Here is a 144,179-nt window from a genome sequence, read left to right as displayed (position 1 = left end):
AAAAAACAATTTCAAAATTAAATAAGATAAGGACTGAATGATAACATCGTCTTTGGCCATAATTATGTCATTGGTAAACTGCCAGAGCAAATTAGCATGGTAACTTGCAGAGGCTATGACCAGTAAAATTTAATATGCACCAATCTTATCAATGATCATGTCATCAATTCTAAAAATTACATAGAAATAACTTATTCAATAGAATGTTTGTTTTAGAATGAGAAAGTATTTGCATATGCTACATAGAAAATTGATTTAGAAATTATATTTTCTAGAAGAAAATTCTTTCCAGTTAAAAAAAATTCTGATTAAAGTAATTGTATTTTGGGGATATGAGCCCCCACTTTTGGCCTTCGTGGAATAATTGATACTGAACTAACGCTCCTGTTGTATACAGCTAGAAAGCTAGACAAAATATGTAAAATAATGTTTTCAGACACTGGAAAATAGGCAGCACAAGGCAGTGATCTCTGAAGAAGAGAAATAAAGAAAGATGAGCCCTGTGATCCCCCAAGCTTTCTGAGAGAGACAGGCAAAGCATAAATATCTCACTCATTAGAGCTCGGAGACGGTAAGGTATTTGGAAGAGCAGAACAGAAATGGAGAGAAGGGAGTACACAGAGCAAGCGCTCCAGAAATCTTCACAGGGCTAACCTTGAGTGGTGGAATAAAGCTGTCTGTGATGAGGGACACTTAACGACTGAAATAACTGCCAAGGAACTATAAATTCAACAACCAATGGAGCTTGCACCGAGCTGGATTGCATTCACGCTCCAACCAACCAGAGTGAAGAGAACTTGATGTACACTCTGATATTCAGTAGAGATTAGAGAATAGCCATGACTTAGGAAAAGGCCTAACCTAACAAAACAATAAAAGATACTCTAGAACAGCCCTAACTAAACTTAAAAACAAACACTGAAAAGATCAAGCTGATTCCCAAGTAAGTTGCTTTCTGACCAAAATAAACTTAATACTCTTTAAAAGAAGACAATAAATCCCAGACAGTCACCAATGAAACATCAAACACGTCCAGCATCCAATAAAAATTTATTTCACATGAAAATAAGTGGGAAATCATAACCTATAATTACAAGAGAAATCAGCCAATAAAAATAAACCCAGATAGGTCAGGCACAGCGGCTTATGCCTATAATCCCAGCACTTTGGGAGGCCAAGGCAGGCAGATCACTTGAGGTCAGGAGTTTGAGACCAGCCTGGCCAACATGGTGAAACTCCATCTCTGCTAAAAATACAAAAATTAGTTGGGTGTGAAGGCAGGCACCTGTAATCCCAGCTTCTCAGGAGGCTAAAGCAGGAGAATTCCTTGAACCTGGGAGGCAGAGGCTGTAGTGAGCCGAGATTGTGCCACTGCACTCCAACCTGGGCAAGAGATTCCATCTCAAGAAAAAAAAAAAAAAAAAGAAATAGACCCAGTTATTATGAGAGAATGAATCAACAAGATAGGTTTTTAACTATTAAAATAGGTATTTAAGCTATTATAAATATGTTCAAGGATTTAAAGGAAACCATGAATGAAATAAGAAAATTAAACCTTAAAAAAGAACCAAATTGTATGCCTAGAGCTGAAAAATGCAATATTTGAAATTAAAAATTCACTGGATCAGCTTACAAGCAGATTAGATGCCTCGGAAAAAATGATCAGTGAACTTAAAGGCAGAAAATAGACTTTAAAGAGAAACACACTAACAGATTTAGACCAATAAATCCGTTACTTTAGATGAAGTGGGAAAATTCCTTCAAAAACACAAATTGCCAAAACTGAAATAGCCTTGTGTTTATTAAAGAAATTCAACCTTGATTTAAAATCTTCCGCCGACACACAAACTCAAAAATAGGTTTGTATAACTTCACAATATTGTATCAAATGTTTAAAGGTGAAATAATTCCATTACACATAATTTTTTAATAAAATAGAGGCATGGGGAACACTGCTCAATAATTACAAAATAATAAAAATCATTCCAACAAAGATTCACAAGAGTTGTAAGAGGAAAGATATTTTTCTGAATATTATGTTCAAGAAGAGAGCTATGAAGAATCTGAGAGTTAACTCATAGGTAAAGGGTTTCACTAGGCAGATATACAGTCATTCTATTTTGGAGGAATGATGTGGAATAATATGAAGTAAAAATGTGTATGTGCTTGGGGAAGTGGGTACAATTGGACCATCTCACTGGATTCATTTCAGAGACTTTCAAGGCTAGGTTTAGGCTTCAAAAATAGATAATTCATAACCATACAACACCTTGCATTCCAAGGAAAGGGGTTTGGATTTTTATTCCAGAAGCAGTTGGAGAGTCAAGGAAAGATTTTGAGTATGGGAGTGGCACAGTCAAACAGAAATTTTGGAATCTTGATCTGATAAAAGCTATTTGGCTTATAGAGAAGAAAGTTTAGGACAAACAAGACAGTACAATCCTGCGGTGGCCTGCTGTTCCTTGGGAATGGAAAGGAGAATGCAGTACTCAGAGAAAGCCTCAGGGTAGATTCAAAGGACATCAGCCCCAAAACTAATCACATTCACATTCTCTAAGTATCAAGATTTAAAATGAACAGGCTACTGCAGGCTGTCATTTCTAAGCCCCAAATGAACCTCATATGGGGTGAAATTTTATCAGTAGTACCTTACCCATGTGAGAAAATAAATATTACCTCAATTTATGCTGTGTTCTTGATCTGTTAAAGCAAACTAAATATGACCTGAGAAGGACTCTGTAATTCTATAGTTGAGTCCTTGTGGATTAACTGTAAACTAGCTTAACAGACAAAATTAAAAACCTAAATTAGTAGTATACACCTGTAACAATAGCTGAGTGTTGGCCAATCCCAATGTCCATACTTCAACTACTCATAGACTGCTGAATGTTCAAGCTGTGTTCAAATAAGGCAAATGTTGAGCTGTAACCAATCTCACTGTTTCTGTACCTCACTTCTGATTCCTATATGTCGCTTTACTTTTTTTGTCTATAAATTTGTTCTGACCATGAGGCACCCCTGGAGTGTCTGTGAATCTGCTGTGATTCTTGGGGCTGCCTGATTCATGAATAATTCATTGCTCAATTAAACTCCTTTAAATTTAATTCATCTGAAGTTTTTCTTTTATCAGATGGTGTCAAAAGTAGGATCTGCCACTTGTGCCCATTGATCTCTCACAGTGGCTGGGGATCATGGGTAAACTCTCGGATTTTGGAGCTCCACGGATTTGTGTGTTGAACTCTCCAAGTTTCTATGAGAAAATTTCTGATCTAAACTGTGTTTGGAGTTGTGACAGAAACTGAACTAGGTCCAGGAACAGATATGATCTGGGAATTAACTGGCTTGGATCCAGTTAGAGAGGCCTCTTACATCTGACTGGGTTAGAAAGGAACTGGTAGTAAGCAGTAATGTTGCAGGGGTTATAAAATTTGGTTTTTGAATATTCACAGGGATTTTTGTGTTTAACCCTTTGTTTCATTTTTCTTGCATGCATAGGTAGGAAAAATCATTGGCTAAGTAATTCAAGAGAACCTGAGTGTAAAGTCAATATTTTAGATAAAAATGGGATCCTTAATTTCTGAAAAACTGAGTTCCTTCTGGCTTATACCTTAGGCCTGGGAGGCAGCAAAGTCTTACAGAAATGGCAAAATCTTACTAAAGATAATTTACAGTGGAACGTTCTGAATGAACAACACTGCACCAAATTACGTTTAAAAAGGAGGGTTCTCAGTAAAGAGCCCTTCTGGCTAAGAACGGGTTTGGCACTATGGGATGTCAGCTGCTATTTTCTTTGGAATAATCTGCCTTGCACTCTTTTCTGATGGCGGTGGGTGACAGGATTAGGCACGTACAGGATTGTGGGACATGGGAAGCTTTTTCCTCCCCCCACCAAAAAAGGGGAAACTTGAAAGCTGATGGAACTGCTGAAAAAGATCCCTTCGCTACTAACAAGTGGCCTCCTGAACTTTTCGGTGTTGTTAAAATGAATGGGTCTTGCTCTGGTCTCCCTGAGCTCTTCACTTTCTGTACCCTGCCACAGGCAATACTTTCCTTTTTCTTCTTTTCCTTTCCTATGTTTTCTATTACTCAGGGCAACCATTTTGCCCAGAGACTAGGAGTTGAAACTCCTAGTCACATGTTGGATTAAAAATGATGGGGCCCATTTGAGGGCAAATTTAAGCCTTGCCAGTTTGATATTGTTTGCTAAGCAGAGTGGCTAATGTCTATGTTTTATCACACGTATTTTGCTCTGCCCAGAACGAAAAAAGAGAATTTTCCTTTTTGATGTGGCTTGGCCCCCAGCACGATGGTGTGGCAAGCTAGGTCACTAGGGCCACTCAGGGAAAGGGAACCTAGAAGCCTGGCATGCTGGAGAAAGGGTGTTTCTTACCACTCCAATTCCTGGCTTCTCTCTCTCTGTGCAAACGGTCAAATGAATGGTAAAAATCACTGTTTTTCTCCATCTTGTTTTATGTCTTTGGGAGCTTGACCCTGTAGCAATGTGGCAGTACTTTCTCTTGGTCTCTGCCTTCCAGGGAATAGGAATTTTAGGGTTTATGTCATAGTTAGTTCCTAAAATTATCTTGAGTGGTTAAAAACCTTTGCAAGCTCAAAATCAACTACTCTAGATGCCTTCTGGGAAAGGTGATAAAGGCTGCCTTATGCTGTTGCTCAATAGCTAAGGTTTTGACCTTTCATACTAGTGATCCAGGTTCAATCCCCTGTTTAGGAAATAAGTCCTTTCTGGTTTAATAACTGCATGAACTTATTTAGTGTCTTCTTCTCCATGAACTACCTTAAGTTTTTCTTCCAGGTTCGATTTCCTGCTTAGGAAATAAGTCCTTTCTGGCTTAATATCTACATGAACTTATTTAGTGTCTTCTCCTCCATGGACTATCTTACGTTTTTCTCTCTGAGTACCTGGGAGGTTACCTTTGGTAAACTTTAAAAGCTGGAAATTTCAGCCATTTGACCTGGCTAAAATCGGGCAATAGGAAATTTTAAAAGGATTCTATTAAAGAGTGCTATAGTTAAAAGTTGGCTTAATTAAAAGTGAATGTTCAAGCTCTAACAACCTGGACTCCTTGGGAAAAATGAGAGGCACCAGAAACCCCTTTCCTGGCTCCATTCTTCCAAGGACTCCACTGTAAAGCCAATAACCAAGTAAGAAACTTAAAAACTTGCAAGTGAAAAATCTTGCATCTACTGTAGTAATCTTCTATCTAGCTGCATAATTATAAATGCATTGTATATAGTGTTTATGTAAAAGAGCTCTAATTAATTTGCTTAAACACAAATAAGCACTTAAATATTTTGAAGGCAAAAAAAAAAAACTGCAATGCCTTTTAGTTCATGTAACTTTAGTAATCTTTAGGAAATAAAAACAGCTTCAAAGATTATTGATAAAATAAAGACATTTTGTCTAAATTATGCAGGTCAAATGTTAGGTTTGCTAAATGCTTTAAGGTCATAAACTGCTTTGACTTTTGAAAATTGTTCAATTTATTTTGGAGACATTAAATTATAAATAAGGCCTGGGGATATATGGAATTAGCCATGTTCCCTAGCTTTGAAAAGAAGGTTATAAAGAAAAGAGATTTTATATAAGAAAGAGTGTTGTATGGTAAATTCTTGTCCTAAAGTAAAATGACTGGTTGTTTAAAAAGAGGGATGTTTAGGGCAAGTCAAAAAGTCTAAGCATGTTGCAAAACGTCAGTGTAAGTCATGAAATAATTTATGAAAAGGAATTTATGCCAGAAATGTTATACAATTTAAAGCTGATAGGCCTCCTAAATGAAAATGCCACTATGACTCTTAACTGTACAGCCTTGCCTACTTTACAGCTAGGTAAGTCTGGGACACGTGGAGTTGGATGCTAGAAAGAGTCAGACGTTATTTGCATTTCTCTCTGGGTCCTAGGCTCCACACCTGGTACATAATTAAAATCTCTTACTTACAAAGGTGTTCACCAAAAGTAAATTCACTAAGAGTTAATATTGTAATATGTAATTGAGACTACTGAAAAAACAGGTTTATATACAAGGTATGTAAGGAGAATGAAATGTGTTTTTTGTAAGAGATTTTAAGAAGGTATGGGAATATAAATGTTTGCCTAGGTTAAAGGGTTAAAGGATTCTTTTAAATTAAATAAAACTAAAGGTTTGAACATGTTGTGGAAGGTTTATAAAAATTAATTGTAAGAGATTCTATGCATGAACATATTGGCTAAATAAAATGGCATTATTCAGTTTTTTCCATAAATTGGATATTGGAATAACAGCATAAGAGAGTTTTCTTAGAACGTTATTCTCTGAGAAAAAAATTGTAAAGGGTTATAAAAGGTTTATAGAAATCTTACCTATGGTCAAACTAATTAAAACTGAATAGATTTGTAAAATGTTATTTAAAACTAGCTTTAACATTAAAAAATACTAATGGAAACATAAAATTTGGTTTTCGCTTTTAAAAATAATTTTTATGTACTATTAAAAGATAAAGATAATGAAAGGTTTTTGTTTACCTTTTCAGTAAACTAAAAAAGAAAAAGGGGAGGAAAGGAAAGAAACGAGACAGAGTCAGTTGGCCCTCATGCTATTTTCATTGGGTCTTGTTTGGAAAGCTGAGTCTCCTCTCTATCAGAATAATGTTTTTTACTTTAAAAATTTTTGAGTTATCATTTTGGCTAAGTGAATGACTTATGGTAACCTAAGATACTATTTTGTAGTATCCAATGTTTTAAACCATTAGTATTTAACAAACCTTTCAAAATCAAGCTCTAGATTGTCATTCTAAATCAGCCAGCACTAAAATTGTTTAAATATACAGTTTGAATGAACTCCATGGTCTAAGTCAGATTACCTATGATAACCTATTAGTTATCAGTGCTATGCATGTAAATTGGAGAAACAGCTGGTATTCAAGAGGACATAAGTCCAATTCTAAGCATGGATTCATGAAGAATCAGGCTGGCCACCTTGTCCTTCCTGAGTCTGTAAGCTTTTGTTCTGCATTCCTTAACTCATCATGGAAAAAGAAAGATAAAATAATACAAATTGAACATACTGATGTGGTGACTTATAAATTGTGGAAATAGTTTAAAACCAATGTTTGGTACCATATTCCTGGGAAGACAATCAAAGCATCAGGTATATTTGGCTGCCTGATGGGCCATTTAAACATTTATAAATGGATTTCACTCAACTGTCATGTTCGATGCTTTTTTTTTTTTTTTTTTTTTTTTTTTTTTTTTTTTTTTTTTTTTATCTGACAGAGTCTTGCTCTGTTGCCTAGGCTGAAGTGCAGTGGTATGATCTCAGCTCATTGAGTTCTAGCAATTCTCCTGCCTCAGCCTCCTAAGTAGGTGGGATTACAGGCACATGCCACTCCTAACTAATTTTTTGTATTTTTGGTAGAGAGGGGGTTTCACCATGTTGGCTAGGCTGGTTTCAAACTCCTGACCCTCAAGTGCTCCACCCACCTCAGCCTCCCAAAGTGCTGGGATTCTGGTTGTATAAAAGCTTTCCCATGTAAGAGGGCTGATCTTATAACAGTAGATTATTGTGCTACAGTGTATTTCCACCAGGTAAAGAAAGCTTTTTATGGTTCATTGAGGACAATCCCTTCACAATCTAAAACCTGAAGATTGGATCTTCTGAGAACATCAGAGAAAGACTGTCTTTGCCATCCACACTACAGCAAATTTTGAAGCCTGGAACCTTGGGTTCATAATCTCACAATGGAGAAGGGTCCCTCCACACTCCTGGAACTGTATACCCATTGGAACCCTTCAGGAAAAACTAACAAGGAAAGTTTCTCCCCAGAAGAAGATGGCGTCCTTGATGTGAATAGCTTTTCCCAAGATCACGGAACAAGACTTCTACTATCACGAGATTCTTATCTTTGAATATTTTTCCTTGTTTATGCCTCTATGAACAATACAAATGCACTTATAAGGTATCCTTTTATTTGTGAAGGATTTTGCAGCCAGCCTTATACATGAATAACCTTTAATAGATAAAAGATGAAGGCCCAACGTAGGTGAGAAACTTTAGTGGTACATACATTCCCTCAGACTCAGTCAAAACTCCTCTTAACCACATCATGGATTAAAGACAACATTGCCAGGAGGCCTTCACTCTCCTAGAAGCACATCATTTTTCCATGTTTTACAATAAAAGAGGCAATAATTAGAAATGTCTCTATCATAATAGGCTCTACAGCAAATTCTACTTTCAAGGATATCGTTACACAACAGACTTTAAATTCTCTTGTAAAAGTTATGCTAAAAAATAGAATTCGCTAAAGATAAAATTACTTGTGCAACTGCTGACACTTGTGGCCTGTGGAGAAATACATCAAATGTAGATTATAAAAATTCAGTTATAGAGGATTAATGAAAAGACACTTAGTCAAGCGAGTAGACTCTTCATCTAGCTCATTCTTTTATCTACTTAATTTTTGATGGTTGGGATTATGGGGACCCTGGGTATGGAGCATATTCCAAACTCTTGGTATTATCCTCCCAATAGTCATAATAATAGCCTCCCTGAGAATAAAGCCTTCTCAAAGTTTTTAAATGTTTGCATGCAGCCATCTCTAGAATGTCAAATGGTCTCTCTTCAACAGGAATGACAAAAGCTGAAAGAAATGCGGACCATGAGGACACTGTAACCCATGAATGACATGCTGAGACTGGAAACCCAAGATGATCGTAACTGAGAGTGGCACTGACATCATAAGTTTTAGTCGTACTCTCACCTAAGTGAGAACCTGGCCAAAAAATGGGATTTTTTTTAAACAAAATTATGGGAGGCCATTATTTTGCACTGAGCTAATGCATTAGGCCCCAACAAACCAAACTAAAATAGAGTCACTCATGCTAAATGCGACATAGTCAAGCTAAACCTTTAGGAAAACACATAGATGCTAGCATGAACAGACCAGGTTTTGTTTTTCTCCTGTTAACAGAATGTTCCAGCATAAGGAGGTACCCTCTATTCAGTCCTTATTCTCTCCTTGTAAAACTCACTGTTTCACTGTTTCCCAGTGGGTTTCAAAACCATATAAGTACATTTACGATAGTGATAGTAACATCAATATCTAAAGTTTTGGTCAATCTCTCAATATTGAGAAAATTACCAAAAGGGGAGAGTTGTCAGAGCAAACTAAATATGGTCTGAAAAGGACTCTGTACTTCTATAGTTGAGTCATTGTGGATGAACTGTAACCTAGCTTAATAGACAAAATTAAAAACCTAACTTAGTAGTATGCACCTGTAAAAAGAGCTGAGTGTTGGTCAATCCCAGCGGTCATACTTCAACCACTCATAAACTGTGTAATGTTCAAACTGCATTCAAATAAGGCAATCCCTGAGCTATAACCAGGCTCACTCTTTCTGTACCTCACTTCTGATTCCTGTATGTCACTTTTTTTTTTTTTTTTTTGTCCATAAATTTGTTCTGACCACGAGGCATCCCTGGAGTATCTGAATCTGCTGTAATTCTGGGGGCTGCCTGATTCGTGAATCATTCATTAATCAATTAAACTCTTTTAAATTCACTTTGGCCAAAGTTTTTATTTTATCAGATCCAAAATGACACTTAAATTTAGTCCCAAATGTCTGTGCATGAAATCTCTTTTAGGTAAGATCCATGTAGCTCTCTGCCACAATTTTTAACACGACACTAAGTTCAAGCAAGTTTATAATGGGAAGCAATTATCTATATACATTGTACATATATTATATTTTCTATTGACTTTAGGAAGATGAAGTGATCTACCAAATTTAAAAATGATCAATGCTGATTAAATCAGATATATTTTATGTCATCTATAGTTTTATTCTTTTGCTTTCAAACTGAAACTTGACTAATGCATGTTTTTCTCTCCTCAGTTAGCTAAGGTCTATGTGCACATATGTCTGAGGTAGCACCCAATCCTCTACATTTCTCTAGTGAACATTGTCAGGGGACTAAGACAGACAAGAATATGATATGCTGTGATTTCACAGCAGTAAATAAACCACAGCAATGAAATTAACATTGTGAATTTGTTAACAGGGCAATTGATATATGATAATTTTCATGACAATCATTGTAAAGAAAGACACTGTTTCCATGCTACTCTACTCCAAGCAAAAAATCAAAACAAACAAAAAACCATTAAAATATGAATAGTGTCGCAGGAAAATTATGAATACTTTAAATACTGTTCTTTTGGGTGAATATAGAAAATATTCACTCACCCCTTCATTCATTTGTTCAACCAGCATGTGCTGAGTTTTGCTCTCCCTTGGGCACTGCAGTGGTTTGAAGTGAGTGAGATCCAGAGCCCTCCACAAGGGGAACAGGGACCAGCACTCATGTAACTCCAGCAAATTACTAAGGTAATATTGTAAGCCAAAGCTCCCCTTCAAACACTTCACAGGCTTGAAAACAATTTTCAAAATTCATGGAAACGAAAGAATGCATAAAATCCGTCACATTTCTCAAGTCTTACAGCTCCATAAGATTGTGAAGTTATAAAATATTGTTTTATTGTATAATAGTTTTTAAAGGTTTAAAATATCATACTAGCAATATTTAATGCAAAAATACTCTCCTTAAGAAGTCATTTGTACACAATAAGCACTTACTGTCTGACAGACACTGTAACAAGAGCTGTCCCTTCACTGAAAAAGCTCACAGTCTAATGGTAGGACTCCTATTTGCATGCACCTTACAATTTACCAAGGGATTGTTTTTTAACCCATTTGACTCTAACATCCCGTGAATTAGGGAGGCAGGTAATGTGCTATTTTTCTAGAGATCAGCTAGAATGCCAAGACCTCACGTTTGCACAGCTGGTAAGTGGTGGAATGAACATGAAACATCTAACTCCTAATTCAGTGCTCTTTCAAATGCAACACACACAAACACGTATTCCCTTTCAAGTTCTCTGTCACACATGGTCATGAAATTGTGGGTTTACACCAAATGTGAAAACATTGGTTTATATTTTCTTAAGTGAAATATCTCACTATATCAGATTATGACTCTATCATCAGGTGGCTGATGTACAAGGAAAAGAGTAGGCTTTATAATTATACAGGGCCAATTACAAGGCGGGTCCTTTCTTACCACATTACATGTATTAAATCAATTAATCCTCAGGATAATCCTCAGGATAATTGACAACAACCTTCTGTTGTCATCTACTGTTATTATCTTCATAATAATGGATATCCATATCCATATTATGGATATGAGGAAACTTGTGTTATATAAGAGACACAAAAGTTAAATAACTTGCCCAAGTTGATATAACTAGAAAGTGACAGGCATTTATCAGGTTGGTGCAAAAGTAATTGCGGGTTTTGCCATTACTTTCTTTGAGACAGAGTCTTGCTCTGTTGCCCAGACTGGAGTGCATTGGTGCATTCTCGGCTCACTGCAAGCTGCACCTCCCGGGTTCACGCCATTCTCCTGCCACAGTCTCCCCAGCAGCTGGGACTACAGTCACACACCACCACATCCGGCTAATTTTTTATATTTTTAGTAGAGATGGGGTTTCACTGTGTTAGTCAGGATGGCCTTGATCTCCTGACTTGTGATCCGCCTGCCTCAGCCTCCCAAAGTGCTGGGATTACAGGCGTGAGCCACTGCTCCCGGTCCTTGCCATCACTTTCAATGGCAAGAAATACAATTACTTTTGCACCAATGTAATTATATGAGGCAATTTGGCTCCAGAGCTAGCCCTATAATGTATCATGATTTTTAAGAGAGAAAGGATATTTTTCTGCTCCAAAAGATATTTGTTAGCCAGGTGCAATGTCTGATATATATTTCAATAGTTACATTTTAAGGCAAATATCAGCATGTATCAGTAGTACATACAACATACACTTCAAACCACTGCCTGATAACATTTTAGCATGAATTGTTTCATTGGATTAACTAGTTACTAGTTACATAGCTTGGCTATTAGAATTGGGTCACGGGATAGAAATATTTTTAAGGGAATGAATGTAGATTGATCAAAAGCATAGAAAACCTTCTAGAAGGTTAGGGCTGCATGTGGGCTGGTATAAAGGTGCCCTCGGAAGTAAAGGGGATGCTGTGAGAACACGGAATGCTTAAACTGAGTAGGAAGAGGGAAGAATGAGTCCAAGAGAAAAAGTCAATGGTCAACGGACATCCCACAGAGTTCTCACTCTGGGGATGTAGGTAGACACATCACCTCATTATACTATAATGAAGCATGTGTTCTCATAAGGATGTGTGCACAGTTCAGAGAAGGTCTGGAAAAACCCTGATCGACTTCACCAGGGTAGGGAGAAAGGTCAGAAGAGACATATCTGAGGAGGTGGCTCCTAAGGAATGGACAAAAGATTGTCAGGCAGAAAAGGGGTTACAGTAGGTGGCTATTGCAATGTTTTGATTTCTGGAGCGTTCAAATGACAAAATGATTGAAGTATTTTAAATAAGTAGCAAAACATTTTATTTTACTACTAAAGATAATATATTTCAAAATGAGGTAGCATAATGGAATCGTCAAAATAACTGATAACAGATTCTTTTCTGTGACAAGTTTGAGTAGATAACAAGTCAACCAGAAGGCACTAAATGTCATCAAAAACGGGAGAGAAGAGTCTCGCTACAGGAGGTGCTGGGAGACATAGCATTTAATGAGTTCCTATGTGGTAGTTTTTTTGCTTATATCTTTTAATTGTATTTTCAAAACAAATCTACCTGATGTTATGCCCACTTACAATTGAGAAAACAGAAGTCTAGAGAAGTATCTGCCACCAGTAAGTGGAAGACCTAGAATCTGAATCCAGACAGGTATGATTCTGAAGTTCATGCTCTTTCTAGAGTATCATTTGCTCCATTCACCCTGCCTTTTTCACCCTAACCACCTTAGGAAATACAGATAAGAGAGTTCCATCAAGGATCTAAAAAAGCCTCCTTCAGCAATGCCCCAGCAAACCCTTGTTTAAGGCTAGCTAGTGGAAACTTAGAGGAGGAAGAATTGGGAGAATTAGCAAAGCTTTGTTCCTTCCCCTGCATGCTCTTTGCCTTGGAGCAAGGTGTTCTTTTTGTTCCTCCATATGTCTTCAGCTCTGGAGATCTGACTACGGTCAGGAAGACCAGAGAGGACAAAGCAAAGAGGGATATTCAAGACTGGGCTATACATAATAAGGCTTTAAAGGAAAGGAGACAGGATCTTGAGGTTCCTACATTGCCCAGTAGAGTACTCCAGGACAGAAGAACAGAAAAGGTTTAAAGCAAAAGCCCCAGGTAGGAAAAAGAGTCCAGATGGATTCATATTAGCACCTAAGCGTAAATGTAGGTGGTTGGATAAGGAACAAGTCTTAGAGAGGTGAAGTTTCCCTACTGTATGTGACCAAAGGAGAGAGAGCTGCAGCAACGAAGTTACAGGCAGTCTTCCCAATTCTTTCTAGCATCATTAAAGGAAATAGAATGGTAGAATGTTCTTGGAAAGGACCTACTCAGCTGTAACATCAGAGGGTAGGAGACAGGGTGTGCACAGGAACCATATTGAGTAGAGATCCAAGGAGTTGGTGAATACCAAGGAGTTCTCAGGAAGGATGACAATCCTTAGGTCAAGGGTGAATTGTGGTTAACTGTTATCTAGGATCTTCTCACTCTCCTTTATCCAGCACTCCCTTCCCTCTCCTCATACCAGGAGTATGACACTGCTCTGAAATCATCAGCAGCTTCCTTTTATTTAGGGAATGATCCACACTTCTCTGGCAGGCATTCAGTATGCCCTCTAACGTAGCCCAACTTCCCTTTCCAACCAGGTCTTCTATTCCTACTGTAGGAACCCTCCATCATCTTAAACTGATATATGCCCCATTCCTAAACAAATGTTGTTCTTTCCTACCTTCGTGCCTTTTCTCTCTGTATTACCTCTGCCCCAGTGCCCCTCTCCTTTATTTCCTGCTCTCTTGCCCACTCTAAACCTTATACACAGAGTAGAATGCACAAAAATTGTCCCATCGAGCCTATATCCGGGTTATATTTCTCTCTTATCTCCTTGATACTTTGTAAACTCTTGAAGGTCAATAAAATACCTATTTAAACTATTAATCCAAGGCATAATTCCTTATGCACTATGGACAGTCAACATATAACTAACAGATGAAGATACTAAAAGGAATAATGACTATATTGACTAAGGAGACCTGGAAGGATCATTTGCCAATATTTAGTCTAATGTCTTCATTTTAGAAAGGAAGAAATTGAATCCCAAGGAAGTTGACAATCTTCATCTGCATAATAACTAGTAGAGCCAGAGCCCGGACTAAGAGGAACAGCTAACATAATTTGACTATCTACCAGACACCAGGGGCAGTGTAAGACTACTAATTTCAACTTAATTTACCCTTTCAACAATTCTATGAGGTAGTTCACCGGAAAGAAAGTCACACAGAAAGACTTGTAATTCACACCACAACATATCGCTTTGTAAATAGCAGAATCAAAATTTGAAATATACTCAAACTGGTGGAAAAGTACCCATGTTTAGCCATGCCTCTATTCAATTAGGGCTTCTGGTAATCTAGCCGTCATTTTACTATGCCATTATATCTCCAGTCTGTTAGCTCAGTAGTTTATTTTGTGTGCACAAAGAAGGGAACATAAAAATATGGGTTAACCACAGGTTCTTGCTATAAAATGAAAAGCTTAGAAAAAAAATCACACACGAAGGCATTCACTGATAGCACTAATAAAGCTAATAAATAAAATGAAATTAGTTCAAGCCACTAAGTTGACTCCAGTTAAGAAACGAAGTGTAGACCCTACTTAAATTTGCTACTTAGTCGTCCTCACAGCAAGTAATAAACAGACCCATCCTTTACCAAAACACAAGCTTGGTTATTCTGAATCCACGATCTCTTCCATTTTTATTGTCTTTTATATATATATATATATATATATATATATATATATATGTTTGTTTGTTTGTTTTGTTATTTTGAGATGGAGTCTCATTCTGTCACCCAGGCTGGAGTGCAGTGGCCCGATCTCAACTCACTGCAAGCTCCACTTCCCAGGTTCAAGCGATTCTCCTGCCTCAGCCTCCCAAGTAGCTGGGACTACAGGCGCCCACCACCTCGCCTGGCTAATTTTTTGTATATTTAGTAGAGACGGGGTTTCACCATGTTAGCCAGGATGGTCTCGATCTCCTGACCTCGTGATCCGTCCGCCTTGGCCTCCCAAAGTGCTGGGATTACAGGCGTGAGCCACCGCACCCGGACTATTGTCATATATTTGAAAGAAAAAAAATTATACCATATTGGCAGCATTCATGGAGGTTTTGGAGTTTGTGTTTTTGTTGATGACTATGGTGTGGTGGTAACAATGTCTCAATTACAAGTTTTCTCCATGTATAAGTAAGGTTATTTTCTAGAGCTTCAGAAACTAAAGCCTATCTCACACAAAATGAATTCTGAATTGTTTTATGCTTAGCTTTCCCTGCTAATTAAATTCCAGTTTATAATTTATAATAGTGTTCCCTTTTATTATTCACTTTATTTCTGTGTGAGCTATCTCCAGATTAGAATTTTGAAATGTTCTCAAGAAAATGTAAATCTTGACTTTCTGTTAATTATAAGAGGAACTGAAAGAGCAAGTGAGCAGTATTTTTTCTCCAAAGTTGCATTTTTGTAGTTAAAATCCACAGTTTTGAAGGTTACCCCAACCAGACCTCCACCCATTGGGAGCATCCTCTTTACAACATCTTTGGATGGTAGACTCTCCTGTCCCCGCTCAGCCCAATAGATCCTCCCAAAGTTCAAGTGTGTCCCTGCTGCTGTGCTGCTCACAGCCCTTCTGGTTTTTTGTTGTCCACCCTCCTTAACATGGCTTGCCCATTCATGCCTTGGGTCCGTCCCACCCTCCAGCCTCCTCTCTCACCCCTCAGGTTCCAGCAATCTATTTACCAGCATGTTGCACCTTTTGTCATTGAAAATCTAGAGAACAAACCTAACACTTCTTCCTCATGACCATCTCTCAAATATTTGAGTACAGCTATTGTATACAACCGAAGTTTTACATTATTCAGTTTAATCAATTGCTCCAATTCTGGTCATTCATCAATAATTATGTCCCACTCTGTCCATGTCTTTGGTAAAACCTGATAAAACTGAATACAAGGTTTCAATATGGTCTGCTCTGTTCAGAGAAAAATGGGCTTTTACATTCTTCGTTCTGGGCACCAAACTTTCATTTACGCAAAAGAAAATTGTAGAAGCCTTTCATCATTCACATCCAGTATGTTGTGCTGGCCAACTAAAACCTTATACTAATTTTCATTAAGTTAAAATGTCTAAAATCTGTATTTTGCATTTAATGTTTTAAACATAGATATGGTTGTTTATACTCATTTCTATTGAATTGCATTTCATTAATATTTTATTCACCATTTCACCCTGTTGAGAATTTTCACCTTTCAGAATCCTATGTCTATTATCATTCAGAAATTGGATAAACTGGCCATCTTTGTCTTCATTCAAGTTATTAATAAAGTTGAAAAGGACAGGGTCATATACTTTGCTTGACGGCTGCTGCCATATTACCATCATCAAAGTCATATTTCTCCATTTCACTTATGATGAAATTTAGAGACTCAAGAGTATCTAAATAGTATTACATGTTCTTGATAAAATCCTGTTAGCTATTTGTGATTAAAAACTTCTCATATTCCTTTTTGGAAGTATATTAAGCATTGAAATCACATTTATAATCCCAGAATGACCTTTTCTGTTTAGAAAACATAGAAAAAATATCTTATAAACCTCCTCTACTTTCCATATTTTTCAGATAATTTATAATAGTTCTACAATTGTATTAGCAACTTCTTCATTATAAGAGAAATACACTATAATCACATCCTTACTCATGCTGGTATTTGACGTTTTTCGTAACCACAGTGACCCTACTTTTCCTAAAGTGAAAATCATTTCTTTTGATAGAAAAGACAGAAGTAGAAAATCAGTTGGAGTTCTAAAATGTGAGTTCGTTTTCATGTAATTTAATCCATACTTTTCGAGATCACACTAAATAATAGCTGAAGAATGCTCAAAGTTATTATTTTAAGAAAAAAAGCAGCCAGGGACGGTGGCTTATGCCTGTAATCCCAGCACTCTGGGAGGCCAAGGCAGGTGGATCAACTGAGGTCAGGAGTTCGAGACCAGTCTGGCCAACATGGCGAAACTCTGTTTCTACTAACAATACAAAAATTAACCAGGTATGGTATGGATGCCTGTAATCCTAGCTACTCGGGAGGCTGAGGCAGGAAAATCACTTGAACACAGGAGGTGGAAGTTGCAGTGAGCCAAGATCACACCATTGCACTCCAGTCTGAGCAATAAGAGCAAGACTGTCTCAAAAAATAAAGAAAAAAGAAAAAAAGAAAAAAGTATTTTTCTGACCCAGTCACTTTGAATGGAATTTCAGAGAGCCATAACCTGTCTTCCATCCACTCCAACTTTCCCCAGACTCATTAAGGAAGCTTACACTTGTGCTTCTGAATGTATGGATGAATGAGTTCCTTCATTTCTTGGTGGGCAATAGTGCTCCTTTGTAGTGGCCAGGAACACTATTGTCGAAGCTTTAGCATCCTGCTTTCCATTCTGCTGCTCCCATCTATGTTGTCACAGTCCCAGATTGCCCACCCCAAACCTCCACTCCCCTGTTGTGGGCACACCACCCAGGGTTCCATGTCTCTCTGGCTCCTGCCCACTCTGATGTCACCTGCTGCTTCCCTGCTATATCTCCTTGACATAGAACAGTCACTTTGCTGAAGCAGAGGAAAGCCTTTCACCCAGGACCAGCTGTGTGGGAGTGTTACTTTCTCCTCCTTTCCAAGTTCTAACACAAATTTCTGTAGTTGAGGGTTTTGATCATCTGAGTAGTACACCAAGGCATATCCCATGCCTTCTGACAGAGACCCGTTGTTTTCAGCATACTCTTGGGCCTAGTCTCTTTGCTACATTAGGATATGTTCTTCTCTACAGGAAACTCATGTTCCTCATAAAAGAAGCATTTTCCCTATAGCCAAATAGCACCTCTTTGACTTTTCTTGGGTATATTTGACCGTAGAATTCTACGACACAATTAGAAGATTGTATAATATTTCAGATTTGTGGTAACTTAACACTTTCACAAGAATATATACACACACAGATACAGCTGAGTCTTATTTACAGTAGCTATATTCTAGAAAGTTACATCGATCACTGAATTAGCAAATACTGAATTATTGCTCCTAGGGGAAATACAGAGTTAGTTTCATGTGAGCCTCTAGTGACATTTTATCAAGTGATCAATATATAACCTTGTTTTATGTGCATTTCTGTAAAGACACCTTCTTTAATATAGATTACTGATTCATTAACATTGATCTAACAGTCAATAGCACAATAACTCAAGCCTAAACTCTCTGGGAGACACACCACAGCTTTCTTGCACTGAGGAATGCGAGACAGCACTTCACCACTATGCTTGGGGGCCATTTGAACAGGAAAATCACCAACAAAAAATACAAACATGCAAAAAGGTACCAGTGAACTTACCATGAAGAGAAAGAATCCTTATTTACACTGTGAGAAATGAGACAAGAAAGCAGAGGGCAGAGAGTCAACTTGTTCCATATAAGCCGGGAAGATGCACGCATTGTGTGACTCAAATTTTTCATCACCCTGCATATGCCCAAAAAGGACCACAAAACTACCAGAGTATTGATTTGGGGGTTACAAAATTCAGTGCGTAAGCAATTTTGTGAATCCTGAAATAATGAGGCTCTGCTACATATGGACTGGCTATATGTATAACCTCATTTTTTGAGGGTTTCAGTGAGTGTCGTGCCTGGGAGAAATGGCTCTCCTACTGGGCACTTCATCCCCTCCCTCCTTCCCAGCTTGCCTTTGAAACTCTAACTCGCTTTCCACTTGGTAAACAGTAACCCTCATAACCACTGGGGAGGGGCCCTCTTCTCTGTACTGTTTCCTTCCTTTCCTCTTTCAACTAGTAACTTTATCTCCAGTTCTGGAATTATTCTTTTATTCCCACTCTAAGTTTTGTTCCATTTTTTAAAGAATATTTTTATCTTCTTTGTTGGTATTTTAACGAATGTTACACAGGCAATATATAAATAAAAGAATGTTCAATGAATTTTACATTTCCCCCCTCACCACTGCTCCTAGTCACCTAGTTCCTTTTTTCCTTGGCAGGGGCAACCACTCCCACATTACTTACGTATCTTTCCAGAGATATTCTATTCATATCCAAGTGTAATTGTTTTATGTAAATAGTAGTCCTCTGTGTGTGTGTGTGTGTGTGTGTGTCTGTGTGTCTGTGTGTCTGTGTGTGTGTGTATATATATATATACACACACACACATCTTGCTTTTTTCACTTATTGATGAATCTTGGGGACAGTTCACACCAGTATACATAATCTGCCAAACATTATGTAACCATTATCCTAGTGTTATATTGTGTGGGTAATCGATATGTTACACACAATTCATGAGATGTCTTTGATCCTTTGATACTTATGCCGTGAGTATAATCATCTTCTGCCCTGTGTAAGACTTGAACAGAGCACATGACTTGATTTATATGCCTATGATCACTTAAGTCTCAACAAAGAAATTAGAATGCCCAGTCCAAGGTATTATTCAAATGCTCGTATCTGCATTCAGAGGTTAGGCTCTCATACCAACGCATGATTTTGATGGCTGCCTGGCTGCATTGAGGCAGAGGTTATGGTGGGTGTTTGTAGCTGTTCCTTTCCCACTGGGGCAGGGATACTCTTCCTCACTGATTCTTGCAGAAGGATTAAAGCAGACTCTTTCTTTTGATGAATGCTTCCCTGAGTTCCCCAGAGAACCATTGGTGGAAAACTGTCTCTTGCATTTCCTTTGTCCGAGGCAGCTGTGAATTCTGGGCACAGCTACAGGCAACAGCTTCTGACTCCTTCCTTGTCCACCTTCCATGCTATCATGTTTCCTAGTCTAGGGGCTATGCAGAACTCCCGTATTAATTTCCTTGCTGCTCTAACAATATACCACAAACTCCGTGGCTTGAAACAACACAAATGGATTATCTTACAGTTCTAGAAGTCAGAAGTCTGGCATGGGTATCACTGGGCTAAAATCAAGGTGTCTGCAGGGCTGTGTTGCTTCTGAGGGCTCTGGCAGAGAATTTATGACCTTGACTTTTCTAGAGTCCAGAGTCTGGCTGCATTCCTTGGTTCATGTCTCCTTCCACCTTTAAAACCAACAATGGCCAATTGAGTCTTTCTCATGCTGCATCTTTCTGACACTAACTCTCTTGCCTCATTTCACTTACAAGGACCCTTGTGATTACATGGGGCCAAGGATAATCTCTCCACCTCAAAGTTGGCTGGTTACCAACTTTAATTCTATCTGCAACTTTAATTTCCTTTGCCATGTAACTTCTATTCACAGGCTCCAGGAATCAGGATATGGATATCTTTGGGAGGTTGTGATCTTGTCTACTATGCCCAGTATCCAGTAGGTTATATCTGTGCACAGGAAGCCTATGTCTGTCTGTACATAGGTTACTGTTACATAGCCAATAACCATGCCTTGCTTGCTCTGACAAATGTAGTGCCACTGATGTCAATGCACATACCCTATGGGCTGTCACGGGCACTTGAGATTTCTTGAGCATGACCCAGCACCAAGTTCTCAGAAACACTCAACTTCAAGGAACACATTTCTGAGTGATCCTCTCCAGCAACAGTCCACCTCAAGTGCTATTATCTCTCTGCTTCTCCCTCTCAGAAATAACCATAATAACCCTTACAGATCCTCTCTCCAATCTCTAACTCTTCCTGATCATTCTTTATCTGGGCTGATGGGTCCAAGAGTCATAAAACCATTTCCATAACATTTCCCTGGTAACCCCTGAACATGGAGATCTGTGTTACAGTTATTTAGTATCTAAAATTCACTTTATTGACATCTTAGAAATTTTATTTTTAACAACCAATTCATGGTATTTTTGAATCATGGTATTTTTGAATCATGATATTACAAATGATTTTGCAGTGAATGTTTTTATACATACACTATTTCATACATGTTCAAGATGTTAGATAAGATCAAGTAGAATTAATTAATGATAGAAAGTCCCCGTTTTTATTTTTGATGGATATTGTCAAATCGATGTTTATACTAGTTTACATGCCTCTATACAGACATACATACCTAATTACACTCCCAGAAGCAAACAACAGAAGGTCACTGTTTTCCCCACAACCATTAACAGGACATAGTATCTACCTATTGACTTTGGCTATTAAAGTGATGATATATACTTCATTCCATCTCTCTTCCTCCGAGTAGAAATGAACATTTTATAAACATGAACAATTTGCAATTACAGCTGTTTCCTGTGTGTTTTTATATGTTTTCTAGTAATATTTAACTGACTTAAAAGTAGCACAAAGCCAAAGTACGGCTGAAACTAATTTTGAGAATATTCCCAAGGGAAAGAAATCAGGAAAAGAGAAAGTTGGGCAACAGGAGCCAATAACCAGAGCTGCGAAGCCCCAGGCCCTATCAAATGTTCTAATTCTTTTAAATTTTGTTTTGAACATATGCAGATTGAAGAATAATCATAAAGACCTTCTTATGATTCTAGTACTATCTCTTTCTCTTCCTCTTAAGGGAGGATACAGAAGCAGTAGCTCCATTCCAAGGGATGTAGCAGAAGTCATTCTTTGATTAGAGATTTCTGGAATGAGTGCTCTTTCCTCCTAATCTTTTATACTTAAACCAGTCACCAAAACCCAAGTAGTTATCCACTGAATTTATGTCAATAAGGCTACAATGGATAAATCAAGTAACTTTTAAAAAGTTATTAAAGCAGGGCCTTGGCTTTCTGAACTCTTAAACTTCTAGTGAGAAGTTCCATTTATGAAAGATAGTTTTATCTTTGCATAATATTCTCTTAAGATAACTTTTATCTGGGACTTTACAGATAATTTTCAAAGGATTAAAACTCAGTCTTAGCTCAGTTTTATTACAGCAGAGTTAATATCATCTTTTCCCAAATGACCAATCATTCCAATGTGATGAAACTTTTTACATGCTTTCAATTAGAATTTATTTAAATATTAGAAATGGGTGAGAAACAGATGACAAAACTATTTAGGTCTACTTTCAATGTAAAAAAATTGAGAATATAAATATCGAAATAATATTGACACTTACTTTGACAACCCTAAATTGTGTGTTCCTTCTTTTTTTTAAATTATACTTCAAGTTCTGGGATACATGTGCAGAACGTGCAGATTTGTTACATAGGTACACACGTGCTATGGTGGTTTGCTGCACCCACCAACTACTCATCTACATTAGTTATTTCTCCTAATGCTATCCCTCCCCTTGCCCCCCCACCCCACAACAAGCCCCAGTGTGTGATGTTCCCCTCCCTATGCCCATGTATTCTTATTGATCAACTCCCATTTATGAGTGAGAACATGTGGTGTTTGGTTTTCTGTTCCTATGTTAGTTTGCTAGAATGATGGCTTCCAGCTTCATCCATGTCTCTGCAAAGGACATGAACTCATTTTTTTTTATGACCTCATAGTACTCTATGGTGTATATGTGCCACATTTTCTTTATCCAGTCTAACACTGATGGACATTTGGGTTGGTTCCAAGTTTTTGCTATTTGAATAGTGCTGCAATAAACATATGTGTGCATGTGTCCTTATAGTAGAATGATTGATAATTCTTTTAATATATACCCAGTAATGGGATTGCTGGGTCAAATGGCATTTCTGGATGTAGATCCTTGAGGAATCAACACACTGTCTTCCACAATGCTTGAACTAATTTACACTCCCACCAACAGTGTAAAAGCATTCCTGTTTTCCACATCCTCTCTAGCATCTGTTGTTTCCTGACTTTTTATTTTTATTTTATTTTATTTTTTTTTTTTTTTGAGACGGAATCTCGCTCTGTCACCCAGGCTGGAGTGCAGTGGCCGGATCTCAGGTCACTGCAAGCTCCACCTCCCGGGTTTACGCCATTCTCCTGCCTCAGCCTCCTGAGTAGCTGGGACTACAGGCGCCCGCCACCTCGCTGGGCTAGTTTTTTTGTATTTTTTTAATAGAGACGGAGTTTCACCACGTTAGCCAGGATGGTCTCAATCTCCTGACCTCGTGATCCGCCCGTCTCGGCCTCCCAAAGTGCTGGGATTACAGGCTTGAGCCATCGCACCCGGCCGTTTCCTGACTTTTTAATAATCACCATTGTAACTAGCGTGACATGGTATCTCGTGATTTTGATTTGCATTTCTCTAATGACCAGTGATAAGCTTTTTTTAATATGTTTGTTGGTCACAATAAATGTCTGTTTATATCCTTTGCCCACTTTCTCATGGTTTTTTTTTTCTTATAAATTTAAGTTTCTAGTAGATTCTAGTTATTAGCCCTTTGTCAGATGGATACATTGCAAAAATTTTCTCCCATTCTGTAGGTTGCCGGTTCACTCTGATGATAGTTTCTTTTGTTGTGAAGAAGATTTTTAGTTTAATTAGATCCCATTTGTCAATTTTGGCTTTTGTAGCAATTGCTACTGGTGTTTTAGTGATGAAGTCTGCCCATGCCTATGTCCTGAATGATATTGCTTAAGTTTTCTTCTAGGGTTTTTATGGTTTTTGTCTTACATTTAAGTCTTTAATCCATCTTGAGTTAATTTTTTATAAGGTGTAAGGAAGGGGCCTAGCTTCAGTTTTCTGCATATGGCTATCCAGTTTTCCCAATACCATTTATTAAATAGGGAATCCTTTCCCCACTGCTTGTTTTTGTGAGGTTGTCAAAGATCAGATGGTTGTAGATGTGTGGTGTTATTTCTGAGGCCTCTGTTCTGTTCCATTGGTCTATATATCTGTTTTGGTACCAGTACCATGCTGTTTTGGTTACTGTAGCCTTGTAGTATAGTTTGAAGTCAGGTAGTGTAATGCCTCCAGCTTTGTTCTTTTGGCTTAGAATTGTCTTGGCTATATGGGTTCTTTTTTGGTTCCATATGAAATTTAAGGTAGTTTTTTCTAATTCTGTGAAGAAAGTCAATGGTAGCTTGATGGAAATAGTATTGAATCTATAAATTACTTTGGGCAGTATGGCCATTTTCACATGAGCATGGAATGTTTTTCCACTTGTTTGTGTCTTCTCTTATTTCCTTGAGAAGTGGTTTGTAGTTCTCCTTGAAGAGGTTCTTCACATCCCTTATAAGTTGTATTCCTAGGTATTTTATTCTCTTTTTAGCAATTGTGAATGGGAGTTTGCTCATGACTTGGCTGTTTTTCCATTATTGATGTATAGGAATGCTTGTGATTTTTGCATATTGATTTTGTATCCTGACACTTTGCTGAAGTTGCTTATCAGCTTAAGGAGTTTGGGGGCTGAGATGATGGGGTTTTCTAAATATACAATCATGTCATCTGCAAACAGAGATAATTTGACTTACTATCTTCCTATGGGAATACCCTTTATTTCTTTCTCTTGCCTGATTGCCCTGGTCAGAACGTCCACTACTATGTTGAATAGAAGTGGTGAGTGAGGGCATCCTTGTCTTGTGCTGATTTTCAAAGGGAAAATCCTTTTGCCCATTCTGTATGATATTGGCTGTGGATCTGTCATCAATAGCTCTTATGATTTTGAGATATGTTCCATCAAGACCTAGTTTATTGAGTGTTTCTAGCAAGAAAGGGTGTGGAATTTTATCGAAGACCTTTTCTGCATCTATTGAGATAACCATGTGTTTTTGTCACTGGTTCTGTTTATGTGATGGATTACATTTATTCATTTGCATATGTTGTCACTGCTTCTGTTTATGTGATGGATTACATTTATTCATTTGCATATGTTGAACCAGCCTTGCATCCCAGGGATGAAGCTGACTTGACCATGGCGGAAAAGCTTTTTGATGTTCTCCTGGATTTGGTTTGCCAGTATTTTACTGAGGATTTTCACATTGATGTTCATCAGGGATACTGTCCTGAAATTTTCTTTTTTTGTTGTGTTTCTGCCAGATTTTGTTATCAGGATGATGCTGACCTCATAAAATGAGTTATGGAGGAGTTCTATTGGTTGGAATAATTTCAGAAGGAATGGTACCAGCTCCTCTTTGTACCTCTGGTAGAACTTTGGCTGTGAATCTGTCTGGTCTTGGGCTTTTTTCGGTTGGTAGGCTATTAATTACTGCCTCAATTTGAGAACTTGTTATTGGTCTATTCAAGGATTTGACATCTTCCTGGTTTAGTCTTGGGAAGGTGTGTGTGGAATTTACCCATTTCTTCTAGATTTTCTAGTTTATTTGCATAGAGGTGTTTATAATATTCTCTGGTAGTAGTTTGTATTTATGGGGGATCAGCAGTGACATCCCTTTTATCATTTGTTATTGTGTCTATTTGATTCTTCTCTCTTTTCTTCTTTATTGGTCTGGCTAGCAGTCTATTTTGTTAATCTTAAAAAAAAATCAGCTGCTGGATTCACTGATTTTTTGAAGGTTTTTTTTGTGTCTTTATCTCCTTCAGTCCTGCTCTGATAGCTATTTCTTGTCTTTTGCTAGCTTTTGAATTTGTTTGTTCTTGCTTCTCTAGTTCTTTTACTTGTGATGTTAGGGTATCAATTTTAGATCTTTCCTGCTTTCTCCTGTGGGCATTTAGTGCTATAAACTTCTCTCTAATCACTGCTTTAGCTGTGTCCCAGAGATTCTGGTACATTGTGTCTTTGTTCTCATTGGTTTCCAAGAACTTATTTATTTCTGCCTTAATTTCTTTATTTATTTACCCAGTAGTTATTCAGGAGCAGGTCATTCAGTTTCCATGTAGTTGTGCAGTTTTGAGTGAGTTTTTTAATCCTGAGTTCTAATTTGATTGCACTGTGGTCTGAGAGACTGTTTGTTATGATTTCCATTCTTTTGCACTTGCTGAGGAGTGTTTTACTTCCAATTATGTGGGTGATTTTAGAATAAGTGTTATGTGGTGCTGAGAAGAATGTATCATCTGTTGATTTGGGGTGGAGAGTTCTGTAGATGTCTATTAGGTCCACTTGGTCCAGAGCTGAGTTCAAGTCCTGAATATCCTTGTAAATTTTCTGTCTTGTTGATCTAATATTGACAGTGGGGTGTAAAGTCCCCCACTATTATTGTGTGGGAGTCTAAGTCTCTCTGTAGGTCTCTAAGGACTTGCTTTATGAATCTGTGTGCTCCTATATTGGGTGCAGATACATTTAGGACAGTTAGCTCTTCTTGTTGCATTGATCCCTTTACCATTATGTCATGACCTTCTTTGTCTTTTTTGATCTTTCATGGCTTAAAGTCTGTTTTACCAGTAACTAGGATTGCCACCCTTGCTTTTTTTGATTTCCATGTGCTTGGTAAATCTTCCTCCATCCCTTTATTTTGAGCCTATGTGTGTCTTCACACATGAGATGGGTCTCCTGAATACAGCACACCAATAGGTCTTGACTCTATCCAATTTGCTAGTCTGTGCCTTTTAATTGGGAAATATAGCCCATTCACATTTAAAGTTAATATTGTTATGTGTGATTTTGATTCTGTCATTATGATACTAACAGGTTATTTTGCCCATTAGTTGATGCAGTTTCTTCATAGTGTCGATGGTCTTTATAAGTTGGTATTTTTTTGCAGTGGCTGGCACCTGTTGTTCCTTTCCATATTTAGTGCTTCCTTCAGGAGCTCTTGTGAGGCAGGCCTGGTGGTGACAAAATCCCTCAGCATTTGCTTGTCTGTAAAGGATTTTATGTCTCCTTCACTTATGAAGTATAGTTTGGCTGGATATGAAATTCTGGGTTGAAAATTCTTTTAAGAATGTTTAATATTGGCCCCCACTTTCTTCTGGCTTATAGAGTTTCTGCAGGGAGATCTGCTGTTAGTCTGATGGGCTTCCCTTTGTGGGTAACCCAACCTTTCTCTCTGGCTGCCCTTAACATTTTTTCCTTCATTTCAACCTTGGTGAATCTGATGATTATGTGTCTTGAGGTTGCTCTTCTCAAGGAATATTTTTGTGGTGTTCTCTGAATTTCCTAAACTTGAATGCTGACCTGTCTTGCTAGGTTGAGGAAGTTCTCCTGTGTAACATTCTGAAGTGTGTTTTCCAATTTGACTCCATTTTCCCCATCACTTTCTGGTACACCAATTAAATGTAGGTTTGGTCTTTTCACATAGTTCCACATTTCTTGGAGGCTATGTTTATTCCTTTTCATTCTTTTTTCTCTAATCTTGTCTTCATGCTTTATTTCATTAAGTTGATCTTCAATCTCTGATATCATTTATTCTGCTTGATTGATTCGGCTATTGATACTTGTGTATGTTTCACAAAGTTCTCATGCTGTGTTTTTCAGCTCCATCAGGTTATTTGTGTTCTTCTCTAAACTGGTTATTCTAGTTAGCAATTCCTCTAACCTTTTATCAAGGTTCTTAGCTTCCTTGCATTGGGTTAGAACATGCTCCTTTAGCTAGGAGGAGTTTGTTATTATCCACCTCTGAAGCCTACATTTGTCAGTTCACTTAACTCATTCTCCATCGAATTTTGTTACCTTGCTGGCAAGGAGTTGTGATCGTTTGGAGGAAAAGAGGCATTCTGGTTTTTGAATTTTCAGCCTTTTTGTGCTGGTTTTTCCTCATCTTTGTGGATTTATCTACCTTTGGTCTGTGCTGTTTGTGACCTTCAGATGGAGTTTTTTCATGGTAGTCCTTTTTGTTGATGTTGATGCTATTACTTTCTGTTTGTTAATTTTCCTTCTAACAGTCAGGCCCCTCTTCTGCAGGTCTGCTGGAGTTTGCTGGGGGTCCACTCCAGACTCTGTTTGCCTGGGTATCACTAGCAGAGTCTATGGAACAGCAAAGATTGCTGCCTGCTCCTTCCTCTGGAAGCTTCATCCCAGAGGGGCTAGATGCCAGCCGGAGCTCTCATGCATATAAGATGTCTATCAACCCATGCTGGGAGGTGTCTCCCAGTCAGGATACACAGGGGCCAGGGATTCACTTGAGGAGGCACTCTGTCCCTTGGCAGAGCTCGTGCACTGTGCTTGGAGATCTGCTGCTTTCTTCAGAGCTGGTAGGCAGAAACATTTAAGTCTGCTGAAGCTGAACCCACAGCTGCCCTTTCCCCCAAGTGTTCTGTCCCAGGCAGATGGGAGTTTCATCTATAAGCTTCTGACTGGGGCTGCTGCCTTTCTTTCAGAGATGCTCTGCCCAAGGAGGAGGAATCTAGACAGGCAGTCTGGCTACAGCGGTTTGTGGCCCTGCAGTGGGCTACACCAAGTCTGAACTTCCTGGTGGCTTTTTTTACACTGTGAGGGGAAAACCACCTACTCAAGCCTCAGTAATGGCAGACACCCCTCCCCTCACCAAGCTTGAGCATCCCAGGTTGACTTCAGACTGCTGTGCTGGCAGCAAGAATTTCAAGCCAGTGGATCTTAGCTTGCTTGTTTCTGTGGGGGTGGGATTGGCTGAGCAAGATCACTTGGCTCCCTGACTTCAACCCCCTTTCCAGGGGAGTGAACGCTTCTGTCTTGCTGGTGTTCCAGGTGCCAGTGGGGTATAAGAACAACAATAACAAAACAAAAACTGCAGCTAACTCAGTGTCTGCCCAAATGACCACCCACTTTTGTGCTTGAAACCCAGGGCCCTTGTGGTGCAGGCATCTGAGGGAATCCCCTAGTATGTGGGTTGTGAAGACTGTGGGAAAGGCATAGTATCTGAGCTGGATAGCACCATCCCTCATGGCACAGCCCCTCAGCTTCCCTTGGCTATAGGAGGGAGTTTCCTGACACTTTGCACTTCCTGGGTGAGGCGACACCCCAACCTGCTTTGGCTCGCCCTCTGTGGGCTGCACCCAGTGTCTAACCAGTCCCAATAAGATGAATTGAGTACCTCAGTTGGAAATGCAGAACTCACCTCCCTTCTACGTTGGTCTCGCTGGGAGCCTCAGACTGGAGCTGTTCCTGTTTGGCCATCTTGCCCAGGAATTTGTGTGTTCCTTCTAAAGTTGGATAAAATGACGGTAATATGCTCTGTGTTCGTTCAGAGGAACATTGGCATTCAGGGCCCTTTACCATGAGATTTTACACATTCATATTGAGTATATAATTTATGTCTAATAATATGCTTTCTGGAACTGATGAAGGAAAAAGAAAGACACTTTCTACTTCTTCCCATGAAAAATATAGGATCAGGAAATGAGAATGCTGACTTGAGGTAAATTGATCTATGTGGAGAATCTCTGATTTTGGGCAATCCAAATGAATGATGTTTTCTGACACCATTTAGTGATTAAAAGTGGCATCAAAAACATCTCAAGGACAGGAAAATTTACTATTTGTTCAAGTGAAACCTTTACTGTTTTCAAGGCAGCACAGCCTTGAACCAGCCAGTCACTTCCCTAACCAGCACAGCTATTTTCCTCAGATGATCTTTTCCACTCCTCCCATTGGGTTAGCATTGCCTGTAAAATAGTACAAGTAGTCCTCACTTTTCATGGTTGTGCAGGGCCATTATAATGGTCCTGCAAGCTGAAACCATACAAAGAGATCTTAATAATCTATTTTTAAAAAGCTACAACCATTCCATGACCTTTAAATTTTTTTCTCAAAAATTAAAAAACTCTTACCATAGTTTATAAATGTATAGAAAATGCAACAAATAGTAAAACTAATTTTTTTTAGTACAACAGAAATATATTGACATTACATTTTGGTATTACTTTGATAGATCATTTGACATTATTGACCTATATTGATTTGGAAGTATTTTTATATTAATATATTAAAGTCCCAGTGAGTTGAAATTATTTCTTCGTACTTTCATCAAAAGTCATTTGAACAGTGTTTGCCTTCTCTGTCTCATCAATGTGTAACTTAAGATACAGAGGGAGCATTGTTCCTGCTTGGGGGAATTACTCTGCTTTCTAAGTTTTGATCAACTTCAAACATGTCATCCTTTGTGCTCTCAATGTCATGAAATACCTCTGAGAGTTCTTTTAATGTAAAAATGTCATGTCATCTATAACAGCTTTATTCTTTTTGCCACGACCTCTTTCTTCATTTATGGAGATAAATTCACCTTCATTAAGGCCCTCTGACTACAGATCTAGAATGTCTCAAATGGGGTCCAGTAACAGCTATTTCTTCTTAGCTCCATTTATGTTCATTCAATTCACTCCCAAATTTTGTTTCTTTGATACACTTTCACTTTTGTTGGTCAGTTTACTCTGTTGATTATCCATTTGTGTAAACAGCAACACAGCTACACACTATGCTATCTGTATGTGATCTGAAAACAGATTTTTAGTGATCAATTGCTGACAAGTTTTGAAAGAAGCAACATGATTGGTCAGTGATCATGATGCACATCTGTCATTTGTACAGTGGGTGTGGACAGAAGAGCTAACAGGAAGTTTGTACTTTATGTAATTATCCAGTTAATATACCACAGTAACTGTCATTGGAGCCACGTTGTTGGTGGACCATCTTAACAAACTGTGGCAACTTAAATTCATGCAAACGTGCAAAGCAAGGACTGGTTTTCTATAAATTGGAATGATGTATATATTTATCTATTCATAAAGACTGCCTTTTTGGAAACATTTAAATCACTCCTTTTTCTAGGTGTAGTTTAAGAAAATAGGAGAGAAAAGTGGAAGAAAATACTATGATCTGGTGAGAGATTACTCACATGTACGTCTCTGTATGTTACTTGATTTATCAAATCATTTATTAATTATCATGTCAGGCATTTTTCTAAGAGCCTTAAAGATATCATCTCATTTAAGCATCTTAATAACAATAAGCTAGCTATTGTTACTCTCCCCTCTTAAAGGTGAAGACATAGGCACAGAGAAGATAAGTGACTTACCTAAGGTCACACAGCTTATAAACAGAAGAACAAGATTCCAATCCAAGCAGTTGACTTTGAAGGCTGCACTTCCAACCACTACACAGTGCTGCCATGTGTACCGGGCCTGTGTTGCTAATTCTGCAAAGCTACAGTGTCCAGTTTTTGCTCCTCTTGGTAGAGTTAGGCCTACGTCATTTATTATTGGTATTATGACCATAAATACATCAGTACACAAAGCTGGCATCATCTATCACAGAGATTACTAAGGCTCCACAGAGCTTAGGAGAGAGGCCATGCCTTTCTTTCAGAACAGCCATGAATGCAAAGAGAATGTTTTGGAGGAAAGGAAATGCAATTGGTGATATCTCTCAGGATCTCAATCAATTATTTCAGAGGTCAAAGGTATGAAGCTCTTTATGGAGGTAGACAAAAACACCAATGATCATGGAATGAGTCAATTGTTTATTCAATTTTACCTATATTTCAAAGGTCTCTTTAGGGAAATATTCAAGCCAACTCTATTGAAATTTAAATGACATAAATTTGACTTTGTCTTGCAAACTACTGTCTACTCCTCTAACCACTAAACCTAAAAATTATAAATTTCAGTGACTCTGACAAACATACTAGGAGCAAAAATAACTGTACTAACAAATACAACAGAGTACTGATAGTTCAAAAATAGCATCCCATTCCTCTTGTTAAAAGTCTGTTTGGGAAATACTAGTAATCAGATAACTTAATTTGAATCATTGGAGTTGCAGTTAAAGATTAAAACACTTGTTTATTTTTTAAATCTTCTTGGGTATCATTTCCACTTCCTGAATGTCAGTTTGGTGCCTAGCAACAGCCAACCCTCCAATTTTCAGTGCTATCCTTTTCTCACTTTGTCAAATAAAAAGAAAAAAAAATCAAAAGGTTATGCAGGTTGTTACTAGAAATAACTTACTTCATAAAACAATATGAATGAACTACAGTAAGCCATTCATGAGTAAAAGTTCACAAAGAGCACAGTAGGGATTCTATGTCTCATGGGCTCTTTCTAATTTGAGTCCAGTTCCAGTAGCTGCGAACTTCTTTAGTCCCTATAAAGCAGATCTTGGTTCCCAAATAATCTGATTTAAAAGGGGGAAAAAAGAGAAAAGAACCAATATTAAAGAAAAATTAGTGAAACCAAGCTCACGCGATGGGTAGGCGGCACAATAAAAACAGTAGCAACTAGGGACACACACCAAAGAGATTTGTGTCCCACACAAGTGAATCAAACAATGTGGGCACCAGTTTCAATTAACAAAAAAAGAATGGAGCTAATGATATCTAAATTCACTTTAGGTTCAAAGTTCAAATAATACCATAAAAGCACTTTAAATTATTTCAAGGTCACCCAATACAGGGTAACATCCATTGCATCATGCCACTCTGCTTCATTGCCTCCATTGCCTTCTCATTTCTCTTAGAATAGTTTTTATTCTTTGTAGGCCAGATTCCTTAGTATGGCCCCGAGTGATCTTTTACCAGTCTCTCCATGATGCACACTACTCTCCTTTCACACAGACCTTCAATTCTTCTCATTCCCTAGGTTCACGCCCATCTCTAGGCTTTTGCCTTTCCTTTCTTTCCCTTAAGTCTGGGACATTCCACATCCGAGCTTATTAGGGCTGCCTCCTTCTTGCCCTTCACTTCTTCTTCTCATAGAGGCTTTCCCTATGCCACTGACCTAAGGGAGATTTCCTTCAATTAACCTCTATCACCTAGCCTTGTGTAATTTTTTCTATAGCACTAAACACAACATGTAACTATCTTATTCATTCACTTGCTTATTATTTGTTTTCTCCTATACAAGAGCATAAACTAAGTAAGGGCAGGAAGCTCATCTTTCTTATCTTATCTTACCCAAGTTTCCCCTGGAACAGTAACCTTGCAAATGGTAGGAACTCAATACTATTTTGAGAATAAAGGAATGTTCATATGTCATTTGCTGATATATCACCAATGCAAAAGCATGATGCTTGGTATGTAGTAATCATTTAGTTAAAAAATCCCTTAATGTAACTTAATAACTCAACCAGATCATCTTCTTCATAGTGGTTGCTATAGTTTAGATGTTTGTCTCCCAAACCTCATGCTGAAATTGATCCTCAGTGATGGAAACGGGACTCAAGGGGAGATAACTGGGTCATGGGAGCAGATCCCTCAAGAATAGATTGATGTCCTCCCCCAGGGGTGAGTTCTTACTTTAGTAGTTTCTGAAAGAGCTGATTGTTAAAAGAGTCTGGTACCTCCCATTCAGAGGTGGAGGTGCTTCCTCTCTCATCATGTGATCTGTGCATACACTGGCCCCGCTTCATCTTCTGCCATATGTGGAAGCAGCCTGAGGCCCTCTACAGAAGCAGATGCCACTTGTAAAGTGCTATGCTTCTCATACAGCCTGCTATGCTTCTCATACAGCCTGCACAGCCATGAGTCAAATAAACTTCTTTTCTTGATAGATTATCTAACCTCAGGTATTTCTTTACAGCAACACTGAACAGACTAAGACAGAGGTGATGGTATGAGTTACTTATTATTTTCTGTATTAGTTCCAATCCTGCTGTAAAAAAAAAAAATACAAATTTGATGGCTTAAAACAATACACATTTATTATCTGACAGTTCCGATGGTCAGAAGTCTGACATGAGTCTCACTCAGCTAAAATCAAAGTGTCAGCCAGGATACATTGCCTTTTTTAGCTTCTATAGGCTGCCTGCATTCCTTGTGTTGTAGCCTCACACCAATCTTCAAACTCAGCAATGGCCAGTTGAGTCTTATGCTCCATCAGTCTAACACTAACTGGCCTGCCTCCCTCTTCTTTTTATAAGGATCCTTATAATTACACTGGGCTCATCCAGATAATCCAGGATAACCTCTCCATCTCATGATACTGAATTTAATAACATCTGCAAAATGTCATTTGCAATGTAACATAATATATTCACAGGTTCCAGGGATTAGGATGTGAACATCTGTAGGGGCCCATTATCCTGACTACTACCTTGTCATTTGGTATGATTCTGAGAACAATTCACCTTCATCTTACGCAACCCCATGAAAACTCCCTCTCTTATCTTTCAAACATGTGCTACATGATCACATTCTAGAAAGAAATTCCCTATAAGTAAACTTATCTCTCATTTTCCCATCTCAGGGATGTGGCCTGAATGTGTGGGTGATGCAATTTTGTATAAATTGAGAAATGGATTTAGACTACTATCTCCTGTGCAGACAAACAGCCTGAAAATAAGCAGATGTTGACATCTTTGGACAAGCTCAAAATCCATTTTGGTTGCTGGTAGAAGATAATTACAAGAAGAGAAAACACATTCTATTCTCATCACCAAAATGAGAACAACAGCACTGTATCTTGTAAGAATATAGAATTCAGGGGGAGCCAAGAAAATTGCATCATTATTAGAAGGATCTATCTTAAGCCTGGGGGTAGGGAAGAGAGACAGGATTATGGACTCCCAAATCTGCATTTAGCTAAGGCAATTTTCTTCATTTGCTTATGGTAAATCAGCCTATATAATTAAGCAAACCCAAGGGCCTAACACATTAACTTGCCATCGATATATTCTATCTGCCTTGGCACTGCTAGCGTTTCTGGCATTATTTATGAAGGCACTCTTGCTATATTTGCACAGCATGCAGCATTGTTCATAGCAGGCTATGGATTATTGTCAATGAATAATGTCCTAGAAGCTCCTAACCCTTGGTGCTAATGTCTAATAACTAAATCAGCAATAGCTGCTTCTCTGTGTTCTGCTTAAGATGATAGCACAGCCATTAATAAGCTACCAGCCTCAGGATTCATTTGGCATCAGTGAATACCCCTACAAAGCTACAGGTTCACACTGTTCCCTGATACACTACAAACAGTGTTCATCACTAATAATTTTTTTAAAGGTGATGAACCTTAAATATGGACATCAGAATTTTCTGAAATCTTATTTTACTTGAATTGTTTATCATCCAGCATATACATGAGGTCTCCTTCGGGAATTTACCTGTGAGCAATGGCAAGAACAGTGCCAGAGAAAGGAGAATTCCTCCACAGTCCCTCTTCTGTCTAAATTACTAAGAATTGCATGAGAAGTCATCTTCTAACATAGGAGCAGGGAGGGTTTTTTTTCTCCTGGAAACCTCGCTGCCTTGTCAGAGAACTTCACAAGAGTCCAGTGAATCTCAGACTTGGATTTCACAGCCCAATTTGGTAAAAAAAAAAAAAATATATATATATATATATATATAGAGAGAGAGAGAGAGACAGAGAGACAGAGAAACAGAGAGAGAGATTTCTCCTTTGCCTTTTCCCACAGGCCACATAAAAGCACTTTACCAAAATTCACAGGAGAACTGGTTCTCCTTTTGCTAAAATGCCATGAGGTCACTGTCTGTGCCGAGTAACTACTTCAATGTCTCTGGTGAGTATCTCTCAAATTCATTCAAGAAGCAAGCACTCAGAAACATGCATTAACCTCCTTTTCTTAAATGGAGGCACCGCTCAATTTAAGACTCACGACTTACAAGGACAGTATCAATCACCTGCTGCCAACCCTAGACAGGAAGTCAGAGCAAGTTTCCTGGATAGAGCTGTCCTGTTTCACGACCATAGTGATGAGGAAATTTGCCACTAAAAAGCACCGGGAAGCCCCTTTGTTTCCCGGACTTTACCCAGCCTTATCATCTCACCAGGCTGTATTAGTTTCCTGGATGTGTCTAAACAAATTATCACAACTTGGGCACCTTTAACAAAACAGAAAGCTATTCTCTCACAGTTTTGGAGGCCTAAAGTCTGAAATCAAGGTGTTGGCAGGGCCACGCCTCCTCTGAAAGCTCTAGCGGGGAATCCTGCCTTGTCTCTTCTGGTTTCAAGTGGTTCCCGGTGTCCCTTAGCTTGAGGCAGCATCATCACTCCAACCTCTGCCACCATCTTCACCTGGCCTTCTATGCTGTGTGCCTCTATGTCCAAACCTTCCTCACTTTCCTCTTATAAAGACACTAGTCTGATCATTTTAACCCTGACATCCTTAAATCATTACATCTGCAAAAATTCCTATTTCCAAATAAGATCTCATTCTGAGGTTCCAAGTGAACGTCAGTTTTCGGGGGCTATGAGGGGAGGACACTATTCAACTCACTTCACAGGGAATGGTTTCTCTGCCTGGGCTGGCCTGCTGTGAGAATTTGGATCCCCATGGCCACGGGCATCTCCCTTCTCCTGCAGCTGCCAGTACCCCTGGTCCTTATAGCAGTTGTAGGGAGCCTGGAGCCTAAATTAATGCAGAACAGAGCACCATACCCACAGGCTGTCATTTCCAGCCTGCCACGCATGCGCCACAGAAACCGGGCTTTCTCCCTGCAGAAGGACTCCAGGTGGGAGGGCTCCACTCGGTCTCCACCTCCTCTCCGGAGACGGGTCTCTGTCTCTGAGGCTCCTTTCTTCTTTCTGGAAGATTCTTCAGTCTTCCACTTAGCATTTAAACAAGCTAGAGGAACTCAATTTTTTATTTAAAATGTGCTTTTTTTCTGAATATAAAGGTAATTCAACTTATTATAAGATGATTTTTTTAAAATACATCAGAATATTAAATAGATAAAATCCACATTGGCCCCACTTCATAAAGGTAACCACTCTTACTGTGCATACATATGCCTAAACAATCTTTCTCTATTAAACATACTTTTTAAAAACGGATGGGGCAAGGTTGTACATATTGCCTCCCTTGAATCTTAGGGAATTCACAGAATTCCCTGGAATTCCATGGAATTGAAGGAACTGAATTCACTCATAATTACAATTTTATGATATAGTCAACACAATGAAAACAACATTCGAGAATTAAAATTTATTTTTAACTTGCTATTTTTGTATTATCTGCCCTAATCATTTCCTCATAACACTAAATAATCTCTAAAACACTATTTTAATGACTGCTCATTATTTCATTATTCATGCATTGCAATTATTTTAAATAACCCTACATTATGGACATACAGATCAAGTCCAATCTTCAAAAATAATAAAGCAATGCATAACTTTACTCCCAAACCTTCTTGAATAGCTCTAATAATTACATTAAAATACGTTTCATAATCAAAAGATAAAGATATTTTACAGTTTTTGATATATAATTAAACCTCTGAAAAGCATATAATAATTTATAATTTTGCCATCTGTTTTATCATTCTCTTCAAACACTGAGCATTAAACTGGATGAACACTTACTAATTTGAAGGGCAGGCAATGCTATCTTATTGCATTTTAATTTGCATTTCTTTGATTACTAGTGAGGTTAGAGATTCTTATATTTATGAATTATTATACTTCTTTTGTAACTGCTCTTCAAACTATCTTTTGTCTAGTGTGCTATTTATCTTTTTCAATAATTCATTTGTTCATTCAACACATTTATATTGAGTGTTTGCAATGCGCCAGACAGTGGGCTAGATTGAGGAAGAAGAATATTGTGGGGTAGAGAGAGGCCTGAGAGAGAGATAGCTTATTGGTTTCTGCCTTTAAGGAAAATTATATTCATTTTCTCATTAATTTACAAAATCTATGTGTTACAGAGATCTTTTTATTTTATGTACGACAGCCATTGTTTTATGAAACTTTAGGGAGAAATCATCTATGTTTTTTGGAAGGGGTGGATGGGATGTATACTTTATTCCAAAAATATCCAGCTATTTTTTTCATTTGCTTATATTTTTACTTTTTGAGTCAATTTTTTATTTGGATTGTATTTTGATATATGACATGAGGTTTTAGAATTAATTATTCTCTGAGTGGTAATTAATTACCCCAGTACCATGTATTAATGATGTGTCATTCTGTCATTGTTTAGCAACTCATATTTATCATACAGTAACATTTTATAAACACCAGGCTCTAGGTTTTCTAGTCTGTTCCATTGTTCTGTCTGTTCTTAGGTCAATATCACAGTCTTCATTAAAATTTTATTATATGTTTTAATATATGACAGTGGAAATCCTAGCATTTAAAAAAATATATTGGCTGTTTTCACTATCTTCTTTTTTTTTTTTTTTTTTTTTAATTTGATCCAGGATCACTTTAAGACCAAACAAACCAAAAATTTCCATTTGGCATTTTGACTGAAATTGCTGTAAGTTCCCTCTAAAATCTGTCAGATGAGGTTTCAGTCACCTCTATTCCCAGTTGCTAAGCAATTCCTCCTAATTACTTTTTACTCCACAGTCCCTTAACATACCTGACCCCAAGTCCCCACCTTACAGGACCACATTAAGCAGATCTGCCAACTCCGGTCATCTGTCTGAAACTCTGTCTCATAAACCACGAGCAATGTGGGCCAAAGAGGAATTTACATAGAGGTCAAAAAAGAATAAATGAAGACTAAGTTTCAAGTCAAAATTCGAAGTCTAAATGAGCTGTGTGAGTAGGTTTAAATATCAGGGTAAATAAAAATCTACTTAAATTCTTTCCTTCTTACTGGTTAAAATAATACAAAGCATTTTTATATGTTTTATTGCAAATACAAAGTGTTTCAGATATTTTATAATTATTAACAGATTTGTTGGCTCACTTTGTTCAATATAGCATTGTTCCAGAGAACAGAAAAAATAAGTTTTCTAACATTCTTATTTGAAATTAATTATAAGAGATGCATTGGGTTCAGGTGGCCATCTCCTATGGTTTTTCACTATAGACATCCATGTAAGAGTTAATTCTTCCTGGATTCTCTGCTAGTCCACACTGCTCTTGTTCTAGCTTTCTCGCCTGCCATATTTGCCACTTACTTTAGTCATCTTCGTATACCTGCTTACCAAAGACTAGGCTTAAGTACAGGATCACAAGCAAGTATATGTTTAGTTGCCTCGGAAAAATTAATAATAAAGTAGTGTGAGTTTTCCAGAGAGTATCAGCAGATAGGGAACCATCTTCACTATGAACCTTGATATAACAGAATATTAGATTGCTACATTTATCCAGTTATAAGTCATAACAGCTTACTTAAAACTTTTTTCAATTTATTCCAAATAACACAACTCACAAAACGTCATGGAATTCATTAAGTGTTCATCTTTTTCTCTCTTGGCACGTAAAAGTCGGCCAAATTTCTTACTCAAAGGTCCAAAGAAACTTTACATACACGTTTGTTTTGTTTGTTTTGTTTTCAAGAACTGGGTTGAAGCATATCAGGTACCACTTAGGTAAAGAATTCAAATTCATTCCAATGGAAAACAAAGGCCTGCACAATCCCTCTGTGGTATGCAGGACGAAGGCCCTGAGACCTGAATGAGAGGCAAGACTTTTGCTTGGCCATGTGAACAGGTAATCGCTCAGTGAGTCCTTCTGTGTGATGCTACGTACATTATATGTATTGATCTCAATTGTATCCCCTTTAGAATGGTTAGTTTCTCAATCCTAGCAACTCTGCCTCTTTGCTTATCAACAATGAGGCTAGCATTTGAAGGCTACTCTGTAAGAGTTGAAGGACTACCCCAGGTTCTCTGTATATTTCCCTGGAAGCTCTTACAGTAGCACCAGGAAACCTAGCCCTATCCCAGAAGAATCATCACTAGGGATTCTCCCCTGGGTGTTAGGGCTTGAATATGCCCCTCTCATGGCTCTGAGAGGCCCTCTGCAAATGCCATTGCTGAAAAGATGTGTGTAAGAACTGAAGTTTCCCTGGGAATAGTGCACCCACAGACTCGTAAGGGGCCAAGTCCGGAAAAGCAGCATGAACCCTGTAGGCACTGGACACCAGGCCTATAGACGCAGTTGGCGTGGTCAATAGGTTTTCAATTCTGGGTAGGTCTTCTTCAAAATTCTCTTTTCCAGACCTTTTGAAGTATGTTATTGTTTTCTCCAATTTCAAGTAGCAATTACTCTATAACTGGATATAATTTCATTTATATGTAAATGGTATTATATCTTCATTTATGTTCCAATTGAAGTTGAGAAAATTTACTATATCTGGCTGATTAAAAACTAAAAGATTGGGTAGAATGAGTCTTCTTTCATATTCCAAAGATGGAATTCTAAATTATGTTTATACTTCACCATTTAATGGCATGATTATATTGAGACAGTATCTAAAATCTCTAGAGTTTTCTTGCTCAGCAAATTTTTAGTCTATTTTCCTCATTAAAAGCTCTTGAGCTCATTATCTCATATTTTCTACTTTCTGATCTCATATTGATAGAGTCATCACATCTTTTCTTCGTGAATTCAAGAGATTGCTCTTTTCAGAACAGACTTATTGAATGTAAACTGTACCTGGACTTCATGGAGACATTTACTTTAACATTGCTTTATTTATGTTAAAAATAATTTTTAAAGTTTTTAATTTTCCCTGGATCTTTTTCATGGAACATTCTCATTCCCCTGGTGTGATATTATAGAGAAATTGACAAACCCGAATAACATGGAGACTCCAGTGGTTCTGTGCACAGAGTCATGCAGTTAAAATAGGTATAGCATGGTTTGATTAAGCAGATACTCGGGAACATATGATTAAGTTAATCCCTTTTATGCAATGAATTAATTTAAAATTGGTGACTTGAGTTTAATGTTACAAATAAGCAGTCTAAATTTAACTTTTACAATAAGTAAAAATATATCCAGAAGTTTATCTGGATCTCATAAGCAAAAAACAATTAATATTTGCATAGTTTTTGTGATATTGCCAAGCACTTTATGTGTACTTGTCCATTAATCCTTACAACTTTAGGTTAGATACCATTATGCCATTTCACAGATGAAGCAGCTGAGGTACAGGAAGGTTAAGTAATTGGTCCTAAGTTACATAACGAGAGTGCAAAGTCAGGTTTCAAACTCATGTCACTTGACTCCAAACTCACATTCTTAACCAGTGTGCAGTAGCGCCCTTGAAGCTTTTTCCAGGCAGTGTCCCATCCAAGTGTTAACCAAGAGCTGCCCTTGTTAAACTTGTACTGCCAGATGAGTTATGACTAATTTACAGAGTTTTGCAAGATGGAATCTACAGAAAGTCTCACAGTAACACCTTAAGCTGCTTCTTGCTTATAATGTAATTGATAGACAGAAAGTTCTGATTTAGCCGGGCGCGGTGGCTCAAGCCTGTAATCCCAGCACTTTGGGAGGCCGAGACGGGCGGATCACGAGGTCAGGAGATCGAGACCATCCTGGTGAACACAGTGAAACCCCGTCTCTACTAAAAAATACAAAAAAAAACTAGCCGGGCGGGGTGGCGGGCACCTGTAGTCCCAGCTACTCAGGAGGCTGAGGCAGGAGAATGGCGTAAACCCGGGGGGCGGAGCTTGCAGTGAGCTGAGATCGGCCACTGCACTCCAGCCTGGGCGACAGAGCCAGACTCCATCTCAAAAAAAAAAAAAAAAAAAAAAAAAAAAAAAAAGAAAGTTCTGATTTAAGGTTGCCAGATTTAGCAAATAAAAAATGCAGGATACCCAGGTAAATCTGAATTACAAGTAAACATAAATTTTAACATAATTTTTAACATACATATGTCTGATGCAATATTTTAGACATACTTAGACTAAGAAATTACTTGATGTTTACCTGAAATTCAGATTTCACTGAGTGTCTTGTATTTTATCTGGCAACACTATCCTGGGTCGAGTTCATTCTCAAATGTTGTTTACTGAACTGGAAGAGAACACCTATGTGAAAATTTGGCTTTCCCATCTTGAGCCAAACACCAGGGTGACCCCAAGAATTATTCAGATTCCAAAGTCACCTGCGGCTTGTGATGTGGTCACGGACCTACATCCCCACTCCTCCCCAAGCCAACCACCTACTCAGGCCCAGTGCACTGAGCAGTGTGACTTAATAAGTTGAGTTACCAGAAACCCCTCTTGCCAAAAGGTTTAATTAATCTCTTTATATGTCCATTGAAGCATGAGTCGCAGAGAGTACAGTATTTGGATGACAAAGTATCAGCAAACATTGTCACAAACTCCCAGTGGTCATTCTTACTCACACTGTATCCTGGTCCCCAATCCAAAATTTACGAAAACATTCAAAACTTCATGTTGAAAAAAGAAATGTCCTTCTCATTCTACTGCTTTCTGGGTGCTCAGTCTCAGTCATAATATGTAAAGACCAGATGAACACGGTCTTTGAACATCTGAGGACAGAATTTGGTCTTGGATGCTTTGTATCTGACAGCCTTTAAGCTTACACTGGGGATGAGGCCAAAATGCATAATTCCATGTGAAATTACTGGGTGAGCTTCTCATTACAGAGATCACAGTGGCCTTGAAAAATATTGTCCTTTGAGGTATGCCAAGTCAAAATCATGCAAAGTGCTATTTAATTGATGCATTGAGTTTAAAAGCAGCCAACTCTATCATATTAGCCCTGTGTTGCTCACATCAGCAAGTGCTCAATAAATAACTTGTTGACTGATTGACTGAGGGGATACTGGAAAAAAAGTACTGAATAACTCTCTTTGCTACATGGCCAGATGTCCTCTGTAAGGGTGAACACAGCAGGGCACAGCAGGGCAAAAAAAAAAGCAATCGGAGGAGCGGCTGAAAATTACTCAGTGAGAGCAAAAAACAAGAGAAACACATTATCTGCATTTCATGCTGGATGTGTAAGCATTTGAAATGGAGTTGTCACAGCAGTAAGAATAAAGAAAACTGGCCAGGATTGGGAGTTTAGAGACTTGAATTTTGGTCCTCTGCCAATAACCACACGTGAGGCTGTGGGATCATTAACTTATATTCTTTCTGGAAGTTTGTCTAAATGTTTTCTTTTTTTTTATTTGTTTTTTGTTTTTGTTTTTGTTTTTAATTTTTATTATTATTATACTTTAAGTTCTAGGGTACATGTACATAATGTGCAGGTTTGTTACATATGTATACTTGTGCCATGTTGGCATGCTGCACCCATCAACTCGTCAGCACCCAGCATGGTACTGGTACCAAAACAGAGATATAGACCAATGGAACAGAACAGAGCCCTCAGAAATAATACCACACGTCTACAGCCATCTGATGTTTGACAAACCTGAGAAAAACAAGAAATGGGGAAAGGATTCCCTTTTTAATAAATGGTGCTGGGAAAATTGGCTAGCCATAAGTAGAAAGCTGAAACTGGATCCTTTCCTTACTCCTTAAACGAAAATTAATTCAAGATGGATTAGAGACTTAAATGTTAGACCTAATACCATAAAAACTCTAGAAGAAAACCTAGGTAATACCATTCAGGACATAGGCATGGGCAAGGACTTCATGTCTAAAACACCAAAAGCAATGGCAACAAAAGCCATAATTGACAAATGGGATCTAATTAAACTAAAAGAGCTTCTGCACAGCAAAAGAAACTACCATCAGAGTGAACAGGCAACCTACAGAATGGGAGAAAATTTTTGCAATCTACTCATCTGACAAGGGGCTAATATCCAGAACCTACAAAGAACTCAAACAAATTTACAAGAAAAAAACAAACAACCCCATCAAAAAGTGGGCAAAGGATATGAACAGACAGTTCTCAAAAGAAGACATTCATACAGCCAACAGACACATGAAAAAATGCTCATCATCACTGGCCATCAGAGAAATGCAAATCAAAACCACAATGAGATACCATCTCACGTCAGTTAGAATGGCAATCATTAAAAAGTCAGGAAACAACAGGTGCTGGAGAGGATGTGGAGAAATAGGAACACTTTTACACTGTTGGTGGGATTGTAAACTAGTTCAACCATTATGGAAAACAGTATGGCGACTCCTCAAGGATCTAGAACTAGAAGTACCATTTGACCCAGCCATCTCATTACTGGGTATATACCCAAAGGATTATAAATCATGCTGCTATAAAGACACACGCACACATATGTTTATTGTGGCACTATTCACAATAGCAAAGACTTTGAATCAACCCAAATGTCCATCAGTGACAGACTGGATTAAGAAAATGTGGCACATATACACCATGGAATACTATGCAGCCATAAAAAACGATGAGTTGTGTCCTTTGTAGGGACATGGATGCAGCTGGAAACCATCATTCTCAGCAAACTATTGCAAGAACAGAAAAACAAACACCGCATGTTCTCACTCATAGGTGGGAACTGAACAATGAGATCATTTGGACTTGGGAAGGGGAACATCATACACCGGGGCCTATCATGGGGAGGGGGGAGGGGGGACGGACTGCATTAGGGGTGCTAAATGTTTTCTAAGGTCACTTCCATTCTGTAATTTTCTAATTTTTCTTCTGATAGGTTTTTATGCATTTAAGCATCAGAAAATATTAGCCTTCGGACTCTTCTCAAGTATTGATTTGTTGCTTTTATTCCTCAGCTTTTCTAAGCAGATTACATGCTTGAAAAATGTGCTATCAATTCCTTATGAATATCCTAGCTCTAAGAGAGTTCAGCTAATTAGATTAATCAGCATAGGCCTAGTGCTGTCATACAATCAACCCTTTCTTATATTCATTCATTATTTTATTCAGTGAATATTAAAAGTTTAGCCAGTATATAGTTAATATTTATTTAGAACGCACTACATACCACTGAACCAGGCATTGGTGAGAAGATCTCTACTCTCAAAGAGTTTATAGTCTAGTTAGAGAAACAGGAATGTAAACAGAGAATTTCAACCAATTGTGTTAAGTGCCATAACAGAGGAGTTGGCAAAGAGTTATGGCAGTCTAAAGGTAAGGTGGCCATGTCTTAACTGAACCAGTCAGGGAAGTCTTGACATATGAGGTTGCAAGAAGTATTCTAAGCAAAAACCATGAGGTTATTCTGCAGTAATACATACAACTAATATAGGCTTCATTGGAAAGGGAAGCTAAAGAGGCCAGGTTTGATAGTTTTAAAATCCCAGAAGGAAAAGAGAAATGAGGAATAGAAATAGAAAACCATCATCAAAGTGTATAAAATAAGTGTGTATGTTTGTGGAGTTAATGTTTGTTGAATGGAGGTTAAGAATAGAGCACCTGCCCGGTAGAAAATCATAGTAAACAGCATACACAACACCATGATCTTCCACAGGCAGGTCTCTGGAGCAAAACATTGTTACAGCATCAACCAATGACAATGTATTGAGTTTCTCATTTTCCCTACTACTAGTTCATCACAGACTTACTTTTTATTGACCTCAAACTAAAGTGGCCCTCACTTCCCCAGTAAGTACTCTCCACTGTGTAGTCCTGGTGATTACAACTTGAAAGCATCTTGTCTATCCATCTATTTATTGCTTTGGACTTGGAAAAAAATGCGGTTCCTTCCTGAGGGGAAACCATTTGACTTCGTGTTTCCAACCTTGAGTAAAGGGTTACTTCTTATGGGTTCCAAACCTATCAGTGCCTAGAGACAGTGTTTGGCATATCAAAGTCTGAAATCTCACATCAATATCTTGGATAAAGAACCATATTTTCTCTGTATATAGCACTAACCTTCACAACCTCTTATATTTCCAGTGGCCTTGTGACCCTTCAGACAAAAATGGTAGAATTTATTTCATATTTATATTACATTTTTTACATTAAAAAGCACTAAAATTGTCTCCTAAATCCTAAAGAAATTTATTTCTTTCTCTACTAGAATGAGTTAAGGTGCTGGAATTGAAACAGATGGAAAAAAGAGACATAATTAGGAATGAGCAGAAATTGTGGCTTTCTTATTTGTATGGCATGGTTCCTTTTACTGAATATAATGTATGAGCTTCAGTGTAACGTGGTCATCAATTTTAATTTTGCCAGCCTTTCATTTGATGGCTGCTGCCATTCCTGTCCTCATCTTCAAAAGGCACAGCCAGGATAATTATCACAGCTACCAGATCTTTCTCCTATAATATTACTGAATCTTCTCAACCTGTTTGCCTTGAAACTTAGAATCACAGGTAGAGAGTTACTGCACTCACTCTGACAATCACCTTTCTCCAAAAGCACAGATTTTAGAAGGATCGAAATTTCAATCACATATTCTGTTATATAACTCATTTCAGACAAATATTCTATTCTAGTCCACATTTAAATGGTTATAGCCCATAGGATTGCATGACCTTGCCTCTGCTTATTCAAAGCAGGCTTTATATCTTCAATTGAGACATAAGAAAACATTCTCAAACTTGACCATTTTATTTTTAAAAACTCACTGATGCTTACATGTTTCTCCTTTAAACAACTGCCTCATATGCATATAAGAGCCAGAAATTTCCTTTTTTCCTTTAAGGTTGTACTTTTCACACTGCACACAAGACAAGCTAATGCAGGAATTAGTGGTTAGTGATAACATTCATGAATAAATGTGATTCTAGTCAGTTTTTCAGTTTAAGAAAGGTGTTTTTAACACAAATCTATATGGGCAGTTTTGCTAAATTACCAAGTTCAGCCAGTGGATATTTACAGTTTCACAGTCCACTTAACATTTCCCAAGAAATAAAAACAGTGAAGGCATTTTTTTTAAATTGGACTGGTAGTAATTTCCTTTTCTCTATAATTTGAAGAAATTTACATAGGTCTAAATATAACTTTATCATCTGCAAAATGACTTCCCCTTGGAACGGCAAAAGACACACGTGACCAATCGTTATTCCAATGAAGTTATGAAGGAAAACTGTGCAAACTGATTTCTTAGTTTCTTACAATGAAGTTGAAGCTAAACATGTTTAGACAAAATTTCTATTTTAGCACCCTTGCTGGCTAATTTTCACTTTACTCATTATTTACAAGCCACTGCTTTTCTCAACTAATTAAGTTACTCATGTAACTCTTAATGGTTCTCATATATATAAACATATGCACTGCATCATTTGTACTTCTGAGATGAATTCATTAGCAATTAAGAACAGTAAAAAATCCTCACCTAAATTCATACTCCTGTGAATGTACTTGACAACACATGCCACACAGTTCAGTTCTTTTTAAACATGCTCAGATACATGCACACATACACTAGGAGTTTATTATAAATAATGGCATTCGGCATGACAACCAATTATTTTCTGAATAATCAGTGTCCATTAATATTCTCACAGATTATTGTGTTTACAAATCACTGAAGACTAACATAACTGCAATATTCAGAACAGTAAGTTCATAGCATGAGTCCCTAACTAAAATGTTAAGCCTCACAAGTTAGGAATGGTTATTTCTGCTCACCACTGCATCCCCAATGCATAGAACAGTACCTGGATTATAGAAGAGATTTTTACAAAATATGCATTCCTTGTTAAAAAATGAATGAATAAATTATCCAGAAACAAGTGTGAGATTATATTCCTCCTTTTTAACTTAATAGCAAAGCAATATAAAGATGGATATATTTTGGATCAAGAGAAAACATCAATTAGGCCTACACAGTAGCTAGATGGCCAGGATTTAAAGAAAATACTTCTGAACTCTTTTACACCATTGGTGATAATGTAAATTAGTACAGCCTCTATGGAAAAAGGTATGGAGATTTCTCAAATAACTAAAAATAGAACTACCATTTGATCTAGCAATTCCACTACTAGGTATCTAACCAAAGGAAAAGAAATCAATATATCAAAAAGACACCTGCAATTGCATGTGTATTGCAGCGCTATTCACAATAGGAAAGATACGGAATCAACCTAAGTGTTCATCAGTGGATGAATAGATAAACAGAATGTGGTATATATACACAATGGAATAGCATTCAGCCATAACTGAATGAAATCATGTCATTTGCAGCAACATGGATGGAACTGGAGGTCATTATCTTAAATGAAACAAGCCAGGAACAGCAAGACAAACATTGCATGTTCTCACTCATAAATAGGAGGTAAAAAATTTGTTCACATGGATGTAGAGAGTGGAATGATAGACATTGGAGACTCAGAAGGGTAAGGGGTTGCCGGGAGGATGAGGATAAGTTGTTAATGGGTACAATGTGTTTTACTCAGGTGATGGATACCCTACATACTCTGACTTAACCACTATAAAATCTATGCATGTAATAAAATACACATGTACATCTTAAAGTTGAATACAAAAAAAAAAATACAGTGAACACATCCCCTTTACAGAAGAATCTGTAATTACCTAAATGTTGAAAAATCCCAATGATTTGCAGTCACTGAAAAACCTTACATACAGCAAGTTGCAGTAACCAAGGAGACCATTGTGTATGAATTTACACAAGGGCAGAAATGAGTCCAGGAAGGACATGAAACCCTGTGTCTGAGGACAATATGTTTATCTACTTAGATCTAATGATTACAGACATCCCTTTGATTAGAAATAGGGAAAAGAATGCAATATGCCTAGTCCATAGGAAAATACATCCCCCCAGGCAGTGTTAACACTTGGCCAGCTATGCATCAGATTCATTACCATGGTGACACCCCATTTTCTCTATTATGCTGAAAACTTGTGAGTGTTACAGTCTTTTTTGTTGAGTGTAATCAATATTAAGAGACAGGATGATGGAAACATGGGGCATGTTCTAACAAGACAACTTCCTATCCAAGTAGTTTATGATATAAAACAGGAACTAGATGTTCCTGTTTATCTGGCTTACCTGTAGCCTGGCCTAAGTCAGAAGTGGAGATGAGGTTGACTCGAGGTCTGAGCTAACTCTCTCATACATGGCCCTTCTCATTTTATAGGCCCTGCTCTAAGACTCTTGCTGAGAGTTTTGATTTGCTAATAAGAAGTTGTTCTAAATGGCTAAGGTCCACCTTTCCAATTTTTTATTAAATGAGATAATGTCTGCTTGTGGACTCAAAAATTATGATCCATCACTACTAAAGATTCCTACTACATCTTGGATCATAAAGGCAAAAGGGTAGGAAAGAAAAGAAAAATAATAATAAGCAAAGCTAAATAAAGCGGAAATAAGCCAGAGGTTTCACACCTTTGGGGTTTTTCCATCCTCCAAGCTATTTTTTCTTGCTAACTCTGCCATCTATTCATGGATGCTGTGTTGCTGTCTGTCTGGTTTTTACACAGTGCTGGTCATGCTGCCAGTTCCAGCATCACCTTCCCTTTGAAGCACAGCCAGAAATGTGTCACTGGAAATGTTGAATTATTGTACATGAAAGACACAAACGGAAGTATGAACTGGGACATCCAGTCTAGAAAAGGGAAGGCTAAAGAGAAGGCATGTGATGGTATTCAGACACGTGCAAGTGCCTACCAGGCCTACTGAACTTTGTGTTGAGTCAAGACTGAACTATACAGAAACCTGAAGATTTTATTGATAGATATGACTTTAGAATTTAATCATCCTCACTTTACAGCTAAGACATTAATGTTTGAGATACAGCCCTAGCAGCGCTAACCTACAAAGGAAATCAGTTCACTGAACTAACCTGATAATCCACAGCTAACCTGTAGAGGAGATCAATGCACTGAGGACATGACTGAACTGACACTTTCTAGGTCTATTTTCCATTATGAAAGATGATTTTAGGTGGTACAAAAGCAGAAGTATATTTTAAAAGTTATGTAATTCTTATATATATATATATATTCTTAAAAATAACATGACCACATAAATTTAGTGATATAAAATTTCCAGTAAGTAAAAACAAGCAAATCCTACAAAGTGCCAAAAACAAATGGCTCTCTTAGAAATGTGGCCTAATGCCTTTGATCTTTATTGCACCATCTCAACCACCTCATCAGAAGTACAGTGGGGGTGGGGTGTATGTAACTGGAGCTTTTATGAGAGATCAATAATGAGGGAGTTTTTCGTATCATCAGGGATTTTATTTTCAAGAGAAATCAGGTTAGTCACTGAGGTTATAGGAATTTCTCTGGGTATGTCCCTGGAGAAGATTAAATCCAGTCTTCCTTGAAACTATGAGAAATGAGATGAACTCATCACATGGTATCCACATCCATAAGCATCTGTGACTATTTAGAAAGGGTAAAAACTGATAATGCCCCCAAAACAATAGCAATATATTTAATACCTAAAATTTATTATGTGATGAACAAGTCAGGCATAAGTTAAGACCTCAGATTATCTCAAATTCTTATCACTGCTTTGGAGTTGGGTAGCAGTGAAACAGGAAAGGAATAAACTTTGAAATAATCCAGGTTGGCTTTAATTTTGGGGGGGGGGGATTTTTATCATTATTATTTCTATAAACTATGTGGACCAACATTCTCTCTAAGTCAATGGAAGTTTTAAACTACTATATTTCAACGTTGAGTCCCAGCTGTTTTGTGATTAGATTGAGTAGAAGAACAAGCACATAAGAATTAGGTCTTTTTTCTTTTACCAAAGCTAAGTTCAATCTAGATACAGGTAGTTGTGGCATATTTGGAGACAAGGCTCTATAAGAAAGTTAACTAAATGGACTGCTTCCTACCACTGAAGGTAGAAAGAAACCTGGCAAATTTGGACTACTCCATTTTATGGCAGCTGTAGTGTCTGTACTATATTCTTAAATCAATCTTTTTCTTCAGATGAAGAGATGCAATGGTGACATTCTGCCTAAGATTCCTCCCCAAAAACTCTTCAAGCTTGATCAAATTAAATGATTACTTCTTATAAAACAGTATTTGATGACTGATTTTCATGAATGAATACAGGACTTTGATTTTTTGCAGTCTTGAGATTGATAATGGGTCTCAGGAGATTTTCAGGTACTCTCAGAATAAGACTACTGGTATGGTTTGGACCTGTGTCCCCACCCAAAATTCGTGTCAAATTGTAATCTCCAACGTTGGAGGTGGGGTCTAGTGGGAGTTGATTGTACCATGGGGATGGATTTTTCCCCTTGGTACTATTCTCACTATAGTGAATGAGTTCTCCAGGGATCCAGTCATTTAAAACTGTGTAGCACCTCCCCTTTCTCTCTCCCTTGCTCCTGCTCCAGCCAAGTAAGACATGCCTGTTCCCCTTCACCTTCTGCCATGATTATATTTCCTGAGCTTCCCTTCACTTTCTACAATGATTATAAGTTTTCTGAGGCCTCTTCAGAAGCAGAATCCACTCTACTTCCTGTACAGCCTGCAGAACTCTGAGCCACTTAAACCTCTTTTGTTTATACATTGCCAAGTCTCAGGTATTTCTTTATAGCAGTGTGAATACAGACTAATACAGAAAATCAGTACCAAGGAGTGGGGCATTGCTATAAAGATACCTGAAAATGTGAAAGCAGCTTTGAATTTGGGTAACTGGAAGACGTTGGAAGAATTTGGAGGGCTCAGAAGAAGAGAGCAAGCTGACGGAAAGTTTGGAACTTCCTAGAGTCTTATTGAATGGTGGTGACCAAAATGGTAATAGTGATGTGGAAAATGAAGTCCAGGCTGAGGAGGTCTCAGATGGAAATGAGGAACTTATTGGGAACTAGAGTAAAGTTACTCTTGTTATGCTTTAGCAAAGTGCCTGGCTGCATTGTGCCCCTGCTCTAGGGATCTGTGGAACTTTGAACTTAAGGGTGATGATTTGGCGTATCTTGTTGGAAAAATTTCCAAGAAGCAAAACGTTCAAGTATAGCCTGGCTGTACTTGTACAGCATACACTCATATGTGTGAGAAAAAAAAAAAAAAAAAAAAAAAAAACAAAAAAAAACAAAAAAAAAACCTGAAACATATTTAAAAGGGAAGCAGAGCATAAATGTTTGCAAGATTTGCAGTCTAGCCATGTGGTAGGAAAAAAAAAAAAAAAAAAAAAAGTTAATTTTCAGGGTGGAATTTAATCAGGCTGCAGAAATTTGCATGAGAAAAAAGGAGCCAAGTGCTAATATTCAAGGCAAGGGGAAAAGGCCTCAAAGGCATTTCAGAGTCCTTTGCAGAAGCCCTTCCCATCACAGGCTGGGAGGCCTAGGAGGATAGAATGGTTCTGTGGGCCAGACCCAGGCCTCCACTGTCATGTGTACCCTTGGAACACTGCTCCCTGCATCCTGGCTGCTCCAGCTCCAGCCATGGCTCAAAGGGGCCCACATACACAGGCTACTGCTTTAGAGGGTGCAAGCCATAAGCCTTGGAAGCTTCCATGTGGTGTTAAGCCTATGGGTGCATAGAATTCAAGAGTTGAGACTTGGGAGCCTCTGCCTAGATTTCAGAGGATGTATGGAAAAGTTTGGATGTCCAGTCTGCTGCAGGAGCAGAGATCTCAGAAAGAGCCTCTACTGGGGCAGTGCAGAGGAGAAATGTGGGGTTGGAGGCCCCACACAGAATCCCCACTGGGGCACTGCCTGGAGGAGCTGAGTACAAAGGGACATCCTTCAGACCTCAGAATGGTAGACTCGCTGACAGCTTTCACTGTGCCTGAAAAAGCCACAGGCACTCAACAGCCCTAAGAGCAGCTTCAGGGCTGAATCCTGCAAAGCCACAGAGGCAGAGATGCCCAAGGCTCTGCGAGCCCACCCCTTTCACCAGTGTGCCCTGGATGTGAGACATGGAATCAAAGGAGATTATTTTGGAGCTTTAAAATTTAACAACTGCCCTCCTTGGGTTTCAGACTTGCATACGGCCTGTAACCCCTTTATTTTGGCTGATTTTTCCCTTTTGGAATGGGGGTATTTACCAAATGATTGTTCTCTCATTGTGTCTTGGAAGTAACTAACTTCTAACTTGTTTTTGATTTTACAGGCTCATAGACAGAAGGGACTTGCCTTGTCTCAGAATAGGGTTTTGACTTTGGAGTTAATAATGAAATGAGCTAAGACTGTAGGAAACTGTTGAGAAGGTGTGATTGTATTTTGAAATCTGAGAAAGACATGAGATTTGGGAGGGGCCAGAGGTTGAATGATATAGTTTGGGTGTGTGTCTCTGTCCAAATCTTGTGTCGAATTGTAATCCTCAGTGTTGGAGGTGGTGGGACCCAGTGGAAGGTGATTGGATCATGGGGGCAGATTTCCCCCACAGTATTGTCCTCACAATAGTGAGTAAGTTCTCCTGAAATCTGCTCATTTAAAAGTGTGTAGCACTCTCTCTCGCTCTCTCTGTCTCTCTCTCTCTTGCCACATAAGATGTACCTGCTTCCCCTTTGCTTTCCACTATGAGCGTTTGTTTCCTGAGGCCTCCCCAGAGCAGAAGGTGCTATGCTTCCTGCACAGCCCATAGAACCATGAACCAATTAAACTTCTTTTCTTTATACATTACCCAGTCTCAGGTATTTCTTTATAGCAGTGTGAGAATAAACTAATACAACTATCAAAGTCCAAAAGTTCCTATATGGTCAATTCTCAAGAAAAACAGTTGCCTTTAAAGATATATTCCATGTCTCTTGACACAGGATATGCTATCATACTATTATTTTTTAATCCTCCCTCCTCAGCCCCTCAAGTAGCTGGGATTAGACCTGTACACCATACCACCATGCCTAGCTAATTTCTTAATTTTTGGTAGAGATGAGGTCACACTATGTTGCCCAGGCTGGTCTCAAACTCCTGGGCTCAAGGAATTCTCCTCCTCCCTCAGCCTCTCACAGTCCTGGCATTACAGGAATGAACCACTGTGCTGACCTTATCTTTTATTTCTTTGACTTGACACTAGTTGACATAGTTATGCACATAGACTTCAATTCTGCCTATGAATTTTATCTGTTGGGATCCTATATCCACAATTTCTGAATACTGGAATGCTGTAATTTTTAGTTCTTTGGTGATCTCTTTCGGTCCTGTTGCTTTAACTACCAACTACATATTGTCAGCTGGTAGTTATTTGGCCAGCTAGTCCTCTTTCGTGAAACACAGACCTATATGCAGTTGTTCATGTCACATCTCTACATGTATATCAGACATCTCAAATTAACATGGCCAATAAAATGGCCAATATCCACCATCAAACCTGCTCTGCCTGAAGTCATCTCCATCTCAGTTAGTAGCAACTCCATTCTTGCAAATTATAAAACCCAAATCTGTGGTTTTATCTTTGAATCATTTCTCTTACATCCTGAATTCAATTTTTAAGCAAATCCTACTGGCTTTGTCTTCAAAATATATCCATAATCTGAAAACTTTTTACATCTATTGCTGGCAGGCTAGTCTGTGTCTCTGTTACCCATTGCCTGGATTATTCCTATAACCTCCCATTTAGATCCTTGCTTTACTCCTTATACCTTATGATCTCTTCTTACTCAAAATAATCCTTTTAGACACTAAGATAAGATATACCATGCTCTTTGCCTCAATCTCTTTAATGATTTTCCATGTCATTCAAAGTAATATTCAAAAATCCTGCCATGGCCTAGAAGGTTCTACGTGATCTATCTACATACTCTGCCCCCAGTAGTTCTTCTCTGTCCTGTGACTCTAATCATTGCTGGGTTCCAGACATGACAGAGTGTAAGGAAGGAGAGGAGAAATAAATGGATCAGAATCACAGTTAAAGTGTTTAGATTCTGTGAGGTTTTTCCCTCAAGCAAAGGTTTTTGCCTGGCTCATTTGTTTTGATAGGATAAGCTTGGTTGTGAAGAAAGAAACACAGCTTCCAGCCATAGCAACCGTGCACACTTTGCCTCCTACCAGGACAAAGACTGGTTGCTTTCATCTTTTGCATTGCAGAATGCTAATGCCACACCTAACACATAGTAAGAAAATTTTAAAATGTTCATTAAGTGTCAAATTGCTAGACAACACATAGTTCTTTCAATATTATCGGCAAATAGTTTGAAAAATATCACAAAAGGCATATTTATCAATTAATGATATACCATACTTAATATTGGCTTCCATTACACTCATGCTATATACGAATGCTCTCACTAACACCTCAACATTACCGGTGCTGTTAGTAGTTTAAGGTTGCTCTGCAGTGACCAGGACATTCGATGCCAAGATATGGAGTCTAAGCCTAGACCCCATTTCTAGGCTTCATGCTAAGAATTTCTGAATAGGAAGCATTCTCAATATGGCCCTTATTTGTGTAGCACCTACACTTTATGTCTTTGAATTTATAAGTAACTTATTGGTAAAACTTTCTAAGTCTGGGCATCTATATTTTAACAGATTTCTAAGAATTTATTATTTTCCCGTACTCTACTGACTTAAAAGAGAATTATTTCCTGCATGTTAAAAATATTATTTGTGTAAATAGCTACACCTTTAATTTCTGTGACATGAAGTTATGCAGGCTTTTGACTAGAAACTTCTCCTGAGGCAATTCAAATGTCAGATTGAGGAGCATATTAGGGAGATTCAGCATGAAGTAGTATATCCAGTGTGATCCATCATCAAGTCATCTAAGAAGCAATAGTAATGGAATGGTATTTGAAAAGGTGGTGCAGTTGTGGAACAGCATAAGCATCTATCATTTTATCAGAATATAAAAATCTCTTTATAAATTTTAACCTCCAATCATCACTGAATGGTAATGGTCAATGGGGTGCCTGCAATATTTCAACAGTTTCATAAAAATAGCCACAGTTTGAGAATGGCCTGTATGTAAAGATTTTATGATGATATATATTTAGGTCCTCAAGACTAACAGAACATATGTTTTGTTTGTTTTTCTTATTTTTTCATGTGCTACTAATTTATTTTCTTCCAGGTAAAACAAAATGAATGCCAGGAAGCTAAATGGATACTCTGACACCTTTCAAAAAACCCTCAAAATGACCATTTTTATCACAGCTTCCATTCGTACCATTCCTTGCTACATTATTTTCTCTGTTTCTAATGCTTTTGCATCTTGTCTGGAGAATTTCTATATGTTCTTCAAGGATTAGTTCAGGTGCCAATCATTCTCCTGCCTTCTCTGAGGAATCGCCCATTGCAGCCAGCACTAGAGAATCAATCTGCCCTTTCCTTTAAGTTTTCCAAACTTAAAGAATATCTCATAATTTTTGGTAATATCCATCCATATCTTTCCTATTTGACTGTGACCCTCTGGATGCCAGAGACTATATCTTATTTAATTCCAAATCATCAGTGCAAAGTAAATCAAATATTAAGCAATATTTGGGATTTGAAGGAGTGAAAGCAGCTAACATTGTAATGTCTTTAGATCAGTTACTTAAACAAAGCTTCTCTTTCTCCCATAGAAACTATCCTCTGCATTCCTGAATCTCAAGTAAAATACCATTGCGTCCTCAGCTGCAGTCAGAATGCCTCAGCCGATGGGCATGTCATGCTCACTGTGCATTTTCTGGCATCCAGGCTGATACTGTTGTCCAGAATTCTCTACATGTGGATTGCGAAGAGCATTTATAGCAGAAGCTGTCTTACCAACATTAGTAACAAAGTACCTTTCCTCAAAGTGGAATCATCCTACATGTTCTTACCTAGAGTTCCTCAAGCAGAATCTTATCCTCATTGAGACATGGAGAAAACATAATGGAAACATAAGCAGCCCCTTTCCCACATATTATTTTAAATGACAAAACTACATTGAACCAACACTATTCAAATCACTGCCATACTCAAATCAAGGCAACTCTTCAGGTGACCAAGGAAGCTTGACCAACCACCATGCTCCCAGCACATACAGCCTCTAAAGCATTTCTTTTATAAGCATTGATCACAAAGGGCTAAACCACTAAAAGAATGGCACGGACTTGAAAAGGAGTGAAAATGAGTTTAACAGATACAGATGCTAATTTCACTAACTTCAAGAGCATTACATAGTTTCAACAAATAAACATGCCTAGTAACGTGGTTCCTTGATTTGGTATCCCTGCTCCATCGGAATCATTCGTAGAGGCCACTGAAACAAGTATTTTGGCAATAGAAAGGAACAGTGGCAATGGCTTTAAAACGCCTACAGCAGGAAGCAGAGAGGGGATCTCTGGGTCAGGCTTCAAACTGCAGATTCGTTTGGTTGATGTGGCTATTGCTGGGTTATGTTATAATTCTATTAGATTTGCTGGGAAGGAGAATACTGAATTTGGGGGTGGGTCTTCTTATGCTGATACTTACCACCACTGACACTTGAGCAATTTAACGCGTTGGAAATTAAGTCTGTGTTTCAAACCCTCTATACTGTGGAACTAAGTGTTCTCAGCTTGTTCTATTTTTGCCTTTGGACCATTTCTTTTTGAAGACGCACTTGAGGAAGATGATAGCATTAATTTAGCTAACAATATTCATTTTGTTTTCATTAGTTGTTTTTGTAGTTTCATATTTTGATGCTTGATCTGATAAATGCATAATACTCAGAGGGTGCCTCTGTTTGTATTAATAACAGCAACTCATTCGCACCTCATCAATGATAGAACAGCTTAGCTTCCCTGTCAAAGGAGCATGAATCAGAAATGTTCATGAGAAAAGGAGTATTTGTAATGCAGATGGAAACTACAGGGAGAGTGGGGATGAAGTGAGTGGAGAGGACAAGTAAACTCTGAAGTGCAAGATACTGCTTGGGGTTAATAGCTGTGTATTCCCTAAACACCTCAGTGACTTGAGCAAGTTACTAAAGCCCTCTAAATCTCAGTATTATTATCTCAAAAGTGAGTGAGGGTCAATTTTATCATTAAAAAAATTATTCTATAATTGTATACTTATGTACATTGAAATTATACTTTTATAAGCTAATTTGTTGAGCAATGATGATCCTTGATTCCTTAACAGAACATTTTATAAGCAAGGATTATATAATACAAGTAATTTTTGGAGTCATTAAGTAATAACAATAACTACCATTTATCAAATGATTATTATGGGCATTATATTTTCCAAATGCATGTTATATGATTAAATTATCACCACCATGCTCTTAGATGAGTATTTCATCCCTGCTTTAAAAAATAATATTTTTATTTTCAAATGGTTTCATGTAACCTTTCACACAACTAGTAAATGGCAGAACCAAAAGTCAAATCCAGGACTCTCAGACTTTCAAACATATGCATTTATCTACATGACCTCTAAGTTAAATTCCAAAACAGTCATATTTATAAAGTTTCATCTTTCAAGTGCACACTGCAATCACATTTATCTCTATGCAACAAAAGTGACACACCATTTTGTTGTCAGCATGAATGTTTATAATATAAAGATGCACTGCTATCTTGCTCTACACAACTGATAAAGCAAGTCAAAAAACATGTAGCTTTACAAATAAAGGCTTTGGGCAACATTCTGAGAATGAAAGAATAAGAATTTGAATTTATTTTGCCAGCAGTTTATGAGTGGGCTCAGAATGCCTGTATCCAGAAAAAAATATTTATACTTCTGTTATTATCTTTAGCATATTAAATGAAATCATCTTTACCTATTTGTTTTCCTTATTAGATTTGATATTTCTGAAAATAAGGGAGTAAGTCTTATCTTTAAATTCCTAGTATAAAACACAATGTTATATACAGAATACACAATAAACATTGACTCTATATAAATTAATTACTAATAAACATTTTCCCAAATCTATTCTGAAAATTTACCTCAGTATCTCTTCCTTTGTGGGTCTCTGAAAGACAAAAGTTAAAAGGTAGATATTTAATTTTGTTCAAGTGGGAAGGGAAAAGCTGAGACAGAAAAACGAACTGAGTATTGAAAGTGTGGTTAAACATCCACACTGAGGAGGAAAGAGTGCTATCAGCATAAACTAGATTCAACCAATAGGACAGGTAGCCTGAAAAATACTTCTAAAATTTTGTATATTCTTTATCTGATATAATTTGTAGGAGAGAAATTCTAATAGTGTTTTCTAGCAGTGACTTATATTGGCTTCAAGTCCTTTACCCAACTATACCAAAGGGGAACGTGAAAAATTAGTATTTTAGACATTGTTAAGATCCGGATGACCCAAGGAGAACTGAGCCAAGCATCACCTAAAGGAATTTGGTGCTAGAAGACAGAATCAAGCAATTTGGTCTTAAATTTTGACACGAACTCATAAACATGTGAAAAGACACTAGCACTAAGAGTTCTACGGTCTAAGTAGAATCTTTTTCCTTGGTGGTCCTCAGGGACAGGTAGAGCATCTTGCTCTCATTCTCCTTATCCTCCTTACTCATCAGAAGTCTAAATAACATCCCAATGTAGTCATTCATATGGAAAAGAAATCTATAATTACCTCAGGATAGACGTCTCATATATTTAGAGAATATATCCACGTCAGTGGCCATGAGTCATACCAAATCAATGGCCATCACTTTTTAACCATGCTCTTAAAATGATGTATAAAAATAGCCACTTTACTTAAATCTCCGTTGAGTCCTTTTGTTGTCTTTGAATGCTGATTCTGAAGGATTATTTACGGTTTAACATCTTCAATGCCTTATCTCCTAGTGTTTCTCTTATTGTTTTGAATGGGAGAATAAGGAAATCTGCATCATATTGCCAGGGACTCACATTAACATAAACCATCTTCTTTTCTATATAAAGGTTTCTATTTATTAAAAAGAAGAATAAAATCAGTCTCTTTTCTGCACAATGAGAATTTTAGGTTGGTGCAAAATTGATTGCAGTTTTGCCATTTAATGGCAATCAATTTTGCACCAACCTAATAATACCCAATAGTGATTTTTGCGTACAATAATTTCATTTTAAGTGATAGTGAAATCATTAGCTAAAGTAACTGTCTTTGTATTCCTTCTGCTTTCACTGTGTCATGAAATAGACTGTGTACTTGATAGTGTCTGAGCTTGTGAAATTCAAGACTTTTGTAGTTTCCCTTCAGTTTCTCCCTGCCCCAGATCCTTTCTCCACCCTCAGATGCCTTTCTCTGTGCTCCACATTGACCAGTGTTCACAGCACCAGCCAGGCCCAACTCTGGCTATTTCCTATGGGTCCAGCCCATGGGAGGCTCTGGCATGAGATTGGATAAAGTAGGGGAGCAAGAGGCTGGGGAATTTTTCCCCTCTCTCTCCCTGCTTTGGGGCAGTGCTGCTCCACAACTATAGCCTCTGCTTCACAGCTCCTTTGCACCAATCAGTTCTCGCATTCTTGGACCACCATTTTCCCCTGCTCCCCTTTGGGCTAGTGGGTAGTATCAGCAACCTACTATTCCTCCATTCTGAGTGTCCTAATGTCCTTTCTGTTTCCTCACCCCGTAAGTAATTCCTTCATTAAACTCTCTTCATTGGAGTGGATTCTGTTTCTCACTAGGCCTCACGAAAACAATTGTGAACTTGATAGTACAGCAACTTAAACCTTTCCATTCCAATCCCTTAACTCTGTTGAAAACAGATCCCTTAACTCTGTTATGAAAACATAACCTTTCTTCTCTTGGTATAATTGAGGATGGAATGAAACGGTTCAACAATAACGTTGGGTTTCTGTAGCCAGAAAGGATGTTTAACCCTGGTAATCAGGAAGCATGGTAGTGTTCATGAATTCTGTACACTGAAGAACCACTTCCCTTGGGACCCACTCTGGAGCCACCCTTCTTGCAAAAAGGAATGTGGTATCATACCTTTTCTTATTGCAGGGAAAGCAGAGACTAGATACAGCAGTACTCACACAGCTCTCAGAGAGCCATATGGGCATTTGAGGAAAAATTGAAAGTCAGTAACGCTGATCCCATATTGATTTAAATTTTTGATATTTTTTAAACTGAGGATTTTTTGCATTAATTTTAATTGTAAGTATATTATGTTAAAATTGATTTATCTTGATTACTGGGATTTGGATGTCCCCTTCCTTTCCCACCCAAGCTGTCTCACTATTCTCCCCCTAGTGAAGTTCCTCTTAGAGGGAGACAGAACATTTAAACCTCTCTCAAACTGAAAGGGAGCCACAGCTAGGTTATAGTGAGTGATTAAAGATGTGAGCTTGGAATTTAGGCAGGCCTAACTCTGAATGTTAATCCCACCACTTACTGGCTGTTGCCTTGGGCAAAGTTCTTAAAGTCTGTCTCTAAGCCTCCGCTTCCTCCATTGCAAGATGAAGATAATAACATAGGTCAACAAACGTAATCTGCATTGCAATGTCCAAAATGTTCTTAGAGCCAAAAGACTTTTGGCACAAAAGCATTTGGCACATTTGGCATGCATCTGACACAAAAGCATCTGGTAGCAGATCCTGACTGAAATAAGGTAACTCAATTCATAGCCTTTATTTAATCCTCTTATAAAGTGATTATTTATGGGGTGCTGCCTCAGACCTCACTGGAGGTGGTACAAATTAAATATATGGTACATGCACTATGCAGTTTGACTGAAATCTCAAAGTTCTGAATTGAAAAATGTATATGACCCTGAGGGTTTTGGATAATTATTGTGAACCTGTAGTAGCTCTTCCCAGGGATTCAATGAGATGATACATGAGAGCCAGGGCCCTTGGTGAATGGAAAATTGAGTCTTTCCCAGGACCCCAAAAATCTGAAAGCAGAGATTTGATTCTGGGACATCCAGGCCCTGACAATGAGATGTTGCAGACACTGAATTGGGTTCAAGAGGCAAATAGGTTGTTAGACAACTCCATCTAGAAAATGATGGACACCCTGAATATTAAAGGGCAATGCCATGTCAAGAAAGACCCTTTGTACACCTTGTATGGACAGAGTCTCTGGAAGCTGTGGGCTCCCATTAGATTTTGGGGGCAGCCCAGGAAGTTATGCTGAGATTCGCAGCATCTGCTCTTCTCCTGTGTAGCCACCTCCCTTGTGATTAGGTTTGCATCCTTGGCTAATTAGATCAGGAACCTAATCTAACCTTGCAGTATATGTGTGTGTGTGTGTGTGTGTGTGTGTGTGTGTGTGTGCTGGACGGGGTTGGGGGGTCTCTTCCTGTCAATCTGTGACCTGGCTGAAGCACTGCAGTCCTCAATAAACATTGTCCATTAATGTCATTTTAACCATTATGAGTTGCTAACTGGCAACAGGCATTTTTCAGAATTGAAGCTTTCTTAGAAATCAGTTGACTTACAGTATCATCTTTGAGCAATTGCAGATGCAGAGACTAAAAATTTCACAGTAATCATGAATAAAGCTTGATTGAAGAAAGTGAAAATGTCATCCCAGTCTGGGGCAGGATATGAATGGTATCAGCAGAACATGAATGATGAAGAGACATCTAGACTGGACCATAACAGAGACAATTCCCTTAATGATACATGACTTTACCAATAATGATACATAAAGACTTTACCAATTTCCAGTAAGAGTCGGAAGTCCATCTCAAAGCCTACTTTATATTCTTCAGAGTTTCTTGTTTTTAATTTTGCCTAAATAACTTGAGAGAACAGTATAGAGTTTTTATTCCACAGCATGGGCTTAGTCATCTCATTTTTTTAATTGTCTGTTCACTGTCTTCAAAAATAGTTTTAGATAATTAATCTGATCACAGCCTCCCTCTGTAATTTCAATCAGAACCTGGTGCCTAGAATGGGCAAAGCAGACTGGAGTCACTCTTGACTGTAGCATTGAATCTGGGGAAGCTACCATGGAAGGAGAGCCAATGGCTGAAGATACCCGGCATTGGGCTTGCTGATATTAATGAAGAGTGTGTGTACCCCCAGAATTCCCTGACAAGATGGACAAAGAAGCAAATCACTTGACTTCCTGTGTCTCAGTTTCCTTGTTTATAAAGTCAGTAAGTTGCACTATCTTTTTTTCAAACTTTCCTTTTGCAAAAGTCTTCCCTTATATTACTTTTTAAACTAGAAATTCCTAAATATGACACAAAAATAGAGGCTTTCTGTGTGAAGTGAGAGTTGAGGTGCAGCGGTCCTGTTTTCTTTGATGTTATCTGTCTTTAGAGAGCGGTTAAGACTCTGAAGGGTCTTACGAGAATCAACAAGCCAGATGGTTTCCAATAATCCTTTCTGCCCTAGCATTCCCTAATTCCAAAAACCTACCATTCTAATGGCTGTATTTTACTAGGTGTCTAATTCACACAAGGCTTGAATTAAGCATTTTGCACATAATATCTTATTTAAGCTTTAGAAAAACTTTACAAGATGAAGACTTTTTATCCTTTTATACAGATTAAGGAACTGAGACTCTAGAATTTAAATAGCTTTCCTAAGGTCACACAGCCAGTAAATGACTCTAGGATCCAAGCTCAGTTCCGCTGACCACAAAGTCCATATGCTCACCAGTGTGCCTGTCAAAGGATCCAGAGAAAAACACTAGCCTGCTGAAATAAATAGTCTGGCCTGAAACTAAGATTGAAAAGACTTGGGCTTCATAGTGGGTCTTTTCCACTCTATACAAGAGCTTTCTCCTCTTCCCTCTTCTCCCCCCACCCCTCTTCTTCTCTTCTCTCCTTTCTTCTCTTCCCTCCAGACCACCTCTCTAGGACTCTAGAAATTTCTACAGGAAACAAGGTCACTGACAGCTGCCAAGTTTTGCAACTTATACCCTCAGAATCCAGAGAGAAAATTCCCAGAGCATTTCCTAGGGGCAGGTGCCCATTTCTGCACCATTCCACTGTGGCCCTATTCCAAGGGGCAGAGTAAGGGTATAATACAGCTTTTCCTGCTACAGCTGGATAGAGAGAGCTGGAGAGGCACAACTACCCTGAAGAAAATGTTAGAAGCTGGGTTTATTTCACAGAAAGATGCAACTGACTAAGTAGAAAAAGATGCCTCTTATTTTTATTTTCTCATTGAAACACGTAATTATTGAGTATTTGTGTTTGTCATGCTGCATGAAGACATAAAAATCTGGAAGTCCAAGAAAGTGTTTTTTCTAGGGATTTCCACTCACTACTTGGACAACGTTGAGAAAATTACTTCCCTCAGTAGTTCAGTTTGTTTATAGGTTGGTAATGCTGTTTATTTGTTGGATTTGGGGGTTTTGGTTTTTAGGTATGAAATAAAAGGATAATTTCAAAATAGTTCTCAATTACTAACATTTTCTACCTTGGCAGATCTGTCCAGAAAATATTTCTAATGCCAAATATAAAATAAAGCATTGGGGGAATCAAAACAGAAATGCTAATAACACTAATTACTTTCACATGTAGTTGCTTGAGGGTTTACACTGGCCGTCTCTCTGTGACTCTGCAGGACAGTTGGTGGTCCAGATGTCAATATGTCATTATTCTTCTATAACGTGAAAACACATCAAGAGGTTAAATAACTAGTTCATAATCACACAAACAACACCATGGGGCCTTGAACTTAGGCGTCCTGATTTAGAGTCAGTACACCCTGGACGTTTGTAACAATTTCCCTGGTCATCAGAGACTCTTGATTTTAGTCATTGTCATTTCTCTGTTGTTGGTTCCTAGTTCTAACTAAATGAATACACACTTGACACTGTGGAGGTCTGACAGCCACGTTCTTTAAAGCAATTCACTCAGCATTTTCAGGTGGTGTGATCAGTGGTAGCACCTATAGAAATGCAGCCTCCCTTGTGTTAGGGCATCAGTGTGCAGCTATAGAACTTATATGGCTGGTCTGCCTGAAAGTCTGTAAAGGGAAACTATGAACACCTTATTATATTATGCTCATTGTGGCTCATTGAGTTTTATAGACTTGGGAGCAGGAAAAAAATTTAAAAACCCAAAGTAGGCATTGCCTCTTATTTGTAATTTGCTGTTTTCTCTTCTCCTACTCACCTCTTTTAAACTAAACCAAAAACATATATTTTCTTCTAAACAAGGTTACTTGGTTAGCATACCCAGTGAGATTGTACCTTGTATAATAAATTCTCTGCTCAAAATTGTCCTAATAGTGCAGTCTTTTCAGCTTCCAGGAGAGAAAAATTAGCCTTAGTTAGAAAAGGCATTTTTAAAATTCATTTTAAATCATTTCAGGGTTAATAACTACATATGTACCTAAGTCAATTTTTGATCAGTATTTAGGTTGGATTACTAGGAAATAATATCAGGACAATTAAATAATAGAATAAACATAACAGTAGCCCACATGGATGTGGCCCTTTTACTTCTCCCTTTTAAAGCTTTTGTCCCTACCACTGAAAGCTAAAATAGCATTATTAAAAGAAATTATTGCCCTCTTAATCATTCAAACTAATGGCCCCTTGATCAGTTTTCGTCATCCTTGAACTCTACATAGCATCTGACTCTAGTGATCACTCCTTCTTAAAATGCTTTCTGCCCTTGACTTTGGAGGGGTAAGGCTATTGCACTGAAGTTCTTTCACCTTTCCGAAATGGCTGGTATCTTCTTCACCTGCTGCCAATGTTAATTTCCTTTTATCTGTATTTACCCCATACCTCAGACAGCAAATCCAATTTACAGTTTCAAATATCATCAATATGGTAGACCTTAAATGCAAATAATTGCCGGTTTCTTAGCAGAAACAAATGAAATGGGGAAGAAGAGGAACAGGTGTTGACTAATCCAACACTGATTGTTACCCACTGGAAAGAGAATTCATGTTTCCTGGCAAAGGGTCAGATTGACTTAGAGTTTATGAACTGTTCAAAGTTCTATTCTTGTTTGTAAAGCTAATAAAAATCCCCTTGTGCTGCTGGATTTTGGAGAAGTTTCTTTAATCCTCTTTACATAAACCTTTCCTCTTTATTTCTCCTCTCCAAAAACATAGGAATCTGCATCATCTGGATTTGATATCCATATTTATCAATAAGGAAGTTACTGAATTTTGAATAATTTTTCTTCCTTTCATGCCATGCTACATAGAAACAGACTGTGCAAAAAGCAAAATCTAAGCAAAAAGGTTTACAACAACTACCTTTTGTGAGAAATAATAAAGTGAGCCAGTTCATGGTAGTTTCATTGATATCTTCCTCAAACCCTGAAAACCTGTATTGGCATAAAGATTTTCCTTTTTATATGAATTGAAATTTCGTGGTTACTTTGAATGAGAGAGTCCTGAGTCGAGTCTCAGACTCAGACAGAGGTTCCACCACTTACTAGTTCAACATCAATTTCTTTATTTGTGAAACAGAATTAGTATTGATGCCTGCTAGGGTTCTTGGGATGATTAAAGGTAATGATGTAAGATGCCTAGAAACATAGTATTCTTTCAATAAATACTGCTGGCTCTTAAAGTAGAGTTGAGGAGAAGAACCCAGAGGCTAAAAAAAATCCAAATGGCATAAAGGAAATCAGTCAGTGATTCTACAAAAACCAGGGAGCCTAGTTCAAGACAGACCAAGACACCCTGCATCATACTTCTATTGAGAAGTAGAATAACCTACATAATTACAACTATTACTTAAGTTTTCTCATTTGCATGATAGGGGAAAGAGTTAAACGATATGGCAAAATCCAGAAGTATGGTTGAGAGCTCTGCTGAATGTGAGAGGAAAACTTCAGAACTATAAGGACTACTTAGATGGTTTGTTGCTTCATGCAAGGCTGTCAGATAGGTGTTCGTTTACTTACTTGCTTTTATTAACTTGGATTATTTGGTCTTAGCCTTATGGAGTATATTAGTTTCTGGGATAATGGAAATAATTTAAAGGTGGATATGGGCAGAGCATAGTTTAGTGAACCTGATCAATGAACTTTGCCAGCCTAGATGCCGGAAGTAAGGTTAGTTGCTTTGGACTTGCTATTCCTGGTAGTCTACGGTATTAATATTAGGCTACATTTGCTGTACTGCCTCGGTAAGCTTTTAAAATTTCCCAAGTCTCTAAAACAAACTTTGAGATGAACCCTTTGTGCTCCAGCAGTTCTCTGCAGAAGCCTTGGTAGACCCAGGTCTTCATGCAGTGAAAGGATGCTTCCCTGGCTACAAAAATCAAATCAATCACCAAACATAGCAGAGGAAACTTAGGCTGCCTCATATTGGTGTCAAGCTAAAGACAAGAGAAAAGAAATCATCTTACTGTGTGGGGATGAACAATAAAATCTTGGCAACTGACCTCTGACTGAGTTGTTATCGAAAAATGCTATTTGTTTCCCTCAGCCAATTGAATCATGATACCTCCTGTGTCCTGGAAAAATGTCAACTGCAGTTAGAAGGGGGGGGGGGGCGGATAAAAGAAGAACTGAACAGAATGTTTGATTAATTAATGAATTCATCTTAATCATATCTTTAGCAGACACCTGAAAGAGTAGTCCTATCACAAATGTTACAAAACAACTACCATGTTTTAGATTATTATTAGAAAGCCTTGGACAAATCTCCTAGAACATCATACTATTTAATTAGTTTTCAATTATCCAGAGGTGGGTTATTGCATTTGCAATGGTTTGTACCTCTATTCTCCTTCTACTCTCTCAGGCGGACTGCCTTTTAGCTATTATAATGTCTGTGTGCATTTCCAGGAGAGAATTGGCAGAAAGAGACATCAGCAAGCATATAAATTGAAAGACTCATAAATTGAGGAGACAGTGAGTACTTTGCCTAAAAAAGGCTTGTGTATTATCTGTAGATCTAAAAATCTCAAGCTCTCCTATGAAGTCATATTATGATGCCCTACCAGCTAAGGGCTTTATATCATCGGCCTTCAATAAATATTGGTAAAAAGAAGGAATAGCATAGTGGTAAAGAGCCTATATTCACATTCCATCTCTAAACTTGGGGCTGATTGACTTACTTAACATCTCCATGCCTTAGTTTCCTTATCTGCAAAGAGCATTGTGGTACATTGTATTGCTATCAAAATATGTCCTAAAGGGGCAAAGTCTGAAGATGAAGATAAGGCACAGAAAAAGACTGAATTTCTGACATTTTCACAGCTCCCAATCAATAGCACTAAGGGCAGCTATCCATGGTGGAGAAAACATATTCACCTTCTGATATAGAAAGTCCATGAACCATGGAACATTTCCCCCAAGCACTGTCAAACTAGTGTGACAAGTTGTCCCTGAAGAAGGTGACTCCACAACGGATGTCTACATCTCTGGGCAGGAAAGGATCATCTCTGTCTTCTCAAACTGTACTCTGTTACCGTTTTTCAAACATCAAGAAATGTTTCACAGAATTTTATATAATTACCCAGTTGTGAGTGACAAGGTACTCAACTTCCTATCATGCTCAGGCTGCTGAAGAACTGAAATATGGAATATCTGATACACGATATAGCTAAATTGTCCAACATGGACTTTAAAGGGAGGATCTTAATAATTCCTTGGAAAATAGGTAGAGATCCCAAGAATACAACTACACTATCACTGAGGAGATGGGAGATCAAACCTACATAAGCCTGTGTTATTGAAATAAAATAGAAAAGAAAATGGAGAAGCTATGCAAGAAGAATATTTCAAAATGAGAACATAAATGTAGCACACTGAAACTAGATTAAGAAGTTTGACTCTGGAATATTTTTTAGGCAGAAAATGCTCTGCACTTGAGAAAATTAAGAGAAACATAGACTTTGCAAGGTGATAGATAAGATATAAGATTACAGATTGAGATGAATTAAAGAAATAGCAGAACTAAAGAAAAATAAACAAAAAAAACTTCTCTTGAAAATGATCTCTCTTTAAAACCACCAGAGCAGCAAAATAATCCGAGAGAGAAAATTCTATGTTCAATGAAACTAGGAAATGGCTACAACCCAACCAATACGTTTTTAACAAAATTGAGATAGAGCACAGAGTGCCAATATATTGTGATACTTCTAACCCTGAGAAATGATCTGGAGATCAAAAAGGGGAAGGAGATAAAGAAGTAGTTAGTTGTATTGCTGCTAAACAGAGTCAGCTGAGCTGAATAAATAAACACAAATTGTCAAACAAAAGATCTGAATATACAGGGCTTCCCTCAGCCACTCCTATCTCCCATGCAGCAAAGAGCATGCTCACTGTGGTAGGGCTTTTCTTTGGATTTTAGACTCACCCAATCGGAGTCTTTAGGAATGGTGCCCAGGAATCTGCTTTAACAGCATCACAGAGCCTTTATGAAAAGGGAATTGAAGGACTATGCTAAGTAACATAATAATATAAAATACTAATATATGTTTATATCTATTAAATGGCAAAATACAGCATATATATGTCATTAGATACTTTATATATTGCCATAAAAATGGGGAATTCAGCATAAAGCATCTGTAGATCATCAGATCACTTAGAAAATGTGACTGTATATTAACTCTCAAGGAAAACATTAATAGAGACCAAAAAGTACAAATAATTTATATTAATTTTCATCTAGAATTCCATAAACTAGCAAGGAATAGCGGAATTGAAATGTAAGAAAAACAGTCCAATCTCTTAAAAATGTAAACTGCTTCTCAGAAAATGTATTATTGAAATAAGTCAAAAGAATAATTACAAAATAATAAAAATGAAAATACTTCATTTTCAAGTATTGAAACTTGAAAACTAAGACATACGGTCAAAGCTGTACAGAGAGGAAAATTTGTAGCCTGAAACACTTACAGCATTGAACAATAAGGTATTCATTTCAAGAACAGCAGCAACAAGAAAATCCCTAAGAAAGACAAAATGAAAGAATGAAAAAAGAAGAACCAGAAATTAATGAATTAGATAATAGAAGTTGGAATGCGTAAATATATGTGAAAGTAAATTGTCTGCAAATGGGTAGAAAAATATTTTAACAAAACAAACTACTAGCTAACCACTGAGAGTTTTCTAGGAAAATATAAATTATCAAAAGAAATTCCAGAAAATATAGAAAACCTAAACAGAACAAAAATAACAAATGAAATAAAGTTACTCCCCAAAACAGTTACTCCCCAAAATTGCCAGTATTTATAAAAAATCTTTGCAAGCCTTTAAAAAATATTCTTTTGTTATTTAAACATTTCCAGATCATGTAAAGATAAAAATCTTCCTATTATCTTTTTCAAAGCCAAAATAAGACTCATAACATAACCTGACAAAGATGTGTATACACACACACAAACGCACACAACAAAGACCACTTTTACTAATAGTCATTTATTTGAAAGAAAAGTATTATATTTCTTCCCACACTAAACACATATAAAAAATTCAAATGGATTGAAGACTTAGATATATTTTAAAACCACAAAAGTAATGGAAAGAAAATTTAGAATTTTTTGTAGTTTTAAGAAAGGGAGGACACAAACAAATGGAAGAACATTCCATGCTCATGGATAGGAAGAATCAATATCGTGAAATTGGCCATACTGCCCAAGGTAATCTATAGATTCAATGCTGTCCCCATTAAGCTACCAAAGAATTTCTTCACAGAATTGGAAAAAACTACTTTAAAGTTCATATGGAACCAAAAAAGACCCCGAATTGCCAAGACAATCCTAAGTCAAAAGAACAAAGCTGGAGGCATCATGCTACCTGACTTCAAACTGTACTACAAGGCTACAATAACCAAAACAGCATGGTACTGGTACCAAAACAGAGATATAGACCAATGGAACAGAACAGAGCCCTCAGAAATAATACCACACATCTACAGCCATCTGATCTTTGACAAACTCAGACAAAAAACAAGAAATGGGGAAAGGATTCCCTATTTAATAAATGGTGCTGGGAAAATTGGCTAGCCATAAGTAGAAAGCTGAAACTGGATCCTTTCCTTACTCCTTATATGAAAATTAATTCAAGATGGATTAGAGACTTAAATGTTAGACCTAAAACCATAAAAACTCTAGAAGAAAACCTAGGTAATACCATTCAGGACATAGGCATGGGCAAGGACTTCGTGTCTAAAACACCAAAAGCAATAGCAACAAAAGCCATAATTGACAAATGGGATCTAATTAAACTAAAGAGCTTCTGCACAGCAAAAGAAACTACCATCAGAGTGAACAGACAACCTACAGAATGGGAGAACATTTTTGCAATCTACTCATCTGACAAAGGGCTAATATCCAGAACCTACAAAGAACTCAAACAAATTTATGAGAAAAAAACAAACAACCCCATCAAAAAGTGGGCAAAGGATATGAACAAATAGTTCTCAAAAGAAGACATGCATACAGCCAACAGGCACATGAAAAAATGCTCATTTTCACTGGCCATCAGAAAAATGCAAATCAAAACCACAATGAGATACCATCTCACACCAGTTAGAATGACAATCTTTAAAAAGTCAGGAAATAACAAGTGCTGGAGAGGATGTGGAGAAATAGGAACACTTTTACACTGTTAGTGGGATTGTAAACTGGTTCAACCATTGTGGAAAACAGTATGGCGATTCCTCAAGGATCTAGAACTAGAAATACCATTTGACCCAGCCATCCCATTACTGGGTATATACCCAAAGGATTATAAATCATGCTGCTATAAAGACACATGCACACGTGTGTTTATTGCAGCACTATTCACAATAGCAAAGACTTGGAATCAACCCAAATGTCCATCAGTGACAGACCGCATTAAGAAAATGTAGCACATGGAATACTATGCAGTCATAAAAATGGATGAGCTCGTGTCCTTTGTAGGGACATGGATGCAGCTGGAAACCATCATTCTCAGCAAACTATCACAAGAACAGAAAACCAAACACCGCATGTTCTCACTCATAGGTTGGAATTGAAAAATGAGATCACTTGGACTCTAGAAGGGGAACATCACACACCGGGGCTTATTATGGGGAGGGGGGAAGGGGAAGGGATGGCACTGGGAGTTATACCTGATGTAAATGATGAGTTGATGGGTGCTGATGAGTTGATGGGTGCAGCACACCAACATGGCACAAGTATACATATATAACAAACCTGCACGTTGTGCACATGTACCCTAGAACTTTAAGTATAATAATAAAAAAAAAGAAAATAAAAAAAGAAAGGGATTTAAAACCATAGACAAGACCCAGAAACATTATTTTTAAAAAGCTAGTAGATTTTTCTGAACAAAAATGAGCTTCTTCATGGAAAATGTACATTAACCAAAAAAAAGACAATAAACTAGGAGAACATGTATACAACACATAAAGCATATACAAACAATCAATCATATTACAGTAAGTAGAAAGCAAATACAATGTAGCAAGAAAAAGATAGGCAAACAAGCAGAACAATGAGTAAAAGATATAAGCAGAAAGTTCATTTAAAAATGTGAATAATAAATATGTGGAAAGGGGCCAATCTTACTAAAAATCAAAGCATTATCAACTAAAACAAATATGGGATATATATTTTTCAAATAGATTGGCAAAATCTTTAAAGATTGTCAAAACCCAAATTTGGAGCAGTTTTGGGACAATAAGTTTATTCATAAATTATTGATAGGCAAGTCAATTTTACCAATTTTTTGCAGAATTTTCTTGCCATATGTTTAACAACATAAATATGTTCATTCTTCAAAATTTCTCTAACAGAAGTATACCCTATACAGACACTTGGAGAAGTGTGCAAAGATATATGTGCAAAGGTGATCACTGAAGCATGATTTGTAATACTGAAAATCTGGAAGCTACCTAAATATCTTGAAGAGGAGGCTCATTAAATAAGTTTTGGTAGAGTCATATATTATAAGCCATTTGTGAGAACGGATTTGTATGTACTAATTTAGATTTATATGTACTAATAAGAAATGCTATCAATGTATTATTAACTGAAAAACATACTTGACAATATTTAGCAGAAACCTGATGCTAGGAGCTGATTCAGGAAGGGTTTATTTTTCTCCTACAACAGACTCATTCCACAATTGCTCAAGAGGCAAAAACAGAATGTCGGGAATGCAAGATCTATCTTTGTGCTCCACTATAATCAACAAATAGATGGGCCTTTGTTCTTGTATATGTCACTTCAAAGGCACAAGATGGTGACCACACCTCCAGACTTCACATCTCTCTTTTGGGCAGAAGAAATACCTTCTCTTTTTATTTGGGAAGGGATACCCTGTTCATGCACCTCTACCTATGTCTATCTGGTAAATCGATTGCATGTGTGGACCCAATTTCTCATGCCTCTCATATTTATGCTCTTTGGCTGTGACTGTGAGCTTGGACAGGTGGCTTGATTTGACCACCAGGACGGTAACAAACAACACAGCAAAGACTTGAAAATGAACTTGCACATTTCTGCTTTCTCACTTGGACTGCTGGCACTGCCATGAGAACTCCCTCTCACTGCCAGGAACCAGCTATATCGTTATGAAAGACACATTAGGAAGAGCTGAATGGTCCCACCTGCAGCCCTCCAGTCCAGCCAACCTCTACCCAGCTCACCAGATGCCCACAGACACACGAATAAGGCCGGCCACGATCATGTCCAGATCAGAAGTACCCAGAAACTTTAAATATTTATTTAAGTTACTAAGTTTGTATGCCCTATAGAAATCAGAAACTGAAGCACCCTCATTGTTCAGAATTATATCCCAACATCACTCTTAATTGAAGAAAAGTAGAGAAAATTAAGTATTTTTACATAGACACATTCCCTCAAACAGGCAATTTTCTCTAAATAAGAATTAAGGGGGAAAAATGGCATTAGGAAGATCACTGACAATATTTCCCCCAGACAGGTAGAAAGATAAATGCCAATATTTTGATATCAAAAATAAATGAGCTGAGATAGAGAGACCAAAATATTGTTAGTTTTCTCTAACTCAGGAATCAGAAGAAAAAAAAATCTGTAAAGGGCTAGATAGCAAATATCTGGGGCTTTGCAGGCCATCTGGTCTCTGTCACAACTGCTCTCCTCTACCACGGGTAACACAAAAGCAGCCACAGACACTGTGTAAACAAATGGGTGTGGCTAGTTTCCAATAAAACTTTTTTTAACAAAAACTTAGAGTGAGCTGGACTTGGCCTGTGAAGCGTAGTGTGCAGATCCCTGCTCTATTGCTAAGATCATGAGTGATACTTTCTTGTTCACGCTTTTCTGAATTGAGTGGATTTTTATAATTAGTAAAAAGAGACACATAAAATCCAGTGTAACTTAAAAGTAGCTAAGACATAAAATATTTATTCAAATTCAAAACCTTGTTTTCAATATTTAAAAAAAAACATAAATGAACATTCAACTCAAGTAGTTGGAAAAACACACACAGCATAAAGAAATTAATGGAAAGAAAGAATAAAATCGTACATTAAAAATAGATAAACCATTTACTTAACAAGTAAACATAAGTCAATGGTTTTCCTAAGAACGCAGGAATAAGTTTCATAACATGAAATATATCCCAAGGTTCTCTTTAAAAGACGCTGAAGTATTATCCTCCTTTTTATTTTATTTTTTATTTTTTATTATACTTTATGTTCTAGGGTACATGTGCACAATGTGCAGGTTTGTTACATATGTATACATGTGCCATGTTGGTGTGCTGCACCCATTAACTCATCATTTACATTAGGTATATCTCCTAATGCTATTCCTCCCCTCTCCCCCAACCCCACGACAGGCCCCAGTGTGTGATGTTCCCCTTCCTGTGTCCAAGTGATCTCATTGTTCAATTCCCACCTATGAGTGAGAACATGCCGTGTTTCGTTTTCTGTTCTTGCGATAGTTTGCTGAGAATGATGGTTTCCAGTTGCATCCATGTCCCTACAAAGGACACAAACTCATCCTTTTTTACGGCTGCATAGTATTCCATGGTGTATATGTGCCACATTTTCTTAATCCAGTCTGTCACTGATGGACATTTGGGTTGGTTCCAAGTCTTTGCTATTGTGAATAGTGCCACAATAAACATACATGTGCATGTGTCTTTATAGCAGAATGATTTATAACCCTTTGGGTATATCCCCAGTAATGGGATGGCTGGGTCAAATGGTATTTCTAGTTCTAGATCCTTGAGGAATCGCCATACTGTTTTCCACAATGGTTGAACTAGTTTACAATCCCACCAATAGTGTAAAAGTGTTCCAATTTCTCCACATTCTTTCCAGCACCTGTTGTTTCCTGACTTTTTTATGTATTTCCAACTTTTCAGTTCAGGGGTACATGTGCAGGATGTGCAGGTTTGTTACAGAGGTAAACATGTGCCATGGTGGTTTGCTGCACAGAACATCCCATCACCCAGGTATTTATCCCAGCACCCACTAGCTATTCTTTCTGATGCTCTACCTCTTCCCATCCACTACCCTTTGACAGGCCCCCGTATATGTTGTTCCCCACCATGTGTCCATGTTTTCTCACCATTCAGCTCCCACTTATAAGTGAGAACATGAGGTATTTTTGTTCCTGCATTAGTTTGCTAACGATAATTCCCTCCAGCTCCATCCACGTCCCTGCAAAAAATATGATCTCATCCCTTTTGATGGCTGCATAGTATTCCATAGTGTATATGTGCCACATTTTCTCTATTCAGTCTGTCATTGATGGGCATTTAAGTTGATTTCACATCTTTGCTATTGTGAATAGTGCTGCAATAAACATACACGTACATATGTCTCTGATCATATATCTAGAAAACTCCATTGTCTCAGCGCAAAAGCTTCTTTCTTTTTTTTTTTTTTTTTTTTTGAAATGGAGTCTTGCTCTGTCACCCAGGCTAGGCTAGAGTTCAGTGGCGCGATCTCAACTCATGGCAACCTCCACTTCCTGGGTTCAAGAAATTGTCCTGCCTCAGCCTCCCGAGTAGCTGGGATTACAGGTACCCACCATTACACCCGGCTAATTTTTGTATTTTTAGAAGAGACAGGGTTTCACTATCTTGGCCAGGCTGGTCTTGAACTCCTGATCTCGTGATCCTCCTGCCTCAGCCTCCCAAAGTGCTGGGATTACAGGTGTGAGCCACTGTTCCTGGCCAAGCTTCTTAACCTGATAAGCAACTTCAGCAAAGTCTCAGAATACAAAATAAATATACAAAAATCACTAGCATTCCTATACACCAACAGGCAAGCTGAGAGCCAAACCAGGAACGAACTCCCATTCACAATTACCACAAAAAAATAAAATACCTTAAAAATGCAGCTTATAAGGGAAGTGAAGGACCTCTTTAAGGAGAACTACTAACCACTGCTCAAAAAAAATCAGAGATGACACAAATGGAAAAACATTCTAAGCTCATAGATAGGAAGAATCAATATTTTGAAAATGGCCATCCTGCCCAAAGCAATGTATAGGTTTAATGTGATTCCCATTAAACTACCATTGACATGCTTCACAAAATTAGAAGAAAACTATTTTAAAATTTATATGGAACCAAAAAAGAGCTCAAATAGCCAAGGCAATCCTAAGCAAAAAGAAGAAAGCTAGAGGCCTCACACTACCTGACTTCAAACTATACTACAGGGCTACAGTTAGTACAGTAACTAAAACACCATGGCACTAGTGGAAGAACAGACAAATAGACTAACAGAGCAAAATAGAGAACCCAGAAATAAGACCACACACCTACAACCATCTGATCTTCAACAAACCTGACAAAAACAAGCAATACGGAAAAAGATTTCCTATTTAATAAATGATGCTGGGAGAACTGGCTAGCCATATGCAGAAAATTGAAACTGGACCTCTTACTTACTTATACAAAACTAAACTCCAGATGGGTTAAAAACTTAAATGTAAAACCCAAAAGTAGAAAAATGCTAGAAGAAAACCTAGGCAATACCATTTAGGACATAGGCACAGACAAATATTTCATGACAAACATGTCAAAAGCAATTTCAACAGAAGCAAAAATTGACAAATGGAATCTAATTAAACTAAAGAGCTTCTGCACAGCAAAAGAAACAATAAATAGACAACCTATAGAATGGGAGAAAAATTTTGCAATCTATCCACCTGACAAAGGTCTAATATCCATCATCCAAAAGGAACTTAAACAAATTTACAAGGAAAAAAAACATTAAAAATGGGCAAAGGACATGAACAGTCACTTCTCAAAAGAAGACACACACGTGGCCAACAATCACATGGAAAAAAGTTCAACATCACTGATCATTAGAGAAATGCAAATCAAAACCACAGTGAGGTACCATCTCATACCAGTCTGAATGGCTATTACTGAAAAGGCAACAAAAGCCAAAATAGACAAATGGGATCTAACTAAACTAAAGAGCTTCTGCACAGCAAAAGAAACTACCATCAGAGTGAACAGGCAACCTACAGAATGGGAGAACATTTTTGCAATCTACCCATCTGACAAAGGGCTAATATCCAGAATCTACAAAGAACTTAAACAAATTTACAAGAAAAAAACAACCCCATCAAAAAGTGGGCAAAGGATATGAACAGAGACTTCTCAAAAGAAGACATTTATGCAGCCAACAGACACATGAAAAAATGCTCATCATCACTGGCCATCAGAGAAATGTAAATCAAAACCACAATGAGACACCATCTCACACCAGTTAGAATAGTGATCATTAAAAAGTCAGGAAACAACAGATGCTGGAGAGGATGTGAAGAAATCGGAACTTTTACACTGTTGGTGGGAGTGTAAACTAGTTCAACCATTGTGGAAGACAGTGTGGCGATTCCTCAAGGATCTAGAACTAGAAATACATTTGGCCCAGCGATCCCATTAATGGGTATGTACCCCAAGGATTATAAATAATGCTACTATAAAGACACATGCACACATATGTTTATTGCAGCACCTTTCACAATAGCAAAGACTTGGAACCAACCCACGTGTCCATCAATGATAGACTGGATTAAGAAAATGTGGCACATATACACCATGGAATGCTGTGCAGCCATAAAACAGGATGAGTTCATGTCCTTTGCAGGGACGTGGATAAAGTTAGAAACCATCATTCTGAGCAAACTATCACAAGGACAGGAAACCAAACACCGCATGTTCTTACTTATAGGTGGGAACTGAACAATGAGAACACTTGGACACAGGGCAGGGAAAGTCATACCCTGGGGCCTGTTGTGGGGTTGGGGGAGGGGGAGGGGGAGGGATAGCATTAGGAGAAATACCTAATGTAAATGATGAGTTAATGGGTGCAGCAAACCAACATGGCACATGTATACCTATGTAACAAACCTGCATGTTGTGCACATGTACCCTAGAACTTAAAGTATAATATAAAACATTTATTTAAAAAGTCAAAAAACAACAGAGTCTGGCGAGGTTCTAGGGAAAAAGGAACACTTTTACGCTATTGGTGGGAATGTAAATTAGTTCAACCATTGTGGAAGACAGCGTGGCAATTTCTCAAAGACCTAGAGGCAGAAATATCATTCGACCCAGCAATCCCATTACTGGATATATAAGCAAAGGAATATAAATCATTCTCTTATAAAGATGTATTCTCCCTTTTCAATCTCCAAGTTTTCTTCCTTCCATTATCACAAAATAACAGATTTTGTTTAGAAATAATACAGCATGCTTCTAGAATATATTCTTATCTTAAAATGCATAAAATTTCATGTCTTAGAATTCAGCTCAGCCAAATTAACATGTCAGCAGACTCGCACCAGATAAGGAGGGCTGGCATTCAAAAAGGAGCTGATCTCTGTTTTCCTGCAGCTCAGTCTGGTAGAGAAAGACAAACCTATACTGACATAAATGCATTTTTAGTGTAGTAAACATGCAGCAATGGAGTTAAGGGAAAAAAATCTAACAATAACTCATTGCTTGGCTCCCCACTGAGCTTTCCTGCTCAAGATTCTTTATTATATGACAAGCTACGATAAGGAAATACAAAATGTAGAATAATGTGATTCGAGTTACAGTTATCTGTTAATATTGTAAAACCTTAGAAAAATCACTTAATCTCTTGGGGCCTCACTTTCCTCATCTTTGAAACTAGGGTAATGACTATACATACAGTACTGAGCTCATAGGGGTGCAAGACTCAAATGAGATAATGTTCCTGAAAACCTTTAAATGTGCTATAATGCTAAAGTTATTTTCATTAACACCATTCGTATCAAAGTGTAAATCATTGTGAATTTCACAAGTCTCTTTGAATTTTACACTTAATCCATTTGCACCAGAAACCATCTTCAGTTTACCATTTTAAAAAGTCAACCTAATCTTAAATGAGTGGCATACAAATGATCTTGATTCACAGACATAATGGCTGCTGTTTTTCATCTGAAAGTCATAGTCATCCCCTGAAGTTAAGATCAGGATGTGATCCAGAGTGTCAAGTCCTCTGTAGCCTAAATATTGGGGGCTCTTCAGAATATGTTGTATTTACTCTTTCAGACCACATTAATTATTTTTATATTATTTGTTAATAATGTAATTATAATTACAAAACAATAGAAGTTCTCCCAACTTACCTCTAGTAAACGGACTCCTCTTACCCATAGCTATCTGTTAAAGGATGAAAGCTCACAGGTAATATTCCTGGGATGTTGACATTCTGTTTCCAAGAGTCACTCATGCTTGTTCCTACCTCTTGCATCCAGAAGCGACATAAAATTATTCTTCATTTTGGCTCAGCATATATAGCCACTGCACTCAGGGTACCTAACTCAGTATTCAATATACAGTAAGTCTGAGTCACCGCATTTTTTTTAATAAACTACTTTCAGGTAACTTTTGAAAATTTAAGACTTAAAATTGGCATCAGTTCCTTTGTCATTTTCAGGTACTTTGCTAGAGCTGGCTACATTTGCAATTTATCTTTTTTTTTTTTTCTTTGCTTTGGACTCATCAGCCAATTTTCAAAGTAATTTGAATTCACTTTTTGTATAAGAGTCTTCGGGAAAACATTCTGTCAAGGGCCTTGGGACAATCCAGACAAATGATACCCCTGCATTCCTCTCATACTAATCAACCATTTATGAACCTGTCTCAAAGAATGCATTCCTGTGCCAGGCTGCCCTTTGCACAGCCCTGAAGCTGCTGCTATCCTTTCTGTCCCTGCTTCATGAGTTATCATTTTATTCTGTCTTGTTCCCCTGCCAAGCTGACATTCCTCCTGAGATTCTGTTCTCAGAGCAATTCTGCTCAAAATTTGGGATATCAGGAAGAATGAAATTACTAATCTTTTTTTGTCATCCTCCTTACTGTCATCCCAGATATTTGTATGTTTCTATTTTCTCACTTACAATTTAGATCACCTGTAAACATACATACAATGGGGTTTTGGCACATTTGAGCTTACCCTGTGGATTACCTTCTGGTTGCTGTCAGTGTTTTCCAAAACTCACACATAATGTGAAAGAAAAGAACAAAATTGGGCAGCAATCATTGTATGGTCCAGCCATGAAATAATGGGTTTTATAACTTCCTCTAAACTAAACTAGAATAAGAAAAAATCATAAATAAGATTACAATTTGATTGATATCTCAGTATCAGTGATATGGTAGAAAAGAAATACCACACAGGAAGACAGAAGCTTTGGTTTTCCATTAGCTTTTTATATTTGCTGGAACATGAAATAATGAGGGGTTTGTTACAAAAAAAAAAAAATGAGAAAAGAAAACAAAGAGAATCCTTGCTAATCTTATAAGAGGTATAGTCTCGATGTCAAAGGAGAGGAAAGATGATTTAGGGTCCAAAGCCATTTTACTAACAACCTTAACTTATTCTCTAGTTAGGCAGGCTCTTGCCAACATGATGATTCAGTTCCTCTCTGAGTCTCTACTGCTGGATATTGTTTAGTTTCTGCTTAGTCATGACATCTGTACTTTGAACTTGAATGTACTGGCAGCCTCTAGATATTTATAGCCTCTCATGACGAATGCCATCTTAAAGTCTTTGATATCTGTCTTCTGCATCGTTTTCAACATCAGCCTTCACCCTTCACTATTAACTGGAACATATATATATATGTATTTTGCATTTAAATTCTCCAAGGAAGAGAATTTGGTGTGTTAGTCACTATCGTTTAGCTTTGGCCAAGCTCTTATGCCAGACCATCTTGGGCTATTGCTAGCCAGGAGGTAGAGCATCATCAATTTCCCAACCTTAATTTGACCTAATCGGTTGCTGCTGCTGGGTCAAAATCATGTGGTAATTGGCTAGTGACCATGAGTTCATTGATTTGTCCTTTTTTTTAAGTTCCTACTCTGTTAGGTATTATTCTAGATGTTGAGGAAACAGCAGTGAATACAACAGACCAAGAAGATAACAAGACTCTGGCAAGAATAAAAATTTACCCCAGATGCTATAAATTTAATGGTTTTGATGAAAGAGCTACTTATATGTGGTAGAAAACATTTAGGAAATAAACAGGGGAAATTGAGAGACCCCAAGACCAGCAACAGTGAGAAGCTACTACCATGCCCAATGTTGAAGTGGCAAGCGGTACATGGTACAGAACCCAATGAGACTTTCAGATGTGGTGCGAGAGCTACCTGGAAGTCATGAGGAATAAAAAAGACAAGAACAATGAGGGGAGATACATCCCAATATCTCTCTCCTCTCTCATTCCATTCTCCAACCAGAACTTTCCATTGGCCAACCCAGAGAGAAATAATGAGAGCAAGGAGACCAAGGTGATATAGGCTTTGGACTCTGGGTATATAGTGCAGAGCTAAGAAGTGTAGAAAATGGATATGATGGCATTAACTGAAAAATCATTTCACGGGGACCTTACCATCAAGTGGAGTAAACAGTTAAAAAAATTAAAGTAACAATATAAAAACAATACAATTTGGATGAATATAAGCATAGTAATGAACAAGGTGGGGAAAGGGGGATAGAAAGTGATTTTCAAGAAAAATTATCTTCAAATATTGGAAAAACAGACTGGGCACAGTGGCTTATGTCTGTAATCCCAACACTTTGGGAGACTGAGGCGAGAGGATTGCTTGAACCCAGGAGTTCAAGACCAGCCTGGGCAACACAGACAAACCTTGTCTCTACAAAAAAAAGTTTTTTTTAAATCAGCTGGATGTGGTGGCATGTACCTGTATTCCTAGCTACTCAGGAGGCTGAAATGGGAGGATCACTCGAGCCTGGGAGGTCAAGGCTGCAGTGAGCTATGACCATGCCACTGTACTCCAGCCTAAGTGACAGCAAGAAACTCTATCTTTAAAAAAGAAATAAAAGAAAAAAATAGCACATGTGGACAAATTTTTGTCAATTTAATGGAGATAAAAGATTTGTGTTTCAGAATTTTATATTTTGGAGTATTTGATATGCAAAAAGAATGTATAAAATATATGCAAGTTATGAATATAAAAATAAAGCAAAAAACTAAGTATCAGTGCTACTCATCATCCTTTCCTCCTTCCTCACTCTTCATCAGTAGGACCCACCAGCCTGAGTTTTCATTTTTAATCACATCTTTACGTTTCTTTTCAATATATTTTCAGTTTTGCTTATTTTTGAAATTTATAAAATTTATATCTTATATTCTTGTGTTTTGCTTTTTTTACTTAATATTACTTTTTAATATTCACCCATGTTGATTCACATTGCTGTAGTTCATCTTCACTGCTGAATAGATGTTCCATTATATGAATATTCTATAATATATTCATCAATTTTTCTAAGAACATTGTGTTATTACCAGTTTGTTGCTAATATGATGCTGATACAATATTCCTGTACCTATCTTTAGATACAAGAGCAGGTATTTCTTTATAATATATAGCCCATGCAGGAATAGAATTGCTCAGTTATGGGGTTCATGAATTTTCTTTTTTTTTTTCCCTTTTTTGAGCCAGAGTTTTGCTCTTGTTGCCCAGACTGGAGTGCAATGGCACAATCTCAGCTCACCTCAACCTGTCTCCCAAGTTCAAGCAATTCTCCTGCCTCAGCCTCCCGAGTAGCTGCGATTATAGGCATGTGCCACCACGCCTGGCTAATTTTGTATTTTTGGTAGAGACGGGGTTTCTCCATGTTGGTCAGGCTGGTCTTGAATTCCTGACCTCAGATGATCCACCCACCTCGGCCTCCCAAAGTGCTGGGATTACAGGCGTGAGCCACCATGCCCGGTCATGCATTTTCAACCTTACAAAATAGTGCCAACTTATTTTTAAAAGTATTATTATACCTTGTGTACACTCTCTCTGGCAACATTTAAGAGTTCCTTTGATTCCCATACTTGCCATCACTACGCATAGTAAGACTTTGTGTATCAGTAGAGCAAATGTGTAATAATAACTAATTGCACTTTTAAATTGCACTACCATAATGAAGTTTATTGTTGTTTTATGTAATTAATGTCCATTGTGTTTCCCCTTCTGTGAAATACCTGTATATATACTTTGCGCAATTTTTTATTGGATTCTTATTTGAATTTTCTTTTTACTTCATAGGACTTCTTTATATATTCTAAATACTAATTCTTAATTTATTTCTCTGTTGCAAATATCTTAGTTTGGGGTTTTGTAGTTTTCTTGATGAAATCTTTTGAAAAATAGAGTTTTAATGTTGAATTTGTCAATGTTTTATTTTTCAGCTGTGAGCTGTTTTCTTGCTTTCGCTATGCTGAGATTACAGATATTCTCTTGTATTGCCTTCTAAAACAGCAATAAGCAAACTGCAGCTCACATTTGTAAATACAGTGTATGGAAACACAGCCACATCCATTCTTTTAGATAATATCTATGCCACCTTTGCATTCCAAGAATAGACCTGATAGTTGTGACCATATGGCCCACAAATTCAAAAACTTTTACTATCTGATCAGTTAGGAATAAATGTGCTGATCTTGTTCTAAAAGATTATTAGATAGTCGATCTTTTCCTCGTGGATCTAGTGTGGCAATTGTTATGTATCAAGTTTTCATACATGTGTAGGTCTCTCTGTGGGCTCTCTTCTCTTCTATTGGTCTATGTGTCCATCTCTGTGTCATTCCAACACTGAGTTAACACAGCTTTATAGGAAATCTTGGCATCAGGTAAACCAAATTCTCACACTGTAATCTTCTTCAAGAGTAATTTCCCTTTACTTGGATATTCACTGTTCTATAAAATTTTAGCTTCAGACAGTTTCATGGGAAATACAACAGGTGTTTTGATTAATATATAGATCAGGTTAATCTACAGATCAGTGTTGTCATCTTTATTACTTTGATTACAAACCACGAAGATGCTATATGTTTATGTGTTCATTTACACACACACATACACATACACACACACATGGTCTTTAATGTCTTTTAATAAGGTTTAAATTTTTTCAATAGAGTTTGCACATCTTTGATTTATTCATATATATGTTAATTGTGTAATGCTGAATGTTATCTCTTTAATTGATTTTTAAACACTATTGTTACTTTTAGATATTCATCTTACATCCAAGAACCTTATAAACTTGCATTATTTCTAATAATTTGCCTCTATATCCTTTTGGGTTTACTATGTACAAAAGTAATGATAGTTTTGCTTTTTCCTTTTCAGTCATTTTAGATTAGATTTCCTTCTCAAATCCACAACTTACAATGTAAAGAACAATGATAAATAGAAGCAGTGATGGTGCTCAATTGTCTCATTCCTCATTTTAGTATTTCATTATTGAATATAAATGCTTACCATAGATTTTTGATAGATCCTTTTGTCAGGATCCTTACAAAGGATGCCTTCTATTCCAAAATTTCAGGATTTTTTTTATTATGAATGAATTTTATCAAATGTTTTGCTGTAAATATTAATCATTTTCCCCTTAATCTGTTAATATATTACCTATATTACCTAATGTTAAAATACATTTGCATGACTAGGATGCATATACAAATTAAAAGTGATCCCTTATCTTTCTAAACGCGCTGTTAGATTTTATGTGGTAATGCTGCATTTATGATTCTGTGCATGTTATGGAGCTTGCCTATAATCATTCTTCTTGCATTGTCTTTATTTGGACTTCTTGTTACCATTTGTCTAGCTTTAGAAAATGTGGTGAAAGTGTGCCCTTCTTTTTACGAGGCTCTGGAATAATTTATATATTATTGCTGGTATGTATTCTTATTTGTTTTATAGATGTCACTCAGAAATCATCTTGACCTTGCATTTTCTTTTTGGGAAGATTTTTAATTATTAATTCCATTTATTTTATGGTTATAAATCTATTCAAGATTTCTATTTCTTCTTGAATCAGTTTTACATTTTCCTCCTAGGTTTGTCTATTCCACCTACAGTTTTAATTTTGAGTTTAAAGATTTTCAGTGTTCTCAATTATCTTTTAACTCTGTTTTGTCTCTAATGAGATCTCTTTTTTATATTTCATACTGTTTATCTAAGTCTTTTTTCTTTTTGCACATCAATCATGTCAATGCTTGGATGATTTCATTTTTTTTCTTTCCAAAGAAGCAGTTTTTGCTTTTATTAATTCTAAGAGATGTTTCCTTTTTCATTGACTTATACTCCTGTCTGTATTATATGCTATCCTCTCTTTTGAGTTTGTTCAATAGTTCTCTTTCAAACTTTTAACATTGATTATTCAAAGATTATTTTTAATTTCTAACAGTGTGGGATTTTTGAAAATTATTCTGTAATTACTGATTTCTTAATTAACTGTATTGTGGTCAGAAATATAGTTTGTATAATTCTGATTTATTAAAATTTGTTGAGACTGACTTGCTCTATGGTGAAAAACCTCTATCTCCATCATACAGGTCCCCTGATACTTACTGATGCTTGATTTATGGTTTTAAAGATGATTTATTTCCAAAAATGTTCTTTGTGGTCTTGAAAACCATGTCTATTTTCCAACAGAAAAATATTTTGCATGTCTGCTAGATTATTTTTCTTTTGTATTATTCAAATCTTTCATATACTTGCATTGTTCAATTATCAATGACAGGGAGTGGTGTTAAAATCTCCCACTATGATCCTGGATATTTTTGTTTTTCCCTGTAATTTTGTCAATTTTTTGCTTCATATGCTTTTAATCTCTGCTATTATATTCTTAAGAAGTATTATATTCTCCTAGTGGATTCCAAGTTACATTAATATATAATTATACTCTTTATCTCAAACGTTTCTGTCTTAAGGTCTTAAGGTCTATGTTGTCTTATACTGTCACATTAGAACAATATGAAATCGCTAGCTTTTTAGGTTAATAAGAGGCAAACTTATAGAGTTCATTACAATAGCCTTGTCAGTTTTCTCCTTTTTCATTGTGTGCTTTTGTATTAGGTATGTCTAAAAACAACCTATGCCAGTTCATAGTGTTTCCTAATTATTTGGATTTCTTCTTATTGCTTTATTTTGTATTTTCTCTTTGTATCAATTTTTGTGATTTTTTTCTCATTAAATTAGAAAGAAAAACTTTAGAGAAAAAACATTTAACACAGTTTATTTGAGTAGCAGATGATTCATGCACGGGGTAGCACTCAGAACCAGAAGGGGTTCAGAGAGCTCAGTTGCAGTAGCATGGGCAGCAGGCTTTGACAGGCTGACATGGAAGGAAGGCAAAGAGAATCTATTTGATGGCTTAGAGTGGAAAATACCTAGGTAGAGGTTAGTCAGTGGCTTCTGATAGATAGTCTCTAGTTTTGTTGTACTGCTTACATTGTGCATTGGTTTGCTTATGTAAAAATCTAAAATGCTGAGACTTTGTCAGTTTATTGACCCTCCAGTTAGAATTGTTTTGGCCGGGCACAGTGGCTCACGCCTGTAATCCCAACACCTTGGGAGGCCGAGGTGGGTGGATCACAAGGTCAGGAGATCAAGACCATCCTGGCCAACATGGTGAAACCTGGTCTCTACTAAAAATATAAAAATTAGCTGGGTATGGCAGCACATTCCTGTAATCCTAGCTACTCAGAAGGCAGAGGCAGGAGAATAACTTGAACCTGAAAGGTGGAGATTGCAGTGAGCCGAGATCACACCACTGCACTCCAGCCTGGCAACAGAGACAGACTCAGTCTATTAAAAAAAAAAAAAAGAAAGAAAGAAAGAATTGTTCTATAATTGCCTTGTTCTAGATTGATTGGGGTCTTTCCCCCAGTTTTCTTTTTATTTTTTTATAATTTTGGAATATAAACATTCAGTTTTTCTTTGTGATTATCCTTGAAATTTTAATATGCATACTTAGCAAAGTCTAACTGTGATCAGTATACTTACCCGCAGCCCAAGAACAAAAGAACCTTCTAAGGTAATCCCATTCATTCCCTCACTGTTTGCTGCTATTGTTTCCCAAACATTTAGCTCTTTGTTGTGTTGTTTCTATTCTACAAGTTGGGCATTATTATTATTATTGATTTATGTATACTTTATAAATTTCTCCTTCTAGAATACTGATTAGATACCTATTTGCCATTATTTCAATTTCTATGTTTATCAACCCCTCTTATTTTCCAACTTTGGCCTCTGCCTTCTGCATTCCATAAAAATTTTCCAGATCTATATTACAATTAATGAATTCTCCATTTAGATGCTTCTATTACACTATGCAACACTTCAGTTAAGTTTTACATTCATTTGTTATGGTTTTCAATTTTAAAATTTCTAGAGGTGAATGCTTTCTTAGTCATGCAGCTTAATCCTTGTAGCCCCAAAATTGGAGTTTCTCCTCCCAGTCTAATAGTGATTTCTACTCAATGTTTATGCTGTGGCCCAGAATGCAATAGGCTCAATACTTTCTACTGCTTTCATTTCCATTTATTTACCCCACCAAAATACTGGTGTGTAGTCTAACAGATAGTCTGTATTTATTTGTTTAAAAGCAACCTTGAATTATAATTATAGATAATATCAACATGATAAGCAAAGGAGATAAAAAATTTAGCCTAACAGCTATTAAGAATAGCTACAAGTTTATTGTGCTAAGAAACAGTATGATATTGATGCAAAAAGCAACAAAACTGACCTACAGACCAGGATTTCTGTGAGACAGATTTGTATCTCAGAATTTAATATGTAATAAAGATGGCACTGCAAATCAGATGGTTCCGTAAATTATGATAGCAAAATTGCTCATTATGGAGAAAAATTCACACCTATTACCACATAAAAGGATGGAATTCAGATATATTAAAGAAATAAATCAAGGAAAACTATAAAGATGGAAGGTAATGTGCCCTAGAGTAAGGGAAGAACTTCTTAAAACTCCAAAAACATCAATTAATTGATTTAATCATATCAAAATAAAGAATTTATGTGAATAAAGTTAAGAGAATGATTTCACAGAGAAACAGTTTCTGTATCTAAAACCACAAGAAAAATATTACGCAGAATATACATATGAGAAGAAACTCATTTTTTAAAAAGAGGCATAGGAATCTCAAATTTTAAAAATAGGGTAAGGATGTTATAAACTTGATTTCAACCAAAACTTTTTTCTCTTATTTTCTTGTATCCTTTTCTCCACACATTGCTTGCCAGAATACATTGCCTCAAGGAAGGAATGCAGCAGAAAAGCAGAGAAAAATACTAGGTTGGTGTCAAAAGCACAACTATGAAATACGTAACTTTTAGGGCATAAAACATTATATTTGGAAAACCAGATGAAACTCCAGGCTTCCTTGTCCTCAAACTACACAAGGGCGGCAGACCTGCAAGGAACAAGGAAAGTCACAGCAGAAACAGAGCTTATGTGATGTCAGGCTCCTGAGTTGGGTGTTCTGTTAGAAAGTCCACAGAGAATTAGGAATTCAAGACCAGACCAAACTGGGCCCCTATCCCCAAGGGACAGTCTGCAGCCAGCAAAATCCCAGTATTCCTGTCCCTCAGCCTGGCTCCCTAGAACAGCACTACAGACAGGCCTAAGGCTACTTACCAGTGTACCTTGTAGCCCTGCCAGGAACAGGAGGTTCCCTTATGCCTGAGAGCAGAGTAGAGGCAGCTACTCCGAGAGCCCTCAGTCGGATCAAGGTAAAGGCACCAGGGGCTCACGGTCACAGTAGGCATGGGATGCTGTAGATGCATCTGTGTGGATGCAGAATGATTTCAAGGACCGGCCTCCCTCTTTCCCTAAGTCCTTGCCTTCCATTATAGACAAACCCAGAGAAAGGGAGGGGAGCCCCACTAGACTAGCCGTTCTCAACAGGGAACTATTTTGCCTCTCAGCAGATATTTGGCAATCTCTGAAGATGTGTCTGGTTGTTACAGCTGGGAGGTGCTCCTGGTATCTGGCAGACATGGGTCAGGGATGCTCCTAAATATTCTATAATACACAGTTTCCGAAAGAATTACCCAGCCCCAAATCTCAATAGTGTCAAGGCTGAGAAACTCTGCCTAAACTGAGATTAGGTTTTAATCACATGGCAAAATAAAGATTTATAACAAAAATTATGTTCATTTATTTAAAAGTAAAGAAAATTGCATGGAATTTTTACTAGTTCATGGAATAAACTATGCATCTACTTTTTTATGCAAAGGAATGTATAATTTCTCTAGTAAAAATAATCAACACTCATCATTTCTGGATTTAATGAAGAGGTTTTTGGGGCAAGAAAAGCTTAAGTAACTTTAAAGGAAGACAAAGTACTGTACCTGGCACATAAGAAGGAAAGATAAATGGAAGGAGGAAGGCAGGTGCCAGAAGCTTACAATAATATCCTAAGCCAAGGAGAGGAGGAAAGCAGGGGAGAGGGAAGTTTTATGCAGCTGAGTCATCATGGAACATCGTTCAGAGAAGAAGTTGTTTCTAACCAACAACAAGGGTGCCATGAGCATTTTCAGAGAGGTGAGATGGGCTCTCTTCCAAACCATACACTTAAAGTTTACTAAGAATATCGTATGAGAACCCCAACCAACGAACTGGCTAGGTCGAATATCAACAAAGGAAAAAATGGGAAATGTTTTCAAAACTAGCATAAATGAAAGCAAAGGTCAAAATCAATGAAGAGAACGCAGAAAGGAGGAAGGAAAGGAGAAAAAGATCTAGAAACAATTACTATGGATAATAAGCAAATCAGTCTTATGTTAATGACATGCCCAAGTGTTCCATTTTTATGCAAAAGGAAATAACTGTGAAGTATTACCAACATAAACACTAATTAAAAGAGATTAAATGTCTTGGGATGAAATGTCATAACATAACACACTGTCAGTTTGCGGTGTTCTCAAAATGTTAATGACCTCTAACTTCAGCTGTTTCCATTACCCACGATCTCAAGGGAAAGAAACCTCAGCTGCAGGACTCCCAGGGGCGGGGAGCTCAGAGCTTTGTCCCATCTCCTCGCTGTTAGTAGATAAAGTTTCATTGAAAACAAGTCGATGACATTTGCCCATAATTCAGAAGGGACCATGTTTTCTAAAAAGAATTTTTCTCTTCCCAGAAAGTACTTGAGTTTATCTTACCATTTCAATAATATTCCAGACCTGATTCAGTCAGTCTCAAATAACCTTTGGAATAATAGTCTTCTATTCTCTAGCAGTGACATTTCTCCAGCAACAGTGGCATCTGCAGAAAATTTAGGAAGTGAGAGTTCATCATTTTATAAATTCATTCTGGAAAAAAGTGTGAGTCAGGATGAATTCGTAACCATTTTATCAGGACGGATTTCAGAATTTTTCCTGAACTGTGAATTTAGAGTATATTCTGAGTGGCCACACCTCCTCATTTACTTTAATAAAAATCATTTGTACTTCTGATCGCCACAATTATTTTTACCTCCCAGCCAAATAAATTAGGCAAGCACCCTGTGGTCATTTCACAGATTAGTCATCCTCTCCTATCTATTCTACTGACCCAGTTTCTCTCACACAGCCACGACATGTGCCGTCCTATCTAACCAGCAACACTTTTGAACATATGAACCTCTATGTGTATGTATCTGTTGTCCAGTAATGTATGTGTCTTTGTACATCTACAGTGCATAAGTATGTACACATTTATGCTTGGTACAATTTTGCCTGCTTTTATTTGACAAATGCTTATTGAGATTTTATTAAACACAGCCCTCAAATAAGTTCCTCATTTCAGGAAATTTCTAACATTTGGGGATGCAAGGCTGGAGACAAGGGCAATAATAGGAAAAGCAATGAGGCAGTATAGATAAGTGTCACGTTTATGGTCCAATTAAAGTCCTCAGTAATTGGCCGGGCACGGTGGCTCACACCTGTAATCCCAGCACTTTGGGAGGCTGAGGCAGGCGGATCACAAAGTCAGGAGATCAAGACCATCCTGGCTAACACAGTGAGTCACCGTCTCTAGTAAAAATACCGAAAAAAAATTAAAAAAAAACTTTAGATGGGCGCGGTGGCGGGTGCCTATAATCCCAGCTACTCTACTCGAGAGGCTGAGGCAGGAGAATGGCGTGAACTCGGGAGGTGGAGCTTGCAGTGAGCCGAGATCAGGCCACTGCACTCCAGCCTGGTGACAGAGCAAGACTCCGTCTCAAAAAAAAAAAACAAAAGTCCTGAGTAATTAACAAGAAAAGGAGTCCCTTAGCTGGAAACATCCAGGAAATCTTCAGGACAGTGGGTTACACACCATGAACCTTGAACATTTTTACAGAATGTTGATTGAGATGCACAGAATAAGACATTCTGCCTGTTCTGTTAAAGTTATCATTAACCACATGTGACTATTTAACTTGAGCTGAAATAAAAGTAAAAATTCAGTCATATTATTGAGCCCATTTCAAGTGCTCAGTAGCCACATGTAGCTAATGGCTACCAAATTGCACAGTGTAGAACATTTTCATCATTGCAAAAAAAAAAAAAAAAAAATTCTGTTGGAGTGCTCTGTTCTAACTTGAAAAAAAATGTGAAATTATCCATAGGAAACTACAGGTGTTTTACAGATACTTGGACACCAGTAAGCATGCCACATTTGCTGGAGCACAAGGTATAAATAAAATAGTAGTGGAATGAGATTGGAAAGGGAAGTTGAAATCAAATTTCAGTGGTCCTGAATGCATTCATTCAAAGACAGAGGTTTGTTTAGACCAGAGGACTGAGATTTAGAAGGATTAATCTTTGGTTATGTGTAAAATAATGACCTGAAAAGCAACCAGACAATGGGCGTTCAGCAATTACTGCACATTAGAATCATCTGGGGAACTTTTAAAGACCTGATTGCCCGGGCCATACCCTAGATAAATTAAATCAAAATCACTGGGGGTCAACTTGTATGTTAGTATTTTTTAAATCTCCCCAGGTAATTCCAATATGCAAAAGTATTTAGAGACATTTGTTGTTTTTATGTGCACAGCATCCCTTTTCCCACTTCTGTCAAGAATAGCCTCTTTCTCCTGATGAGTTTCCCCTTTTTCTATCCGATCTTCGTGAACTTTCCAGTCATAATAAGCTGATGCCCTGGTCACAAGACACAGCCTTGGAACCAAATCCTGGCGAATCATAATACCCCAGTTATGCTGGCTATGAGACCACATACCAGGTTTAGACTATAATCCAAATTAGGCAAGTAAGAGCCTGAGATTTTGCATGCCTTTTTCTGGTTGAAAAGACGATTTCATCTAGGAGGTCACTAAACTAAGATGATGTTAGCCTTAATACTTCTGTGATACACTCTTCTCTCTGCCTCATGGCCACCAACATGCCATTGAATGATAGAAAGTCATCAACACAAGAAAATTACAAAATTCACAGACACAAGCACAGCTAAAACATTTTGTGGTAGGATGTCCGTGAAGAGACAGAAAGAAGACCTCATGACATTCCTTGGGCTCTTGGCAAAGTACCTGAGGGCAGCTCTATCTCTGGATTTCCCAGTTGCCTGAGCCAAGAAATTATCTAACTATTCTTTCTGCTGTTGCTTAAATTTGTTTGAGATATGTTTTAGTCCTTTTAATAGTAAAATATGTATATAGAGAGATGTAGAATGTAGCTTTGCCAAACATGTTTGACCATAGATCCCTCTTAGAATACCTATTAACAGTTTATAAAACACTCATCTTTTTTCAAAAGTGCTACAAAGAATTGCTGAAACATGAGCACCCTGAGTATGACAACCATGGCAAGACTCACTTGTAAACCTAGAGTGAAAGATAATTGACTTAAGCTAATAGAAGCAAAGAACAACAAAGAGAATGTGTGGGAGCACAGGAGTGCCTGAAAGGTGGATCAGAAAGAGAAATGAGTCTGAAGGAAGGAACCAGGGAAGGGTAGTACAAGGAGTTCCACCATCTCCATCATTACCACATCTCCATCATCTCCACATTACCTTAGTGCCTTGTATACAAACATGAACTTAATCTATGTTGACTATACAGTTCAACCTTCAGAGTTATGCAAATAGCCTCATTCTTGTGCCAGAAGGAGGAGGTCTGTCTTAAGTGAAGACCAATAGTAACCTAGACCACTGTACTGTAGGGTAGAGGTTTAAAGTGAAGAAAGAAAATAGTCAAAGTTCATGTATCCATGTAGTTCATTCTCTTCACTTTTCAGACTTTGGATTACTTTTTCCTTGGTAATCCCATGGAGCATATTTATTAAGATGAACCCAGGGCCATGTCTAATTCAAAGGGGCATCTTCCCACGTGACAGGCCTCACACAGCCCTGGCTAAGTCATTTGGACCTTCTGACTAAACTTATGTATCTAAGAATAAGGAACCCTAAAGAGCAACTCTTACTAAAAAAACTTAGCAAGACAGACAAAAAAATAAAAATTCCAAAAGCAAATGCACACTCCAGTCCAATTCACTACCCCAGCTATTCCTTTTATATAACTCTCTTTTGAATCTGTTTGAAGAGTTGATCAGGCTTGGGGATTACATCTAGTTCTTGATCTCTTCTCACCTTGAAAGCACAAACAACAACCTACTCAGCTCTTTGGCCCAGCCATCCCCAGATGTGAATTAATGGGGCTTACTGTGTTTGGTGTTAATGATTTTATGTAATGACTAGAGGCCAGTGAAGCAGAGAAAATATTAGAAGAAGTAATCATAACTGGCTGGTTGAAAAAACTGGGTGGGGATCAGATCTACTCACAGGAGGGGAAATAAGTCTTTTAACAGGAAGAAAATAGCTGGTAACATAGGCATTCTTTGCACCCAGCAATCCTTCCACTGCTGTATTTCCTGTCACTTTTACTTGAAGATTCAACCTTTACCTTACACTACCTCAGGCATTTTATGTAACTTAACTCAAGCAATTTTCAGATGCCAGTCTCTATAGGATGTGTTCTGTGTTTTAAAGAAATTTTACAATATATTCCTATTTATAGATTTTTAAATGTAGGATTCTATGACAAATGATGAAGAAAAATCTCTTCCCTGGTAGGAGGTTGCTTGAGATGGCCTTTGTAAGACCTCTTCCAGTTCTGATAGTAAATGACAATATTTAAATGTTCAAAGATAAGCACATTGTGTGAATGCCAAAAAAAAAAAAAAAAAAAAAAATAGAGGATGGAGGATGGAGAGAATGTAAGGGATTTTGCTATTTTGTTTCTATAATCAAAAAAGTTTTTTGCAGCCTCCCTTTAAGCTTGTTGTATAAACACATTTGTGAATAGAAAATTTAAGAGCCCTTTAACATTTGAGAAATTCGGCTGTTTCAACAGTCACCACATCAAGCACACAATGACACTTTGTTTTCACCGAACCTCATAGAATTGGATTACCCAGCAATGATGAGATGAAGGTGTATGTTGTAAACAGTAACAGGCTACTTGATAATAAGAATCTTACATGTTATCCCAAGTCAGGGGGGGTTAGTCAAAGTCAAAGGGATTTGGATGCCCTACTGGTAAAACAAATCTTTCCCATGTAGTCTGTCAATCCATTCATTTAAAAAACAAAAACAAACAAACAAAAAAACAGGGTTTGAAAAAGTATTCTATCATAACCCTGTGGATTTCAAACTGTCTTTTTCAAGTAGAAGATGTCCAAAATATGGAAACTAGATTTTAAAAAGCCTACGGTGGTAAAAGAAAATGAGAGTCCTTTGAGTTCTCTCTCTAGCTCCTCCATAATCTCAGAGGTTCCAGTATGCAAGGTGTGAAAACCATGATACGAAATTCTTTCCTCATTAATTGTCAAGTATGGCACCCCTTGAAGTTTTGCAACATATCAGCCCTGATTGAATGGTCTGAGAAAGCAATTGATTAAAGAACTAGGAATCTTTTGTATCTTCTAGAGTTTCCTTTAAAAATGTAAATGTTCTTGGGAAGAGAAACATCTTAAGCAATTATGAGAGATTATTTTGTGAGTTCAATTTTGCAGCATGGAAGCTTGGCTGATAACAAAGCTTTATAGAATGGGGTACAGATAATGGAAGTTAAACAAACTAAACCAGATGTAACCAAGGAAAAACTTCTTTACTTCCTGAGGTTACACAGTATCCACCTAACAAGATATCAACAGCCTTTTTATATATAACCATAAAGATAAGTGTTTTTTTCTTTCCAGATTTTATTTTAGGTTCAAGGGTACAGGTGCAGGTTTATTACATGGGTAAATTGCATGTTGTGGGGGTTTGGTGTACAGATTATTCTGTCACCCGAGGTGACATAGTACCCAATAAGTAGTACCCAATAAGTACTTTTTCTATATTCACCCTCCCCTTACCATCTACCTTCAAGTAGGCCCCAGTGTCTATTGTTCCTTTGTGTCCACGTGTACTCGATGTTTAGCTCCCACTGATAAGCAAGAACATATGTGTGCATGTCTTTATGGTAGAAAAATTTATATTCCTTTGGGTATATACTCAGCAATGGGGTTGCTGAGTCAAATGGTAGCTCTGTTTTAAGTTATTTGAGAAATCTCCAAACTATTTTCTACCATGGCTGAACTTATTTACCTTCCCACCAGCAGTGTAAAATATTACTTTTCTCCACAGCCTTGCCAGCATCTGTTGTTTTTTTACTTTTTAATAACACCTAGAGGAATGAGAAAAGAGCAAGCCAATCTCAAAGCTAGCAGAAGAAAATAAATAACCAAAATCAGAGCTGAATTGAATGAAATTCAGATTAAAAAAAAAAAAAAACTATACAAAAGATCAATGAAACTAAAAGTTGGTTCTTGGGGAGAATAAGATTAATAGACTGCCAGCTAGATTAATAAAGAAAATAAGAGAGAAGATCTGAAGAAATACAATCAAAAATGACAAAGGGGACATTACCACTGACCCCACAGAAATACAAAAAACCCTCAGAGACAATTACAAGAACCTCCATACACACATACTAGAAACCTAGAAGAAATGGATAAATTCCTGGAAATATACAACCTCCCAAGATTGAACCAGGAAGAACCTGAAACCCTGAACAGACCAATAACGAGTTCCATAATTTAATCAGTAACAAAAAGCCTACCAACCAGCAAAAGCCCTGGACCAGATGGACTCATGGCCAAATTCAACCAGACATATGAAGAAGAGTTGGTACCAATCCTTTTGAAACTATTCCCTTCAAAAAAACTCGAGGAAGAGAGACTCATCTCTAAATTATTCTATGAGAACAGCATCATTCTGATACTAAAACTTGGCAGAGACACAACAAAAAGATATCAATAGTTTTTAAATAATTATTAAATGGTGAACATTTGAAATATCCTGTGCACCAGATACTCTTCCAAGTCTTACTTTATGTATTAATTTATTTTGTGTGTTTCTTTATTCTTTTATGTATTAACTTATTAATACAGTCTTTACAACAGCTATGTGATGAAAGTTCTATTTTATACTCATATTACAAATGAGGAAACTGAGGCATACGGGAGTGAAGGTCACATAGCTAAAAAGAAACAGAGCCAAGATTCAAATCTAGCTCTAGTTCTAAGGCCTGTGATAACCTCATACAATGTTCCATCTTCCAGGGGCATAGACAATTATTTCATATCTCCCCCAGCCCTCCCAAAGAATAGCCCCTTCTGAACATTAACTCTGTCACTTCAGTGATCCTCTCCAGGGTTGTTGATTGCTCCAGAAGAAATTAAAATGTTGTATTTTAGAGAACTATGTGCATATTGAGATGAGAGTTTTCCTCCAGTTTTACAGCCTAAGCTCTAGCCAGCTCAATACTTATTTTTCTTAATTGAAGCAGCCTGGTGTTTTTAGGTCTGTCATGTACTACAGCCAGGGTGTGCCACAACATTCCAGGAAAATGACACACACATAAATGTTGATGTTACTGTCATCTTCTGGGGCTGAAGTATAATAAGTGGTGACCCTGAGAGTTTGGCCTTTACCTAGATCATTAAAGCAAAATACTTTATTTTGTGTCTGCTCTGTATCTTTTATAGAGGTGCCCAAATCAGCCACTGTGTAACCTGTCCCCTCTGACTCTCGGGAGTGTCTTCTAGAGCCCGGTACACTTTGCATCCTACGAATGGGGGCTCTGCCTGGAAAAAGCTATAGAACCCCATGGAAGTGATCTAGAAAGGGTCACACTAAAATCCTCCTTTACATAAAGAGAATACTAAGGTCTAGAGAGGTAGATTCATTTACCCAATATCACAGAGGTATTAGTGGAAAATCCAGAATTTGAATCTAAACACAATGACACTGGGGTTTAGGTTTATTTATTTATTTATGGCTATAAGTTAATAAACTTAGAAAGTGAATATAAAAACTATGTGATAGGAACTGCCACATCTGGCCACGTTAAAGTAATAGGGACTAGGTTTATCCATCTTCATGAAATAACCAAGAAGTTGGAATAAGACAATGATTTTTAGACGTTAGAAAAGTCAACAGAGGACTATGAAGTAAATACTTCCATAGCCTCACTTATAACCTCAGAAAAATTTCCAAATCATGGAGGGAAACCCAAAAAGAACCTGGCAGTCTTGTAGAATTGAAAGGGTAGAATCTGGAATTAAGGGAGGCCAGAGAAGTTAGCTTTTGTAGGGCAAAATACAAAAAAAAAAAAAAAAAAAAAAAAAAGAAACTGCAAAGAAAACACTAGAGATATACAGAGGGGGCCTGTCATATCTTTAGCTAAGTACTGATCAGCACACATATTTGAGAAAAGAAACCAGAAAAAGAATCACTAGAATGGAGTAGAGAAAACAATCCCTGAAACTCATACAGGCCTAGGAACACTGTGAGTTCCCACTAGCCAGAATGGAAAGATCTCCTAGTACAGGGGACATCATTCGTCAGAATGATATTGCCTCAGTAGTGGGGTCAAATTAATCTAAGAAGAAAACCTGCTCTGAATCCACCATAACAAACCTTAAAGGCAAGCTTGAAATGATCTGATTGCAAGTAAACATAACTGAATCCCAAAACAAAGTCCAACATTATTTAAAGAGATACAGTGAAACTCAGCACCTAATAATGTAAAACACACAAGGTTTAGCATCTAATAAAAAATTGTCAGTCATTCAAACTAGTTGAAAGATACCACCCATAATAGGAGAAAATCAATCAATAAAAAGAGACCCAGAAAGAAGACATATGATAGAATTAACAGATAAGAATATTAGAGTGACTATTAAAAATATAATCCATATATTCAAGAATGTACAAGAAACTATACATTACGAGGGAAGAAATGGAAGAGTTATTTTGAAAAGACTCAAACCAAATTTCTAAAGACATTTTAAAAACACCTAAACTAAAAAGAAATACATTGAATGAATTTGGCAATATATTAGAGACTGCTGAAGAAAAGATAAGGGAATGTGAAGATTTAGTAAGAGGAACTACACAAAATGTAACATAGATTTTTTTCAATGGAAAAATAAATAGAGCTTCAGTGAATGTGGAACAATATCTAACAGTCTGACATATGTGAACTTAGATTTATTTCCAAAAAGAAAACGGATATGGTAAGGGAGAAAAGTAATTGAAGGAAACAATGATCCATCTTTTCCAAAGTTGATGAAAAGTAAAACCTACAGATCCAAAAATTTAATGAGTCTCAAGTAAAAAAGCATAAAAGGAACAGGAAGAAAACCATATAGTGGCACATTATAACCAATTTTTTAAAACACTGAAAGTTTTAAAAGTAGCCAGGGGACAAAAAGACATATTATACAGAAAAACATATACAGGGAACTTCTTATCAAAAACTATACATGCCAGAAGAAAACAGAGGACATAGTTACTCTAATGAAAGAAAAAAATGCCCACATAGAATTTTACACTCAGCAAAAAATGTTTCAAAAGTGAAATTGAAATAAGGACCTTTTCAGACAAACAAAAGCAGAGAGAATTCATCTCTAACAGAATGACACTTCAAGAAATGTTAAAGGAAATTCTTCAAACAACAGGAAATGATAGCACATGAAAATTTAAATCTACCCAAAGGAATAAATAACAGTGAAAATGGTAAATGTATAGGTGAATGTAAAAAATCACTTTTTTCTCAATTTTATTAACCTCTTTAAAGGATAATTGATGACTGAAAGCAAACATAATTATTTTTGTGGGCTTTATTGCCTAAGTTAAATGTATGATAGTAGTAGCACAAAATACTGTAAAAATAAAATGAAAGTGTAGTATTTTATATTTCTTACACAATACATGAAATGTGATATTATTATTTGAAAGTAGACAATGCTGAGTTACATAGTAAATTGGAGAGCAACAACTACTTAAAAAATGCATAAATAATGAGAAAACAATGGGGAAAAATGAATCATTAGAAATACTCAGTAAGTCCATAAGGAGGCAGGAAAATGGGAAGGGAAGGTACACATGTACCAAATAGAAAATAAATAGGAATATGATACTTTTAATCAACATTTTATCAATAAGTACATTAACTCTAAATAGCCTAAACATTCCAATGGAAAGGCATAAACTTTTAGATTTAATAAATTTTTTTAATTTAAGCAAAATTTAACTACTGCCCTCTAAAAGAAACTTGCTTTAAATGTAAATACACAAAGTAAAAGAATTGAAAAAGATATGTCATGCAAATATTAATAAAACATAAAGAAAGACAATAAATAACATCAGAGATGCAAACTGCAGAGGAAAGAATATTACCAAGTTAAAGAGGGATACTCTATTACAAGATAAAATTCAATTAATCAAGATGACATAAGATTTCTAAATGTATATGACCTAGTAACAGAACTTCAAAATAAAGAAAAAAAAGAAGTGAGAAGTTTCAAATCTACACTTATAGTTGAACATTTCAAAATCTCTACCTCAATAATAGAACAAAATACATTAAATTGTTAATTTTAAAGATATGAACAACAACAGCAAACCACATAACCAAAATGACATTAATAGAGCACTTCAGGAAACAACAGCAGAATACGTATTCATTTCAAATGCACATGGAATATTTACCAAAATATGCCAGAATACAATTCTAAATACATTTTAAAAGATTGAAACTACATTAAAGTATGGTTTCTAATCTCAATGGAAATAAATTAAAAAACAACAGAAAGATGTCTTTTAACATTCCCTAAATATTTGGAAGTTAAACAATGTATTTATAAATATCTGTAGTCAAAGAAATAAAAAACACCTTGAAATGAATAAAAACTAAAATACACAATATCAAAATCTGTGGCATGCAGCTAAAGCAATGCTTAGAATAGTAGAGCATTAAACAATAATATTTAAAAAGGAGGTATCTAATTTATAATCAGTTTTTTACATCAAGATAAAAAGCAAATGAAAACCAAAATAAGCCAAAAAAAAAAAAAAAGAAAGAGCTGACCACCAATAGGCCCTCGTGGACATAGACATAGAAATCCTTGATGAATTATAAGCCAATGTAATTCAACAATATATTCAAAGGATAGTTACTATATCATGGCCAAATAGAATTTATTCCAGAAATACAAGATGTATTCAATGTTCACATATCACTCAATGTAATTTACTATGTCAAAAGTATAAAAAAGAAACATGCACGTCTTAATGAATGCTGAAGAAGAATTTGGAAAAAATTAAAATGTATCATGATAAAAACTCTTATCAAACTAGAATTACAGAGAACTTCCTCAACCTGAAAAAGGGCATCTGCAAGCACTTAACATTATACTGAATAGTGAAAAACTATAACTATATAATGGTTTACTTTAACATTAAGAACAAGACAAGGATGTTCACTCACACCACACTCATGAAACATCATACTGAAAGTCCTAGATACTGCAATAAGGCAAGGAAAAGATACAAAAGGAACACAAATTGGAAAGGAAGAAATAAAAATATCTGTATTTCAGAAAACATGATTGTCTATGTGTACAATCTCAAGTAGCCTACAAAAATGCTGCTATATTTAATAAGTTCTACGATGTCTCAAGATTCAATATGAAGACACGAATAACAATTGCATGCCTATAAACTAAGAAACAATGGAAACTAAATGTTGTAAATATATTATTTACTAGCACACTTCATATCCAGATCTTATTTCTAATACTATTCTTCAATAAAAAAAATTAGGACCTGGGATAAACAGCTTATTCCAAGGCAGGTATAAGAAATATACAAGATGAGTTTCAAGTATCATATAGTGCCATAAAGTAAGGAAATGCTCAACACAAAATGAACAAAAAACCAAAACCACACAATGACAGGGTCATGCAAAGGAACATGGAATTCAAATGAAAGAGCTCCCAAATAAGTTAGAACAATTGGACAACAAAATAAAATAGTATTGGACTATAACCTGAAGAATAAAACAAATACCCCAAGTCCATACTGATATAAACAAATGTCTTAATAAATAATTAAACCAGAAAAAAGAGACAATTCTGTGCAGAAGAATTCCAAATAATTTATGTATGTTCTATGCCCTCAAAAATGTGGAATAAAACTCCCTACTTTTTCAATATTGCCTGTGCATAGTGACTTCCTTCCGAAAGGCACATTATACAATGAAGGGGAAAAAAAGGGAATAACTTTATACGGGAAAATCTAACACTACCCTAGTCAGGTGATAAAGATAAACATCAACAATGTTAGGTCAAATTGATAGAATGTATCTTTGAAACGCTGTAATGAAAATGAACTTCAGTTATGTGGTCTTCCTCCCTAAAACCCATAACCCTAATTATGGGAAAAACATCAGACAAATCTCAAGTAAGGAATATTCTACTTAATACCTGACTAACACTCCTCAAAACTATCAAGGTTATCAAAAACAAGAAAAGTTTGAGAAACTATCAGAGACAAATAGAGCCTTCCTGATGACTAAAGAGAATACGATATCCTGGATGGGATTCTGGAACAGAAAAAGAACATTTGGTAAAAACAGGAAATCTGAATCAAATGTGGGCTTTGGTTAACAATAATGTATCAATATTGGTCTCTTAACTGTAATAAATATACCATGCTAATGTAAAATGTGAATAAAGGGGAAAATTGGATGCAGATACATGAAAACTGCACTATCTTCATAATTTTTTGGTAGATCTAAAACTGTTTCAAAAATACTGTATTTTAAAATAACATTTACAATAGCATCAATAATATGAAATTTGTCAAAATATACATAAGAGCTATACACTAAAATGAGAAGGTATAGCATGTTCATGCATCAGAAGATTCAATATTTTAAAGTAATTTCCCTCAACTAATGTAAATTCAATAGAATCCGAACTCTCATTGGAAATTGACAATCTGATCACAAAATTTGTATAGATTAGCCAAAAAAATTTGGGAAAAGAAAAAAGTTAGAGGGCATACTAAACGTATTTCAAGATTTACTGATAAAGTAATCTTAGTAATAAAAATAGCATAATATGGTATAAAAAGAGCCATGCAGTAGAAACAAGTAGAGTTTAGAAATAGACCTCTCTATGTGACCAACTGATTTTCAACAATGGTGCCAAGGTAATTCAGCTGGGAAACAATAATCTTTTCAACAAATGTTAAACAATTGGACATCCAATGTCAAAAAAATTAACCTTGACCTTTACCTCACAATGCATTATAGACCTACAAATTTGGTACTAATAACTATAAAACTTCTAGAAGGAAACACAAAAGAAAATCTTTGCCAATCTTTTTTAGGCCAAGTTTCCTACACAAGACACAAAAAGCACCAAATAATGACAAACTGAACTTGGTGAAAATGAAAACTTCTGCTTTACAAAAATATTTTTTTTAAATAAAGACAATTCACAGACTAGGAGAAAATATTTATAAAACATAGACCTAAGAAATGACTGCTATCAAGAACATATAAGGAATTCTTACAATTTAATAAGTAAACAATCCCCTTTTTAAAATAAATAAAATATTTTAAGTGAGAGTGCAACAGTGAAGATATAGAGATGGATATAAGCACATGAAAAGATATTCAACATAATTAGCCATCAGGGAAATGCAAATTACAGCCACAAAACAATACCACACACCCACTAGAATGGATAAAACTTAAAAGGCTGAAATTGTCAGGTATTTGCAATATGAGGCAACCGGAGGCCGGGCGCGGTGGCTCAAGCCTGTAATCCCAGTACTTTGGGAGGCCGAGGCGGGTGGATCACGAAGTCAGGAGATCGAGACCATCCTGGCTAACATGGTGAAACCCCGTCTCTACTAAAAATACAAAAAACTAGCCGGGCGTGGTGGCGGGCGCCTGTAGTCCCAGCTACTCGGAGGCTGAGGCAGGAGAATGGCGTAAACCCGGGAGGCGGAGCTTGCAGTGAGCCGAGATCGGGCCACTGCACTCCAGCCTGGGTGACACAGCGAGACTCCGTCTCAAAAAAAAAAAAAAAAAAAAAAAAAAAAAAAAAAAAATGAGGCAACCGGAAACCTCATATGTTGAACATGGGAATGCATTAATATAAGGCACTTTGGAAAACAGTTTGGACACTTCTTATAAGATAAATATACACTTACTCTATGACCCAGCAATTTCTAAGCACATTTACCCAAGAGAAAAGAAAGCATATGTCTACACAAAGATTTATGTGCAAATGATCATAGTAGCTTCCTTCATAATAGTCAAAAATGGCAGGAATCCAAACACCCATAACTTGATGCATAGATAAACAAAATGTGATTTTTCTCCTACAGTAGAATACTACTCAGCAAAAAAGGAACAAGGTGCAGATACTTACAACAATATGGATAGCTTTCTAACTCAAAAAGCCAAACACAGAGACTGCATACTCTATGAATTCATTTTTAATTAAATTATAGAAAAAGCACAATTGTAACAATACTAAGCAAATCAGTTGTTGCCCAGGAATAGGAGGTTAAAGAAGATAATTTACTGTAAACAAACAGTCGGCAATTTTGGTGTCACAGAAATGTTCCATATGATGGTTGGTTGTCCTACTGCATAAAATTGTTTAAATTTATTTAATTGGATACAAAATTGGTGAATTTTATTGTCTGTAGAGCAACAAACCTGAAAGAAACAAAACAAAGATGAAAAAAGAGGAATTACTTTTCTGTAATTCTTTATAAAAGAATTCTATCCTTTCCAGAAATAGAAAATTAAAAAGCAGAAGAAAATTAAGTCATGTAGGGCCAGGTGCAGTGGCTCATGCCTGTAATCCCAGTACTCTGGGAGGCCGAAGTGGGTGGATCACTTTAGGTCAGGAGTTAGAGACCAGCCTGGCCAATATAGTGAAACCTTGTCTCTATTAAAAATAAAAAAATTAGCTGGGCATGAGAGCATGTGCCTGTAATCCCTATAATCCCTACTTGGGAGGCTAAGGCAAGAGAATTGCTTGAACCTGGGAGGTGGAGGTTGCAGTAGCCAAGATTGTGCCACTGTACTCCAGCCTGGGTGATAGAGCACATCTCTGTCTCAAAAAATATATATATACATATATATAGATAGATATAGATATAGATATATACACACACACACAATATAAGAAGAGGAAAAACTTTCCAAATAATAAACTATGGGTCATCCAAACTAATTAAATTGGCATTTCTCCTCATCAGTTAACAAACAGAAATGCAGAACTTATGCCATAACTCTATCATTTTCTAATTTTTAATTTAAAGAGACAGAAATTTCCCCTTCAGTGTAAATAAAAGGGTTATTCTTTTCTATGTAATTTTAAATTAATTTTGGAGCTACCTAGACAGCAGAATCACTTATTTAGGTACCATTAGCAATGTACCCTCATGGAGAAATACGAAAGATACTTTTAAGTTATTATTTTCCCTCCAACTAGTTGCCTGGCTAGTCTTGGAGAGAGCAAGCTCATCACCTTGGGTTCCATCTGTAAAATTCACACAATATCCGCTTGACAGAAGTTGGGGGTGGGGAACAGATGCATTAATAGGCATCTAAGCAATTGCAGATCTGGCATTAAAGCATTGCTACCCACGTCCTTGTGCTGCTACACACCAAGGGCTCCTCGGCCAGGCCTTCTCATGGCTGCAGCCTCGGTGTCCTTTATCCCAGGCTCAACCCCAGCCTGAGTCCTGATGGCCTGCCAGTGCCGTCTCTACACTCCGTTCCAACAAGGACTCCCAGCCAAGCCAGAGACAAAAGGAGCTGTGCTACCTTCCACACCTTCAGTGCTCCCTTTTCAAGGTGTAAGATGCCTAAGAAACCTCAGAGAGCAACAGCAACATTGTTCACATGCAGACAAAGGTTTCTGTTTCCTGATGCACACATAATAGCAATATTTTTTTAAAAAAGCATCTAAACAAAAACCTGTTCTAACATGGAACATTGACAGCCACCTGGAAATGTGCATGGAGATAAATTTTACCAACAATACTAATAATAACAAGCATGGTGAGTGTTCAAGGCCAAGAATGAAAACTATACCATTTAATCCTTCCGCCAGCTCACCTAGGTAGGTGTTATTATTCCTACTTTACAGATAAGAAACTGACTGGACTCAAAAAAGTTCGCGTGTTTACAGCTAATACAGTCAGGATTTGAACCCATGACAGAAAGAAGGACTTTGTAAATGTATTCATCATTTAGCACCACCTGAGCACAGCACAAAGGGCTAATCTGATTATCTCAGAAAGGATATTGGGAACAAGTTATACCTAGAAGAGGACATGAGAAATAGGGAAACTTGACTAACTTTTTCATCTTGAGGCCATGAGCCCACATCATGGCACTAGATAAAAACAAAATGAAAGCAGAGAGGGCTGTGCTCTGGGACAAAAGGGGCACTTTCTTCTTCATTCTCAACACCCAAGCTCCTGGGAGACCCGTTGACACACAGCTTTCATTTCCTGCCATACGTTTCCAGCATCCACAATCCTTAATCTTCTTATGAACAGGCACATCCTCTGCACACAACCTTCTTTTGGAAATTGATTGAGGGTAGGTAGCTGGCAAGGAGAAATCACCAAGAAGAAAAGGTGGTAAGTGGGTAGATGGGGGTCACTGGAAATAAAAGAAATCAGAGATACATTTGTACTTGCTTGGAATAAATGACGAAGTAAAATAAGTGTGATCATTTGAGACAGTCAGTCATTCTGACCTTCATAAAAAGAGCAGGATGATTCCGCTTTTCTCCCACTCCAAGCCATTTTAAAGCAATTGAAAAGGGTTCGCTTCTACCAGAGAACAGGGTGGTGAGATAGAGCTGTTATCTACAAAAAGGGCTTCAGAAGTGTCAGTGCTTAAATGAAATTTGAAAGGAATGAAATAGCAAGCTTTTTTTTTTTTTTTTTTTTAACCATTTCAGCATTTTATTTCCTGCTAACCTCTGGGGGTGAAAGGCAGAGTGATATACTGAGACAGCCAGGCAGTAGACTAATGTATCTCCTCAGCAGTGACCCCTTCTGAGTGAAGAAAGGAGGTGTGACTGTCTCACTTTCTCATGGAAATAGAAGATTCTCATGTAGCATATGCAAAGACGATCAGGTGTGAGGAAATAAGCAACACAAGTGGAGGCTGATACGTATTCACCTTAAAAGGTGGCTCACGCCTGTAATCCCAGCACTTTGGGAGGCCAAAGCGCACAGATCATGAGGTGAGGAAATCTAGACCATCCTGGCTAACACAGTGAAACCCCGTCCCTACTAAAAACACAAAACATTAGCCAGGTGTGGTGGTGGGCGCCTGTAGTCCCAGCTACTCGGGAGGCTGAGGCAGGAGAATCACTTGAACCTGGGAGGCAGAGGTTGCGGTGAGCTGAGATCATGCCACTGCCCTCCAGTCTGGGCGACAGAATGACACCCTCAAATAAATTAATAAATTAATAAATTAAAATAAAATAAATAAATAGATACATAAAGGTTTTCATCTCTGAGGTCAGGATTTTGTGATTTTCACCATGTGCAAAGGTTTAAGAGACTCCACAACTCATTTCTGAGAAAACAAAGGCTCCCCCTGAAGAATCATGTATCTGTCTCCTACGGCTACTCTAACAAAATACCACAAACTGCGTGGCTTTAAAGCAACAGAAAGGTATTGTCTCACAGTACTGGAGGCCATAAGATCAAAATCAAGGTGACAGCAGGGCCATGCTCCCTCTGAAACCTGGAGGGGAGAATCCTTCCTTGCCTCTTCCAAGATTCTGGAAAAAGCCATTAGTCCTTGGAGTTCCTTGGATAGCAGTCGTATCTCTCCTGTCTCTGCCTCTGTCTTCACCTGACGTTCTCCCCGTGTCTCTGTCTTCACCTGACGTTCTGCCTGTGTCTCTGTCTTCACCTGACGTTCTCCCTGTGTCTCTGTCTTCACCTGACGTTCTGCCTGTGTCTCTGTCTTCACCTGACGTTCTCCCTGTGTCTCTGTCTTCACCTGACGTTCTGCCTGTGTCTCTGTCTTCACCTGACGTTCTGCCTGTGTCTCTGTCTTCACCTGACGTTCTGCCTGTGTCTCTGTCTTCACCTGACGTTCTCCCTGTGTCTCTGTCTTCACCTGACGTTCTCCCTGTGTCTCTGTCTTCACCTGACGTTCTGCCTGTGTCTCTGTCTTCACCTGACGTTCTGCCTGTGTCTCTGTCTTCACCTGACGTTCTGCCTGTGTCTCTGTCTTCACCTGACGTTCTCCCCGTGTCTCTGTCTTCACCTGACGTTCTGCCTGTGTCTCTGTCTTCACCTGACGTTCTGCCTGTGCCTCTGTCTTCACCTGACGTTCTGCCTGTGTCTTCACCTGACGTTCTGCCTGTCCTCTGTCTTCACCTGACGTTCTCCCCGTGTCTCTGTCTTCACCTGACGTTCTGCCTGTGCCTCTGTCTTCACCTGACGTTCTGCCTGTGCCTCTGTCTTCACCTGACGTTCTGCCTGTGCCTCTGTCTTCACCTGACGTTCTCCCTGTGCCTCTGTCTTCACCTGACGTTCTCCCCGTGCCTCTGTCTTCACATGGTGTTTTCTTCTTGTCACAAGGACACCAGTCATGTTGGATTAGGTCCTACCCTACTGACCTGATCTTACCTTGATTACATCTACGAAGACCCCATTTCCAAATAAGGTCACATTTAAAGATACTAGGGGGTTAGAACTTTAACCTATCTTTTGTGGGGAATATAATTCAAAGTCGAAGAGAACCACAGCCACTCACGCTCACATTTTCCATTCATTCATTCACTCTCCAAGGGGAAAGCATCTGAGCTGTGTCTGCTGCTTCCCACAGGAGGAGGACCACGTAGTGGGGAGCAGGGAGATGGGAGGCAGGTGCAGGTGTTTTCAGGACAAAAAGGCTGGATGAAGAAAGGACGACAAAAGTCAGATAGGTGAGAAACAAAGAATGCGATCAAGAAATATTATCAGTTGAGTGTTACTAGAGAATAAAAGAGGAAAGGGAGGAAGTAGCAGTGTCAAATTCCCAGGAAGGTCCAATGTGGCAAGATTTGAAAAGCAGCAGCAGAGTGGTAACTTTACCTTCTCCCCCTTTCAGTTTCAAAGTATCTATAGTTTTAATGCAAGTTTTACAGCACATCCTATCAAGGTTCATATTTTTCCATCAAAATAAAGCTCTGTATATATTACTCTATAGACCTACTCCAAAAAATGTTAAGGTATATTATATTTTAGAGCAATTGGGCCAGGAAAGATAAATCACCTAAACAAAAGCATTAAACTGTAAAATATTTGAAAGATCTGTTTTTCAAAGATATATATTAATTAAAGTTAGCCTGATATATACTGTCTCTTCTGGGAATATGACTGGTTGAGTTGTTGCAGACTCTACTTTCACTCCAAGTATATAGAAAACCCTGATAAGTATAACATTTTTAAAATACAACACTAATCCTGAAGGAAATAACAGAATTATAAATAAAGAAGTAAATGTCAAATTTGATGCCTTTATCTCTGAGAGGGAGAGAACCCATCAGGTTCCAATATAGATCTTGACAGTAAAAGGTTAGGCTTTCAATAGCTATCCAGGAACAGGAGACATTGAAATAAAGCCAGGACCCTAATAACAACCACATTTTCCATGAAAATTGGACTAGAAGTGGCAAGGAAGCCTGTAGCTGATTTAAAACACTGGGTAGGGAAAAAATAAATTTCCAAAGAAAAACTAAAACAGTATATCTAACTAGGTGTGAGATCTAAATGTGCAGTATCCAACTGGTGCATGAGACTCAAATCTGCGAAATGAGATTTGAAAAGAAAATTGATCCTAGATCAATGGAAACTAATATTTGTGGCAGAAGTAAACAAGCAATGAAATACACAACTAATTTATAAGAAACCAGATCACGTAAGACTCTCACAGATAAATGCTTGTGAAGGTGAGCTAGCTCTGTGAAATTATAAATCATACAAGGAAATGAATCACTATGAGAATGGGTCAGTAGATACAACAGGGTAATTACCATGTTAATTAAAACTTTAAAATAGTGTACATTAAAAGTATTCCAAATTGGGTATATTTCAGAAATTAAAATTATTAAAATGTGAAATAAAGCACTAACAAAATTAATGAGACAATTTTAAGAAGCAGATTATGAAAAAGGTTAAACATAATTCTAGAATTTTTTTAAAAATATCACTAAAATCTAAATGCACAGAATGGGTAAAACAGTGCATAAACACAGCCAAAAAGCAGACAACTGTACTAGAAAATAGTTTGGAAAAAATTATCAAGAGTACCACTCAGAGCCATCAAAATAGGAAATATGAATATAAGGTAAAGACACAAAAAATAGAGAAAATCCAACATATTTTCAAATAGGAGTTTCCAAAAGAATAATAGAGAAAATGCTGACAATGTATAAATGGAAAGATAATAGCTGATAAGTTTTCAGAACAGTAAATCATTCCACAATTTAAACAAGTATAGCAGATGCTGAGCAGAATTAAAGCATAAATTCACACCAAGGCACATCTAAATGAAACTTCAGACTACAAATCAAAAAGAAAATGTTAAAAACATCTAGGAGAAATGGAGATTACCCATAAAGAAATGACAATTAGAGGGGTAGCAGATTTCACAACAGTAAAAATAGACGCCAGAAGACAATGGAAAAATATATGTCAGTCTATCATTTTATACAAGCTAAATAATTATTCAAAAGATTTCAAGCAAAAACAAAAGTCCATGGTAAACAAAAGAGGTAAACTAAGAGGGTCAAAATTATTCCAAATCAGTAATCAAAAGAAATATAAATGGGTGGCAGGCGCAGTAGCTCAAGCCTATAATCCTAGCACTTTGGGAGGGCGAGGCAGGCGGATCACCTGAGGTCAGGAGTTCGAGACCAGCCTGGCCAACATGTCAAAACCCCATCTCTACTAAAAATACAAAAATGAACTGGGCATGGTGGTATGCACCTGTAATCCCAGCTACTCGGGAGGCTGAGGCAGGAGAATCACTTGAACCCGGGAGGTGGAGGTTGCAGTGAGCTGAGATCGCGCCATTGCACTCCAGCCTGGGCAACAAGAGTGAAACTGTGTTTCAAAAAAACAAAAAGAATAAAAAAAGAAATATAAATGGGTTAAACTTAAGAGCACAGAGATTCTAAAATAGGATTTAAAAAAAAAAAATCACAGTTCTTAGCTGTTTTATAAAACATAATACTCAAATTACAGAAGTCTGACATTTAATAAATAGGAAAGAATAAACCAGGATAATACTAAAGAAACAAAAGGTATTTGTAAAAGATGTTCACCACATTAATATCAGGCAAAAGAGATTTTGAACAAAAGCCATGTTAGAAATAAAGAAAACTGTTACTTTTAATAACATAAAAGACAATTCCTCAGGAGGAAGATCCTGAATGCACCTTGTAGCATTACCCTCAAAATAAATAGAACAAAAATAGACAGAAATGAAAAAAGAAATATCCCAGATAAAAGTGAATAAAATATTATCTTAAAAGCAATTTATATATGAGTTAAACTTTTATAGACATGAAAGCTAGTTATGGTTTTAAGACAAATTATCTCCACTGCCATCTTATTTATACCACACATTAGCTTCTGACACCAGAGTGTAAAAAATCATTTCCTATCATAAATTATACATTTTTATTTTATTTTATTTACTTTTTTGAGATGGAGTCTTGCTCTGTTGCCCAGGCTGGAGTGCAATGGTGTGATCTCCCGCTCACTGCAACCTCTGCCTCCCGGGTTCAAGCAATTCTCCTACCTCAGCCTCCCAAGTAACTGGGATTAGAGGCATGCACCACCACGCCAGCTAATTATTGAATTCTTTTAGTAGAGACAGGGTTTCAGCATGTTAGCCAGGCTGGTCTCCAACTCCTGACCTTAGGTGATCTGCCCACCTTGGTCTCCCAAACTGCTGTGATTACAGGCATGAGCCACCATGCCTGGCCTAAATTTTTAAATAAGGAAGCTTAAGTATAAATAGTTAAGCTTCTAACTTTAAACAACCTTTAAAAAAACAATAATCCTCTTTTGTATAGTGACTTTTATGTATAAAGAATTTTCATAAACATTGATGGAATCACACAGAATATTTAATAACTAAGGCTAAGATTATGCCTTCTAACTATAAAAATCAGTGGGTTTTTGTTGTTTGTTTTGAGACAAGGTCTCACTCTGTCACCCAGGCTTGCATGCAGTAGAATGATCATAGCTGACTGTACCCTCAAACTTCTGGGCTCAAGGTATCCTCCTGCCTCAGTCTCCTGAGTTGCTAGGACTACAGGCACATCACTATTCCAGGTAAATTTTTTAATATTTTTTTTTAGATACAGGATCTAACTGTGTTGCTCAGGCTGGTCTCAAACTCCTGGCCTCAAGAGATCTTCCTGCTTCAGCCTCCCAAGTGGAAAACCAGTGTTCTTTATGTTACCAGACTGCCTTTCAAGCATCTTAGAGTTTGTTAGAAAATATAATCATTGATGTATCTGTTTCACCCAGCATTTATTATGTGTGTATACCATCTACAATGTGTATGTGGTGATGAGGCAGACGCAGAGGCTGCACACACTCAAACGGTGATTCCTTGTCTCTCCATTTGTGGTTTTCCTCTTGTTTCTTGCTGTTACTTCTCGGTCTCCATTGTGGGCTACCCCTTTCCTGCCCAAACCTTACATCTTCTCCAGGATTCCATTCTGCTCTGTTGCATTCTTGGTCGACACTCCCTGCCTGGGCCATCTCATTCTTTACATTTATTTCAGTTCTCAAGTACTGGTCAAAGTAATAACTATCAAAACCATACTTCCAAGCCCAGATCTATGTGTGGAACCCAAGAAGAGAAATCCATTGCACATCATAAACTTACTGGGATATTCTCTCTACTTCCTCAACTTCTGATTATTACTAAAGTAGATTGTGTGGCTCTGCTTCTCGGATCTTTACAAATTTATTCTCCCTTGTATTTTTTTCCTATTCCTTCCCTATTATCACCTAGTCATTAACACCACTAAAGGCATTGACCTTAAAAAGAGACTTTTCACTGTCAGAGCAGGGGAGTGACCTTAGTTACTACTTCACAGAGAACACAGAAGTGACTGCATAGAAACTTCCTCGACTTCCCTCTTGTTCTCTCCCAAATTCCTTACTATTCCACCCATTTCCTTTCCTTTCTTCCTGACTCCTGTTTTAGAAGTTGAGTCTCTTTTTCTTACAGAGATATTCTAGTAAGGCAGATAGGGGTGTCAGCGAGGTATTCCTTATAACTTCAAGTTTGCATGCTGGGAATGAAATTGAGAGAAATGTAATTAATGAGATTAGCCATCTGTACAAGAAATGTCCCTCAGTAATGAAAGGCCAGAGTGTTTCAGAATCATCCAGGCTTGGTGCCCTCAGCGTCCTCTTGGAGAATCATTAGCCTGTTTAGGACTACAGGTAATCAACTGAGTCATAAAGACATAAAATTTGGAGGCAGACATTAGTTTAAATAATCCTAGTGAAACTACTCGTTGTATAATTTTGTTTAATTTATCTAACTTTTCTATGCCTCAGCTTTCTCATCTGTAAAATAAGTTTGGTGGTATATACTTCACATAAATTGAAGTTTAAATTAGAGAATTTACACATAACCTGTACACAGTAAGTCTCAACAATGATGGCAGTATCTGTTATGTAGAAATAGTACTGATTGTGGTCATTGCTGGTTTCACTATGTAAATAAGAACAATTATCATGAAGCATAGGAAACTGATTCAAAGGGGCAGGTCTGACTGTGTACTATACAGCTGTCTACCGACCAGTGGATCTAAATTAGCCAGTCTCTTCATAGGTAGATTTCCTTGGACTACCATAGCTCAATGCATTAAAATGATTCCATCAACTCTCATTATTCTGATTCTTTGCTCATCAACCAACCTGCTTTTGGTAATTTGACTTCTTAGGTAACTTTCCTCTAGAGAGAGTCATAAACATTCCAGTCCTCTTGCCAAGTATAGTTCTCATTTTAAAAATGGATATTCTGGTTTACAACTCTCTTGTGAGTTGAATTGGCAGAGTTCATCCCTGAGAAACAGGATCTGCAGCCATATTGGCATAAAGTTCTGCCTCCAAAGAGCTGATAATCCAGCCACGGCTTAGCCTGACCTCACTGAAGTGATATCTGAGCATCCAGCCAGCTTCACAGGATGCCAAATTTATGACATCGTCTTCCAAGTGCAACAAAAGTCCCCTTAGAGCTGCGATGCCATCCCCATTTGCCCTTCAGTGATTCTCTCTCTCTCTCTTTTCTTTTGTCAAATTGTCCTTCTCTGGTTCCTCCACCACTCCTTCCCACAAATAAATTTGTCTCTCTTTTTCTATAAATTCTTTTATTTACTAGTTTTCTCCTCAAACTACTTTTCTTTTATCATATATTCTTCTTCATTGCAAACCTTCTTTAAGCAGTAATTTAAGTGAAATATGGCTGATTACACACACATGGAAACAAGATACTCTCCTCAAAATATTTAAACATAGAGAAATTTTTTAAAAATAAAATGCACCTAATTGAGTTTCAAAACCAAAAAGAGAAGCCTCCCGGTGCCATAAACAAAGGTAGATTCCACAGAGGTAAGCAAAAGATAAAACAGAAAGACTCATGAAAGCTGAGACCACACATGGGCTGTAATTTGGGGGCACCGACAAAAGCAAAATGCCTGGGAGCTAAGTCTTGCACCTCACAAATAGGGAGAGGCTGAAACCTACATGCATAGTAAGTGCCAGAAGACAAAACTGGGCAAGATGTAGAAAATATAAAAGGTCGTCCATTGCTATAAATGACAATGGACAGAAAAAGGTCGTTCATTGCTATAAATGACAATGGACAGATATATAAGTAAAAACTCTGAATCTGAAGAAATGTAATTAGAGAATAACATAAAAAGAACTTTGACAGTAAAATGTTTAAAATTTTCAAAGAAGTCAAAGAGGGACATGCGGTTATAAAATAAAATCAGATAATCATGAAACAAAGGCACATTGTTGTAAAATATGAAAATTATGAAAATAAAATAGTGTTCTTTAAACTGAAAATCTCAACAAATGGGCTAAATGATGGACTTAATACAGGTTAAGATAAAGTTAAAAGATAAAATTGACAATGTCTCCTATAACATTGCAAAGGTAAAGACATGAAAAATGTAGAAAGATGTAAACAATAAGGAGGATAAATCATCACTCATATTTTTCTGATAGGTCTTTGTGAAGTAAAGAGCAGAAGAAATAAAGACCAGATGATACTAAAATAGACAGTGGCTGAGAATGTTACAGAGCTGAAAAAAAAAGACTTGATTTCCCAGATTTAAAAATCCACTGAATGCCAAGGTTCAATGAAGTTTGTTTTAAAATATAGACATCAGAACAAGCTGTATTAAAACTACAGATTATCAAAGAGGAAGAAAAATTCCCACAAGCTACTAAAAAGAAAGCAGACCTAGAAAAGAAATAACAATAACACTGAGAGAAGACTCCTGTAAGCAAAAGTGGATACCAGAAGAGAGCAGGGCATGTACTCAGGGCACCAAGTGAAAATAAATATCAGTCTAGAATTTTATACCCATTTTATTTACAAATCAAGAACGCTCTTTTAAAAAAGAAGCATCTAGAAAGTTTATCATCTACAGGTTCCCACAGATAATACCACTGAGGAGATCCTTTACCAAGAACAATCAACCCAATGGGAAAGAATAAGATGTTAGAAGCAGATGTGACCAAATTAATTGATAGATAATTAATGTGTGATAAACCTACTACGTTGACAATAAACTGTGAAATTAGTATTTTCAGATGTATTTTGAAACAACAAGTATTATAGAAAAAAATGGTGGTGTGAGATAATTCTCTATATCTCTTTTTGTTTCCGCAGGTCTTGTAAGCAGAGACAGTGACTACCTTATACGTGGAATGCCTCTCTCTAGAGTAAAGGACAGTTTTCCTTACAGCCTTGGAAGACTGAGAGAGCATCTTCTCCCTAGAAAAGGACATCCATGCTTACTGCCGTTTATATTATAAAAGATTCAAGTTTTCTAAGTTCAGGGCGTTGCTCCCTGTAATGAAACCCACTGTGTTTCCAAGTATCACCTGGCCCTCCCTCTTGGTATCCCTCTTTGGGAACTGGGGCTCCAGGAACTGGGAAAGACAATGCCAATACTCTGGCTATTGCTATTACTCTGAGTAATACAAGTTCTTCATCTCTGCCCCAGGTTGTGTATTCTAGCATCCATGGAACTATAGCAAGCTAACTTGTTAGTTTGCGAGTAGAGCAAAGTCCAAGGCCCTTCACACATCTTGATAGATGGGGTTGGAAAGGGAATTTAGATAAAACTAAGAAGAGTGTTTTGGGGGAAGAAGAAGAAGAAATTAACTGTAGAATATCTTGGGAAAATATAGGCATTCTTGTTAATGTATTTAAGTCACATGTCTAACTTTGAGAGTGGTATAGGAAATTAAGGGCAATTTAGTTTTCTAAATTTTTAATACTTTATTATTTCAAAGACAAGAAATGCAGGATAAAAACAAAGAGAAGGTATAATAGAAATGTGTAAAATGGATTGGCAAAATATACGTTCAAATATATAAACAAATAAATAAATGAGTACACCTAAAATAATTGAAGGAATGGGCTTCACTTGGTCCAGTAGGAATTTTATTACAGTTAAATATTGCTAACAAGTAGATGATGTCACTGTATACATCTAGCTAGCAAAAGCCACTAAAGGAGGTAAAGTGAGGAAAAATCACACTCCAGAAGCTCTCAAATATCTTGGATGAGATGTTTGAAGAAAAAAGAAACTTAAAAGTCACGGATAAAAAGAAACATATTCTTAGATTGTGTTTTACATATCTGGTTACATGTTATTTGCAAGAGCTGGGACTGAAACAAAGTGACACAGAATGTTTAAAATTAAAGAGTCAGAAGGAATATGTACCAGGAAATTAGTAACCTAAGAAAGGTTGGGATAATGATATCTATGTCAACAACTTACCAAGACGGACTCAAAAATACAGAGAAAACCTAACTATACGAATAACCAGATATATAAATTAAGGCAGTAATCAAAATTTTCCCTTTCTTCAAGCACCCTACAACCCATATTCCCTCATCAAGGAATCTGTCTCAAAAAACTTCATGAACAAACCTTCAAAGAATAGAGAGTCCCTTCAAGGAACAGAGAATATTATACTAGCTGTTCCAGAGAAATAAAAACAGTAATAGCCACCCACCTTACTTCATTAAGCCAACAAAACTCTGATATTAAAACTATCTGACTACAAGAAAATAAATGCAACAGTCAATTTTACTTGTGAAAAAAATTTCTATCAATAAAATTCACAGTATTAATAAATTAAGGGAGAAAAGTCATATTACCACCTACTTTTTTTTTCACAAGAGGTCATTAAGCTATACCTAAATACATTTTTTAAGTGCAAACATTTAATAAGATTCAATAATCATTCATATTTTTTTAAAACTGCTAACCTACAACTAGAAGGAAACTGTCTTACCCTGAGTAAGTATATTTACAAATATCTTTATAGCAAAGATCGTTATTAAGGATGGAAAAGTATTCCCTCTAAAGACAGCTATAAAAGAATTATTTTAACTGCATTCTATTATTTCTGTCATGCATGTATTTTATTGGATAGTCAAGTCAATACAATGATACAATAAAAGTAATAGGATAATCATAATTGTTTTTCTGTTGTTGTTGTTTACAGTTTTCATGATCACATACCCAGAAACCTGTGTGTATATGTGATTAGATGTTATAGAACTTAAAAGAACATTCAACAAGGTTGCTGGTTATATAAAATATATATATACCTAGATACTGCTTGGGTCATACCTGCCTATGGATGAGGCCACTGTGGGAGGTAAAAGATCCTCCACCAATGTACAACTTCCTCATCTACTTCCTATTTCCCCTCTAGGCTGAGATGGGCCATCTAGCTCATCTGCCTCCCTCACCTGTGTGCCTATTTCAGCATCGTTTCAGCCCACTTTACAAAACAGCTGGCCTTAGTGTAGTAACATTCCCAAATTTGGATTTGTGCTTAGAGAGCAGGACAGATTATCATTGCCTTTGCTATAAGCTGCACATTTCAAACAAGCCTCATTAGAAGTCAACACAAAGCACATTGGCAGTAACCCAGCTAATAAAAAATATCTGGCTTTTTATTTGTCCCTTTTGGAATTTCGAGAAAGTTAATTAGTTGAGACAAATTTGGGCATTTCTTGTTGTTATTTCTCGATATAGCTTAGTAGTATCAACACAACACCTAATACTCATACATATTAACTTGCTCACTTGCACTCTCATTTTGTTCATGCTGTTACCTCGATCAAAACTAATTTCTTCCTTTCTCAATCAAGTTTGTTCCTTATAGAGATTCTGTTCAAAAGTATTCTCCTCTATGTAACTTCCAGATACTGCCTAGTTTGAGTCAGCTCTGTGTTCCTGTGTATTCATGTTTATGTCTGTGTCATGTTTACACATCTAGTTCCCCTATTGGATTGGACTGTATGTTTCATGATGGCAAGAACATGATTTGTTTCTGCATCACTGGGGGGCATCAAGCATTGTATATAGGAAATATTCTAACTATATCTGTGTGATATTTTAAAGTTGATCTCAGTGCTAAGAGTATTATTTTCAATTAATGGAAATGTTATACATTCAGTGTTCTCTAAAACTATAGCCACTGTCCACATTTGGCTGATAAGCACTTGAAATGTGGCTGGTTTGACTGAGGAATTTTAAATTTTATTTTTTTCTAACCAACTTAAATGAAGATAATGGAGTTTGAAAGCTTTCTTATGACAGAAAATGAAGATTATGTAAACTAATACAACATGCTATTTGCCTGAGCTGACAAATAACTGAAATCAAATTCAAATTTATTTCTAATTTCAGTTATCATCTTGGGTGCCCAGTAGCATCCACTTGCTGCTCTTTTTTGATTGTGTGGTTGGAGTGAACCTTATTGGGAGGGGCAAGCTAATGAAGATTTTGAAGGACTCGTAACCCTTGAACAATGAGTGTTGGAAACATTCCAGGCACGCTTTATATTTTAAAAAATCAATTTATCTGAGGGAATATTATAGAAAATATAGGCAAAGACCTATACTTTCTCTAGAACTTTATACCAAATCTACCCCACCTCCAATAATGTATTCAAGGATGTTGCCTAGTATTTTATTGCTTTCTCCCCAGCATTATCAATTATTTCCTCTCTTTATTGATTCCCAGTACAATATAATGAAGCTCTTATTTCTCTGATCATAAAAGGAAAAAAATATTCTTCTGACTCCTTTTCCACCTATAGCATGCATCTCATTCCTCTCATTTTTCAGTGATTGAGCATTTGCTTGACATTTCATCAATTAATGGGTGGCATCTGACACAATTTGAAGAGACCAGACATTAGCATCTTGGAAAAGTCAGGGTTCAATATTCAAGAACTCTCAGGGAGTTCACAGTCCATAAGAAAGCCTTCTGGGACACCATCTCAAGCTCACTTCCCTCCTACCCATCTGGCAGCTCCTTCTTAGTCCCATTCATTAAATATGTTAGACAATTCACCCAGAGAGGTTTAACAGCTTGTCAAAAGACCATCATTAAGAATTGGAAGATTTGGAAACCAAGCTCCATTCTCCCTGACTTCCAAGAAGGTGCATATATTAATAATATTAAATACTTTAATAAAACATTGGATAGGGAAGGACCCAGAAACAGCTATTTTCTATTTGACTGTGCCCCGAGGAAGGGAAAGTACAAGGAGATTAGAGAAAGATTGCTTCTTAGACGCAGTTGCCTCATCTAAAACATTCACTTGACATAGACATTGTGTGAGATTCCCTAGTTCTCCAAATTAATAGTATGTGGTCCATTCTAGGACACAAAAACTTTATCATTGTGGTCATTTGCAACTGATATGGTCCACAGCATCAAAAAGCTAGGGGCAGGGGAGAGTTAACTTAATTGAAATGATACTTTCAGCAAGTGCACAGTGGGACTATGGGACGATTAAGTTCTCACGACCAGTAAATGGTTGTTTCTTCCCAGACATAAACAGAGTTGCAATTACCATATAAGCCACCTACACAAGGGTGTAAGCCTAACACTTGACATTTGTTTAGTACTGTTTGCTTTGAAAAATCTTGCAAAATCTTTATTCTTTCATTTAATGTAAATGGCAATGGAATAAATTGGCATGGTAAATATTTACAGCTTGCTCAAAAATCACTTTTAAAATTTCCCACTAGTGTATCAGCTTCACACCTATAGCCTGTAAAATGATTTTCCTCAAGTCCACATCAAGGTGTTTGTCCTTAATCTGTGTGGTCCTACTAGGCTTGAAGTCTGCTGACTTTACTGTTGTTTTTCTTCCTTTCCAGTGATAGAAATTTCTAGAATTGGATGTAGTTAGTTATGAAACACAGAGTTTGTTCTGTAAGGGTAATAGAGCTACGAAATCTTTTCTCTTCTGGTCCAAAGCACACAAATGAGCTACCAGTGTATGGCATTAGGCAAAGTCCATCTGTTGAGTCAGGCATTTGGCCAAAAAAAAGACAAAGATTTCCTTTTTCCTGCATGGATATTTTCTTAAATTTAAGTACTCCTAGTAGAAGAGTCTGAAGCTGAGAGGTGATGACAATATTGAATGTATCGAAGGATAATGTCTTTTTTTCAGTACTTTATTCCTGCATATTCCCATACTCAACCCCAACCACCACCAAGTCTTCTATGACCTTCCAAAGAGCCAGGCCCATTTTAAATGTTTCACCAGAGCTAATACAACTGGCTGGCAAGCTACGCTACACATTAACAAGGCTGGACCAGGCTGTGCCAGCCATGAGCACACATAGATGCCTAAGCTCACTCCTTTGCTAGTTGTAAATTAGGTGCATATCACAGGCCTCTTAAGAATTATATGTTTTAGTTTTCAAGTATATCTTGCAGTTCAGCAAAAAAGCATGGAATTGGGAGAGGAACTGGAGTAGGCAGTGAAGATGGAAGTGGGGGTGGGGAGCAAGCCTTTACAAACACTGTTTTCCATGGTTCATTCTTTAGTTTAGTTTTCTTTTGTTTTCCTTTTTTCATGTTTTTCTGTTTTGCTGTTTTCAATGATGTGGGACTCCCTATTCAATAGGTGGTGCTGGGATAACTAGTGAGCCATAGGCAGATAATTGAAACTGGGGCCCTCACTTGTACCATACACAAAAATCAACTCAAGATAGATTAAAGACTTCAATGTAAAACCCAAAACTATGAAAACCCTGGAAGACAACCTAGGCCATACTATTCCAGACATAGGAATGGACAAAAATTGCATGACAAAGATACCAAAAGCAATTGCAACAAAAGCAAAAATTGACAAATGAGATCTAATTAAATTAAATAGTTTCTGCAAAGCAAAAGAAACTATCAATAGAGTAAACAGATAACCTACAGAATGGGAGAAAATGTTTGCAAACTATACATCTGACAAAGGTCTGACACCTAGCATCTATAAGGAACTTAAACAAATTTATAAGGAAAAAACAAACAACCTCCTTAAAAAGTAAGCAAAGGACATAAACAGACACTTTTCAAAAAAAGACATACGTTGGCCAACAATTATACAAAAAAAAGCTCAACATCACTGATCATTAGAAAAATACAAATCACAGGAAGGGGAACATCACACACTGGGGCCTGTCAGGGGGTAGGGGCCTAGGGGAGGGATAGCACTGGGAGAGATACCTAATGTAGATGACGGGTTGATGGGTGCAACAAACCACCATGGCACATGTATACCCATACAACAAACCTGCACATTCTGCACATGTACCCCAGAACTTAAATAATAAAAAAAGAAAAGAAAAATGCAAATTAAAACTACGATGAGATACCATCTCACACCAGTGAGAAAGGCTACTACTAAAAAGTCAAAAAAATAACAGATGCTGGCAAGGTTGTGGAGAAAAAGGAATGCTTTTACACTGTTGGTGTGAGTGTAAATTAGTTCAGCCATTGTAGAAAGCAGTGTGGTGATATCTCAAAGATCGAAAAACTGAACTACCATTCAACCTAGCAATCCCACTATTGGATACATACCCAAAGGAATATAAAATAGTTCTATCATAAAGACACATGCATATGTATGTTCTTTGTAGCACTATTCTCAATAGCAAAGACATGAAATCGACCTAAATGCTTACCAATGGTAGACTGGATAAAAAAGATATGGTATATATACACTATGGAATACTATGCGACCACAAAAAAGAACAAGATTTATGTCTTTTGCAGAAACATGGATGGAGCTGGAGGCCATTATTCTTAGCAAACCTATGCAACAACAGAAAACACTTATAAGTGGGAGCTAAATGATGAAAACACGTGGACACCTAGAGGGGAACAACAAATACTGAGGCCTACTAGATGATGAAGGGTGGAAAAGGGAGAGGATTAGGAAGAATAACTAATGGGTACTAAGCTCAATACCTGTTAACAAAATAATCTATACAACAATCCTCCGTGACACCAGTTTAGTTATATAACAAACCTGCACATGTACCCCTGAACTTAAAATAAACGTTAAAAAGAAAAAATTTTAAAAAAAGGTAGATTATTACAAAAACCTTAAGGTACTTTTAGGAAAAGATTATATTTTCATTAAAAATAACTTTTATTTCAAGCTTTTCTTTATTAAAATATTTTTCATGTAACTGAATATTTGTATTTGCCACTGGATTAATTTGTTGCATTGTTTATCTCAATGTTTCATAGCAAGGGGAATGGTTCCCTTATATCCTCCAATTCTGTGCTCACAAAACTCGTGGTTACCTGCTCTATGAATGTCTTTCCTACTGTACCTACTGTACTCGAAGCTCCAGGAGTACCAGGGCTGATCAGTTCCCCACTGTACACCTGCATCTGGAATAGTACCCGACACATGGTTGACATTTAATACATAAACAGTTTCCTTTTGTGCTTGAAGTTTGCTCATTACTCAATATTGAACATTTAGTTAATTCTTCTGCCAAAAAAAGTCTAAATTTGTATATAAATATTCACAAATGCCACAAGTAAGACTCTTCAAATTTCCAATGCTGATTTCATGACAGAAATGAAGATTAGGTGTAATGTAGCACATCACAATGCCCAACATTATAACTTGAGAAAAGCCTGAATGCATATGATTCTGACCACGATGGAACATGAGAATAGATTCACCTCAACTAGAAAGCAGTGCTTACCTACAATAACTAGCAGGGCATAGGCAGTATTTCTGGGAGAAGTAGAGTTGTTGCAGATTTGAAACACTAACGATATTAGTTATCACTAGATGTTATCCAAAAATGAAGAGACACAACAGCAATGCTGTGTCTGCAACTGAGGCCGGTGAATTTTGACTGAAAGCTCACCCCACTCACAAACAAGAAAATTGAGCTGATAGAGAGGGAGACAGGGAGGAAAAGAGAGAGGGTGGAAGGAAGCGACAGAGGGAGAAAAGCAGAGGAGTAAAGAGGAATAAAGAAAAGGGGGCACAGGAGAAAGGAGAAAGTTATTGCCAAGGCCACTTAATACAAATCTACTTTAGCTTCTTGTTACATTAACTGGAACATAATGGCTACTGTATTTCACAAAAGGAGGCACTTTGAGCTAACATATACAGGGCTCAGGAATACCTTACCAACAGTAACCTGTAGAATTAGCTCAGACCTGACTTGGGAATGCATTAAGATTTAGTCATACCTTCAGGGCAAATCTGGATTGTGGAACTCTCGTCCAGATGTTAATTTGCATGACAAACCCAAATCTCTCTTGGGTAGGAATCTGCCCTCAGGCTGAAACAGAGGAAGCAATTTCAAGTATCACATCCTCCAGTGAGCACAGCCCCACAAGAAAAACACATCCCCATGAGGATAAGCAACAGTCCTGTTGGCCAAATGCTGTTTGAGCTCTATAAAATAAATTCCTTAAAGGAATCAGGCTCTACCTTTCCTCAGATATGCAGATATGTCTTCAGCCTCAGAGCCCATGAAATTGGCTCAAAACTAGGATAAGTGACTCTGATAAAAGAGAAGTGTCTGACAGCCATTAGGAACACAAATGGCTCTGAACTGAATCTAGGAAGTATGTGTCCTAGAGAAAGGTGGAAGCCTTACCATTTAGTAGGACACCTGGCCCAACACCGGGCAGCAGATGATCTGCCTTCAAAGACAAGAACAGCTTCGGACTTCCCTGCAGTTGTGGCTTTGTCATCCACAAATATTGCAAAGTATAGTTTTGGCAATAGCAAGGGGCATATTCATAGAAGTTTTCCAGAATCATTCTCCCCATCATAACTCAACTGTTCCTTAGTACCCTGAGACACCACTAGAGATTCCTTTAAAGGAGAACCAAGAGCTGTGTAATCCTAGGCAGACATTGTTGACCAAAAAAAGCCAAACTTTGTAAAAAATTTGAACAGATTTATTCTGAGTGAAATGTGAGGACCATTGTCAGAGGTGTTTGAGACAGAACAACTCCATCTTGAATAGGGACTGAGTGCAATAAGGCTGAGACCTACTGGGCTGCATTCCCAGATGGGTTAAGGCATTTTTAGGCACAGGATGAGATAGGAGGTCAGCACAAGATACAGGTCATGAAGACACTGCTAATAAAACCAGTTACAGTAAAAAAGCCAGGTAAAACCTACCAAAACCAAGATGGTTAGGACAGGGACCTCTGCTCATCCTCACTTCTGTACTCCCACCAGCACCATGACAGTTTACAAATGCCATGGCAACATCAGGAAGTTACCCTATATGGTCTAAAAAAGGAAGGCATGAATGATCCACCTCTTGTTTAGCATATAATCAAGAAATAACCATAAAAATGGGCAACCTTGAGGTGGCTCTGTCTATGGAGTTGCCATTCTTTTATTCCTTTACTTTCCTAACAAACTCGCTTTTACCTTACAGACTCTCCCTGAATTCTTTCTTGCATGAGATACAAGAACCCTCTCTTGGGGTCTGGATCAGGACCCCTCTCTGGTAACACCATAACCCATGACACAGCCTCAAGGAGGTCCTGAGAATATGTGCCCAAGGTAGTTGGGTTATAGCTTGGTTTTATGTGTTTTAAGGAGACATAAGATACCAATCAATACATGTGAAGTAAACATGGGTTTGTCCTAGAAAGGCAGGACATCTCTAAGTAGGGTATGGGGCGTGGGGGGAATGTCTTTCAGAACATAGGTGGATTTCAAGGTTTTCTGATTGGCAATCTGTTGAAAGAGTTACCTTATTATCTAAAGACTTGGAATCAGTAGACATGAGTGTCTGAGTTAAAATAAGGTGTAGTGGAGACCAAGGATCTTATTACATAGATGAAGTCTCATAGGTGGCTGCCTTTAGAGACAATAGACAGCAAATATTTTCTATTTAGACTTTTAAGAGGCACCAGACACTCCAGAAAAGACCTAGTAAGGGAAAGATGTGCTCTAGAGAATGTTGATTTCTACCACAAGAGACAGCTTTGCAGGGCCATTTCAGAATGTGTCAGGGAAACATATTTGGGGGTAAAATATTTTTATTTCCTTCTTTACCTGTCATGTGATGTTATACTAGAGTCAGGTTGGAATTTGGTATCTTATTGCTAGAGGACTCTGTTCTGTCAGTCTTAGAACCTCTATTTTAATGTTAATGCTGGTCAGACCTATCTAAACTCTAAGAGAGAGAGGGCATAATGAGGCCTGTCTGACCTACCCACTTCCTATCATGTCCTGGACTCATTTTTCTGGTTTCTTTGGAATCCTGTTGGCCTAGAGAGTGGTCTGTTCAGTCAGTTGTGGGACTTTGAATTTTATTTTTGGTTTACAATGTGAAGTCAGAGAACACTATTTCTACACTCCTATTAATTCTTAACAGTGTTATCTGATGAAAAAATAAATAAATAAACTGCATATACTATTGAAATAGCTAAATAACTTTAACACTTCCAAAAGACCAGTGCAAAACACTTCTTTATTTATATGCTAAATGTTTCTGGTTTTCATCTTCTGAGTCAGTGCCAAGAACAAATCATGCACACATCACATAGGACTATGAAATGAACCACAAATAAGACTTGCCAGACAGCAACTGGTTCAACTACAGACCAGCTTCACACATTACATCTTTAACATACACAGCAGCTGCACCATGAAGAACATGTGCCGACAGAAATCCTAAATAAATGAAGAATGATAACATTGCTACTAGGATTAACTCAGGGAGATAACTTGAGTTCCACAGTCTCAGTCTTTAATGGACTCAAAAAACTAGTAAATTATTTATATCATGAATGCCTAGGACTTTCATATTTTTTTTTTGAATGGGCTTCTTATTTAAAATTGGAAAAGTCAAAATTGAGGTGAATTCCACAATATCACATTTTCCCCTTACATGAATAGAAATATCTCAAGAACTCAAGTTTGAATGTCTGATGAAAGGTTAGTGGGGTTTAAGGGTTGATTATCCTATACAGGATTTCTGCATTGTTCAAATTCACTCTCCAAGATTGTATAGACCACACATTAGTACCTTTAAAAACTCAGGATATGACTAATCAGATACAGTCACTACATAAAAGAAGGAACCAACAAAATGGATGTAAAAGCCTGTAGTTTATTTTTTAAAGTCTATAATAATTTTTTTCCCACTGATTTCACTAAGTAATATCATTGTAAACTCTGGCTTTGACATTAGACACATTTGAGCCTGGGTCGGGGTCTACAAATATCTGTAGTCTCCAGGCAACTTATTATCTTCTTTGAGCAAATTTCCTGCCTTATAATGGTGAACAAAAACACTTCATAGTGTTCTATAAGTGTAAATGAAATCATCTACGTATCTTAGCTGGCACACTGCTTGGATCACAGTCATAAATGGCAGATATTACTGCTATTTCTACTTATACTCTTAACATCTACTACTTTTACTATTACTACTATTTACTACTACTGCTACTACTAAGTGATCAAAGACAAGCATTGAAATCACTGGATATGAGAGTAGTAAGTAGAGTTCATTCATTTTCAACTACAGAAATACAAGAATAAAAGTGATGACTATAAAAATACTGGATGTTGAATCATTCCTACTAAAATTTTCTCTATAAAGTACGTTATGTAATTAACATTAGCTCTGCATGCTTGCAGCATTCTTTAATAAAACACAGAGGGAACCTCTTCTTTCTTTAGCCATTATCCTTTGGGAAACCTGACCAAAAGATTCTAGAACATGAGGACCACAAAACAGCTGCAAACAACACTGACTATCTTTTTGAGATTTAAAATAGCTGGTGTTTGGCAATTAGAAACAAGAGACCAAATTGTACTAACAGCATCTTTTTAAGCCGAAGGTATATTTATTAGGCTCGCAGAATGTTGTGTATACTTAGACTTGTACCAAGGTGACCACATGTGAGGCAAAGTCTCTAACATCAATGAACTTATAACATATCTGACAACATAATATTATTATAGATGAAATAAAAGGAAACTGTACCAAAAAATACAGCTTCTACAAGCCGAAGTTCAGCCAAGGATAAGCTCAGTGAAGACTGAAAGAGTTACAAAAAAAGTTCACTAAAGGAAACCAGGGGTGGTGATGCATGACTGGAGTCCCAGCTACTCAGGAGTCTGAGGCAAGAGGAGGCTTAAGCTTAGGAGTTTGGAACTGCATTGCACAATGATGGTCCCTGTGAATAGCCTCTGCACTCCAGTCTGGGTACCACAGTGAGACCTCCTTATACCCCAAAAAAGAAAAAGTTAACTAAGTGGTAAGAGATGTTATAACTAAGCCCTGACAGGCAGCAGAAAACAAAGGCAAGACTTTCCAGGCAAGAGCTCCATCATAAATCAAGTCATGAGAAAGGATCGAGCTTTACACATCTGCAGGAACAATGGATCACTGGTTTGCAATGCACTTTGCAAAACAGCACAGTCTAAAACTGCATGCAAGTCATCAAGCTGATAACTCGAGAAAATCTCTGTAGGGAAAATTTGTCTACATCAAAATGCCAGGTGATTTGTGGATGGCAAAGACAGCAGACAGGAGAAGCTTGTGGGAGGCTGTGATAATCTACATATGAGGCAAAGAGGGTTTGGGTGGGGGTGATTGCAGAGAAGTAAAAAGAAGAAGTAGTCATGAGAAAGAGTCTGAAGGAAAATGGGCAGGTCATATTAACTCACTGGATATGGGGAAATGTAATCCTCTGTTGAATTAAAAAATAAAAATAAAGATTCCAAGGGTTTTAAGCCTGGATCCTTGAAAAGAATTATGAAGCCAAATAGAAACAGGGCCCAGGGATGTAGAGAATGGGACAAGAAGAGGAGAGTCGAATGAAAATTACACCAGACTGGCTGAGATATGGCATGTGTCTGTGGGGAACATTTAGGGATGGAGCTGTTGACTGGGCACCACCAGCCTTGATGTGTGTGGGAGTCATCAGAATAGAAGACAAGTAGACAAAGGAAAAGAACTTGATTGTGGAAATAGGTGATTATAACCAGGAGACATTAAGGTCACACAAGCCAATGGTGAGGCAGGGACGATGTCTTTGGTGCGGTGGCTCATGCCTGTAATCCCAGCACTTTGGGAGACTGAGGTGGGTTGATCACGAGGTCAGGTGTTCAAGACCAGCCTGGCTAACACGGTGAAACCCCATCTCTACTAAAAATACAAAATATTAGCTGAGCTTGGTGGCATGTGCCTGTAATCCCAGCTACTCAGGAGGCTGAGGCAGGAGAATCGCTTGAAACTGGGAGGCAGAGGTTGCAGTGAGCTGAGATCGCGCCACTGGACTCCAGCATGGGTCACAGAGCAAGACTTTGTCTCAAAAAAATTTTTAAAAAGAATGCCTCAGAAAGTATCTCTTTGAAACAACAAGTTCATCTGTTTTCTGCACTACATATATGATGAAAAGGGTAAGATATGATTTACGCAATCAATTTCTATAACATGCCTCTGTATGCCAAACGTGGTCCAGGGAATGGGGACAGAGAGAAGGCTAGTGAATTGGAAATGAGGATATTGGTCTCTGCCTCCTAACTACTCCAGAGGCACTGATGCTTGACGATGACAGCTCTCAGCCCCACTCAGTTCCAAAAAGAATCTAGACCAATGCAATTAGTATCAGAATGATGGAACCCAGAATCTGTCTTGCTATGCAAAAGCTAATATCTGATGTTTTGAAGTTGATGCCAAGTTATATCCACAGTCAAAACTTTCCCCCTATCTTCCAAGTTTATCCTTACTCTATATTTTGATCATACAAAAATATTAACCCTGAAGACCGCAATTTTGACTACTGCTGAACTTCTCTGAATTCTGCCTTCCTCTAACTGAGTTAATCAGGCCCACATTTCTCTAGGTTCCTTAGTGTCCCTACATAATGCCATTCAGAGGCATTTTTTTTTTTTTGAGACGGAGTCTCCCTCTGTTACCCAGGCTGTGGGGGTTCACTTCATTCTCCTGCCTCAGCCTCCCGAGGAGCTGGGACTACAGGCGCCTGTCACCACGCCTGGTTAATTTTTTATATCTTTAGTAGAGACGGGATTTCACCGTGTTAGCCAGGATGGTCTCGATCTCCTGACCTCGTGATCCGCCCTCCTCGGCCTCCCAAAGTGCTGGGATTACAAGTGTGAGCCACCGCGCCCGGCCTCAGAGGCATCTTTAATGACACTATTTTAAAGGAGATCTGAGGGTAGTAAAGTTATACAAATATTTATCCTATTTCACATATATCTTAAGAAACATATTGACTAACAATCTCAGAAATAATCTTCATTCTTTCAATAGAAAGGGCATCCTCAGCTTTAACTTTCTTATTGACAGCTGAGCAGGGTAGCAGGTCTTCCCACCTTCACGGAGGTCCGCAGACACTGGAATCAGTGAACTGCAATCCAGATAGCCCTCATAGAATTACATTTTTCTTCCAGCATGGTTTGATTTCTGTGTATATCAGGGCTTACAGTCTTCCGCTCTTAGTAGCAATTGCTCTTTTTAAAATTCCATTCACTCTTTTTCAAAAATAAAATTGCAGCAGAAGTGCATGAAAAGAGATTCAAAAGAGCAAAAAACTTAAATAGTCCCAGAGTATCAAAAACCACATAAGAAATAAAAATTCCTTGCCCACATTTAGTCAGGATTTAGCCTTGCATTAAGTTTCATGATATTCCCTCAAGCTGCAAATCAGATTGCAAAATTCAAATTCCATTTATTTCATCAGTTGCTTATAGTATTATAATAGCAATGAATCTAGTTTCAGAAGACTAAAAAGTAATATACAAGAGCAATTATTTGTATTTGTGGTTTTGTCAGAAAAACATTAACTTATTCAGTAAATAGCTTTGTTTGATTTTCAGACCTAGTCTGGTTCAAAAGTAATCCAGTTCAATAAATACTTGTGCATTACTAGATACGTCAAGATGAATAAGGTTCCATGACCCTAATTTCTAGGAGTTCTATTTATTAGGTCTGTACAGAATCTTAACAAATCAGACACCAGGTTTGGCAGGAATTGAGAAGAGAGGCAGAGAGGAATGATGGCGCAAAGAGAATGAATTTTATCCTGTCTGGTTGAAGGAAGGGGTAGGCATTGAACTATTTTAAGCTGGAGCCTGATGCGCTCCAATTTGCATTTTAGACAGATCACTATGGTGATGATGGGTTGGAAGGAGGCTGTTTGGGAAGCAGGGAAAATAAGGAGCTGCCGCATCAGTGGCAAAGCAAGGGAGAGGCTGCTTGGAGAGATACATGGTGAGTAGAACCTGGCTGGACATGGGTCAAAAGAAGAGAGACGGAATCTATCTCCTCTGAAAGTTCTTTTATGCTGTCCATAATATTCCCAACACCAAAGGTCTTGCACACACGAGAGAGGAAAGCTTCTCTCTGTGCAAGGCACCTCCTGTTTGCCCTTGATGTTCTAAGACCTAATAGCAGCAGGTATTCATCAACAGGAACTGGGGTGACTCAACCTCATATTCATGTGCATTCTTGTTGAATTTATATTCACTTTTCTTCACTAAGCCTGATGTAATGGAAAAGATAAAAAACCAGAGAAGTCAGGCCATCCTGGGGTTTTAGGGCTGGCTTTTTTAATAATGAGAGGTGTGACTTTGGGCAAATCATTTACCTTCTCTGAATCTGACTTAGTTGGTAAAAATATAGGGATTATGCCAGCTATAAATAAAATTCCTTCCAGATATGTGTCAGTATCTAGTCCAAACAATTCTGCTTGTCTATAATCCAGTTATTGGTGTAGAAGGAAAATACTGATTAATGCCCAAAGCAGTTTGGGTTCACCATATACTAGATGACTTCTTGAAGAGGAAATTTCCTAGGCCACATAATAGGCAATGAATTTAAAAAAACAAAAACAAAAAAAACAAACAAACAAACAAACAAAAAAACTTCTTCAAATTAAAACAGAGACATAAAGAAAGCAAAACAATTCAATAAGATGTGATTGCTGAAAAAGTGCTGATCTTCAATTAGATATCTAAGTATATTAAGAAAATCATCCAATGAGTTTAACTGTCTGAGACTGAAAACTAAGGAGAGGTGTGTGCCACTCCTGAACCAGTAAATCTATTCCCTAGTTGCTGAGTTGACCACCAATTCCTTCTGACCATCTTGCAAACGGGTTCTTTTAGTAAACTCTTGCCATTTTAAAAATTGTTTTGTTTTTGTTGAGTAGGGTTCTCTTCTGAGAACAACATCCCCCACTCTCTTGGGGAACTACCCCTTTACTCTAGATCTAAAGTCATGATCTGAGGGCTGCTATCTTACAACGTAACCTTCATTTTCTTGTTGCAGTGATTTGATGGCTGTTGGGCTTCTGTCCTAACATCACCAATCAGTGTTCTTTTTTAGGATTTTTCCATTTGGAGCTGAGACATAGACTCCTTTCCTTTCTGATGCTAAAGCTGGAAAGATACAGCCTCAAAGCTGTCAGTGGAAGAAGGTGTTCTGCTGAGAGAGAAAAAAAAAGATGAGAGATGGAAAGAAAAGGAACCTAGGCAGTGTTCAAACATCAGTGCCTGTTCGTTTCTGAGACTCCCGAAACTGCTCTGTTCCTTGCCTTGTAAAAATGTCTTTAACTCTTCCTTTGATCTTTATGCTAGATTTTCTGCCAAAACTAGCTCAAGTTGGGTTTCTATAATTTGCAACAAAAAATGTCCTGAGTGATATAGTGATTTTTACCATAAGAAAGAAAAGTGGAAAGAAGTAGTTCAAAGCTCACGTCTTCATCACTACTGGAAAGATAATTTATGTGCCCAAATACTAGTGGCATGTCAATGATATTATCTTTAGGTATAGCAAAAAACTTATCCTATGAGTTATTGTACTTGCAGAACCACACAAACATGAGAGTGGACCTTGCCAGTAAAAGTATAATGTACAAGGTTTTGTTTTTGTTGTTGCCATCAAAATGCAATAAGGTTTGAGTTATTTGCAGGAACTTTATGAACTCCCTTTTTAAATGTTGATATTCAGTAAAACGTGGGGAAAAAAGTCCATGTGGTATGCAAAGATGGATGTCTACACAGATTGTATCCTCACAGGACACTTTGAGGGACAGGTAGGAGAGACGCATGTATCTACCCATCAGTGAAGGCCATCTGGACTATGTCAATGGAATGCAATCAGGCTAAACCGAGATGGCTATTCTGTCTGCTTTTAACTTGACTTTGAGAATGAAAGAAATTACAATTATTTTGACCTACAGTAAAAATTAGGCTTTAGCAGCTGGAAGGAAAGGGTAGGAGAAATAGAAATGAACATAACTACCAATCACTTTTCATGAGAGTCATTTACTGAACTTGAACAGCTGGGCTTTGAAAGCTCTGGGACGTATTCAACAAGCTAGTGCTAAATTCATTGTGTTCTCATTTCTGCTGTATGCTAAACCAGCTTGACCTAAATCATCTTCACAAATGGTTTTATGTATCATCAGATCAAGTGTATACATTGGGAGAAAGTGAGTTACCAAGAAAACAGGAAGGATAAAAGAAAAACTCTAAAGAAATGTGGAAGAGTGGATTCACAGACAAAGGATTTTAAAGCAGGGTTCTGAACATTTTTGTTCCGTAGACCCCTTTGGCAGTTTTATGAATCCTATGGGGCCCTTCCCTATCTCTATAAAGGGCATCACGATTTTTTCCAGTTTTTCATGTCAAACATTCAGAATTCCTTATTTCCCTAAACCACAAGCTCAAGTGTTAGCTGTTAAGTTCTGTTGGCTCTATCTTCCTCCCCAGTGCTTTCACCCTAGTCAAACCCACCTGACCTAGTTTACTGTAAAATCCTACTAACTATCCTGCATCTACTCTTTCCCCACTTCCCTGTACCCTAATCTATACATAGCAGGAAAAAAAACTATTCTGTAAAAATCTAAATCATATTAGATCACTGCCTGCCTAAAACACTTCAATGGCTTTATGGTTTAATTTAAATAAAATTGACACACTTGTCTTATGGCCTCCAAGATCCTATGTGATCTGAACCCTGAACCAGTGATATAATAATGATAACTGACATTTATTGAGCACCTACAATATTCTATGCCCTGTTCTAATTGTTTATTTTCTTATCTTTCAACAATTTCATGAGTTTATATGATTATTTATATGTGTTTTAATCATGAGGAAACTGAGACACAGCTAACTTAGATAATTTGTGAAATGACAAATAAATAATAAACACAGGTCTGTTATTTGAACCCAGAAACTATAGCTCCTAAGCCCACATTCAAACACTACGCCATTTCACTTCTCACCTCTTCCCGTTTCCTACTTTGTGTGATCCCAGGTGACTATGTGACAAACAACCCTCTTTCTGTTTCTTGAATGTATTAAGCTAGTTCCTGCTCTCAAGGACTTGTACCTGTTGTTTACTTCTCTGAAAATTCTTCCCCCAGATCCTCATATGGTGGACACCTTCTTATTTCTCGAGATGAAGCTTACTACAGGCACTAGCAATTGCCTATCCCAATTGTTGGGGATGGGTTCTCAGAAAAATCAACACTGAAACAAAGGATCTCTCAGCAAGGCTAGTTTACTTTCTGCAGAAAGGGTGCCACTCACTAGCAATCTTGTCACGAGGGCACACACAAACAAAAGAGACAGGATCATTTATAACCTGACACGTCTGGTTACCTACTGCTGTGTCTGGTTTCCATTGGCTGGAACGGGACCTCGCATTCTGTACTTGTCCCAGTTGGCTAGCAATTTAAAACTTCCTAAAAGAGGTGAAGGCAGAGGAGAACAAAGGAAAAAAGGAAGTAACTTGTGGAATGGTGAGAGAGGCAAAAACACTTCCAAATAAGGAAAGAGGAATAAGCTATGACCTAATGCTTGCTTGGACATGTTCAGGCATGCCGGGACAAATATCTAGGCTAAAATGTGGGAGCTAAGAACACAGAGTATATTGATTTCTTAATTATGGCTAGCAGATATTTAAGAATATTAGCACAGGTCTTTGAGTAAATTTTGCTTCTAAGAGAGGTTACTATCTATTCTCAATTAGACTGGGAGGAAATTTCCTTTGAAGCGGAATGAACCTCTACTTCATTTTCTACACCAATCTATCCCCTTTTTTGTACCTAATTTTTAAATTGTTTACCCTTCTCTGTTTGTTCTTGCACTTAGCAAAAGTGATGCAAACCCAAGCTCCAGTGACTGACTCTCAATCAGTCTAACTAAAACTTAGACTCTGCATCAGTCATGGTAACATCATTCCTCATGGAAGTGACACAATTTTGGCCAATATGGTATAATATGAAGTCTGCTGGGAACAAAGATTTCTGATATGGTTTTTCTGTGTCCCCACCCAAATTTCATCTTGAATTGTAGCTCCCGTAATTCCACATGTTGTGGGAGGGACTCCATGGGAGATAACTGAATCGTGGGGATGGTTTCCCCCATACTGTTCTCATGGTAGTGAATAAGTCTCATGATAGCTGATTGTTTTACAAGGGTAAACCCCTTTTGCTTGGCTCTTATTCTCTCTTTTCTTGCCATGTAAGACATGCCTTTTACCTTCCACCATGATTGTGAGGCCTCTTCAGCCACATGGAACTCTGAGTCCATTAAACCTCTTTTTCTTTATAAATTACCCAGTCTCAGGTATGTCTTTATCAGCAGCATGAAAAACAGACTAATACAATCTTTTAGCTGATTAAAAAAATAGACCTACAGGAAGAAACTTTCTTTTTGCCTATGAACTTTGCCTAAGGTGGATGAGGACAGAACGGCTACAAGTGTCATTCCGTCTTTTGAGCAAGGTGGTAGCAAGTCCACATGCTGAGATAGGCATGTAAGAACAAAAATTTCCTTACACCTTTACCCTCTGAACTATTCCCAGAGCCCTTCTACCTTAAGACATCTTTTGTTTTCTTAAGAAATGGGGTCTTTCTTTGTTGCCCAGACTGGCTTCAAATTCCTAGGCTCAAGCCATCCTCCCACCTCAGCCTCTAAAGTAGACGGGACTAGAGGCACACACCACTATGCCTGGCTTAAGGCATTTTTTATGCAAGATAACAATTCCCCTATTATTTAAACTATTGTGATTTCAGTTTTCTGTTACATGCCACTGAAAACATCCTGGTGGAACCATAGTTAAACTGTCGCCTCCCCAGATAACTCTTCCCTGGCCATCTGATAAAAGGTATTTTCTTCTCCACTTTCTCTCTAGCAAATCCTCATGTTTTTCTTTTCATAGCACACATTCTGTCAAAGTATCTTTTTAAAATTTATTTACCATTTGCTTTCCTCACTGATATGTAAACTCCCTTAGAAGAGGAATCTTGCCCATGTTGTCCTTTGCTTGATCACCAGTGCCTAGAATACTGTCACATTCCTCCACTTAAAATGTTAACCTTGGAAAATTCCATATCTCTGCATCTCAGTTGGATTGTAAAGATCAAGTTAATTACTTCATGTAAAATGCCTTAGAAAGTGCCCGACACACAGTTAATGTTCAATCACAATAGCTTTTAATGTAATTGTTATTCTTATGTAGGCACTCAATATATATTTGTTAAATCAATAAAAATATGAAACAATGAATCTCTGAAATGTGATGTGATTGCCCTCTACATTAGAACATGATAAGCGAAGGATTTGTCTTATTCAAAAGAAACAGATTTTTAAGAGGAGAAGCAGACTAGTGTTACAGGTTGAAAATATTAATGCTGCATAGACATCTCCATTTCCCGAAGGCAGAGCACACTAGAAAGCACTAAGTAATAACATCACTGGCCATATGGCCCCACCACGATGCAGGAATTAGTGGTGAACAAGACAGGCAAGGTTCCTGTTCTCATCAGTAGTGAACCAAGACATCAACCAGCCATGAATATAAAAAAAAGACTTATTTAGCTAAAAGCCAACTATGTAAAAGTTTCTTGAGTATAATTAATGACAATTTAATCTCTAAAACAACAAGGAAGTAGCCAGAGGAAACAACCACTTTGGACCTAGCTCTGACAACAAGGGGAACTTATTGATGAAGTGAAAGTAATGTGAAATCTAAAAGAAAGTGACCATGCTATCTTGAATTTTGACTTTTTCAAGGAAAAGAAAACTGGACATCACGAGTTGTACACCCTAGACTAGATGAATGTCTGCAAAGTGTTTACAGAAAAGATATGCATTATTCATGGCATGAGACTCCTAAGGAGATTATGACTCAAAAGTGTTATGATGTTCTCAAAAATACAATTTTGAGAGCAATTGCTAAATGATAAAATGAGGAGGAAAGGGGAAAGAAAACTAAACAAAAATGTAGCCTCAGATATTTTTTAAAGAAAACAACAATTGAAAAGTATTCATGTATTTTGTATTCGTCATCTTAGTGATACAGTGCTAGGAACATAGCAAATAGAATTATTAAATGAGTGACGGAAAAAAAATGAACGTTGAGGATAAAAATGGTAGGGCCAGTTAGATTCACATCAGAGTCACTAGAATCGCAAATGAGATGAGATTAGGAGAAGGGAGGATTAAAAATACCAAAGTTATGAAGCAAAGGAAGGCCTGTGACTTTGAATTAATGATATCACGATGAGATAAAGATAATGGTGTTCAACCTCCAAAACCCCAGCTGAACATTATTAGGAAGAAATTGAACCCCAGTGAGGGTAAAGACTATTGGACAGCACCTATATGTTCTAAATGAGCTCATGTCTCCTTATAATGATGAATTATAAACACAGTATAAAATAGTTTGCCATTGAGATCTCAGGGTACTAAGAGCAGTATTAGGAGAGCAAAAATAGATGAAACTGAAATCAAAAAGCTTCAGGGAGCTATATTTGTGATGGATTCCCAACAGCATTCTGAGAATATAATCACAAAGCAAATATAACCATGTTTCTTCCTTTGATACTATTATTAATCTGGTAAACCATCTGGATTTATGCAAGAGAATTAGCATTGTTTTTTATGACTGATATGGTATGGGTATTTGTCCCCTCAAAATCTCATGTTAAACTGTAATTCCCAGTGTTGGAGGTGAGGTCTAGTGGGAGGTGTTTGCATCATGGGGACGGACCCCTCTTGAATGGCTCAGCCCCATCCCCTCGGTGATGAGTGAGTTCATGTGAGATCTGGTTGTTTAAAAATGTGTGGCACCTCCCTCCCCCTTGCTCCAGCTCTCGCCATGTGACATGCTGGCTCCCTGTCACCTTCTGCCATGAGTAAGAGCTCCCCAGAAGCCGAGCCATTGCTAGCACCGGGCTTCCCGTTCAGCTTGCAGAACCATGGGCCAATTAGAACTCTTTCCTTTATCGGTTACCCAACCTCAAGTATTTCTTTATAACTACACAAGAACAGACTAATACAATAACTTTCTTTGAGACACTGTGGAATAATAAGGTTTGGATGCCAGTGTAATGTGACAAGTTAGTGATTGGCTGCATTCAAAGGGTAGCTAATGGATTACGTCAACCTGGAGGAAATAGTTGAGTGAGATGCCACAGTGTTTTCTTCTTAGCTTTGTCATATTAAGCATTTTTAAATCAATCATTAAAAATGTTGAGGTTATCATCATTACATTTTCCAATGATAAGTGGCTTGGTGGTATTGTAAAAATACTCTTTGATATAATTGGATCCAAGGGGATTTTAGGAGCTGGGGTTAATGGGCTACATTTAACAAGAGTGCGTTGAATGAGGATAAATGAATGATCCCTGAACTCAAGTCCAGAATATTAATGACAAAAAAGCAGGATATAATAATGTATCTAACACCATTTTTTGATATTTGACTACTGCCGTATTTTAATCCTCACCCCTCATTCTTTCCCTCTTGCCCCACCTCTGGGAAAGCTGTTAAAACAGCTTGAGTGTTCTCTTCTTTGGCTCCTGCAGGAGATACAAACCACATAAGCCCTTCCCCACATGTGGGTACCTTGACCCAGCTCCAGCCTCCTTCCACAATATAAATATGGAGCCAGTATCCTTTCCTTGAGAAGCCCATCCTGATTTCTGAGACTTCTATTTTGTAAGTAATGAAACTTTTCATACCCTTGGTGTTGGAGTATAGCATTATCAGTCTTGACATCCAAACTGAATTTTGGTGGGGGTCCATCAGCCTCCACATGGTGGATATAACCCAGAGGTGGTGGGATGTAGGAGGATGCAGGTTAGGAGTAGCACACAGGAAAAAGACTCAGAGGGTAGGCTGGGAAAGTCAGAAACAGAAGGCTCAGTACAAGTCCACAGTATGGTGGAGCTACCCAGAAGACTAAAGTGATCTTAAGGGGCTTTAGTCCAAGTGGATACATAGGAGGAGAGGAAGCAGTCTGCCCAGTTCTCTGTGGGTCAACCACCCAGGAGCCCTCACAACTATCTTATCTTCTCTTACATCACTCTCTCCCTTTTGGTGATAACCTTCAAGTTCCTCTATTTAAGTCCCATCTCTGTGCAGATAATTCTTACAAGTTTATCTCCAACCCAGACTTCCATTCATGTGGCGATAGGCAGCTTGAACTTCATAGATCCAAAGCTGAACTCCTTATCATCCCCCATCAACCTGCTCCTCACTCCCTATACCCACCCTACTCAGCTCAGTAAATGGTGACTCAGGCTGAAAGTCTTGCAGTTATCCTTGACACTACTTTTTTCTTTCACAACCCACTTCTGATTCACTAGCAAATCTTATCAGCTCTAGCTTCAAACTGTATCCAGAATTCAACTGTTTCTCACGGATTCCACTGCTATGCCAGTCCACATGCCACCATTATGTCTTGCCTACATTATTGCGGTAGTCTCCTAGCTGGTCCTCCTGCTTCACTTTCTGTCTAATCAACACCAGCAGTAGCAACCAGAGTGTTTCTGCTAAAAGTTATATCAAGTCACTCCTCTGCTCCAAATGTTCCAACAGTTCCTCATTGCTCTCAGGTTCATAGCCAAAGTCCTTAATGATCTAACCCCACTGTGACTTCATCTCCTAATTCTGCTCTAGCTTTTCCTTTTTCACCACACTAGCCTCCTTGCTATTTTGCTTTCATTTTCTTAACATACCAGCTTTGCCCCATCTCAAGGCCTTTGAACTTGCTCTTTCATCTGTCTGGAACTCTCTTTCACCAAATATCCACAAACTCATTCCTTCATGTTCCTAAGTCTTTACTTAAGACTTATCTCTTCAGTGAGGCATTCCTAGGTCACCTTAACCAATGACCCTAACAACTCTCTCCCCATCTATATCTTATTATCTCTGTCCTGCTTATTTTTCCCCTAAACTCTCCTATTTTATACATTATATTATACTGTATATCTAATATATTTTCTGTCTCCTTCACTTAAGTGTAAGCTCCATGAGAATGACAGTTCTATTCTACTGTGTTCACTGCTCTATCTTTAGTATTCAGCATGAAACTCTGACTTAGTGAGTACTCAGTAAATAATTTCTTGAATGAATGAATCACTCTTAAGATACTATGCCATCATTATGATCACTAACAAGAATATGGGCATATTGGATATTTTTCAGTCAATGACAAAACTTCAAGTCACACTGCACAGAGAAAGGAAGAAGGAAATGCAGATGTTCAGCCTGGAGAAGAAGAGACACGCAGAAGAGGCGAATGGAGATTGGTTTGACATGGTAGAAAGCTTCAAACCTTTCATAGCTGTATTATGAACAAGGGTTATCCTATTTTGTTTGTGTTTCTAAGTTATCAGTTGGCATAAATAAATGGAAACTCCAGGAAGACAAATTTCAACTCAATTCAGAGTCTTTTACATAGTCCAAGCTTTCCAGTGATACCCTAGGATCCACTAAAGGAAAAGTTTCTCCTTCTTGAAGGTCTAGAATGAGTGAAAAAGTCATAGAGATGATGGTTGTACTAGATAAAGAATTTTATGCCAGTCTATGATACTTTTATTCTGTGAATGAAATTGTACAGCTGACTTGTACTGAATGTATCATTTGGACAAATGGACATGAAGAAAATAACTTTTTTTTTTTTAGATGGAATCTAGCTCTTTTTGCCCAGACTGGAGTGCAATGGTGTGATCTTAGCTCACTGCAACCTCCACCTCCGGAGTTCAAATGATTCTCCCACCTCAGCCTCCTGAGTAGCTGGGATTACAGGCACATGACACCATGCCCAGCTAATTTTTGTATTTTTAGTAGAGATGGGGTTTCACCATGTTGGCCAGGCTGGTCTGGAACTCCTGACCTCAGGTGACCTGCCTGCCTCAGTCTCCCAATGTGCTAGGATTACAGATGTGAGCCACCACCCCCAGCCAATAATATGTTTTAAAATGAAGTATGGGACACAACTCGATAGCTTACAAACCTAAATCTGATTTAGTAATTTTTCCAGTTTTCTAAATCAGTTTAAAATGTTTTAAGACCTATAAATATTTTATTATATTTGAAAATCCCAAATGCCATCTCTCAATTTTCTATACTAATTTTCATGCCCTTCCTTCCTCTCCTTCTTTCTCCCCAATACACACACACACACACACACACACATACACTTATGTTCTAATCACTATAAACACTACTAGCTCTGATTTTTCTAGAATTTCCTCAACTTTGCTGAGATTCAAGTTAGAAACAGAGGATAAAGGATGCCGCTAGAATATCTCATTTAAAAAAAAAAAAAAAAAAAAAACCATTGCAGACTTGGAAAGAGTAGTATAGTCATCTAACTTCCTTTCAAAATCTAAGATTCCAAGTTAATACCTTCTCTGTCAATAGAAAAGGATCACAGTGTATGAAGTAAACCCTAGACTGCAAAGGCAGAGACATGATTCTTTTGTATCTTCCCACAAGACAAAGTGTAATGCCTTAATTTTAACTGGTACTCAATAAATGTTGACTGCCAAATATATACTTTCCTGAAAACCTGGCAGCATATGCATTCAAAAAACTTGAGTTTATCTTAGCTTCTTTGCTTTTTAAAGTTCCAAAGGATTTGTTTAAAGGGACATAAAAGATCATTTAAATAAATCAACTTATTAATAATCATGCTATGAATGGATCTCATGGGATTAGAACTGTTCTACTTCATTTAGATTGCTTTTCATAGATATGACTTTCCTCTCTACTTTTCTTGATTACCGTTCCATATCTAACACATTCATCAGCTGAGGGCTTCATACTTTTCCTTAGGTCTAGGTAAGATTGAACTAATTTCCATTCCATATCCTATTGAAAGTCTAATGCAAACATTAAGAAGGCAAGGGTGAGGTAGGGATGTGTGTTTGGGTTGGGAAGGGTAAGTTCTCATGCTCCATCTAGCTCCAAACCCTAGCTAAATTAACTCAGTGTCTCCACAAACTGTTCCTGTTCTGCACAATATCAATCTACCATATGAGTAATATAGTCCCTTTCCTTGATTTCCACCAAAAGCAAAATGAAAGAAACAAAAAGGAGTGTTCCAAAATCCTTTGTATGTAAAGCAGACTTTACAAAAGTTTTGGAAAGAGAGAAGCAACATACACACACACACACCCCTCTAAATAAGAATATAAAATATTCCCATTTTTCGTGTGTCCCTTTCCACTAGTAAGTTCCAGTTCTATCTTCCTGCTTTTTCTTCATCCAAAAATCATTTCTTATATCTTACACAGAGCAGTATGGCAATATTAACATTTCTTAGAAATCCAGTGAAAAAATCTTGAGTCATCTTTGACATTTCCTTTTCTTGCATCCCCTGTAACTAAACTGTCCCTAAATCTACTTTTGTCCTTTAGTTATCACTTGGAATGAACTCCCTACATTCCTACCATCTCATCCCTAGAGCCGCCCTGTGTCTTTCCAAGTTAATTTCATAACGCAGACCTCCACAACTCACAGAAAGCCCAGCAACTACCTGTACCAGACCTGAGTTTGGCTGTAAGAGGACGCAATTAAACATAAGACAGTTTTCTGCATTCTTGTGTGTCCAAGTCAGATTTGGGACACATAAAAGAAATAAACATACAAAAAACACACTTGAAGTGATTAGGTTTTTAACTGCTGTCTAGACAATAATTTGGCAAAGGAAGAGAAAAATTTGGGCTTGAAGTCTTCAGCATGGGCATGCAATTGGGGGGCTGGTCTTCAGTCATGGGTAGTTGTGTACCAGACACAACTTCTGTCTCATCTTTTCTCTTGTTATGTTCACATTCTGTAGCATCCTCCTGTAAATCCCTTGTTTCTTCAAATCCTACCCATGGTTGAAGACCAGTCCCCCAATCGCATGCCCATGTTGAAGACCTCAAGCCCAAATTTTTCTCTTCCTTTGCCAAATTATTGTTTAGACAGCAGTTAAAAACCTAATCACTTCAAGTATGTTTCTTTTATGTGTCCCAAATCTGACATGGACACACAAAAATGCAGAAAACTGTCTTATGTTTAATTGTGTCCCCTTACAGCGAAGCTCACATCTGGACAAAGGCTATTTTAATTCATTGAACAAGATCACATAATGTTTATGAATGCAGTCTGGGATTGACTATTACTTACTCACTGTAAGGATCTCAGGGCCAATTTCTTAACTTCTCTAGCCTTTGGTTTCCTTGTCTGAAAAATGAGGATAATGTGAGTGACAAGTGTCATGAGAAAATTAAATGTGATAATGCACATAAAGCATAATGCCCGTGGCATTTCCGTCTGGCCACTTTTAAGGATCAACCAGAAAGAGCATTTGAGGTCATCTACTCTAATACCTTCATTTTGCAAATAGGAATATTAAGTCCCAGGGAGATTAATTAAACTGGAAGACTAGAATCTGCTTCTAAGGGAATCTGTTGGTGACTTTCTCAAGGTCCTTCCTGGCTTGAGGCAGATGGAGGACTAGAGTCCTTCCAATTCCTCCAGTCTCCCTCAGCCCGATGCCCTTTCTGCAGCATTCTGATGCCACCAGAATTAATTTGAAGGTTAGAAAACCTTCAAGTGATTGAAAAAACTCTCAGTGGTTGTACTGAGATATTACTAGAGATTCTAGAGGACAGCTTTTAAGACACCTTTAGATTGTTATGATAACAAATTAATTTTAAAACCAATAAAGAATTAAAAGATGTTATCTGTAATTCTAAACAGCAAGAGGACGCTGCTGAATCATTTCCTTCCCTTAGCAGAAAACAAAGTTGATTGTAATATTTATGCCCTCAATGCTCTTACACCTAAAAGACCTCTATTATAAGTTTTTAAAGTATATATGTGTGTGTGTGTGTGTGCACATGAACATATGCATCTGTTGATCAAGGTTGGAAAAGAAATCAACATGACCTCAGAATTGGAGAGACTCCCTAAGGTAGACTGGGGAAATCCAGGCAGAATCTCCAATAGAAGAACCTCCTGTGGCTCACCTTTCACCTCAAAGAATTTCAGAGACAATGGATGGCTTCAAGAGACCATCAGAGAACCAATTCTCCTATAGCACAATCTGTAGTGACTAAGCCTCATCAGTCAGTGCACAATGGGGCTTTTTAGTCTCTGCTTACATCCAGCTCTATTGTCCCTGCCATCTGTGACCAGCATTCCTTCTCCCCACCTGAACACATGCCTTCTCATATACACAAGGACACGCATACACCTCAGGGACAACCGCTCTCCTTGCAGAAACTGTACAATGTTTGCTAAAGTACAGTCCCACTGGAGTTGACTCAATTCCTGGGAAATCCAAGGGATTCTAAACAAAATAGAACCTATTTCTACTAGGCCTGAACTAATCAGAAAATTTTGGAAACTAGGATTTGCTGAATACTTCCCATGCTCCATCTACTTTTCTAAGGACTTCCCACAGTATTGTTACTTCTGTCATATTTACAACTCTATGACCAACTCCTCAAATAACACCCAGTAGATACTAAAAAAAAAAAAATTGAGGAATGAATTCACCCAAGGTCACACAGTAAGTGGCAAAACAAGAAATCAAACTAGGATGTAACTGACTCCAAAGACCATACTCTTTAGCCACTAAACTCCACTATCTTCAACCCTACACTACTTCCCCTGAGAATTGTACTTCTTGTTATGAACTGAATGTTTATATCCCACCAAAATGTATATATTCAAGCCTTAACCTCCAGCATGACTATATTTGAAGATAGGGCCTCGAAGGAAGTCATCAAGGTTAAATGAGGCCATAAGGGTAAGGCCCTGATGCAATAGGATTAGCATCCTTATAAGAAGAGACACCAGAGCGTGCACTCTCTCCCACCAAGCATCCACTGAGAAAAGGCCATATGAGGACATAGGAAGAAGGTGGTTGTATGTAAGCCAGGAAGAGAGTCTTCACCAGAAACAGAGTTGGCTAGAACCCTGATCTTGGACTTTTAGCCTCCAGAACTGTGAGAAAATAAATTTCTGACTAATCCACCTAGTCTATGGCATTTTGTTGTGGCAGTCTGAGCAGATTAATATACTTTTAATACTAGTATTTCCCTAGCTCTGGGTTATATATGATTCTTGTGATCTGAGTTGTTCTTGTGCATGCCAGGGTATGTGCTACAAGGAAAAATAAATATGTAGCAAATGAAAAGTATAGGAAACAAAGGACCACCACCCATTTTAATACATAATTGTATGCAGAACCCCAGCATAGTTAAAAAGAAAAAACAAAACCTGTTTTTCTGTCAAGTTCTACCCATACCCCTCAAGCAGAAACTTTAATAGGAAAGAAAGGTGGGGAGATCACAAAATACGTAGTTGTTATATATTCAAAATAGTTATTAGAACATATTGATGGAGGAATGACTCATAATTCAGATGTGTGAAAGCTCAATATCAAAACAGCAGTATTCTTTTTTACCTCAAGCATTCTTCTTTATTTCTACATAGTATATAACAGAATCTACAGAGAAACATTTATAGCCACACAGCAGAGTG

At 37.5% G+C, this 144,179-nt stretch overlaps 3 long non-coding RNA genes across 4 annotated transcripts in view; 1 reads left to right on the top strand and 2 right to left on the bottom strand.

The window, feature by feature from the left end:
* Nucleotides 1–52,266: 52,266 nt before the first annotated feature.
* LOC126952631 (uncharacterized) lies at nt 52,267–89,771 on the bottom strand. Its single transcript, XR_007724964.1, has 5 exons — nt 89,543–89,771; nt 88,017–88,165; nt 63,659–63,752; nt 61,628–61,779; nt 52,267–58,224 (listed from the first exon to the last, which is right to left on the bottom strand). It is a non-coding gene; the product is annotated as an uncharacterized LOC126952631 (long non-coding RNA).
* Nucleotides 89,772–106,649: 16,878 nt separating this feature from the next.
* LOC126952638 (uncharacterized) lies at nt 106,650–108,777 on the bottom strand. Of its 2 annotated transcripts, XR_007724973.1 has the most exons (4): nt 107,322–108,777; nt 106,849–106,908; nt 106,729–106,758; nt 106,650–106,698 (listed from the first exon to the last, which is right to left on the bottom strand). It is a non-coding gene; the product is annotated as an uncharacterized LOC126952638 (long non-coding RNA). The 2 variants fall into 2 exon arrangements; XR_007724972.1 differs by having other exon boundaries at nt 106,663–106,758.
* Nucleotides 108,778–129,369: 20,592 nt separating this feature from the next.
* Nucleotides 129,370–144,179, top strand: part of LOC126952626 (uncharacterized) — a 16,961-nt gene continuing 2,151 nt past the window's right edge. The window contains exons 1-2 of the long non-coding RNA XR_007724958.1: nt 129,370–129,600; nt 138,840–138,953. This is a non-coding gene — a long non-coding RNA (uncharacterized LOC126952626). The remainder of the gene's footprint in view (nt 129,601–138,839; nt 138,954–144,179) is intronic.

The sequence above is a fragment of the Macaca thibetana genome, chromosome 4 (assembly GCF_024542745.1).
Source record: "Macaca thibetana thibetana isolate TM-01 chromosome 4, ASM2454274v1, whole genome shotgun sequence".
In the NCBI taxonomy this organism is placed as follows: Eukaryota; Metazoa; Chordata; class Mammalia; order Primates; family Cercopithecidae; genus Macaca; species Macaca thibetana.
The sequence above is the reverse complement of the archived record's forward strand: the minus strand, read 5'-3'. Positions and strand labels throughout refer to the sequence as shown.